The sequence below is a fragment of the Manacus candei genome, unplaced genomic scaffold, assembly GCF_025592945.1.
Source record: "Manacus candei isolate 608988 ecotype Guabito, Panama unplaced genomic scaffold, ASM2559294v1 h1tg000053l, whole genome shotgun sequence".
NCBI lineage: Eukaryota > Metazoa > Chordata > Aves > Passeriformes > Pipridae > Manacus > Manacus candei.
In genome coordinates this window covers 435,898-563,889 of record NW_026138101.1, presented here as the reverse complement: position 1 = coordinate 563,889, position 127,992 = coordinate 435,898, and the positions used below count along the sequence as shown (strand labels likewise).

The 127,992-nt window shown below is 43.3% G+C and overlaps 3 protein-coding genes and 1 long non-coding RNA gene across 9 annotated transcripts; 3 read left to right on the top strand and 1 right to left on the bottom strand.

The window, feature by feature from the left end:
- Nucleotides 1-14,981: 14,981 nt before the first annotated feature.
- LOC127477426 (hepatocyte nuclear factor 4-beta-like) lies at nucleotides 14,982-40,405 on the top strand. Of its 2 annotated transcripts, none has more exons than XM_051801764.1 (10): nucleotides 14,982-15,275; nucleotides 21,568-21,739; nucleotides 23,618-23,712; nucleotides 31,061-31,167; nucleotides 32,657-32,812; nucleotides 33,379-33,466; nucleotides 34,259-34,411; nucleotides 36,243-36,479; nucleotides 37,323-37,436; nucleotides 38,458-40,405. In XM_051801764.1, the coding sequence occupies exons 1-10, from the start codon at nucleotides 15,161-15,163 to the stop codon at nucleotides 38,592-38,594; spliced, it is 1,374 nt and encodes a 457-aa protein (XP_051657724.1). In that variant the 5' UTR covers nucleotides 14,982-15,160; the 3' UTR covers nucleotides 38,595-40,405. The 2 variants fall into 2 exon arrangements, with proteins under 2 accessions (XP_051657724.1, XP_051657723.1); XM_051801763.1 differs by having other exon boundaries at nucleotides 15,093-15,275; nucleotides 38,669-40,405.
- Nucleotides 40,406-42,451: 2,046 nt separating this feature from the next.
- On the bottom strand, nucleotides 42,452-62,660 carry ZDHHC7 (zinc finger DHHC-type palmitoyltransferase 7). Of its 4 annotated transcripts, XM_051801799.1 has the most exons (9): nucleotides 62,521-62,639; nucleotides 62,078-62,133; nucleotides 56,609-56,698; nucleotides 54,036-54,358; nucleotides 50,974-51,098; nucleotides 47,293-47,389; nucleotides 46,924-47,005; nucleotides 45,623-45,753; nucleotides 42,452-44,638 (listed from the first exon to the last, which is right to left on the bottom strand). In XM_051801799.1, exons 4-9 carry the CDS (start codon nucleotides 54,339-54,341, stop codon nucleotides 44,462-44,464), a joined length of 918 nt encoding a protein of 305 aa, XP_051657759.1. In that variant the 5' UTR covers nucleotides 54,342-54,358; nucleotides 56,609-56,698; nucleotides 62,078-62,133; nucleotides 62,521-62,639; the 3' UTR covers nucleotides 42,452-44,461. The 4 variants fall into 4 exon arrangements, with proteins under 4 accessions (XP_051657759.1, XP_051657757.1, XP_051657760.1 ...); XM_051801797.1 differs by lacking the exon at nucleotides 62,078-62,133 and having other exon boundaries at nucleotides 62,521-62,660; XM_051801800.1 differs by lacking the exons at nucleotides 62,078-62,133; nucleotides 62,521-62,639 and adding an exon at nucleotides 61,546-61,604.
- Nucleotides 62,661-68,477: 5,817 nt separating this feature from the next.
- Nucleotides 68,478-78,664, top strand: LOC127477437 (uncharacterized). The gene is made up of 11 exons (XM_051801780.1): nucleotides 68,478-68,822; nucleotides 70,923-71,057; nucleotides 72,268-72,392; nucleotides 72,663-72,731; nucleotides 72,913-73,026; nucleotides 73,725-73,840; nucleotides 74,134-74,189; nucleotides 75,625-75,677; nucleotides 76,429-76,556; nucleotides 77,141-77,297; nucleotides 78,171-78,664. Exons 1-11 carry the CDS (start codon nucleotides 68,610-68,612, stop codon nucleotides 78,220-78,222), a joined length of 1,218 nt encoding a protein of 405 aa, XP_051657740.1. The 5' UTR covers nucleotides 68,478-68,609; the 3' UTR covers nucleotides 78,223-78,664.
- Nucleotides 78,665-91,396: 12,732 nt separating this feature from the next.
- On the top strand, nucleotides 91,397-93,859 carry LOC127477467 (uncharacterized). 2 transcript variants are annotated; one of them, XR_007906962.1, is made up of 3 exons: nucleotides 91,397-91,523; nucleotides 92,860-92,937; nucleotides 93,627-93,859. It is a non-coding gene; the product is annotated as an uncharacterized LOC127477467 (long non-coding RNA). The 2 variants fall into 2 exon arrangements; XR_007906961.1 differs by having other exon boundaries at nucleotides 93,484-93,859.
- The last annotated feature ends 34,133 nt before the right edge of the window (nucleotides 93,860-127,992 follow it).

The following is a 127,992-nucleotide window of genomic DNA, read 5'->3' as shown; positions in this document are numbered from 1 at the left end:
GGGACCTCAGAAATCATCTTGTTCCATTCCACCTTCCACTAGACCAGGTTGATCCAAGTCCCGTCCAACCTGTCCTTGAACTCTTCCAGGGATGGGGCATCCACAGTTTCTCTGGGAATGAAAGACATAGGTATTTATAGAAGCATTGCACTTGTGCAGCACTTTGGGGCCTATTGTTGGGCAGAGCAGAGCTGGGTATAATGAGGCATGGAAAACATAATTCCAGTTGGCTGGGATCACGGGGTGAGTAATTATCCCTATGGGAAGACAGCAGGTGGATTAGTTACCGGGCTGCATCTGCAACAAGCAATTAAAGAGAAACATCTGTTTCACATCATCCATTTCTTCTTTTCCAGGATACTCCTCCAGTTTGTCTCTCTGATACTGCAACCTGGAGACAAGTCATTTCTCTAATGAGGCTGTGCAAACATCATGTGTTCCTCTGTGGAAAGAAGGGGAGATGCCAGGAGCAACAGGACACAGTAAGTAACATCCGGAATCATCTCCTGACTCTCTTGTTTTATTTTCTATTCGGTTCTGCCTCGTTCCAATCCAAAATGAAACTGTTTCCAGGGACTGAGAACAGTCCTATTAGAGGTGCAGAAAACACACCCAGGAGCCAGCTCTGCTCAGTGACTCATAGTATCTCTGCTGCCATCTTGAGTAAGAGGAAAGTCTGAGCATCAGATCAACCTTTTCCTGTTTGATCAAGTTGCTTGGAGTGGATTTAGTTCAATTAGCCAGGCCAGGCTGATATCTGGTGTGCAATGTGTTGGAAGGGCTCTGTTTGCCCCGGGAAAGGTTTCCATGCTCAGCAGTGCTCCGGGGTATCCGTGGCTGATCCCGAGTGTCCTTGTGCCCGTCAAAACTGACAGCAAACGGAATGAAATGGGGTTTGTGCTACCAGCATGATTTCTTCATGCTCTGGGTGGATTTAATTGGGTTGGATTCTGTTCAAAATGGGGGTAAAGCCGGAATAACACAGCTTTAGGCGAGCTGGTTATAATACTGCTGGTGTAGATTTACATACACGTTTAGGTAAGAGAATGGTTTCCCCCCTAGTTTTGGGTGTTTCTCACTGGGGTAAATCAGCCAGTAGCTGAACCTGATTGTCTATAGATTGTCACAATGTACAGGGATCTGACAGCTATCAGAACTTAGACAAAAAAGTGATTTTTGAAGGTGTGGACTTCGTTATTTAATTTATCCATTTCGTCTTTGATTTATCCTTCTTGCCTGAGCAAGTATTGCTTTCTCTGAGAGCCTCTTATCCTTATTGCTCTTCTCTGGGAGTTAGTTTTCAAGCAGGGATTAGAATAAACTTCTGTAAAAAGATTTAATGTACTTGATCAGAAGTGTGGGGTTTAGCCATGCCTGAGTGACATTTAGTGTGCACACAGCAAATGGTGGGTGGTTTCTTAATACCTTGATCTAAACTCATTAATGTATCACTGGAATATACATTTGGTGAAGAAATGAATTCACTCTTCTTTACTATGACATAAAAGTAACAAATCCCATGTTTTCTTTAATTTACAGTGCAATGGAATTGTTGTTTGGCACAAAGTGCTTAAACAATATTAGAAACTTTTGCTTAATCTCTGTTTTATAGATTCAAATACAAATATTTCCAGTGCAACGAGAATTTATTAAAGCAGGCTGTTGCCTAGGGAAATATGCCTTTGGATGTGTTTCTATCAACTCTCCTGGATAAAAAAAATGAATGTAATTAGTGTTGCATAATCTTCTAAGGAGAAAAATGGGCCAGAAACTACGTGCATAAAGAGAATATTGCAACTATGGACTGTTAAATGTTTATGGCTCTTAGGCTGGTTATTCTTGGGGCCAATACAAGTTGAAAAGTCCTAAATGGAATCAAGCAGTGGGGCTGGAGATGTCCTGGAGAAAGATGTGATGACTTGTTGTATAAAATTGGGAAAGCAGAGTCCTAGAGTCACAGTTGATTTCTTTTACATTTGCCTTGTACACCCATCAGTGAAATTCAGGCCCAACTGGACTGATTCCAGTCCCTGGGGATAGTGTTTCACCCTAAATTCATGGACAATCTCTTGGCTTGTAAGACATTGCTAAATAATTTTCAGTAATTGCCACATTCTTTCTTCTTTTGCAGAGAGGAATCAGTTCTGTGGATCAGCTCCTTGGTGCCTCTTGAAATTAAACCAATTAGATGCATAATTAAAGTCTCTCCCACGCAGTGAGATTGGATTTGGGTGCACCTCACAATGCAGTGACTTGATCTGGTGGGAAAGATGTGCATCTGAGCCTGAGGAGATCTGTTTTCCCTCCTCATTTTTCCTTCTTACCTCTTTTCTGCTGCCTTTATTACCAGCAGGGATGGTTCTTACTGCATTTCTGAACAGCACCTGGTCTAGAAACATCCACCCCCTAAGTGCTGCTGAGTATAAATAAGAGCAATAAAGAGCCTTTTCCCTCTGCTAATATTTCATTGGTGTTTTTATGCAGAATTCTGGCCTGGAGCAAAATATAATTGGCAGCTTTTAACAGGGGAGGCCACAGTGACCTATTTCAGCAAGAGGCCATGGAATAACAAACCCATGTTGTGCTCTAAACAGAACTGAAATCAGAAACACAACTTTGGGTTTGAGGGCTCCTCCAGGATTTAAGGCTGGTTTCTCCATTCCTTCCCTGAAATATCAGGGGGAAAAAAAACAAAAACAAATAAACAGGAGGACAGAGATTAGATTATTCCATATGGCAGTGGAAAGATAGCTGTAGTTTGAGCATTATTATCTCATGTTGCACTTTAGCTGTGCCCCTACAGTTCATTTTCTTAGCACAGATGCTGCCCCTCCTTTTCTCCTGAAAGTAATAATTATTAGTGCTGGGAAAGACCTTCCATTTGTCTTTCATTTCTCTTTCCTCTGTTGAATCTTGCCTTCACTCTTTCAAAATCTGGTGTAACCTGAGGAGGCAGGTTAGATAGAAAACCAAGCAATTTTGTATTAAGCATATATACAATATATACACACAGTATATATTCTATAAAATGTATACAAACATCCATATAAGCCAGTAGCTAATTCTCAAAGCATTGTAAAATCCCCATTCCCTAACATGGTATATGCTCTTTACTCTGTAAAAATGTGTTGTAAATGCCACTGCCTTTTCTTTTTTTTTTTTTTTTTTAATTTCATTTCTTTTCCCTTCAGATTTACAGCAGGCAAACCACTGACACCGTTTCTGTGAGATTGGTAGGATTTTTCCAGTGGAATTAAATTTGCACAAGCAGAACTACCAGCTAAAGTGGGACCACCCTGACTGTCCAGGTAAGCAAGTCAAGCTTTCTAGGATATTTTCCTTAAACTGGGTGAGTGCAGAACCAAAGCTGGGGAGGAGGAAAGAGGAAAACAGAAAAAATGGTGGGGTTTTTTTGTATCTTGCTGTTCACTGTTTAGCAGCATCGACTGCAGCGTTGTCAGAGACGTTTTCCAAAACACTGTTGGTGTTCAGAAATCGAAATTTGGCCTGAGACATAATTTTTAAATCCTCCTATTACTCTTGGGCAAAGGCAAACAATAATGCAATGATTCACAGAAGAAATTGCTCCCTGTGAGGGTGGGGAGGCCCTGGCACAGGTTGCCCAGAGAAGCTGTGGCTGCCCCATCCCTGGGATTGTCCAAGGCCAGGTTGGACAGGGCTTGGAGCAACCTGGGCTAGTGGAAGGTGTCCCTGCCCATGGCAGGGGGTGGAACAGGATGATCTTTAAGGCCCCTTCCAACCCAAACTTTCTGTGATTCTATGATTCACTTTGAGAATGGCTTTGGCATCTGGACACTTGCAGATGGTTATTTTTGAGCAGAGATCTGGCAGGAGGGGGCTGCAGGATGTTCCATATTTCATTCAGTTAATCACTGTGGTTGTGTTCATTGCCATAATAATAATTAAAAAAACCTTCCAAAGAGGTCTGTAAAAACCAGAGATGAGCTTCCTCCTTTGTTACCCCCTTCTCAAACTGCCTCCCAAAGCTCTGGGACCCATTAGGGTAAATGTGGACCTCTGGATGGGCTCAGGTCTGCAGGTTAGGAAGGATCTTGTGTGTCAGAGGATGGCACAGGGCTGAGGTGTGAATGATGGAGACACTTGGTTCATATCCATGAGGTCATTTTGATAAAATGAATACTTTTGTGCAACTTGCCAGTTAGGTTTAGGCCAGATCCTAATACATTTTGAATCCATATAATCTCTACTGAAATAAGTGGATCAGATTATGATCTTCAAAACCCTTCTGATGTCAGTGCTATTCCCTAAATAAAAGGACTGGTATAGTGTGACCTCAGGTCATGTAAATTGGTATATGGTGTAAAAATGCATGTCAAGTCTGTCCCTGAGACTGTGACATTTACTGCACGTTTGGGTTCAGCTGATTTGCTAAAACCTCTGCCCTGAGGGAATTTTGGCACTGTGGCAACCCATGAATGAAAAAAAGGGGTTCACAGTTTGCTGGTTAACTCCAATTTCTCAATGATTCATTTGATGCCACATACTCTCTAAGATATGAAATAGTTCTAATTAAAGGCAGACATGCAAAATACAGCCTATATGATGGATATAAGGAAAACATACTTTTCCATGTGAGTGGCAAAGCCCACAGCCACAAATACCTCTCCAGTTTGGTAGCCTCAAAAATGTATCCACAAATATTATTCATCTCAGTGGTCTGCAAGGATTTATCAGGGGTTTCAACTTCCTGAAAACATCTGTGAAACCCAGAGGTTTGTATATGTGTGTATTTGGCACTTGGCAAACAGTCACTTACTTTTCCTATGCCCACTAAGAGAGCAGCAATTATGAAGAAGGCAGTCTGGAAGAGACTGAAGTGTTCAAAAATGGATATGATGAGGAAAATATAGCTTGATGTTTACAATAATTTCTCCAATTTAAAGTAATAAAAAACATCTTTCCACATGTCAATATGTCTACTTACCACTTTTTTTTCCTTTTTTTCTTTTTTTTCTTTTTTTCCTCTTTTTTTTTTTTTGGTGGGAGAATCTTTTAGAAAGAAAAATCTGTCTGAATTTGCCCCAAATACTTTAAAAATAGCTTGTCATTTTGGATGATGAAGGATAGTTTAGGTTGGAAGGGGCCTTAAAAATCATCCTGTTCCACCCCCTGCCATGGGCAGGGACACCTTCCACTAGCCCAGGTTGCTCCAAGCCCTGTCCAACCTGGCCTTGGACACTTCCAGGGATGGGGCAGCTACAGCTTCTCTGGGCAACCTGTGCCAGGGCCTCCTCACCCTCACAGGGACAAATTTCTTCCCAATATCCAATTTAAACCTACACTTTTGCAGTTTAAAGCCATTCCCCCTTGTCCTATCACTACATGCCTTCTCCAGTAGATGAACTCAGTCATCCTGAAGTTTCAGGGTTTGAGTAAGAGGCATCTTACTGATGAACAAGCACCACTTGCTTTATGGACATTGTCGAATCACTGTTTCCATGAATTGGAATGGAATTCCAATGAATTCCATGAGTTCTTCATGGTCACTTACGTATTTTTAAAATTTATCTGTACTAGGATTAAGAAAAAATGAAAATTCCCCATGGAATTGGGACTAACACCTTGTTGGAGATGTGAATTACACTGGAGTGTGCTGAACACTGTAAGGGTACAAATATGCACCCAAAACCCACCAACATTTCTTTCCCACATTAACAGAGACCATGGTGCCATTAATGTTCCTCAGAGCTTTGCTTTGTGAAGGAACACTGGGAGAAGTTACTGAACAGCAGTGCTGCATTAGGTATTTGCAGATGCTTCTAATTTTCTATCTTTCAATGTCCAGCTGAGATGGATATTTTTTAATAATTACTTCTGGGTACAGAGCTGCAGAGCAGAGACAAGCAGTAATTCCCAAAATTACTGGGTTTTCTCATCTCCTGTTTTAAAAACAGATAAAAAGGGGGCTGCTTCTATTCCTCGGTTCTCCAGACTAAACTTTTGGACTCAATGATCCTTGTGGGTCCTTTCCAATTCAGGATGTTCTGTTATTCTTTATTCTATGATTTTATTATCTTTTCCTATTGATTTTCTCATTTTTCTTTTTGACTTTACTCCTTTGATGTTATTATGACTCACAGATATTTTCTCCAAAGCTTCATCCATTTCAACACAATAAACATTTCAGATAATCCATCATTTAAAAGAAAAATTTAAAAATCAATATTTCTTTAGGTTTGTGCCAGTTTCAGCTTTCCAGTCCCCTGCATGAATGGAAGATATTTCTCCAGAGCACTCAACACATGTTGGTAAAGATATTTCCTTCTTTTTTGTGTGTGTGTGTGCAAGAGTTGCAAGGTCAGATGTGCAAATCTATAATGGATTAACTGCAGCTAAAGTGCACTTGACTTGGGATTTTTTTGAAGTGTCATCTTTCTGAGCTTTTTATATTTGCCCTTGGTTTACTTAGAAGACAACACTGAAAGGAGTAATTTGGAGGAATTCCATTTTGTCCTGAAATTTGGAGGAATCCCCTATTTATCTGGAGAATGGCAAAGGTGGAAAATCTCAGGGACAGAAACAGAAACCAAAACTACCAAAGAAAATGCTACATTCTTTTCCTGGTAGGAACATTGCTTTCGTCTTCTCACTTTGCTGATTTGTGAGATGACAGTCAAAGGGCGACTCATTCTCGGTGCTTCTCTGAAACTGAGATAAAATCCCTTGGTTTATCTCATATAACAAAATTATAGTGTGAAGATACAGAGGAGAAAGTCTTACAAAAGCTTACAGTGAGAAAAGGTGGATTTAGGTGAAATTTGAATCTTCGTAGTGGTAAAGCTGGATCTTGATTCCACCACAGACATCTTAAAATACAGAAAAAACCCAAGGAATAAGGTAAATGCTTTTAGACCCAGAACTAGGAATTTGTAAGAAACAAATCAAAATCAAAGTCGTGGGTTAATTTTTGGGAATGTGGGAGATAATGTTTTAAGATGTAAGAGCATGGATTTGATAGAATCCCTTAAAAACGGTGTTTTATATGATAGAAAAGGGCTTGTAGAATAACAAAGGCATCCCCTGAAATAGAGAGCCCAGCAGCAACATAAAACCCTCATCGTGCTTTCAGTGTGAAGTGAGACTTTGCACTCCCAACCTCCCACGTTGGAGCTGGGTCTTGAATAGCTTTTCTGTTTCCTCCTCAGCTGAGCTAATGTCAGATCTGCAGAAGTGTCAACACTGCAGCCGAAAAAGCTCGAGGTGGCAGGAATGTTGTTCAGGGGAGAGGGGAATCACAGCAAACACTCCTTCCAAGGTTGGTGACTCCTGACTAAACAGCATCTCATTTTCAGCAAGAAAAGCCAAAAACTTGCCCACAGGCAGTGGAGGGTTCCAGATGAGCCCCAGGCAGCAGTGGGTGAGGTAATGCTGCTCCCCTCTCCCTGGCTCCTCTCTCCTCTCCCTCTGCCAGCCCTGGTTCAGGCTGGAGTATTTGCTTTAGTCAGGGTCAAGAAATCCAGCCTAATTCTCGCTGGCTCTGTGTGTCATTTCCATTCTTGGCAGGGGGAATTTGTCTTATGTGACTTCACCTTCCATAAAATTTGCAGGTGGAGTGTAACTCACCTACACTCCCCATGAGCTCTGGTCAGAGAGACTGGCATTGCTCTGCAGTTCCTCCCTGATCTCTTGGACACCTGTCTGAGTCTGGGATGAATCACCCTCTGGACACAGCATGAGAGGAAACGGCCTTAAGTTAAGCCAGGGGAGGTTTAGATTGGATGGTAGGAAAAATTTCTTCATGGAAAGGGTTATCAAGCACTGGAACAGGCTGCCCAGGGAAGTGGTGAAGTCACCATCCCTGGAGAGTTTTAAAAAACGTGTAGATGTGGCACTTGGGGACACGGTTTAGTGGTGGGCTTGGCAGTACTGGTTAATGGTTGGGCTTGATCTTAGAGGTCTTCTTTTCCAATCTTAATAATTCTGTAATTCTGTGACGTGCCAATTTTTCATTAGTGGCTGCAGAGATACTGACCTTTCCAATCCATATATGAAGTTTTAGTTTGGGATGGTGAAAATCAGAAGAACTGAGTTGCCCAGTGTGGCAGACAATGGGTGATCTGATGCAAACCCACATTTCTCTGACTGGCATAAATCTGGACTGATACGTGGGGAACCTTTTATTCTGAGGGCAATGGGAGATGGCAGGATGAGGGAAGAACTGGATTTTCTCCATTGATTTTTCTCCCCATGTTTTGGTTCTCTGTGTGTTTTCCACTTTCTATTGTGGAGTGTTGAATGTATTGACAGTTTGGAGGAATTTGGGCTGGATTGCTCTAAGACAAAGTAACACTCAGCCCAAACTCTTGCACTTATTTGAGTCTGGATTTCCCTGTGTAAGCCTGGCCTAGGAAAAACTCACACGGGAAAGAAGTAGATGTTGTCTTTGTAGGTAATTAGTGGAAACAGAAAACATTGCTCTGCCAGAGAGTGAAACATTGCAAAAGTCTTCCCTATGAAAAAGTAAAATAAGTTCATTGAAACAAATCACATCTTAATTTTGATGAGTGAGGTGGAGCTTCACGAATGTGTTGATGCTTCCACAAGTTGATGGTGCCAGATATGACTCCACTGAAATGTTTATATTTTGAGACAAAAATGTGTTGCTCCCCCAAATTTGTCAGCTTTGCTACCTGGGACATAACTTTCCTCTTAGTTCCAGAAGGTAAAATACAGCTGATTAGGACTTTTGAATTCTCAGCCACATGCACTGAGCAGAAAACAAGCTGCCAGAGGTGTCAAATTTAAGTCAGAAGCTGGTACCATGACTAACATTTGCTAACAAAATAAAGGACCGAAATGTTTTGTTTCTGTCCTTTTGCTACTTTAAATTTTGTTCAATATTAAATAGTTTAATTTCTTTCCCTTTGGCGACTCTCAAAGTTCAATTACAAATGAGAAATAATTTTGAAGCCAACAAATATTTTTTTTCCAAAACAGTATTAAATGAAGCTTGTTCCTTTTCTTTTTTCCATAATTATTTCAAGTGTTGATCAGCTCATCTCTTTTAAGAAAGAAAAAGAGACAAGAAGTCCTCTGAAATATCCCCAGGGAATACCCACTGATAGAGGTATTTGTTGATGTGAGGAAAAATGTGCTGTTTCAAAATTATTGCAGGCATTTCTGATTTCTGAGAACTTACTCCTGCTTATGGAAAAGAAGAAAAATTCCAAGTGGTTCACGGAGGCATCAGGTGTTTGCCAGCCAGGAACAGGTTTGCAAAGGGAATTGGACCCTGTGTAGGGGGAAATGAGGTTCTGCACTCAGGTGTCCAAAAAAAAGGGGGATTTGTTCCTAAATTACCAGTGACTTGTGGCTACATGAGGATATCTTTGCAAATCCAGTTGTTATTCCCAGCGGGAGCTCCTGTTTCTCAACAGATCTGAAATCAAAAGGAGCTCTTGGCGCTTCCGAAATTCCGGCCTCGGCCAAACGCTGCAGCCAAGAACAAAAGTTATGTGAACTCAGAAAGAACAAGTCATCAGACTGCCCTCTGGTCAACAGAAGAATGTGAAATATCTCAGATTTATTCCCCAAATCCAATTCAGGTTTCATCTGTGCTGAACAGTCAGCACACCAGTGCAATAACTGGGAATTTCACAAATTAGCCAACCTGAAGTCACTATTTTCAGGAGGGTCTCTGTGTGATCTGTACTTGACAATTTGTAAAGACCAGAATCCATCATTCCAACCTGGTGGAAAAAGTTTTTTGGTGTCTTTTTTTTTTTTTTTCGTTTTTTGGTTGGTTGGTTTGTTTGGGGTTTTTCTACCTTTTTTTTTTTTTTTTGGTTGTTACTTTTTAAATCAATTTAAAGAAATTTTGTTTTTCAGCATGGTGACTGGAGCTTGTTTAACCTTCTATTTACTCCAAAGGGTTGTTAGGGAAGATTGAACCTAATTGCTCTAAAGCCAAATGAGGAAATGATAAATGAACATGTTTGGCAGTAGTAAAGCAAAATAAGCTTGGAGAGAAAGGAGGTGAAAGTTAGATCTTTTGTTTTTCTCCTCTCCATCCCCCTGTATGATGGGTAATGTCCTCCCATGTCCATCACTTCATTGTCCATCTCGATGGGGACTTGAGAAATTTCTTAAACTGTTTTTATTTTATGAATAATCACCACACAGACAAAATGTTTCGTGGAGATAACAGAAGAAGAACAAGGAGCCCCTCACTGTGCTGTGAAAGTCACAGCATGTGGAAATGTTCACTGTAATAAGAAATACCTGAAAATGTAAAGAGGGGTTTTGTTGCTGTGACACAAATATCAAACTGCACCCAGGAAAGGAGAGAACTGATTTAGTAACATCTGGTCTTGATAACTTTGAAATATCTGCCACTGTAATTACATGCTAATGATATGATTTCACACTGCTTATAATCTCAGAAGCAAACTGTTTCTAATTATACATTACCCAGAAAAAGGGCCTTGCTGCCTTCTGTCTTTAAATTACTGTTTTTATCCAGACACCGTCTCTCCAAGTAGGTAATTCTATGGCTACTGTTGCTTCTGGTATCTGAGAACCACCTGAACATTGATGGATTTATGCTAATTACATAAAAATCCATTTTCTGAACCCTTCAAGTTCAGGAAAAAGTATAATTATTGCTGCATTTCAGTCAGAGAAAACCTTCAGAACAGTGGTAGGGCTTTTAAATGTACTGCTATGAATAAAAGAAGAAAACTTCTGTGCCAAAAATACAGAAGCTTAAGTCTGCCTCCTCATTCTGCATAGCAACAAGTCTTTGTTAAGTTTTAGTGTCTCAGACACCTCTCCCCATATGCAGCATTGAGTTACTGTCCTTTAAAAACCTTTCCATCCTCCAGAGATGGGTGTGCAGCTTCCATGGCTTGCAAACATCTTCTCCCACCACTTACCTTGCCAAAGAAATGTTGTTTCTGATGCCTTGCCCACAGTACTTTGTGTTCTCTCTTAATTAATCAAAGTGTTCTTATCTGCACTTCATCTTGTCCAACAGGCATTCCCAAAAGCATCCGAATTTTATTTCTAGGAATAAGTGTGTTGTCTTATTGGGACCATGTGTTGGTCAGAGCCTGCCCTGTGTCCTCTCTGCAGCACATCTGAGAAACCATATTGATTCATTCCCAGAGCACAAACGTTGAACATTCATACTATTTTTATTAAACATAACTCTGCTTTTTCTCTCCTTTCTCCCCTTTCCCCTGCACCCTCCAGCAATATCCAGCCTCACCGAGTCAAAACAGGAATAAATGGAAAACAGGTTAAAAAGAGGATTATGTCCATATGGAGGAGGATTGACATCCATTTCCACACTGAGAAGACTGTGTTATACCACCCAGTTTTGCCTTTGATCATCCACACACCTCAGATGCCTGTGCAGGTGAGTCAATGACTGAACACCCAAGGGAAGGAGAGACACCCTCAGTCCTGTCCCCTCACTGGAAAACCAACAAGGTGTTTTGCAAAAAATATTCAGTTCTGTCTCTTTGCAATGAATTGTGCTCAGCTCACCTCCAAAAGCATCAGTTCTGCAGCCCAGAAGGAGCTCTCCATACTGCTTCATCCCCTCTTGTAAGGTTACTTGGTAAGATTGGGGTGTAGAAGCCTGTGGGGGAACGTTTGCTGCTGTTGCCAGTGAGGTTTCTCATCTCAGGGGGGTTTCTCATCTGCTGAGCTCCCCTCCTTGCAGCTCCAGTAGCAGCATCAACATCTGTGCTGAGCACATGCTCCCCCCCTTCCCCCTGCTCCTCCTCTGGGTGAGAAAAAGGAGAAATGTGGAACAGGAGGTGAGTTTTTTGCTTTCCTGATTCATTCTGGTGAAAGCTCTGGAAACCCATACTGGGGTTAATATCTCTGAATCCTGTTGGAATTACCTTTGCCTGTGGCCAGTGCTTGGCTTATGAAAGGACCTGACTGGTCCCATCTCTTTTCTGCATTTAGAGAAGGTTAGAGATGAGTGATGGAGAAAGATCAGGTCATGGCTTTGGGCCCACCAGGTCTCCTCTCATCCCAGAAGCCAGGAAGTTCTCCCAGAGGCTCCTGCACTTGATTTAGAAGCCCTTGACCTGGTTGGCTCTTCTCAGCACTGGCACATTGCAGGGATGGCCAGAAGTTCTGCACACAGATGGAGCTGAAGTAGGTCCTCAAGGACTGCTGCATGTGTGCCCCATGGAGAGCTCAAATCCTGGGGAAAGTGTTTCAGCAGAGAGCTGTTGTCCTCACAGATCCTTACCTTTAAATCTGTCCTTAGGGTGTGAAGGACTTGAGATTCCCCCTGTCCCCAAAGTGCCTCCTGTGCTTGTCATGTTTCCACCACAGACCAACAGAGGCTGATCCATGTCCTGCTGCTGATGAGAAGATCCAAGGGACTGCAGGTACTTTCTGTCCTTCAGGGTGATGCTAAAGCCAAACCCCAGCCCTCTCTCCCGTCACCAACCTGTTTCCCACATCAAAGTGAGATTTGCAAGGGTAGATTTTTATATCTAACACTTGCTTGAGGTCAACCAGAGAGATATCTCTCCCTAGTCTGCTCTGTCAGGCTCAATTCTCATAAGGTAATGAAGAAGGCCCCTAGAGATTCCTGGCTCTTGGCTGGGACAGGTGTCCCTTCACTGTGACAATGAACAGTGGGAGTAGATGTGAGGGCACCTCTGAGGGAGCTGGATTTCTCCTGGTGTTCATAAAACTCAGCCCCAGCCTTGTCGAACTGCAGCTGTGGCTCAGAAAGTGATGTAAGAAAGCAGGGAGAGGAAAAGGAAGAAACTGTTCAACCCTCAGCAAAGCTTTGTCACTCCTCGGGGATGACTTTGTGCTGGAGTGGTTTGGAACAGGGCGCTGGCACCTGTTTGAAACACAAATGCCATGTTGATCACTCCAACACCACCTTCCATAGAAAACCAGTCCTGATTAGCAGTGTGGATGTGCTGCTGAAATCTGGTCCTGAACTGTGAAATTTGCTCTATAACCTTTTCTCATTCCCAGAATGAAAATTGTCCCAGAACAGCCTCATTGCCCAGATTTCCTTGGAAATGAGCCTTGACCCTCTGATTGTACTGAGGGATCGAAAACATTGAGGGATCTCCCAGGCCAGCAATATCAGGGCAGGAGCCCTCTGGGCCACAACTGCCCAAAAACCTGGTAAATACCAATACATGGTGATTTTAACAGTGAGAAATCAACAAAAAAAACCCCTGGAATTGTAGGAATGTGAAAACTCAGCTGCAATAGTAACAGAGTGCTGGGGATCAGGCAGGATTGTGCCCATAGCTCAGTTTAAAAAAAAAGGAAAGTACCAGATTAATGGGCATAATCAAGGCTGACATTGAGTAAGAGACAAGAACGACTAATCAGATGCAAACTTAGCTGATGCTGGCATTACTGAGGGCCTGGGGGCACAGTCCAAGGATAAAAACATAACATCTTATCTAACCAAGGAGTCATTTGTGCACTGCCAGTTACAGCATGTCCTTAAAAAAGGAAAGGAGGAAAAAGAAAATATCTGTGGCACATGAAATTATTTTATGCCCCAGAAATGATAAGAAAGCAAAGCTAAGTGCTCCTGCACCCAAGCTTTATAGAGGAAAAGCCTATCTCCAATTAACCCATTGCAATGTCCACTGTAAATCCCCAGGATGTGAAAAAATACATTAAAAATAAAAATGAATTGGGGATTAAATCAAAATTAATATAAACAAGACTCAGTTTAGGCATATTTCTTGCTGTTTGGAGCTTTATAGGATACATGGGGCCGGGCTGCTCTTCGGTTCAATGAGAGTTCAGGCAGTCTGACAATCCTCTTCTTTTGGCCAAGGCTCCTCTTCTGGCAACACATTCCCCTGTTTCTCAAGACTCTTCTTTTCCTCCAGATTCAACAGGGCCTTGACCTGGATCTCACACAACAGCTTATGGAAAGGAAAGCCCCTCTGACACAAAACAACGTCACTGCAGATGGAACTGTAGTGTCAGGGAAGGTGTCTGGAAGATGAATCCAGGAATAAACCAATTGGGAATAAGCCAATCACTCCAAGCTACATCACTTTGCGTGGCTGAGTTTTGTTTCCGGTCATTTTCAGTATAGCTGATGAGTCTTAATAGGGGAAGAACTTCTGTGTAGAATCCAGTAAATTAAAAAAAAACAAACAACCAAACAAAACCACCACCACAGTTCTGCGGGGAAAAACTGGAATTGTATTTCCATAATATGGACCTTTCCCAGAAAGGCGTGGGTCAGCGTGAAATGCAACACCACCCATCTGCAAGGGAGTGTGCCCAGTTCAACACCACCCATCTGCAAGGGAGTGTGCCCAGTTCCTCCCAGCCTTTTCCATTTTCATCATTTGCCATCTCTTGAAACCTTCCACTGTGACAACTCACACCACAACCCAGCTCCTACTCAGTGGGAGCTCTGGGACACTGGGGCTGCCTGGAATTGGGAGGGAGAAGACACAGGTGGCAGGGGCAGTGGGTGATGAGTAGGAGAAGTCACCTTCTCCACCTCCCCTCTGTGAAACAATGTGTACAGCAGGAATGAAGCCTCATTTTTCCCTTCCAGCAGCAACTCAAGGTGTGATCCACGTGCAGCACTGTTGGGATCTTAGGGCAATGCCTCAGGTTCTCAACGCTGGCCTGTCTTGACGGCCTTCAGCCACTGGTGACTCTGACTTGTTGTCCTCACAAGCCTCAAGTGACATCACTTGCCCTTTCCCCAGGGGCTGGGAGCCCAGCAAGGTGCCACCAAATCACAGGTGTGATTTGACGTGACCACTGCTCTGCCCTGGGAGAGCGACACTTGTGTGCGAACACCTCTGCACAGCCCTTCTCCAAATGTTTGTGCAGGAAGAGCCATAAATGGGGCTGTGTTGACCCCAAGATGCAATCCAAGTGTTTGAGTCTAGGCCTTATCTACATCCCCTTATCAGGAGGAGGGAGCACCGATGCACCCCGGGAAGGGAGGGGACTGTGCACAGCACAGGGAACGGCCTCGTCCCTTCTCCCCTGGCACGGGGAGGGGACTGTGGGCAGAGCTGGGTAATGATTTGTCATCGCGAGGGCCGGGGTGTCTCTCTTTGCAGAGGAAACCTTGGCCGTGATTGACAGCAGGGCTGGTTTTTGCCGCTTCCCTCGCTGTTGTCAAGTAATAATGAAGCTTTGTCAGTCCATCATGGACATGGATATGCCAGATTATGTGGACTCCTTGGACTCCTCTTACACCATGCTGGAATTCGACAACCTCCGGGTGCTCCCCAATAACACCGGTGAGATTTTTATTCGTTTCCTCTTGAATAACCTCCGCTACCTCTGTTGCAAAGCTGAGATCCTGGGAAAGACAGGTGGGAGGTGTGGGGCAAAGGGTGGAAGGGGTAATATTTAAGCAGCTGATCTGTCAACCTGTGGCATCTGTGGTTGTGTTTGGGCTGAAATGCGACTCTTTCGCTTGCCGGTCCCATTCCGAGTTGTTCTTTTCCTTGGTGGGCTGAGCGCCATGTCCTGAAGAGTTTGGCAAATGCTGGTAGAGTTTTTCATGGCACTCCTTAGGTCTGTCCCCCTCTATGGCTTATGAGAGGAGTTAATACCAATATTTCTTCCTTCAAATGCGTGTTTCATTCCCATCTATGGCTTAGGTCGATATTTAATCCTCGGGAAAACACGTCGTCTCAAATGACATTTGTCTATGACCGTGTGTCCCATTCAGGTTGTTCCTAAGGACTTGGTCTGAGAAACAACATCCAAATCATTACTTTACTTGTATTTTTAAGGGTTACCAAGATGGTCCAACAGTTTTTATGGCACAAAAGAACTTGGCTGCAAGGCAGGAGTGTTTATGGGCAGAGACTTCCGCTTTGTTCACAGAAATAAAGCTTATTTTGTGGTGTTTAGTTTTTGTTATTTAAATTTTGAGCAGTCAAAACTACTCTGACATAAAGTGAATGCTATTCTGTGAAATTAACTGCTCACTGTGTAAAAATAAAGGGCATTTTGGTCATATTGCGTGAAACCACCGTGTAACTGAATGAGATCCCAACGTTAATGAAGCCTTTGGAGAGTTTTGGCTGCATTTCATTAAATTTGTTAAGGAGCTTAGTGAAATTAAGATGGGATTTTTGTGTTTTCTCATTAGCTGGCTCATCAAAAGAAATCAGAGTTTCTGTTGGGCTATTGTCCACAATATAAAATGATTAGACTTATTATTGTGGGACATGGAGGGATAGTAAAGCTAAAAGGTCCACAGAAATTTGAATTTAAGTTTGACTTCAATAAAGCTCTGGCTGTCCCCAACTAAATATATATTTTTGCTAGCTGCAGGTAGACTTGCTCTTATTTCTTATCCTTGCAGAAAGGTTTTCCACCTCCTATCCTACTCCAGAAATGATATTTAACACAGATGTTTCTCTTTGTTGCTTGCTGCCGAACAACAAGATGCTTTTCGCTTTTTGAAGTGGTACAGATTTCCTCAAAATTCAAAGTTGTTTTGCAAATGAACCACGAAAGCCTGTTTGGGGCTCTCTGGTGATTCATGCAGTGGAACTGACAGGTTGAGTCTTTTCTGAACTTTATCGAGATCGGGATTGTGTTATTTGTTGAGCTGTTAATGAGTAACTGGTTCTCTCGGGAACGAGCTGTTTTGAAATTAGCTTGTTTGTCTTGGGTAAGTGTCCTCTTCTACAGTTTGTAAAAATAACTTCAAAAAAGGCCTGAAATGTCCATGCATGGAAATATATTGCCTACCAGCTGAATTCAGTTCCCAGGGGTAACTCAAAATCACACTTCCCTCTGTAGCTTCAGAAATAATTTAAAATTTGTTAGAATCAGGAAATAATCTCATTTTAGGTACTTTTACAATTATACTGGATTGTTTTAAGCCATATTTTTCCGAAGACTTGTGTGTATTTTTTCCCCTACTGAATCTAATGGCAACTTTGCCCTGTATAAACACGAACAGGAAGGGATGCAATATTTATTGTAATGGATTCAGGGCGGCTTCTTACACTCTGAACAATTTCAAATGTGAAAATTAGAATATTTTCAAATAAGATCATGCTTTCTTGAAACCAGCTCTTTCCTTCTTTGGAACATTATCAAAAATTTGGGTTGATTAGTGCTGTGGAGCATCTTGGGTGCTGAGCTTTCTGCTTCAGGAAGCTGCTGTTGGTCTGAGATTTGCCTAGATATGTGTTTTGGCTTTCCCACTTTTAAGTAGCCCATATTTTGCCAGATATTTTGAGACTAATTCAAAATAAAGAATAGAATCCATTATGGGAGGAATATAATAAATTGTCTGGTTTAAATAGAACGGCAAAAGGAAACGAACAAAAATCAACGCTAATTCCCTCTCTCCTTTATAAAATATGTGTCGTACCAGCAGAAATTTTCCCATTCTGTACAAACTTCTTTGCTTTACCTTGGCTGGTGTTACAAGCCATATTCTCACTTAGTTTTTATGTGCTGTTAATACCCCTTTCCTCATGCTCTTGTCAGAGTTGTCTCATTTTGCTTAAAATATGAAGCATTATTGCAACTCTGCGCTCATTCTTTAGTTGAGGGAGTGTTTTCTCCCACGGTGGGGCTCGTTTTCCTGTTTCAGCACTCAACCACCACACTGATCCTTGGGACTTTGGCACAGGGTTGGTGAAACACCTTTCCCAGCCCTGCTGCTGACCCAATTCAGACCACAAAAAAGCCACCAGAGATGTTTTGGCAACGCTTGGCTGTCTCTCAAGCTGCAGGTTGTGCCTGGGAGGAGCTCTGGCCTTTCTGGTTGGCCTCTTCATCATTGTTCCTGTAGGATTCGGGAACACTAAATCAAAGCTATGTTTTAGATCTCAGAACCCCCTTGTATTTGCTAAAAGCTGCTGTAGAAAGCCACTGACCTGCCTGAGTTTCAGTGCTAACCCCCACCCTGCCCTACTTCTGTGTGCACAGATTTTGCAATGCTGGCTTTGGCCACCAACTTTGACTGTGTGTGCAAACCCACATTGGGAATCTCTTCACGTTCTAGCCCAGCACGTGGAATTCAGGGGTTTCTTAGCTGCAAATTACGTGCACCGAGGCTGGCTTGGATTCCTGGGTAGATCAAAGCAAAAGCCATTCTGGAAAGTATTGCAAGACCATTCTCTTTTACACAATGTGCATCTAGAAGAGATGCAACCAGTAATACAGCTGAAAGGAAAAGCAGGAATTGGCCAGATATCACAAGAACATCCTCACCGTCATTTCCTATCACTGCAAAACTGGCATCACCATTTCAGCCTTGGTTAGGTAGTGACTTACAAACAGAGGCAGCAGGTACCAAAAATTGGGATGTATTTTGGTTGGGAGCTTGGCTGATCCCAAAGCTGGTGAAGCCACTGGGATACTCTCATCAGCATTAGGGATGTAACTCCCAACCTGCACTCTGATCATATATAACTCACAAAAAAATGTTTGAAATTCAGATTTTTCTGCCAGTGACCCTTGGGACCAGTCCTAGTGAGAAGCCTGGACACAACCACCAGTCCTCAGCTCATCCTGGGGCCCACACAAGGTCAAGAGGAGTTATGGTCATGGAGAACACAATCACTTGCATCTCTCCAGTGGAAATCCAGAGGCGTTGTGGCATGGGTTAGGAACTGTTCTGTGTACCATGGTGATGAGCATCTATAACCAATATATAACTCTCAACATCCCTTTAGGTGGTGAGGACAGTTGTGAGCTTGGCACAGTTGTTGTGAGACAGGTGGGTCCTGGTCAGATCCATCCTAGTGGCCCTCAAGCCCAGCTCTGGGTGGTGCTGAGGTCCATGTTGCAAAGAGGCACAGTGTGGGAAATGAAGCCCTGAGCAGGTGTCAGGCAGGGATGGAGTGAAGGAAGCAGATTTCACAGGCAGGGGGCTGTGCTGGCAGGGATCCTGGCCTTCCTCTGCCTTTTCTCACAGTGGTCATTTCAGGGAAAACCCAGAATTCCCCAAATACCGGGCAGGTTTGAAAGCTGCATCAAAATATTCTTCTGGTGTGTGGGATACCAGTTGTGCCTTTGCTCTTCTCTGAGCTAATTCTCACTTGGAACTCATAGTTGATTGGTGGCAGGAGTTTGTAATTAAAATTTATCGTCATAATTAACATGTGCATTCTGGCTTAGGGCTTTCCTTTTCTTTAATGTGTTTTTTTTTTCTTTTTTATTACTTCTGTTCACGTTCAGCCAAGCTGAAAAGGTCACATGGCTCCTGAGCAGGGACTGAACTTTTAGCTGTGTAACACCCAACTCGCAGTTTGTCTGTGTTTCCACGGGTACAAGTGAGGGCAAAATTTGGTTTACTAATTTCCATGGGCCCTCACACACACAGTGCTGATGGTCCTTCCTCCAGTAATACTTGGTTTAAGGCCAGATTTTTAATTTCTTCCTTCTATCAGCCAGCAGCTCCCCCAATGTCTTACACAAAGGAAAAAAAAGTCTTTTCTGGTGAGTAAATACTTTCCAGCATCAGGAACTGGAGGTCCATTTGAGACCCAAACTGGATGACCTTGGCTTGATTCCCCTGAAGTCACTAGAGAAAGCACGAGTGAAGCTAAGAGGAAATTGGCTTTCTTATCTTTATTTTTGTTGTGCAATTTTTTAAATGGAATCCAGCACACTCAGCACGTTTGTTTATGGTCATGTGCTCCTTCAAAAAAATAGATGGAGCAACAGATGCACATATGTTTAGCAGTACAGTTATCCTCAAGGGAATATTGTAGTACAGCTCATTTAATTCTGAGTTATTAAGTAAAATAAAATGAAGAATCATTGCAAAAAAACCCCTAAAAATCAATGTAAATTACCATTAAGCAGCTCTGACATAGGCAATGTTCCCAAAGGACCCAAGTGTCACTTACTGACAAATGTCAGAGCTGGGACCATCTTACACAGATTTTGGGAACAAGTGAATCTCAATTTCTGTCATTATGACCTCAGAATGATTTTAATACTGTCATTCTTTCTTGTCGTGTTGCTCCCATAATGCTACAACCTACTTATTTATTCATCCATACATCAGAAAGTGAAAAAAGACCAAAAGGGATTTTTTTAGGGACTGAGGGGAATTCTGACCTTTGCATTTGTGAAGTCTTAGCTAAAAATGTCTTAGTCTCAGCTTTAGCTAAAAAACTTTCCAGTTTTTGAAAAAATTAAAGCTTTATTGGCTGTATTATTTTTGGGGGGCTTTTGATTACAACTTTCATTGCATAGCAAATATTTTCACTATAAATTTTTGATGTGTATTCATACACAAAAATAGCCTTCTCTCACTCTCTGTATATACACATCGTGTGTGGATTACCCAGGGCTATTTTTACACCTTATGGATTAGAAGATTCCCTCTGGGCTGTCCAGACCAGATGACAATTCCTCCCCTTTGAGTAATTTTCTCAGAGATTTCTCATTGCTCAATACAACATCAGCTGAGCTTTCCTCATCCCTGCCCATCTTTTCTGTGTCATCCCAGAGATGCGTCAGGACGTGTCTTTTGTCCCCGAGACTTTTCCAAGGTCACTGTAGCATGAGATCAGATCCCCTGGAGTGCAGAACCTGCTCCCAGAGGTGTGATGAATTCATAAAACCATCCTGCAGTGAGTGCCCAGGTCAGGGCAGACTCCACAAACATTCCTCCTCTTGGTGAGATGTAAACACTCATCTGCGTCTTCGCAAGTGTCTCCTTATTTTTCCGTCCCCAGGCTGTGCCTCAAATTAGGAGGATTAAGAGGGCAGAGAGTCTGGTGGTTAAAGCCAAGGGAGAGGTTCCAAGGGGAGTCTTCAGCAGTGTGTACACACAGCCCAGGGCAGGCAGGGGCAGAGCTATTCCTGCCCCAAATGAGGGGGTGCAAATGGAGGACATGACAGAGGGCATTCATATGACCTAATTTTAGGTCCCTAATTTAGAAGGTTGATCTTCTTGCACACCTCTGTTGCTTTCCAGTGGAAAGCAATGAGCTCTTCAGAGGGAATTTCAGAGCAGGAACCAGACTTAGAACTAAAGTGATCCCTGTGGGAGCTGCTGTCTCTGCCTTTCAGCTGCAGAGGAGCTCTCAAGAGCAGCCTTTTATCTCCAACACCTCTGTCATTGCATGAAGCAGTTCATCCTTTGTGCCTCTGCTACCTCTTCTCTGCTTTCTATTTATTCAAGTTAAGGAGTTTTTGTCCATTGTCCTCTGCAGACGCCAGCTTTGAACTATTTTCTCCAGGTGATTAATTGAGGAGGTGGCTCTCCATCCCTCAAAAACATGTATCTCACATCCAGGTGAGGTTTCTCTAAATCTATCAAAAAAAAAAGTAGTGATAATTGATAAATCCTCACAAGCAGTTAGGGTTAGGCAGCTTGAAATCCCTCTGTTCACCGAAGCAAAGGAAAATGTTGATGGCAGAAGCAAAGCAGCTGAGCTACTCTCAGGGGAGGTTGGGAAGAGCACGACCATCAGTTCGGAGGCTTTTCTCGCGTGTGTGGGGCTGGCTCGGTGCTGTTTGCTTGCACAAAGCACCTTGGCTGGCTCTGGTGTCCATCACAGGGGGGGTCTGATGGTCCCTGTTCTCTGCCCACAGAGGCCATCGCAGCTGAATCAGCAAACACCAACCTGCTCCCCAACGGTGTCAGCTCCCTGTGCTCCATCTGCGGGGACCGGGCCACCGGCAAACACTACGGGGCCTCCAGCTGTGACGGCTGCAAGGGCTTCTTCAGGAGGAGTGTCCGCAAGAACCACGTCTACTCCTGCAGGTACCTGCCCCCACTGCGATTAAAATGCAATTTCTGGGCGCTGTGAATGATTTGGGGTGGAGAGATCAGGTTGAACGAAGAGGCCACCATGTTCAAATGCCAAATTGCCACGCCATGGGTGCCAGCAGTAGGGCTGTAGTTTGGTTTGTGGCTGGAGGACAGGGAGATGAGGAGTAAACTCAGTCCTATCTTGTCTTGGACCCTGAGGCCTTCTGTGGTACTGAGAAATCCCTTTAGTGAATTCAGCATCACTGCTTTCCCCATGGTGCAAATCAAGGAATCTCATAGACCTGAGGTTTGACTGGTGTGTAAAATACATAAATACAGGCCCTGAGTGTGGAGTGACACCATGACCTTGTCACAGCCCAGCAAGGGGAAGCCAAAGTGGCAAAGGACCAAAGCTCCAGAGATTTCATCTCAAAACCAGTTTTTCTTGAGTTTCCCTGTAAAATAGAACAAGCATCCAAGAGTCTGTCACCTCCAAAGCCTCCACACATCCCTCCCCTCACAGCATCTCCATTTTTGTTTTGAAATAAAATAAATGATGTGTACTGACATATCACTGATGATTGTATGATCATTCTGAGAAATGAGCGTGGACCACAGATGATTCACATCCACTTTGGCACAGGTATGCATTTGAGAGGTTTTTTGACCAGGAGAAGGCTATAAATTATAAATCTGCTATCTTGGTTGACCTTAGGAAAATGGTGTTTATTTTAGCACAGGAGAAAAGGGAAAAAAAACCCAAACCTGAATACACTCAAATTCTTCATCTCTAATTAAAACCTGGAAGTTTTCTTTTTGTTCCAAAGCTCTTCCTCCTCTAAGGGCATTCCAAATTTTTCCAATGTGAGTCATCCTAATTGTTCAAAATGTTCCTGGTGTCCTTATCACTCCAGGGCACCCCAGCCATGAAAGACACCTGGGGTGACAGCAGTGTCCACCCACATGGTGCCCATCCCATGAACCGTGGGATTCCTGAGGGAGGAGACTACAACTACTACTGGTTTCTTTGGAATTTCAGCTATCAGTCTCCTGGGAGTGGAGTTGCCTCCCCTTCCCAGGAATCCATGAATGTCTGTAATATTTGGCAGCTCAGGGAAGATCCACAGAGTTGAAGCCAAGGAAATGGCCAAGCTTGTCTGCAAGTCCTTATTTGGTGAGCTGTGCTGCATTCAGCCCAGCTCAGAGCTCGGGTACATGAAGTAACTGAAAAGTCTTGGGGCCTTTGTACCTTTGGCTTTTAACTAGTCTGGGAAACTGCCCCTGCGTTTACAACCTGGTGATGGTCCCAGAGCAACCCCTGTCATCTCCTCTCTGCACGGCAGATTCCTCTTCCATCACTTCACCCAACATGGCAAGAGCTGCCAAGTCTTCCTGGGCCACCCCTTGAACAGCACAGACGTTCCTAAATCCCCACAGAAATGAGGATGAATTAGGTGACCATGTGCCTCAAAACAAGACCACAGACACAAAGGACTTGTGGTCCATAACACAGTTATTGTACTGTGGGACAGATAACAAGGAAGTCAGACAAACCCCAACACCAAATACCCAAAAACTGTCTGAAAGTGGGAGATGGAGCTCCTACAGCAGCACAACTCCAGTCACAGTCATGCTTTCACAGCCAAAACCATCCCAGTCCCTGCAGGGTGGGTGGTCTGAAGTCGCTGCGCTCCCGTCTGGCAGGAGCAGCGCTCGGGAAGATGAGGAGCTGGGCCAAGCCAATGTTGATCCAACCCATTTCTTGCAAATCTTCTCTAGGTCCATGAAGAAGATCAGGGAGGTCTGGGGCTGTATTTGAGGGTGCTCAGTGTGAGGGGGTTGCAGATGCCAGGCTGGTTGCTCCATGTTTTCTTTCCCATCTCCTCCCAGGTTCAGCCGACAGTGTGTGATAGACAAAGACAAGAGGAACCAGTGCAGGTACTGCAGGCTGAAGAAGTGCTTCAGAGCTGGCATGAAGAAAGAAGGTAGGTGCAAAGAGACATTTCCAAACTGCCTGTTACTGTCTCAGACCCTGCTCCCACTGCAGAGCATTGTGGAGAACAGCAGCAGCCCTGGCTGGAGAGATGATGCTTTTTTTGTTGCAGTGAGAGACTTTTTTGTTGTGGCTGAAAGCCCCACTTCCCATTTTATCTCAGTTTCAATGAGAACCTGGTGACATTATTCACCTCTCCTGGGAGGCTGGAAAGTAGTACTGGGAAAGGGATGAGCTTCCTCAGGGTTTGTTTGGTCTCTAAGTGCTTTAGAGCAGCAATTTCCTCTCTCCATACCTGCCAGTGTGACTCCTAATCCCAGCTGTGCCAATCTCAGTGAGGATCTGCCATTCTCATAAATGCCATCAGTTGACTACCTCAGATGGTGTGGTCGGCTTGGCTGATGCTCGTGTAGCTTCCTGCAACTCTCAGGGCAAGGTACAGCCTGGGCACGATCCTTTCAGTGGCAGAGCTGGTCCTTGGTGGCACAGGGCACACGGGCAGCGCTCCTGGAGGAGATGACTCAGGTGTCCCCCGAGCAGGGATGTGCGTCAGAGCCAAGCCCTTCAGTTATTCTGTCCTCGTGGTGGTTACAGCATGGCCATGAGCCACCAGTAGCACCAATACTGAAGGGCCAATCCAAACTTAGCCAACACCTTTTGCTGCACTTCCCACTGGCTGCATTTAAGAAGGAGGTGGAGCTTTGTAGGTTTGGGTACCAGTGACCATCAAGTGCCCTTTCAACACACTGAAGGAAACACTGAGTGTCACTGGGACTAATGCTGAGCATGAGAAAACCCACTCTGTTAACCTGTGCCTATATCCGGCTTCTCCGGGAAAGTCTGGGACCTATCCCAGCATTTCTGGTCCCTGCTCATCCAGTGTCTTCATACTGGGAGAGTATGGATGATACTGTTTTACTGATTCCAAGCTTTTCGTGCTTGTCCACTGAGTGCTCAGCAAAGTGGGGACCCGACCCACAGTCGGTGGTACATCCCCGTGACGTGTCGGTGGTTGGGTGGTGGTTTCAACACTCTCCACCCTGTATTTGTGCTGTTTTCCAACCCACTGACAGCTGAAAGATGAAGGAGGTAGAAAGGAGCTTGAGAGTTTCTTTCCATGCCACCGAGTTCACTCAAGGGGTGAAACTGTGGTTCCACTGAAACCAAGGGGAAATTTGCCACTCTTTTCTGGTAATTCATAAGATTTCACTGGTGATGAGACAATCTTTCCAGTGTTCTGACCATATGTTTTCCTGGAGAAGAGTGTCTTGAAATTTGGCATAAGTCATGGATGTAGCAAAAATGCCTACTGGTTTATTTCAGGAGAAATGGAGTAAATACAGCAGATGAAAAAGTAATTAGAGTTTGAATTAATTAAGGCCAAACCAAAGCTGATCCGATCAATTCTAGATGGGGATAAAGCTGATTGCTGATGCAGCTCCAGTGATTTTTATTGGGTTTTATGGTAAAAGTTATAAAACCTTGGCTCAGGCCTTCATCACTGATTGCAGCTTGATGGAAGATGACTCATTTCAAGTTCCACATGGTCACATTCTTTGAAACTCTTTTATGAGTGCACAGTCAGGTTGTGTGCTCACAGACTGCTCATGTGTTTGGGAAGGAGGATTTTAAAGCACCTTGAGCAAGTGCTTTGCAGAAATCAGCTTAGCTGACCAGAGCTATATCCCAAGCACGTGTGCAGGAGTGGGAAAGAAATTTTCTTGCACAATTGTGTGCGCAAAAAGAACACAGCTGTTTGCCTTGGGGTGGTTCTAGATTAATATTAAACAGAATTGCGAAGCTTGGGGGAAAAAGAGAAGCCATGCCTTGGATGGAGTTCTATTAGGAGGATACAAACATTTGTACAAAACCTTTTGGCAGTGTGCACAGATCTGTGCTGGGAGGTGGCAGTGGTGACATCCACACTCGCCGTGCTCTGTGAACCAAGAGCTTGACACTCTTTCCCTGGCACATCCCTTCCGAGCCAGCCCCTGTAACAGCAATCAGACTTTCCAGGGTGTGGTAATAGCATTGTTTACCCACGGCAGAGGGGAAGAAGCTGGAAATGATCCTTTTCCCAGGGAAAATACACCTGGGATGGGGTGAGCCAGGGCTGTGTCACCCTCACACTGAGGGTGCCCCACTGACCCACTGCTCAGTGTCTGTGTGTGCAGTGTTAGAGAACTTGCTGTTCCCCAGCAAAACTAACTGATAAACTGTGATTTTGGATCCAGACTGATCTTTTTTTTCCAGTCTTCCTGTGTTGTAAGACGTGATGTGACACTTTTGGATCTTTCTTTTTTTCTCTGTTGTTTTTTTTTTTTTTTATTTCCATTTTGGAAACAATTCTAGTGGATAAGATTTTTCAGGGTGCTATGCAGCCTCATAGAAGGGAAATTTCTGCCTAAAGAAAAATCCCTGTGATGCAAACACCTGAGCTAGCTTTAAACTGTGTCAGGAGAGGTTTGCCATTTGGGGCAACTGGGCAGATGTTTAAGAAAATTATCAATAGGATCTTTAGATTGCCTAGTTTGTATACTCTGAATTTGATCCTACCTTAAGAAAGAACCAAGACTGCCCCACACATGAGACACACCTTCAAGCTTGTGCATTGAGGTGGGACCCAGGTTCCATTAGTGCCAGCAAGACCAAGATAGGGCCTAAACTTGAGTCTTGAGGAAAGTCCAGTCCCCAGACTTCTTAGAAATTAGCTCATTCAGGAACACTCCTATCCCAATTACTTTTTTGGTGCCAGGAATTCACTTTAACATCAATCATCAGAACTGGGACAAAGGCTTGCCTGAACACAAACCCCTTCTGGTCTCCTGAAACACCTCTAAGATGAGGATTTAAGATTTTTACAGAGATTTATCCTTGTTTTGTGGTTAGGGCCAGGACTGTGCCACAGGGAGGTCTGGGTGCTTGGGGGATTTTCTGGCTGTTCTCCCTGGTTTTCTCTCTTTGCACGGAAGGTTCGATTTCCATTGTCTTGCTCAATGCTATGGGACAGGTTTGTGGTCACTACACCACCAGTGCCTGAGGGGAACACCAGGTACTTAAACACACAAAGGAAACAGCAGGATGCTATTTTTAGCATCTCACTGAGATCATGTTTGACCTTGAATAAATTAGCAGGATATGATTTCTCAAGTGAGCCAGGTCATCTCCTCACATGGAGCTGAGTGAAAACCTGGAAGCCATTTGAAATGCCAGCACTGCACTGTCAGGATTCAGTTTGCTGATGGAAAAAAAAAAAAAGAAGGGTTAATATTTAACCCTTCATCCCCTTCAAAGTAATTTATGAATGTGCATGAACTCCTTTAGTTTCATGCAGAAGTAAAAAGAATTATCGTATCACTTACTGCCACAACACAGTGGAAGGGTCTGTGGCTATTTTTATTTATTTTTGTGAAATTGGACAGGTTTATAGGACAGTTTTATTAGTGTTTTGAAGGACCTCTGTCTTGTTTCATACCTTTTGTTTACACATCTCTTCTGCCAGCTTTCAGAAACTGGGACTGCAGTTTATTGCAAAGAAGGATGGAAAAGATAAAAGGATCTTCTCCACCTGCATTAGTCATAAATCACCCCAAAACCCATGAAAGGATTAAATGTGTTTGTACCACTGGGATTTATTTGCAAACAAAACATACCACACCTACAAAATCTGAGGCAGCTTGGGGAAAAAAGATTATTTGTGGATATAAATTAATCAGGCAGCAGGAGGAGTAAATCTGTTGGTGGAGACAGAAACACTGTGAGCACCAATGAATGCCAGCACTGCACAGGGCACTCGCACCTCCCTCCTCCTGCTCTCTCCCTATGCCATTTATTAATACATTCCCAACTCCCCCAGCATTAAATGAGGATGTTTTTAGTGGAATAATAATGGAAACACTAATTCCCATATAGGCAGGGCTTTAACCTCCACAGTTGCCGTGGAAAGTTACTGGTTTGCTGCTCTCCCCTTCCAGCCAGTGCCTGTGCCCGTATTTATTGGACTCCCTGGAGGTTCCTCATCCCAGGCTCTGAGATGGCAAAGCAGCAAGGACACATTGTTTGGGGCACAGGGGGTTGTTGCAATGCCACAAACACGCCACTGTTTGCTCAGAGCCGCCCGCTTGACCCACAGCCAGTCCGGAATCCTTCATGTGCTCCTGGCAGGAGGGTCCAGCCTTGCTCTGAACAACAAACCCCCTCTGAGGGCTCCTCTACGTCACAGGGAGAATATGTTTGTTTTCCCATCTCCTTCCCACAGTCAGGATGTGCTGTAGTAATGACAATTCCCTGGAGGGAGACATGGGCATCATCTCACCCTCTCTTCCCTTCCCAAGGGGAAAGCCCAGCTTGGGGCCACACTGTCCCTGCCCAGATCATGGTGGGGACTCACAACCACTGACATCCCCTTTTGTGGGGCTGCAGTGGCCCCTCACGATGTTTATTTGCTTTGGGAATGTGCAGAGGACAAGATTAGGGGGAAACAAAAAACGAGGAGCAAAGTTTTTGCCAGAAACATACTGGAAACGGCAGCCCCTGGGAGTCAGTCAGTCAGCACTAGAGTTTTAGTCTTTCCTGCCAGTTTGCTGAGTTTTACTGATGCAAAGCCAAGATCACACCTGAGCCCAGCACCCCCAGGGCCAGCACGTCCCTTGAGCCCTCCCACTGCCTCACCACAAGTGACCTATCCCTTCCTTTTAACAAATACAATAAATATAGCAATATAATTACCACACAGTAATAGATTAATTTTTGTGGCAGGTAAAACATTAACTCCCTCCCATTCGTATCTAATTCCATCATGTCTTGGGTACTTTCAGAGATAACACCCGAATCACCTTGAGAAAGTTGGTCTGTACCATCCACTTACGCTTGAAGATTGAGCTTATCAGAGCATGAGGGAAGCACTGAAATATGTGCCATAAAAAGATCTGGAAGAAAAACAGGCTGAGGCTTCTTAAAGGCGTCTGTCACTGGGGACCAGGTCTGCCTGGGTCTGTAGGGCTTATATAAAATAACACGTGTGACTCAGTTGGAAAGGCAAAATTTGTACCTTTTCTTGAAAGTGGGCAAAAAGAGCCCCGTTAGCCCCTGGGAGCTACATGGGGGAGCATCTGATATGAAACCAGGTGTAGAAGCTTGGGTGGGGACTTTCCAAAAAGTCAGTGATGACACAGGTTTGGTCAGGCTGAGTGCTGGGTGCTGCTGCCCATCTTCCTGGTGTCCCATTAGAAGCCACGAAGGGTTAATCCATTCCAAAGATTAATCATAGCTAGTGATTCCTATAACCACCCTCGCCTTCAGGTTGGTGAGGGTCCTTGGCTGAACACCCCCATGCACAGGGAGGTGCTAAGGTGGGTTAGTTGAGCTTTCCGAGGGCTGTAGTGGTTTTTTTTCTCTAAATTGATGACTAATTGTTTGTAAAGGCTCCAGGAATATGTCTGTGTGTTGTCTCTGTCACAGATCAATGTACCCATCCAGCCCCTCACAGGCAAGGTTGATTCTGAGGTACAGAGTGGTTTTGGTGGCTGGAGCCCAGCAGACCCCCCCCCACCCAGGCACAGCCAGGTCCTGACTGACAGCAAGGCTGAGCCCCAAATCTTGGAAAATAAATACTCCTGCTGATAAGGGGAGATATTGATTTCTGTCACTGCTGCTTGTTTTCTGCCCTTTCACTTTGTTGGCCTTTCATCAGAGGCTGGTTAGGAAAACAGAGCAGCAGTTGGACACGAGCTGACAAAAACCCACCTTCCCCCTCCTTGGGCAAAACGGTGCCCATGTTCCTCCTTTACAAGAATTCCCAGGAATGAGTCCTGTGCAGAGTGATGCTCTAAAACAAGACCCAGCAGTGAGGTAAAGTCCCAAAAGAATGATGGCAACATGATTTTGTTGACTCCGCAAAAAAAAAAAAATCATTCCTGGAAAAATCTTCTCCAGTGGCCACTTTTGAGACAAAACCACAGTGTTTTACACCCAAGGGGTTAAAGCACAGACTGAGTCGTGCTTTGACAGCTTTGTCTGAGTCACTCTTCCTAAATAAAACCAAAGGAGTCTGGAATTGCTGGATGAAGGAGGAGGGATGTGTTGCACTATCACCACATGCTAAATCTTCTCGCTCCCTCTGCTTTAAGGACCTGACAACTGCCTTTCTGAGCTGTAGCAAGATGTCTGAGCTGCCAGGAAAACACCAAGTCTGTGTTCAAGCTCCTTTCCCCAGCCCTGTGTGCTGCTGGACAGAGGCAATGGGGCTTAGGGGAGAAACCAACGCTGAAAACAGATTGGACTGTGCCTAAATTCTCCTTTTTTCTCTGCTGCTGTGTTATTTGATGGCTGCAGTGGAGGCGAGGCAGCTCTTGGAGCCCGTGTTGCAAAAATAAGCTGCTGAAGTGCAATCCACGCCTTATGTTCAGTGTGCAGGGCTGATGGAGAAGGGGCTGGATGGGCTTTGTGCTTCAGGGACAACAAAGGTTTAAAAGGTGGAATGGGTCTCAAAAATCAGTGTTTTTTTCAAATTCACTCTGGGATGGTCATAACTTTCTGTCTGCAAAGAGCTTGGGCTGGTGTTCACTCTGCTGTGGTCCCTATAATGTGCCCAGGATCTGTGGTACCACTGTTATTAATAGTTTGGGACATTCTGAGCTGATTTCCAGCTCATTTTCCAGGGATTTCCAGAGGGTGGCAGCTGGGCTGGGGACAAACCCTGGCTTGGTCTGTTCCCCAGCATTGCTGTCAGGGTTTCAGGCTCACTGGAATCAACAGCATGAAGGGCAAGGCTGAGGGAATGGTTTTGAGGGGGAATCAGTGAATTTAAGTTTCCTTTCTTTGGACCTTGCTTAATGAGTCACTTTTCCTGCTGCCCGTGAGTGGTAGAGATGTCCCCTGGGACCACCACCTGTGATACCTCAGGGGCAGGGGACATTTCAAGGCTGCTTGGGAGCTGCAGCCTCAGGAGCATCCTGCTGCACTGGGAGCTCAGGGGAGGAGTCCTTAGTGCAGACATGGCAGAAAGGGTATCAAAGGCCAGGGCTCCAGCACCGTGGATGCACTGCCAAGTGAAAAGGGTTCACACTAAATCCCTAAACTCCTCCTGAGCTGCATCAAACCCAGTGGGAGCAGCTGATATCCCACAGGTGTTGCTCTGACTCCCAAATGGCCTCATCTCCCTCTCGGGCTTGGTCTTCTCCCTCCCTCAGAGTCTGTTCAGTCTTATTCCAGCATCCAACAAGAGTGGAGTGTCTTGCAGGTGCTAAAGCCTTGTCCACTCCTGTTTAGGCACCACAAGGAGCAGCAGCCATGGGCTGTGGGGGGAATTTTCTCACCACCACTGTTCACTCTCTTCCCAGCCGTGCAGAACGAGCGTGACAGGATCAGCATCCGCAGGAGCAGCTACGAGGACAACGGCTCCCTCTCCATCCACGTGCTCACCCAGGCTGAGGCCATGGCACAGCAGGTATGACATGTGGGGACAGCCCTCCAAACGTGGCCTTCAGCTATTCCAACCCACTAAACCATCCGGGTTTTCCACCTTTTGAGGTGGAATTTCTAATCCGATTTTTTTGTTTTGCCGTGTGCGTTCAGCCTTTGCCATGGTTTGGCAGCATGTTCTTTATCATTAGGTATTCATTGTAAGAGAAAGGCAGTTAAAGAACAAAGGAACTTGTATTTTAAGTTGTTGAAGGAAAGGGTCTCTCTTTTTTTTAAAGTTTTACAATTCAGAAAGTGAAGTTGAAGTTGAACAGCTGCAGAGAAAAAAAGAATCCTCTTCAAAGTCAAATGATTCTAAATTAAAAAGGAAAGAAAACAATCAAAAATTCTTATCAAGTTCTTTGGGAAAGAGAAAAGGAGGAAAAAGTCTAAGGAAAGCCAAAACAGCTAATGTTGCAGTTTTTACAATTACTCATATCCTGTGATTGAGGTAAAGGTAATCCTGAGATTGAGGAAGCAAGGTAAAAATGAGTCAAAACTGGCTTTGGATCTTCCTTCTGTCTTTGGATGGCTCTTGCACAAACCCACAGGGAAGAAAATGCATTCAAGATACCCAAAAACAGACAGGAAAAATCCTTGGTGCATTATCAGGGTAAGATACCTTGTTGCCTTTGAGGTGTGAGGAACAAAGCTGAAATTCCAGGGCTTAGGGATGTTGCAGACCCTGGGTTCCCTATTCCCTTATCCTAAAATTTTTGCTGCACCCCTAAAAACTCCTGGCATTCACATGGAAGTTTATCCCTCCTTGCTGCACACTCTGTCCTGCTCCAAACATAACGTTTCCCTCATGGTTGATTGTATCTTCTCTTATAACTTCTTTATCAGGGTAAGAATTTTAGGGTGGAAAAACAATGTGAATAAAATCACTGGGCTTCAGCTAATGCTGATTGCTTTTTCATTTCATGTTCCACCATGAATTTCACCCTGAGTGTCCTTTAAATTCTTATGCAAATACCCTTTTTCCACTGAAACATATGGTCCAGATGTTGCGTATTACATGCAGCAATGAGTCCATTTCCTTCTCAAAAATGATGTTTTAACCCTCCCACCCCCAAGCAGCCCTTCAGAAATCAAAAAGGGTGTTTTATGTCCCAGACAGTAACTTGGAGGAGAAAGGCTGGATGCGTTTCATACATTTGGCTGGGTTAAGTGATTGATAGGAAGCTGAGCCCTGATGCTGCTAGGAATGGGAATATTAATGAGACTTTGTCCTGAGCCAGCCTGGAGAGCGGGGAGGGAGGCGGAGGAGGGAGGGGAGTGTGTTGGGACCGAGCACCACCTCGTGGAGGCTGCACCAGGGGCTGTGCTTGGATAGGACATGCTGCTGAGCAATGGGTGTGAAACCACAACGGGAAACGACTTGTCAAGGGCCTCATGAGGATGAATTGCTGCTCTGGAGGGTGGGAAAGCAGCTTTGATCTGGTCCCAGTGCAGCTGGGTTGTTCCTCTTCCAGTATTTATCCCTGAGCCCGGTGCACAGCACAGACATTGCCATGAAGAAGGTTGCCACCATCAATGATGTGTGTGAATCCATGAAACAGCAGCTTCTGGTGCTGGTGGAATGGGCAAAATACATCCCAGCGTTCTGTGAGCTCCCACTTGACGACCAGGTAAAATGCAAAAGCCTTTTCCCTGCAAACCCACTGCCTTTGATAGGAATTCCCAGCCTTGGATAGGAATTCCCAGCTGTACCTTTCAACAGGAGAATCTGACATTAACATACAGATCACCCTATGCAGAGCGATAAACTGACAGGAGAGAAGGAGTAATAAAGACCAAAGGATCAATTAAAAATAACTTGAGTAGCAAAGTCCCCTAAATATAATAGGGTTGGTCAGTCCAGTCTGTAAAAGGACCCAGTCAAAGAAGACTGATTTTCCCTTTACTGGTACCTGGCAGCTGAAAGTAAAAGCTGTTTATTTCCTAAGAACTCAACTAACTCAAGCCCCTCTTTGCTCTTTTAGCTGAAAACAACTTCTTATTTAGTTTACTGTGAATGTAGCACTTCTCAAAGTGAACATATTCTGATATTTTCTAACTCTTAATAGTACCTTATCTGTAGATCTGACTTATCTAAGCAAACACCAAATTTGACTTAATTAAACAGCAACATCTCAGCACCCCTTTCCCTGCTTTTTAAATATAATATTATGTCTTTCTTCTGTGCCCTCTCCAGGTTGCCTTGCTCAGAGCCCATGCAGGGGAGCACTTGCTCCTCGGGGTGGCCAAGCGGTCCATACCATACACTGATTTTCTGTTGTTAGGTAAGGTAGTGAAATCCACTCCTGCTTTTGTAATTCACTCCCCCAAGTCACTGCCAAGTATTCTGCCTACCTGAAATCCCCTCTCCTGGGCATGGTCTGCACACCTGGGATGAGACTCAGTGCTTGGGAAGTGTCTGGAGAAGTGTAAAAAGCAGCAAGAAAATTCAATGGGATTTTTATAAATCTTCCCTTACTGCTTTGAAATTGTGGATGAGAACCCCCTCAGTATTTAACTGGCATCTCAGACTGTGTTGCCTTATTTTTGTAACTGAAATTGCTAAGTCACAAGCAATGAGGTATTTGGATATCAGTCCTTAAAGACTTAGCAGAAAGGTCTATTAAAAATTATAGTGCACATAGGTATTGCCTTTTCATGCAGCTCTCTGTCACCAAAACCACGGGTGGGATTGTTCTTGGAAAAATGAGAATGTGACCTTGAAAGCCACACACTAAAGAAAAGAAGGAGGGATATATTTGTTTAAAAAAACCCCACACCAAAAATAAAGATGCAACACTGCTTACAAACAGGTGCTCGATATAAGAGAGGATAAAGCAGAGCAGAAGGCTGAGCAGGCTTTGTGTGCAGTGTGGATGCACTTACATGTGTAAATGAGATAATTAAGGACCAAAGAATGAGATCCATGGCTTGCTTCTCAACTGGGGATCAGATCAGGAAGCTGCAGACTGGAAATCTGCTGCAAATGGGCACCGGGACTAGCTGGCAAACAGGGTAACTGCAGGCTGAGACCGTGTCTGCAGACCTAATGGTGATTTTTTTTCTTGTCTCCCCAGGGAATGATTTCATCATCCCAATGCACTGCCCAGAACTGGAAATCGCTCGTGTGGCCACCAGAATCCTGGACGAGTTGGTGAAGCCCTTGCGGGACATCCAGATCGATGACAACGAGTACGCCTGCCTGAAAGCCATCATCTTCTTTGATCCAGGTGAGCTTCCTCCTGACTGCCAAGATGGGCTTGGAGAGGAGTTGAGGGCCCTCCAATAACCAGGAAAACCCCTTGGCAGCAGCTCTGCATTTCACCCTGCCTGTGCTGTAACAGCCAGTGCTCAGCAGTGCAGTCAGAAGTGACCTATTCCTGAGTGTTTTGCTGTTCAGCAAGTTAGAACTCCAGCCAGGCTAATGTGCAAGACTGCAGGCCCTGGAGCAGTTTGGCTGCTTCACTAGCTTGGCTTTGGGAAAGCCCATCAGCCTGAAATGCAGGAGATGACTATTAAGGACATATATGCCTGTAGTGAATTATGCATAAGCAAAGTGAGTCAGCAGAGCAGCAGTGGAGCTCTATCAGGGTCCAGAAAGCACCATTAAAAACCACAGAGAGCTGGGCTGGTCAGGGCACCCAGAAATATCAGGAATCTGCTAATGGATGTTGCTGGCAGCCAGCACTGGCCCAGGGCAGGGCTGATCCACACAGGACAGAGAACAGGGACACACAGAGGCAAACAACAGCTTGTTTTGAAGCTTTGCTCATTCCAGAGGCCTGGGGGTTCTGTCTCAGCCCAGGCTCTCCCCAGGCACTGCTGCTTCTACAGCACACAGACAACCTCTTCTTGCTACAGCACTGGGGTCCCTTCAGTGTGCATTGCCCTGGAGCTCAGAGAAGAGATAGGGGAACGACCCCAAGCCTAGAACAATGCCCTTTTATCCTTGGCATCTATTAGCATGGAGAAATTAGAGTATCTTCCAGTAATTATTGTTTTCTGCTGCGTTTGCTGATTCAAAACCAAGATCCAGGAGTTTTAGAAACACCACAAACTTCAGCTCTCCAAAGAGTGAACAGAGTGAGGGTGGTATTAGCAAATTGAGTTTGACAAATCACCTTCTCAGCTGATCAGTGTCTCTGTGCAGCTTAAGATCAATGTGACAGTGAGGAGCTGAGATTTCAGCTGAAAGGAAAGCTGAAAGGAGCTCCTGTGAAGCTCTACAGAAGTGAAGTTCATTCATGCTAACGAGCAGGCACGTCCTCAGAGCTGCATGCTGACATACAGTCATTTGTTAACCACTTTATCTCATCTCTTGGCACTATGATCCCTAAAATGTGGTGCCTGTGGTTTCTTTGTAGACAGTGAAGAAAATGGTGCAGTGATTCAGAAATTTCAGTTTTAGATACCAGCAGAGACAGCAGTGGAAAGCTGTAAATCCCAGCACTTCACCCTACCCAAAGTCACATTTACTTGCTTGAGCAAAGCTGGACCAGTGACCCATGAAAAATAGGATTGACCACAGGTCAAAGACAGAGCAAGACAAGAACCTGTTGCTGCACGAGGTGTAATTACAACATATACAGGCATTAAAACTGCATGGATTTAGTGGTAGTAGTTGGAACTCAAAGTTTTCAGGGGAAAATTTGGGGCCCCCCAAAAATTTAACTTTGTATCATTTTTCCCTCTTGTCAGTTGTTTGGTTGGAAGAATAATTATGATTTAACTTCTGAATCTTTCCTCTTTACTAATGGCAGTCGGCAGACATGTCCACTTCAATCAAGCTTCTATTTTCTTACTGTTTCCCTTCAAAGTCTCCTCAAATTATCGTGTCTCCTCTAATTATTGTTTCCCCTCAAATTACTGTTTCCCCTAAAATTCCCCTTACTGCTTCCCTATTCCACGTGAGATATCCCAAGGCTAATCTATCACCTTATCTTGGACTCTGTCAGAGGATCACTTGCATCTCATCCTTTTCCCTCTGCAGAGCCTGACTGACAGGGCAACGCTTCTCTGGTTACACAGGCCAGCAATTAACTTCCTTTTCCCCCTCCCCAGACTGCAAGGGCCTGAGTGAGCCTGGGAAGGTGAAGAACATGCGCTTCCAGGTGCAGGTGAACCTCGAGGATTACATCAACGACCGCCAGTACGACTCCCGGGGCCGCTTCAGCGACATCCTCCTCCTGCTGCCCCCCCTGCAGAGCATCACCTGGCAGATGATAGAGCAGGTCCAGTTCATGAAGCTCTTTGGAGTGGCCAGGATCGACAGTCTGCTGCAGGAGATGCTGCTGGGAGGTACGAACACTGCTGAGGAAGGACACCAAAGCTGGATTATCTCAAAGCTTTTGTTTACAGGGCTTCGTGCCTGGGTTTGTGTCTTCTGGAGGATGTGGGGTAGGGAGAACAGGGATGGTTTTAAACGAAGAGTAGGCTTAGATTTGAAATTAGGAATAAATTACTGTGAGGGTGGTGAGGACCTGGTACAGGTTGCCCAGAGAAGCTGTGGCTGCCCCATCCCTGGAAGTGTCCAAGGCCAGGTTGGGTTGGGCCCTGAGCAACCTGATCTAGTGCCCATGGCAGGGGGTTGAAACTAGATGATCTTTAAGGGCTTTCCAACACAAACCATTCTATGACTCCATGAATTGTGGCTTGAACATGGGTCTCTCTTACTCCAGTCCAATCCCAGAGCCCTTTCTTTCCAGTCTAGCTCTAAAAATCTGAAAAGTTTTATAGCAAAGGGTACTCTCTGTGGTGTGTCACCAGTGGGGCACTTGACTTTTAGGCCTTCCACCAAGCTGAGGCAGTTTGCAAGAAGACAACACACTTTTTGTTAGCAACCTGCAGAAGTTATAACTATATGGGGAACCCTGATAAGAGCAGCAATTGGGACACACACACAGACAGAAGAACAACGTGGCTGGATATTAGTTGAAAGCCCAGACATCCCAGGAGGTTGTTCCTAGACAGTGAGAGGCTGAGAGCAAAGGGGGCAGCAGAGCAGGAAGGAAGCAAAGATGAGCCATTAACCTTCACCCACAGAGGTCTTCCACATCCTCTCAATAAAGAAGATTTAGCCCAGAGCATCTGGTTTCTCAGTAACTATGCAAAGAATGATGTCTTTTCCCACTTCCTCTGCAGGAACCACCGTTGATGTCCACTACCAGTCAGGACCTCCCAACCTCAACCTGGAACCGCTGCCAGGACACGTCCTCCAAAGCAACATGAACTCTGTGATTCACACAGCTCCAGACCGTAGGTGTCCATCTTCACACTGTTAGTGTCAGCAAAACGAAGGGGCTGGGCAGGAGAAACTGTTAAGGAAAAGATATTTAAGTTTATTTATATGAAAAAAATTCACAGCCCCCCTGGCTGACTCTTTTACATGTTTCCAAAGAGAAACTGGGATTTTCACATGGTAGCACGATCCGGAGAGATTTTGAGATGTTACTAAAACATCACAAGGTAGAAAAAAAAAAAAAAAGAAATCAAGATTGGGGACAGTGTGTTTCTATGGTCATGGGCAGCACTGGGAAATGCCACAAAATCGGACACAGGGTTATTAGTGGCAGGAGTTCCCTGTGTAAAGCTGGTTGTTGTCAAACTGAATACAAGACTATCTTCAACCACCCTGGGCACTGCTGCCAGGCCATGGCTGTTGGTTAAGGCATTTGTCCACTGTAGGACCATGCTGTTAAAAAAAGAAAGTAGAACAGCAGTTGTAATTTAACAACTGCTGTCATGTAATCACGATGTCTTGCACACAGTCTCCTCCTGCCAGTTACAATCATATACCTCTTGTAGGGTATTTTTGTTTCTTGTAGGGTATTTTTGTTTCTTGTTTCTTGTAGTGTATTTTGTTTCTCTGCCATATAAATGTTGACATCATGTATTTTAGGTTTTGTTTATTTAGTGTTTTTTAAGCCACCTTGCAGCCCAGGTTAGGGAGATGCTATGTTCTGGAAATGCTGTACAGTGGCCTGCAGGTTGAGCTCTCTTCTGAGGAGAGGAGGGATTGAAAAGCAGTTGCAGGCATCTCCCAGGTTCAAAATACTGAGAAGAGTTGGCACGTGCTTATCAGCCCACCCTGTGCCTCCTCACAAACCAGGAAGGAAGATTATGCCAGAACATGCCTGAATTTGGGATGGATCCCCCTGCCCCATCCCCCAAACTCCTGCTCCTTGGTTCATAGTATGGTTTCCTGACATTATTTGGGCTCTGCTCTACTGAACAGCATCCAAGTCCACATTAATTCTGTTTCTTTTCTCTCCCACAGCATCTCCTGAAACATCCCTTCCATCTCCTTCTACAAGCACAGGCAGTGAAGACTATAAACTAGGCCCTAGCGCAGGACCCAGCGCCGTAGCACAGCTCTTGCCTCAGACAGTGATGCCCAAGCAGGAGATTTTATAGGGAGAGGTGGAAGGAGAAGCTGGGAGCAATGTGGAAACCCTGCTGACAGTGAAACGGGCCCTTTCTCTTTGCAGAGGCAAAGCACAGCACCCCCCTGCCCGCGGCCGGACCCGTCGCTCACACCCTGTCCCGGCCGTGACTCGAGCACCAGGTCCCAGCCTGCAGCAGCATCCTCACCTTGGGAATTCCCACCACCTTTGCACAAGGGATTGGGGTTCATGCTCTCCCCAGCAGGACCAAGAGTGCAAGCTCTCCGGAGCAGGGCTTCCGATTGCGTTTGTTATCGCCTTGCTTGGTGCCATCACGACCCTTTTAAAGCCTTCAGCCACTTTCTTCATCCAAACAAGTGCCTTGCACAGCTCCTGGTAATCACTAACATGTACAGCGTGTCCTGAATTGGTATGGAAAGGTCTATTCCCATCAAAAATTTAATTACACTCCCTTCTCCTGCTGCATGTTAAGCTTTAGGAACATCTTCATAACCTTTACCAGGCCAAACGTTTCTTATTCCACACAGAGGTGCCTTGTTCCACACAGGCCAGCCAACATTTAATGCTGGTTAGTTATTATTTATGATCAGGAATGCCAACATTTTGTCATTTTCCATTATTTCCAGTATATGTGGAGCCCAGTTGTAAGTCATTTGATGGACCTTCTATTTTGTGAGCACTTCTAACACAGCTCCAAGAGGGCAGCAAGGATCTCTGCCCCACTCCGTGGCTGCTGGTCTGGGAAACCCTCAGCTCAAGGAGCTGTTGACTTACCCAATCCCTGCTTTGTGCAACACACATAACAAAAAATGCCCCAAAACACATTTTCCCTGTACACAGATATGATTTTGCTGTAGTTTCCTGTTTCTTTGTAGTATCTGCAACCTAAACTTCAGAGTTCAAAATTAGCCAAAAAAGGAAGAGGCAGATCTTCTGTGAACCACTTAGAAAAAAACTGTTTGTATTTAAAACATTAGGTGTTTCTGCACTTAATGTAAAACTTAATCAGTGGTAGGTGGCCAACCATTAACCATGTTACAACTGGTTAAATAAGCCCAACCATGACTGTACAGCCTCAAGTGTCCCTAAAGCCTGGTATTTGTGTTGTGGAATGGATTTCAGTGAATGGGACTTCATTAGAAAGCAGAGTATCAGAGTTCTACAAAACTTATGCTCATTTGTACAATGACCTCTGTCAGACAGCTCTGGAGGGAGCAGGAGTGGCCACACTGAACATCAGGACATGATGGAAAACTCTTAGTGCTGTCCCACTGGATAAAATCCTAACCCACACATGGCCTTGTTCATGGCAAAACTGAGATGATGGTGCCCAGAGGTGGCTTTTTGAAGCACTTGGAGCTCCTTGGGGGAAGAACAGCATGGAAATGGGATCTTATCAACTGAAAGAGAAGTTAGAAGGAGCATCTGAACTTCCACTAGAAGTGGAACACTCAGTATTCATTCCCTGGGGAGATATTTAGTGTTGCCATTCTACAGCACCAGAGAGATCTGAAAACCATCAAAGACTGGGTTGAATTTCACCCAGATCACAATGTTTTATTTTTCTCCTGCCTGTGATGAATTTGATCTGACATTATATGCTGATAACTTCCATTTGAAACAGCTCTGTCTGGAAAGCAGGTTCCCCTGGAAGCATTCCTGCTGCATGACAGATGCAACTGCACCGAGCCAACATTGCTCCCAGTTCCTCCAGCAGGTCGATTACATTCCTTTTCAAGACATTAAATGTACATTTATACTCGTTAATGGTAAGAAAATAAATCTAGGGGGGAAATAAATTCCATATTCTCATATTTCATATGGACAGTTTGCCTTTTGTCTTTCATTCAAAACCCTTCCTGAGGTTCTCCACTGATTTCTCCAATGCAAATAGCTTTGGGAATCATTTTTCATAAAAAAGAATCATCTATGGCTTCAAAGCCCAGTTTTCACTGAGACTGATGGAATTAACAATCTAAGATATTATAGAAGAAAATAAAGTTGTCCAGGAACCAGTGGATATCAGATTCAGCCCCCACTGTTCAGCTGCTTGCAGCAAGAATAATTTACTCCATTAAGGCCCAAAATAGATTCACAGCAAAAACCCCTTTCTGGCTTCCCTATGTCAAACCCCACTCTAAATCAAACCAATGTTCTTATGCAAACATACCTTGGAAGTGACTATTTCATTAGATTTATTAGAATCATGATTTTGTTCACAAAAGGGGTTCCAAGCCATTATTTAAGAATATTCCAGTGGCTGGGCAAGATGCCACTGCTTATGAGAATGGTGCATGTCAGGTAGTAAAGTCTTACCTATTTCTAAGTTATCTGTTTCCTTAGCAATTATAATATTGGGCTTCATTAACAATGAATTTAGATCTTACATTAACTTCATCTTGCACTACAGTATTAAAGAGAAATTGCAGCAATATTTTGGAGGTGCAAAGTTTCACTTATGTTATTAAGACACTAAGCCTGTGATTGCTTTGATGCCTCTTGGCTGTTTCCCAGAGCTCTAATTGGGTATGACAAGAGGGATGTGCTTTACAGTAGCACATGTGCTACTAGAACACAGTTGGGAAAGGCTAAAATAAATTAAGACATTCAGAACACGCACTCACACAAAAAAAAGAGTGAAAGAAGCAAAATAAAAAATTAATCTCATCAATGAAGAAGCACCAACTCACATTAAACCACAAAGTACATCACATGAACTGACCTGTAAGTCTGTTCAGAAGAGTAACACTTAAAAAAATATACAGAACCAGTGCTGGTGCACTTTGTTTTAGTGTTATTAACATATTCCATCATCATTTTACAGTCCAGTTTCTGTATTTCAAAACCCCTTAAGCCACTTTCCTTCTCCAGTAGCATTAAATACATTCACAGATGACCATGGGACCAACAGAAAGAAGTGAGAACAATTGTAGAAACACAACATTTGCACACAGGAGGGCATAAAATAGCCCATAAATGAATTGCTGCTTGCCCAGGGTTCACGAAACAATACTGATGTTACTACTGGAAATTAAACAAGAAAATAAAAAGGAGATAAATTGGCAGGATCCATCTGCAGAGACGTCTGTTCCCTGTGGAGAGTAAACAAGCTCTTCCCTAAAATATATGTAAACACAGCCCAGCCCGACTGTTGTGGCACACAAACATCATCAAATCATTAACCTGCTTATAAACACAAGCAGCACTGGCACAAAGTCTGTATTTGTGTCTTTGGAGCTATTTTCTCCATAGAAACAGCAGTGTAGAAAAGTGTGATATCAGACCCAGAAAACATATCCCAGTATTTTTTAGAATTATAGCAAATGGGAAATAAACTGTTTCCAGTCTCTCCATCCTTCACTGTTGGAAACCTTGTTCCTCTCCCCCTTATGGGGTGGACACTTGGGAGCTGCTCCTCTCTAACCTGCACCTGAAGCTGCAGAACCAGTGGAAAAAGCCAACATTTGCACAGAGAAACTGGGGAATCCAAACCTGTATTTTACACAAATACCTTGGAAGTGCAAAGCCTGAAATACCACGCTAAGTTTTCCCATGTTTTCCCACTCTCCTCGTACAAACAGGGATGGAACAAGACAATCTTTAAGGTCCCTTCCAACCCAAACCATTCCATGGTTCTATAACAAGGATGCAGGAAAGAAAATGCCCAAGACCTAAGCAGGGTAGTGCAGCTTAATCCCCTTAATAAGCAGAGAAGCATCTTTAATTTGGAGGAATATCACCTGTCACTTGATATAAATAAATACAAATTACAAGCCAAAAGATGCAAGACAATTACCCTGAAGTTGTTCGGCCTAAACACATGTGAATATGAACATAGATGTGCAAAAAAAGTGACATATAGAGAAGTTAATCAACTAAGACTTCAATTCATTAGTTTATTTTTTTTTTACATTAAAAAAATTACAACAGAAGGGTTTGAAAAGCCAAGTAACCCGGATTTCATACACACACACACACTTGCTAAGTCACAGGGTTTAACTGCTTGGAGTGATATTTTCTGATTTCCATCATTAAACTTTATACACATTAAGAGCCTCATGATAAAGCCAGACACATTTTTTTTTCCCAAACTTTTAAGGTGTGCAACTGAATATGCACAAATTTTTGTGGCACTTCCAGCTTTCCCCTCAGCTACACGAGACACTTTTGTTCTTTTGACTGCAATTTCAGTGGATTTCCACCTAGGAATTCTCCAGCATCACACACCATCCCCCCCAGCAAAGTGAACATATTCCATAGTATTGCACAGTTTTGTTCACAGGGCCGTAGATAATCCATGGATCCCTCAGGAATTTCACCCACCCAGTAGTACAAAACCTGATGAAGCTGAATCAAGATGCCACAAACTGTTACAAAGAGATGGAGAAGCAGCTCACTGAAAAAAGAAAGTACAGCTTGTGCAGTGCATAAACATTGTAATGCAAGATTCTTCAGCACGTGGAACTGCTGGAGGTGGGACAGGTCATCAGTGCTACTGGCTGAGCAAAAGCAAGAACAGGACAATTTTAAGGCAAGTCCCAAAACAGGGAGCTATTTACTTTCTAGGCACGATTTCAAGCTATGCATCAAGGCTCCTGCTTTATCCTTTATATTGTCAGTGATTTATAGATTAACAGTAATACAAAAAAATAGTCTAAATGTAATTTTTAAAGAATCCACTTTTATCTGAATTTCATTACTTGCAGCTTGTATTATCATTACTTGCAGATTTATGAACATTTCTTAGCACTACTGTTGTTTGTCAGGCCCACATAAAGCAGTTCTAGATCTATATTGCTCTCATTTCCTCAGAGTAGTTTTGGTTGGAAATGGCTAAATTCAAAATAATTTGTTCTATTGCAGACGTTTCTACATTTAAGATGCATTGAAGTTGAGAAAGAGGCAACTCCCCTCTTTCCCCTGATGTCTTTGTCTAAGGGATCATTAACACCTTTCCTTCTAGGAAAAGTCTGTACAATAAAAAAGGGGCAGAGCAAGACCATACAAAGACAACTGTTTTCAGTGAATTCCCTCCATCTGCAGTACATTCTTTCAATCTCACACAGCAGGATACAGTCACTGGTCCCACTCATCCCTGCACAGGCCTAAGACACAAACTATCCACATCCAGTTCCCCTGGAATCAGTGATTTAAGGATTTGGGCAGGGTTTGGCCCACAGCCAGGAGTTGTTCAGGGAAGATTTAGCATTTCCCAAAATGCCAGAGGAGATGAACAGTGCCAACCACAGCCATGCTTCAGTGAGCCTGGGAAGACATTGGGCAGGGGGTGACAGTGCCTGTGCTGTGCAGTGCTGGGCACCAGTCCCTGGAGTCACTTGCATATGAGGAATGTGTGCCTGGAGAGGGACACAGGAGTACAGCTCTGTTTATTAGGACAAGCTGAAAAATGAGAACTGAGCAAAGCACTATTCCCTGAAATCTGGATTTAGAAGGCTAAGTCTCATTGGAGATCAACTTCCACCCTAATGCTCCTCCCTCTGATTGACAACTGCACCTAAGGATATACTTCTTATAAAAACACACAGGTAATTCCCCAAACATTTATCAAATAAAAAGGGTTTAACAAAAAATGGGTAAGTAATCTCATAAAATAAATTACAGTAGCATGACAACATTTGGCTTCTTTAGTGTGACCACGTGCTTTTCCTCTGGTATCTTGCTGTTCAGACCATTGCAGATCCAGTTCCTGTCTCTGAATTAATGAGATGTCTGTGACAATAAACGTAGAAAACTCTGCTTGCTACAAGCAAATGTCTGATATCAGTTTCACCTGGTCACAGATTATATGTAGACAGCCTTCTCTGGCCCCAAAATAAATATTATATAGAATTCTTGCAAGTTCCAGCATATTTAGGCTCAAACAGAAAACTCAGGTCCTCCTTTCTTTCCTCTCAGTAGAAGTCGCCTGATCCGAAATCCTGCAAAGGGATTGATCCACAGGAGTGAAGGCTGACCCCCAAAAACTGATTTCATCCCTTCCCAGCGGAGTCTCCTCTCCCATGTTGGCTTTTCACTCTTCAGTCTTTCGATCTCCTGTATATAAACACGTACTGGTGAGCCCAAAGCTTAGTAAAATATAATATCTGTCATCAAAACTCATTTTGCATTTTTATTGTGGAGTTACTGAGCTGATTAGTTCCTTATTCTTTCACTTATTTAGTAAGGAAAAAATCAGAAATTTTTTTAGCCCTGTGGGTACAGGGCAGAGGACTTAGAATACTAAATGTACAAGAAGGTTTGTCTATCTGTATCTCTTTCCCCCTCAAGCTAAAAGGTAAAATGACCAGAAAAGCTGATGTTACAGTAGAGAGTCCACATGTAATAAACCTACACTACAAGCTGTTTACTTAATTAATGAAACCAGACAATAAGGCTCCTGCATTGCAATTACTGGAGCCAGGATTACTCTCTCAAATGCATTATTCTGATGATCATTTTTTTGTACTTCCCACTAATGAAGGCTCAATATTTACCAACTGTTTTTCACAGTTGTTCCTCAGTACAGAAATACACTTTTAAACAGCCTCACAGGAGAAAATGCTGAACAGTCACAGGATTCAAATTCCTTATGTTTCTAGTTAATTGCCCATCCCAAAACATGCTCTGAAGGTGTAACACTGCAGATCTAAGGCCTAAACAATGCTTATCCTGTAACCAAGTGTATCAAAGTGAAGTGTGAAGGGCTGAGACAGAACAGCTACTTTAAGTGTAAACCTGAGAAAAATCAGACACTTCCCATGACACATCCCAGGAGTTTGTGAGAGTTAAGAAGTGAAAGTCAAAACTGAAGTCAGAAGCTGTGCAATCTTTGTCATTGATGTGTGTCAGAAAAACAAACAGCACAGTAACTTCTGTTAAAAAGCAACCCCCAAGAAAGGATGTCAATCCTTGCAACTGCAGAAAATAAAAATGAGCTATTTCAGGTTGGCAATTTCCTCCTCATGCAATAAAACAATATCTAATCACATCTCCCCAGAGTTACTGTTATAGGATACAAAAAAAGCAGAGGTTTTTTACCGTTTCATCGTTGCATATTGAGTGGATTTGGGTGCCAAACATGACTGCGGTGAAAGTGAGAAACAGAAAACCCTCAAGGCACAAGAAGATCATCAGGATCACAGTTACAGGTGGGGAGAAGTCACTGCATTCTGTGAAAATGATACATGTAGTTATAAATAACTCAAAAGAAAAAAACCTACAGAGCACATTATAAATATCTGACATTTGAAACAATATTTCACAATTGAAACAAACTTCTAATTTCTGGCACTGCAGCAGCTCTATTTGCTGAGCAAGGAAATAAAGAATTTCATGGAAGTAACACTTCTGGCTTCCTGTAAGGCACGAGATACCATTTCTGGTATTTCAAGGATATCAAATAGATGTTTGCACATGAAGTGATTTAAGTGCTCAGAACTGCACATGTGAGAGCAGCTTGGAGTTCCAGGCACGACAGCTGCTGTAAAAACCATCCCCACTGTCAGCTCTGACTTGCCAGTTAATACAGATGTTCCATTTGGCTGTGATTGCTTTATTCTCTTTTTTAATTCACCACACAAAGTAATCAGGTTCTGCCTTACACCTGACAGCGACATCTCTGGAGATCCTTTGGTCAACTGATTAACTCAATTATACTTAAACAAGGAAGAGATGGGATATATACAGGAGGCTGAATGTTTCAAGTAAAAAATGGACTAAGATTCCACCCATTTAATGAAATGTTCAGCAAAAAAAGTGTCACACAGATTTCCCTGTTGCTTCAGATACCAGGAAGAACACATAATCAACCATCTTCTGTCAAAAGCACACAACCAGAATGAGCACATTGGAACATTAGGAAATGCAAGTCAGAGGCCTAAACAAAAAATCTGGGACAGTTTAGGAAGTTTCTTTTCTACCAGAGCCCCACAGCTGGGTCCAGACAACAGAATGAGGGAGAAATTTGTCTAAATTTCAGATGTAATTCCCAGAATTGTGGTGGAACACGCAAAGCCCAGCTGGCAGCTTTAGGTGATACAGTGCTAAGGTGGCTGAGGACCAGCTCTGTTTCCTTCCTATTACAGAGGTAGTAAATTATTCTATGTGTAAAGGGTGTGAGAATGTCCTTGACAGTCACAGCTCTTACAGTGAATGCCTAAAGGAATGAGGGGAAAAAACAACAAAAGAAAAACAGGAGAAAGATGTACAATATGTTCAGGACCTCACTTAAAGATGTAACTCCTGCAATATTTCCTATGAGGGACTGAAATAGATGGAATGCTATGGCTTTTCCTTAATATCTGCTAGATTATGATAATGAAAGTTAGAGATTTGCTTACCAGTCCATTGCCCTCGGACACAGGAGAAGAACTGGAACCCACAGAGCACGAGAGCATGAGCTGAAATTAGGGCTATGTACATCTGGAAACAAGAGACAGCACCATTTCACTGACTGTTACTGCAGAGAACACAGCAAAATAAAGACTGCTTAAAATAACAGCATTATACAAGATTTAAATGAGTACGAGGAGAAATATCTTCCTGTTTGGAGAATAGTTGGCATAGAAGGAAAAAAAAACAAAACACCAAAACAACACCACAATTGTGCCCTTGAGCCGTTAGCTGGTACTAAGCACAACCAAAATTGTTATAATTAAGGTAGATTAAGACTGAATGTTGATTCAGACTGAATGTTGATTTTCACCCACCGTAAACAGAACAAAAAACCTCTGGTTTTTCTCCCCAACACAGTTGTTCACCCAGGGGCAGTGATGATCCATCTTTCGGATGCAGCGCTTGCAAATACTGGAAGAAAGGAAAAAAAAGGCTTCTGTTGGGAAATCACACCTCACATTTTAAAGCAGAAACAAGGGGATCCAGTGGTCACATGATGACATGCTGAAATAGTTCTTGACAAACTGTAAAACAGTGATTTTATTTGCATTTCTTTATAGAAACTGTTTGCTTGCTCACAACTCGGCTTTAGGTTGCTACAAAACTATAAGATCTTCTTCCCAAACCCTCCCCCAGTATTAATATGAGAATCATTCCATAACCAAATACACAATCAAGCAAATCCAGGCACTTCAGACACTTGTGGTACTGAATGAGCAAACCTCACATTCTCACTTCCTCTTGTTTTATGCACATTAAAGACAATCCAACCTCTGGTGCAAATGACATTTTTTATCAGTGCCTGTTACATCTGAAAATGCCAATACCAGAACTAAACACTGCAACAACTTTCTGGCACAGAAAAACAAGTATCACTCAAGGGAAGACATTCAGAAGGTTCTTCAAAAGATTTTCATTTCACCACCTGCTGCTGCAAGTTCAGCCTCTCATTTTCCTGAGCTCTGGGGGAAGGTGAGTTAACTCCAGGTACCATAACCATGCAAGACTCTTGATGTAACACAGAATCTGTGCTGCCACTCTAAAAACAATATTAATGTGAAGTGCTGAGTAAAATCATATCCAGACTCAATCAAGCTGAGCACTGGAGGATGTGAGGTGGGCAGGACTCACTTCTGCTCATTCAGAATTTCTCACAAGCCCACACAAAGCTCTCCAAGACATCAGATGTCTGGAACCCTGCCTTCATTCCCAATCTCACACTAACAAACTCACAGCAAGGCTTAAAACAGTGGTTCTGCCTTCTTCCTACCCCATCACTTGTATTTTATTCCTTCCATAGTGCAAGTACAGATGTTTATGCAGCAGGAGTTTGGGGAAGTCTAGGTCATTTCACTCCCACCCCACACAAGAGGCAGGAGCAGAACTGGTGGTGAGAACAAGGAGTTGTGGGTGAAGGAAGGTCTTCTCCAGCTGGGCACTGCTGCTGCAGGAACTCAGGCAGGTGCAACTGCACTTCTGAATGCCAAAGATAACATTCAGGAAGACACATCTAAAAATTGGTCTGGATAACAGATATCCACAGGAAGACTGATGGAAACATCTCAGTGACTTGACTCTCAGTGACAATTCCCCACACACAAATGCAGGTGCTCAGAACAGGCAGGAATATTGACAGCTGTGCTCCTTCAGTGAAATCCAAACCCCATTAACTCAGGACAAGACTCTTCCTTATGGTGAGAATGTTAACTGCTCAGTAAAATCTTGGTTTAATGCATTTCATAGATACTTAGCTGTAAATAGAAGTTTCTTGTCCCTTTTCCCATCACTAATGTGTATTATGAAACTATTTTTCTTCCTTAAAAGAACTGTTGCAGTGTTGCACAACAATTTTCATAACTACATCATAAGAGTCTCTTCTGTTAATAATTTACTACTCAAAACATGCACTGTGGCTTTGAGTGTAAGTATTTCCCAACAGGAACCAACTTCAATTTCCATTTTCAAGTCTCTTCTATTAGCAAATTGCCACTTTAAATACTTGGGACTAGACCATCCTTTTAATGTCCTTGGAATGGGTTTGTAAACCAATAAAAAATTGGCAGTATAATCAAAGAAACCTTTTTTCTATTTGATAACTTCTGCAGTGATAAATCTAGGGCAAAGAATCACATTAACAGAAACAAAGACAACTAAACCAGAAATCCAACTGCGGAGAAAAACATGAGAGCAGCCTTTCAAAAGGATACCACATACACTGTGAGCCTCTGGCTTTCCCTTTCACATGTTCTGTGCTTTGCCCTGAGCAAGCACCAAAATGCATCCTTTGCCCATGGAACATCTTACAGAATATTTTACCAAGGATTAAAACAGAAAAATTCGTAAGACACACTAAGCTGGGTCCCTAAACTAGTGCTTAGGGAAAACAAAGCCTTTGAAAGTATCAGAGATTTCCTTCACTGTAGACACTCTCCGTTCTTGCTCTGCTTTAACAATAAATGTTGCTCAAATTGTCTCTATGAACAATGGATTTGAGCCCCAGGCTCTCTGACACTCCAGCTTTTTTTTCTCCCATATTGAGAGTTAAACATATGATGTCTTCATTTAGGGTTCCTTCCAAATTAGTAAATCCCACCAGGACTGAAGATGTGAGAAACACTTCACACAGCTACCTGCAAAGTCTCTGTGGGAACTCACCTAAACATGAGATGAGAAAATGAGCAAGATCCCAGATCCAGCCCATGCTCAGCTGAGCTCTCAGGTGTCCCTTTGGCACATCCCCTGGACACGATGCCAGGCCATCTGAGCAGACTGCATGCAGCTATTTTGGATCCCCAGGGATTTACAGCTTCTATTCTGCCCCAAGAAAGCAGCTGTGCTGCTTCCACCCCCCAGCCCTGAGCACAGCTGTGCTCAGGGAACACTCCAGAGCTAATAAAGCCAAAGAACCAGACTCGCCGCAGGGGAGTGTCACTGCATCCCCGAGAAACCTACTGAAGGTAATTCCACACTTGACTATTTATCCATGAAACTTCTCTCTTCGCACTCCAGATACAAAAACCCACTCACAGCTGAGAGAAGAACAAGCTCCCAGTGCCAAGGCCGAGTGTTTCTAATGGAAAGAGCTCCTCGGGCGTGACGTTCACAGGGATTAGTGACACCCACCCAGACTCTGCATTCACAAACCACAAACCTGCAGAACAGTCTGAGAGCCCTGACAGGACTTCATCTGTCCTTTTGACAGGCACTAAAATTTAATGCTCCTCATAATTCAATCCACAGCACTCCCCACACCTAGAGAGAGCCACCAGAAACATTTACATATTTATGTAAGTCCTGATTATGCAGCCACTTCTATTTTCAGCTCTCACACAATAAACACTACAAAAGCAAATCCACACAGTGCCTGAAAACTCAAAAGATTTGAGGATTAATTAAAAATGGATGCATTTACTATCTCTTCCACAGCATGTTTAGTTCAAATTATCATCACTTCTGTCCTTACTAAAATGAATTTTCAATTTAACCGATTATTTATACAACCTTGGGAAAATAATCTGCCAATTCACATATAACCTCAAATGCATACGAAGAAATGACACAAATTAAAGTGATTGTTTAAAATTACTCTGTATTTTGTTAATTTAAGATTGCAGGAGTCATTTCTTCAATCAGCTTCTCTCAGAAAACTGAGATTCTTCTCTCTGCTCTGCATTACCCAGAATACAGCACAGTAATTGAAAGGATGCACAGGAAAAAATATTCACAGATCAAAAAGTATATTCACAGATCAAAAAGTATTTAAAACACCAGAGGACAATTATTGTTAAAACTCTTCGAGTCTCTTGCTCCTTTCCCCTCATTCACATTCATTTTTAGTCATAGTATATTACATTTATAAAATACTCTGCTATGTACGAATTTGGAAGTTTATTGGATACCAAAAGGAATTTGTGGGGGAAAAAAACCTAACATAAATATCAGTTGTTATTCCACAATTCAATATGCAGACCTGTTTAAAGCCCCCCCTGGCCTACCTGCAATGGTGTGCACGCTCAGGTTTGATACTACAGCACTTGGGACATTTGTAGATCACTTCTCCTGGTTTCAGTTGCAAATTATCCATGTATTCTTTAGTGGCATTTCCTTTGGGCACAGCCCCCTGAAATCATTTCAATTAGAGGAGAGAAAGCTTCTTAAATGGCATGAGAGCATTTAAAAATACCTTTCATAGACTTCATCCCAGCAACCTCAGGATAATTGCTGAAATAAGTTCATTTATTCAAAGCTAGTCTGCTATAAGCCCCAATCAATTCCAAATGAATAAATTACCTCTGTTTGACCTCAAATTCAGCTTCATTTCAGCAAGACTCATCTATGGCCAAGTATTAGCATAATTCTCATAGAATATACTGTCACCAGCTCACAGAAATGAAGGAGACACATCTTGACCTCCAGGTACATTATTTGCTGAGAAGTTACTCTGAATGTTTGTTGTGACATTTGATTATTGGGCCAAGCCATCCACAAAAGTTAAATCAGTAACTACTTGAAAGATGTTATTTCAAGTCTCTGAACCAGGGTTCAGCCACCTGCCCCATGCACACAAGTTTTTTAGAACCAACTGTCATCCCTTTTTCCTTAAACTTTTAGCTCGGATGCTGTTGGCAAGAACCACCACTGGCTTCTTTATTCTACATCTTGCATCCTCTGCTACCTTCTGCTGCTGGTAAAGTTTGTGTAGCTTCATGGTAAAGAGGGGAAGGAATTGATTCAGAAGAAAAATAACCCATCAGGAAAAGAAATTGATTTTTAGCTGAGCTGTTCATCACAGAGCTGCTGTTTGAACACAACTAGGAAGAGGAACAATATTAACCCAGAGCCTCCTGAGTTCAAAATCTAACTTTGGATCAGTAAGAAGAGAAAGGACAGCACCATTGTCCCCTTGCTCATTTATGGAGCTAAAGGCTTATCTGGGAGAGGAAGTGATTGTGAAATAAACTGGGATGTGACAAAGTGCAGGGACCTCTCTGTACCAACCCCTCCAGGTCAGCACTTCCTTCCCCCAGGGAGAGCCTTCTCTGGGTCAGTTTAAATCCCCTGCAACGTTCTGCAGTTCATTCTCACTCAAAAAAAGCCCACTGGGAACATCCTCACTCCATACACACACCTGAAGGAAGTTCTGGGACAGAATTAAGAAGCCAGCAGGCATTCAGATCCCATTCCAAAACACCTCTCTGCTTAGGCAGGAATTTTTTGTTGCCTATGGCCTGGAATAACAAACTTGTGTTTGTATTACCTGAGACACAGCCCAAGCCCTTCCCCAGACAAACTCTTTGGCCAAGTGCTGCTTCCAGCTTGAGCCAGTTGGCCCTTGAAGGGGTACAAACTGAGAGAGTTCCTCAAACACTCCTGGTGAACTCCTGAAGCGTATTTTGCAATATGAATGTTCCCATGGAGGTGAATACTTTGGTGTAAACATGGTGAATTACCTCAGAGAGAACTCCCAAGGCACAGATTTATCTTGCTCCAAGTAAATTTAGGCTTATAAAATGTCTCACATTGCCCTATTCACCTGTCACTAAGGGTGATAACTTAGCATTCTGCTGACAAAAATATGCTCTATTTCAAAAATGTCTTTCACAGTCTCAATCAGTCACCAATTCCTTTCCATGAAAAATCCATTTTTGTACTTAGAAGAATAAATTTAATTCACATATGTTTAGAGGCAGTTTATTCCTTTCTTCTTTCAATCTTAGTTTCTATCACACAGTTGTGTTTTCCATTCTGGGAGTCAGCAGAAAAGGAACAGAGGCAAAAAGCAGTGACTCATCTCAATTTTTATCATGTTTTATCCATAGAGAACAACACAGGTCTAGAAAGACACCCAGTTTTACCAGGACGTATTTTTAAGCAATCCATCCTTAAACCATTGACTTTCTTACTGTGACAGTTTGTAGAAGTTGTAATATTTCATCACTGGGTGTGGGTTCAGAGTAAATCAGAGACCTAGAAAATCATTAACTACAATGCCCTGCTGACTTTTTGAACACTCCCATAACTTCTCTCTACACTGTTATTGTCTTAAAAATCTGGAGAAAATAGATGAATTTCCCCTCAGCTCTCCTTCCCTGAATTTATTCCCTAAAAAAAAATAATAGATTTTAGTACAAAATGAACTAGTTAATGTCTTGGAGAATAAAAGTCTTATTAAGCACTTCCAAGAGTTCTTACACCTACACTGTTTCAACGTGTGTTCAACTCAAACCTCCCTTCCCTGTGACTCCAAACACCTACAGACAATAATGCAGGAATCATGTAGGACAGTGGTTCTTACTTTATGCCAGTGTGTGACTGGGGTTTTGCAGCTTGTCTACCTCTAAAAGCTCTTTCATGTGCCTTAAATGGAAAAAAACATTTCAAATGGCACAACAGGATGAAGGTATACAAGTTTTGAAAATATATCTGATGAAAAAATACTAGAAAAGAATAGGACAGAGAAGACTAAAGCTTTATTAGCTTTTTCAGGGCCTGGGTTAATATTTTACAAAGAAACTGTATTTTCCATGAGTCTAATTACTCATAAATTAATTTTAAATTGACTCATGCTTTATGGTTTCATTAATAGAACAACAGGACAGGTACAGATATCATGCCATCAACCTTGAAGGTTTTGAGTCTGACACTCCTTTTCCCAGCAGGAGAAGACTGATCTGGCTTCTCCAAACTTTTCTGCAAATCACAGTCACAGACTGTGCCAAGTTGGAAGGGATCCACAAGGATCATGGAGTCCAACTCCTGGCCCTGCACAGGACCATCCCCAAGAGTCACACCATGAGTGAGAGTATCATCCAAATGCTCCTTGAGCTCTGTCAGCTTTGGTGCTGTGCCCACTGCCCTGGGGAGCCTGTTCAGTGCCCAACCACCCTCTGGGGGAAGAACTTTTTCTAATATCCAACCTAAACCTCCCCTGACAACTTCAGGCCATTCCTTTGGGTCCTGTCACTGGTCCCCACAGAGAAGAGATTAGTGCCTGCCCCCCTGTTCCCCTCACAAAGAAGTGGAACAATCCAATGCCAAGGAGCTCTTGGATACTTACTGGATCCGTCAGCATAGTCCTCAGGTGTGACGACAACGCGAGCACTGCCAAGCAGTTAAAGAGAACCCCGTTGATCACTGAGTACCAAAAGTCTTTGGAAGGCAGCAACATGACAAAAGTCACTACAAAGTCTGCATAGACAACCAGGAGCCAGGTCATGATGGCACAGACCATCCCACAGCCATCCCTGATGAACCAGACCCTCTCTGCCATGTCGGCCTCCGAGGACGAGGAGTCGTAGCTCTCATTGTCGGCGAGAAGAGGGTGGTGCTCGACATCCCGGAACCTGTGCCCTGATGACTGCATGGTTTGCTGGCCTTGCCCTGCAGGAACCAAACAGACCATCATTGTTATTATCATCATCATCATTTTTGAAATCCAAGTGGCTCTAGTCCGTTGTTTCTGGAAGATAAAACGTATCCAAGTTCGAAACAGATTACTGAGATGTTTTTTGGATCCAAACCTGAACAATTCTATGGCTACAGAAGGATGAAATAAGAAAGAAAGGATTTAGTTTTCAGTTCTTTAGGTTTTAGTTTTTAAGATTTAGGTTTTATTTCTCATTATTCTACTCTGATTTCGTTGGCAATAAATTAAGCTGATTTCCCCAGGTCAAGCCTATTTTGCCTGTGATGGTCATTGCTGAGTGAGCTCTCCCTGCCCTTACCTTGATCCATGAGCCTTTTGTTGTATTTTCTCTGCCCCTGCCCTTATCTTGACCCACAAGCCTTCTGTTATATTTTCTCTCCCCTGCCCAGCAGAGGAGAGGAGTCACAGACCAGCCTTGGGGGGAGTCCAGACAGGGTCCCCCCAGCACAAACACAGAACTTTAGTGCCTGAAAAAAGGATTTTAGAATGATTTCATTTCCACCTTGCTGTGCCCATAAACCCTTCTTCCTCTTCTGCTAAAAAGCACAGCCACTCCCTTCTATCTCGAACTAAAATGGCAAAGTCTTCATTAAATTACAACTCATGTCTCCCTGAAAACAGCAAATTATGGCACCAGACTGTTCACTTTTCATTCGGCTCCAGCAACTGAGGGAAGAGCAGAAAGGAAAAACAGAATGGAAATAAAGCTGTTCTAATACATTGCTCACAACAAACAACACAGCAAGTTAGAAAGCAGCTAAATTTGTTGACAAAAGTGCTATTGTTTTGGAAAAACCACAAGCCTGTTACAAAGATATATTGGATAACTTACAAAATGGTCTCAGATCAGACCAAACTTAAGGGAAACAAATGGTAGTGGTTAAATTAGCATGGCAGTGGATTGCATGAATCAGATTTTCAAAGAACACATTAATTAATTTAATTCTGTGAAAACTCTTTTAGGGCTTTGTTGCCGTTCCAATGTGGAACAAAAACAAGACTTGAAACCTTAAGAGTTCTCATGAAAACAGAATTATGTTCCAGAGAAGCAAAGATACAGAATGGCAGAACTGAAGTGCTACCAACAAACAGGAGACAAATTAAAGCTTAAACATTATGCCTCAAGACTACCCTGCTGCTTTAAAAGTATACTGTGTTCTAAAAATCATATTGATTCATGCTATTAAAGGCCACGTCTGAGAGAAACCTGAGAGCATTTATATTGATTTATGACAGCCATGCAGAGCTCTCTGTTCTTCTCCCTTATTAATGGTAGCCTATTATATGACTGGTAGGAATTATGGCACTTCAATTTCCATCCCAAGACCTTGAATATGGGATCACTCTGTTCCTCCAGAATGGTCTGAGTGACCACTACCAGGTAAAGAGACTCGCACTGAGGTTGTTTTTGATGAAGATGTGTCTGTCTACAACCTTTAAAAAACTGTATCAGGAATCAGAGAAACATATTCTGCCCAGTAAATCCTTCTGATCCTTACACATTAATGCTAGAACTAGGCAGGAACGATCCAAAGAACTAGAAATGAAAATAAGGATCTGCAGGCTGCAGCACAGATCTGAGAGCAACTGCTAAAATAGCTGGGAAATTCCTGGGACACGGTGACACGTCTGAAGGACACATTACCTGGTTGTGAAACAGCACAACTGAAGCACAGCTCTGGTGCTTGGATCTAGTACAATTTCTATAGTTAAACTGTGTTTTCTGTCCACACATTGGGTTTTTTATGGACAAAAATCCCCCTTCTTGCCACAGTGCAGCTACTAAGCCATGGATGAAGGTAGTCACACACTAGAAAAATACCTTAAAAATTAACAAACTTCACCTCACTTGAACCCAAGTCAAGCTTGACTTAACCTAGATAAGGTCCTCTTTTCAGCCACTTCAAATTATCCCAATCTTTTTAAGTGTTTGTAGTTCAAAATTACAATCTATGCCAATTAAGTTCAATAGCACTTTGGGATATCCACCACCCTTTGTGGTCAAAAAAAAAAATCCAAGTTTCATAACCCTACATAATTGGCACCTGGATATAAAGACAATGTGGCAAATCAGTTATTATTTCATCGAAAATGGGTTTATACAACTTTTGAGAAATGTTTTAAGAATGGAACGGCACAAAATAACTATTCATTTTGTTTAACCAAGAAATTTTTTAAAACAACAGAAAGTAGACCCCACATACCTCCCAAATGTTTTGTATGTTATTGTGACATCCTGTCCCTCCTTTGGGCTATCCCAGGCTATTCATATATGCAGTCATATCTAATGTAATCTGAAAAGACATCACACCAAACTGATCAGTAAAGCTTCCTCAGGAAAACAGTGTTAAACACAAATAAGAGACATCAATAGCAGGACTTCGAAATACTCTGCATGTACCTCCAATGAAAAAGCTTGTATTTTATTTTAAAAACCAGGCACTTGAAAGCTTGAAATTTTTAGCTGTTAACTTTTGGAAATCACCACATGGCATGTGGAGCAGGACTGCAGCACAAAACCTTGTGTTACATTTCTATTTGGGGAAGAGAACAGAAGAGGTGTGGGCCTGAATTTCTGTCTGACTAAAGCTGGCTAAAGAAGTACTCAGGTTTGTTTCCTCAGTTGTTTTATTTTCCAGTATTTAAAGTAAATTTTTGTGACATGGAAATCGCTCTCCGTTGGGCGGTTAATTTAAATTAATATATTTTGAGGGTAACATAAGGATTCTGACTTTTAAGAACTATGGAAAATACAAAGTCACTTTTTGCAAAGTAAAGCTTCTGAAACCAGCTTGTTTGAAAAAGATACTCCAAATACAACATTCCTGATGGAGTTCCTCACTATTCATTTTCAAATTTTCCCAATTCAAGGGGAATTATACAAATGCAAATTTCCCCTGAAAAGGAGAAGCCTCCTGCCTTATTTAAACAAACTCATATATTCCATTGCAAAACTAAAAGATAATGGAAGTGCTTCTTATGCACATATCAGAATTATAGAATAGTTTGAGTTGAAAGGGACCTTTAAATGCCATCTAGTCCAACCCCCCCTGCAATGAGCAGGGACATCCTGTTCCACTAGAACAGGTTGCTCCAAGTCCCATCAAAAGCTGGTCTTGAACATTTCCAGGGATGGAGCATCTACAGCCTCTCTGAGCTACCTGTGCCAGGGCCTCACCACTCTCATTAAAAAAAAGCTTCTTCCTTATATCTAATCTAAACTGACTCTCTTTTAGTTTAAAAATGCCTATATTATACAGAACTGCATGAAGCTACTGATTGCTTTCCGGTTTGCTTTACAAAGAAGCTTTTACATCTTTGTTAAACTTCACAATATTGTGAAATCCCCCCCATTAAGTTGTCAGTGACATGGCATTTTGTGGCAGCTGAGCAGAAGCACAGCAGCAGTCAGGGTGAGCGGATCACGTTAATTTGCAGTGTCACCCACCCCTTCTGAGCTGGAGATGACAGGCAATAGAAGATGCCACTGCTCAGCCTCTGCAGGTGAAATATTCCAGTCACAGTGATCAGCTGGAATTGCAAACAGAGAATTTATTGACAAGAACGGGCCGTGATTTGCTCGGTCAGTTCCCTAATCCCGACTGCAATCCTGTGCAAGAGCTAGGTTTATCACAGCCTCGCCACTCACTGCTTATGTGGAAGTGCCACCCCAGTTCAGCTTTTGCAAGAATAATAGATTTAGTCATTCTCATGTGATTTTCCCCTCTCCTTCTCCTCCCCAGCTGCCTAGAACCCCCCACCTTGGTCCTTCCAAGGATGGAGGATCAATGTTTGAAAGCACTCAGACTTGACCAAGAGCTCAGCATCCCCACTGAGATGCTCCCAGCTCTGCTCCACTGTTCATTTATTTGCTATTTTGTTATTTATTTGCTTCAATGCCTGTCCTAACCAAATTTACACCGAGTCTTTGTTGTGTAATTACAGTACAAAAGGACAAAGCATTACTCTTCAACCTAATACTCCAAGCAATAGCTTTTAATTGGACCTTTTAAAAATCTTTATCTAGCACTTGAAGATAACACTAAATTATTCAATGCCTCATGCACAATGTCATCTGTTTGCACAGATGGTTATATTAAAACTGATCCCATCCAGTTCCACTCTCAAGGGTTTCCCAAAATTCTCAGGTTGACAATGTCTCATCTGACCCACACCTCACTGTAAATGAAACATAAGCCTGAAATGCAGACACATTATTGGAAAAAAACACCCACTTTTGAAGAAGTGGCATTATAAACTCATGATCACTGGGAACATGGTCTTGTAAAATGACTGTGCCTAGGATGTGTTTGCTCAAAGCTTACCAAGGGCATTAGGAAGACAAATGGCACAACGTAACTAATTGTATCATAAGACCCCTGTGCTGATAATTAAATTTTTAAAAAGCCACTTCAGGGTTAAGCACAGTCCTTTTCCTTGCTATTTTCTAAGGAAGAAAGGAAAAGCACTGTTGCATGAAAAAAACCCTAATTTATCTGTATTTTTTTTCAACAGATACAAAGATAAAAATTCATACACAGGCTATAATCCACCAGCTGCCAAAGCCTGAACCTTTTTTGGTCACCTTTTCCTTCAAGCTACACAACAGACAGTTCCTAAGATTCCTCAAATTTCAGTGACAATGCCTTTATTTCAACATTTCTGATTTTATGGCAGTAAGTCAATAGTTGTAAGGACACTAACACATATTGATTGCACAGTAGACTAATAATCCCACTTACATACATAAATCCTACCTAGAAGCCACAGGTAAAAATCAAAAATCAAAATTACAGAACTCACTATAAGGTTACAGCATAAACATTAACTTCAGTAACTGCAGAAATTCTAAGTAAAACAGGTAAACCTTCTACTGCATCCAATTGCATGGGCAATTTGGACCATTCAGTGCTGACAGATAAATATCCATCAGATAATGACTGCACACAGTCATGCCTAATTTAGATGAATAACCTCCTTTTTACTACAGATCCAGGCAAGCCAAGCTGCAAAGCCATTTAACAAGTAAACAGTGGCTTGTTTCAATTCTTTCCCAGTGACTGGTCCAGCAGACACCTCCCAGCAAACAAATAAACTACTCCAATAGCTCCATCACCCAGTAAATGCACTGGAAGCCCTTTAGCTCAGCCCAGCAACAGCCTCCCCTGGACCAGGACCTCGTTCTCCAGTGCCCAGGTCCACCTTCCTCAGTGCCCACGTTGTGGAGGAACAGCTGGAATAGTGGGGATTCAGAGGAACCAGTCCACCACCAACAGTCCCAGCTCAGGCCTGACAGACTCAACTCCTGCTAGCTGTAATTACTAAGGTATGGGCCCAGTTTCAGGGATCTGGGACTTTGGAAAAGCTGAAACACCCTGTGATGGAGAACCATGATACAACCTCCAGAGTGTTATTATCAGTTTATTCCCAAAGCTCTGCCAGGGGAGGTTTAGGTTGGATATTAGGAAGAAATTTTTTACAGAGAGAGTAATCAGACATTGGAATGAGCTGCCCAGGGAAGTGTTGGATTCACCATCCCTGGATGTGGCATCAGTGCCATGGTCTGGGAACCACGGCGGGGTTGGATCAAGGGTTGGACTTGATGATCTCAGAGGTCTTTTCCAACCTGGTTGATGCTATGAAATCTATCCCATACCCTCAGTGGCACGGCTTATCATCTCTCTAAATTCTTGTTGCTTTTGCTCTAATTTAATATAATTTATACTGTATTTATCTCTTCAATTTCCCATTTATGCCTTGTAGTCCTTTCCTTGTACTGGTCCATATCTGCTCTACACAGGGACACTTCTCAGTGGGAACATGGAATTAATGTGATGCTGTTTACATACAACACATTCAACAGAATCTTCAGCAAGTACATATTTAACACAGTCAAGTTTCTCCTTATGCCAGTCTCTTATTACACAGTCAGTGCCAGTCCATGGGGAAACACTGGAATTGTTTCTTTTCAGCTTTGAAAGGGATGTGCTGCTTCTAAATAACCTGAGAAAAAGGGTATATAGAAGTACTGAGACATAAATATGAATGTCTTACTGGGAAGCTGGTCATCTAATTACTTGTATCTTTTTTCAAACTGAAAGAGAGGAAATTTAGTTTAGATAATAAATTCTTCCCTGTGAGGGTGGTGAGGCCCTGGCACAGGTTGCCCAGAGAAGTTCTGGATGCCCCATCCCTGGAAGTGTCCAAGGCCAGGCTGGATGGAGCTCTGAGTAGCCTGATCTAGTTGAAGATGTTCCCACAAGGGGGTTGGAATGAGATGATCTTTAACCCAAACCAATCTATGATTTATGCCAGCAGCATCACCCTCAAAAAACAGCAATGAGAATTCAGGGTAAAGCAAGGTATGAAAAAGTAAAGAAAAAAAAACTATGCATGTCTTCAGAATATATATTTATACAAAGTATTAGACAGCTTTGCTATAAGAAATAAAACCAATAGATTCTTGATATCAAGTCACTTTTCCATAAGCACAATGTTCAGCAGGACGTTTTTTCAGTAACACATTTTTCCCCCGCGCGAAAGTCAAAGAAAACATCTTTCACAAGACTCTGGTGCCAGGCAGAGAAAGACACTATCTGATACACCAAGAGCTCACTGAGGTACAACACCAAGGACAGAACACTTCTGGGTTGAACAACCTTCACCTGAGAAGGACACGAACACAATCTATGGCTGGGCTTTGAATCCGACCTCCTTTGGAACAGGGCCACAGGCTCAAATTCAGATTAGACTCCACAAAGCTACGTGCTTGTAGCAGTATCAGCATTGTTATGTGAAAGCTGGAAGTTTTACTCCTTTGCCAACAGCAACTGGATGAATCACATTCTACTTTAAATTTTTTAATTCCAATTTCTGCCTTCATCAGTACCTGCTCTACCCTCACACTCAACTGAAGGCAGCTCGGGTATCACATATACTGATTGCACTGGGATATCAAGCTGGCAAACACATTTTTATGTCAGCTATTATATCCACACAGGATTCTTCCTTCCAGGTTCCAAAAAATAATGTTAGAGGTCAAAGCTGAACTCTTTTCACTAGCAACTTTCAATATTGATTAAAGGAATGTTAAAGCCTTTGTTTCAGTCGTTTCTCATATCAAACACACATAAAGCCTTACATTTCCTCGATGTTCCTCATCTTCAGCCTTTCACCTGCTGCAGAATTCAAACAATTCACTTTCCTTATGAGTTCTCTGTCCTCATAAAAGGCATAAAAAAGAAATCCATCAGATCCATACGATACAAAATATACTGTTAAAGAGAAACCAAGGAAGTTTCGGACAGATGAAAAGTATTATCAATTCTTTTTAGCCACAAAGAGCTTTCAGCTATTTAACTCTAATCTCAAACCGCTAAAATTTCACATCAGTTTCATCTCCTAATGAATCAGCGCAGCATCTTTTTATCTGTAAATGTTCAAAGTTGGAGAGCATCCACTTCAAAAGGTCTAATTTAAGTCTGTTAATGTGAATAGTCACGGCGCCTTCAACCTAATTATGTCTCCAGCAAAGCAAACAGTTACATCACTGCAATTCTGCATCCTGATACCACCACATAAGTGTATATTCAGTATAGAAATTCAGTATAGAAAGCAGTCAGTGTTCTCTTTTTCATGGCACAGATCACACACGCCGCGCTGCACCAACCTACCCTCTCATTTAGGAGCTATTTGCATCCCCACTTCCTGCAAGCGCCGTCCTTCACTCCTGGAAATCAGGAAAACCAGCACCGCGTAAATCAGCGAAACTCCCCGGAGCGAGAGCCGGGGCACGGCCGGGAAGGTGGGGAGGGGAATGAGGAGCTGCTCCCTCCCCTTCCCGCTTCCCCGAGACTCCGCGCTGGGGCTCAGGGACACGGCCGGGCGCTGGGCTGGTTACGGATTATTTTAATAAATAAAAAAAAAAGCGGCAGGACCCCCCAAACCACCCCATTAACTGACCCCAAACAGCAAAACAGCAGCAGGGCGGGGAGGAAGGGAGGGCGCCCAGCCCTCGGCCCGGCGCAAGGCGGATCATCGCCAGTAACCTTCCGCGCTCGCCCTTCGCGGGGCCACCGCGCCGCCTCCCGCGGGGAACGGAGGGGAGCGGATTTACCTCAGCAGCGGCAGCAACAGCAGCATGAGGAGCCGCGGCGCTGGCCCCGCTCCCTGGGCGCGGAGGGGCGCTGGGGCCGCGCCCCCGCCGCTGGAGCCCCGCGCCCGCCGCCACCGCGCCCGCGGAGCCCTCGGAGCCCGGAAGCGGGAGGGGAGAGGCGGCGCTTCCGCGGGAGGCGGAAGGGGCGCGCGCGGCCCCTGCGCAGGCGCGGAGGGGAGGGGAGAGGAGGGAGGGGAGGGGAGAGGAGGGGAGGGAGGGGAGAGGAGGGAGGGGCGGGCGCGCCCTTGTGGCGTCCGCCCTGAGGGCAGCGGCTGGAGCGACCGGAGTGTCACGGCTCCGTGTGTGAAATCGCAGAGTCACAGAATGCGTTGGGTCGGAGGGGACCTTAGAGCTCATCCAGTTTCACCCCCTGCCATGGGAAGGGACGCCTTCCATCAGAGCAGGTTGCTCCCAAGCCCCGTCCAACCTGGCCTTGGACACTTCCAGGGATGGGGCAGCCACAGCTTCTCTGGGCAGCCTGTGCCAGGGCATCAACACCTTCATAGGGGAGAACTTCCTCCTACATATCTCATCTAAATTTACCCTCTGCCAGTGTGAAGCCATTCTCCATGCCCTTGTCCAAAGTCCCTCTCTTGTCTCCCATCTCCCTTTAGGTGCTGGAAGGCCACAGTTGGGTCAGTCCCCCCACAGCTTCTCTTTTACAAGTTGAACGATCCCCATTCACTCGGCCTTTCCTCATAGCAGAGCTGCTCCATCCTTCTGATCATTTTAGTGCCTCCTCTGGACTTGCTCCAACAGCTCCATGTCGTCCTGATGTTCCCCAGGGCTGGAGGCAGCTCTGCAGGTGGGGCCTCACCCAAGCAGGGCAGAATCCCCCCTCCCCTGCTGCCCACACTGTGGGATCAGCCCAGGATTTGGGGTTTCTGGGCTAGGTCATGTCCAGCCTCTCACCCACCAGCCCCCCCAGGTCCTTTCCCCCAGGGCTGCTCTCCATCTGTTCATCCCAGCCTGGATTGATCCCGGGGATGCCCCGACCCTGGTGCAGCACCAGCACTTGGTCTCGTTAAACCACATGAGATTCCCATGGGCACACTCACAGTTTGAGAGTAAAATTGGATTTGTAGGCTGCTGAGTGATTCCTCATGGTTTTACTGCTTCCCTGTGGGAGCAGGTGCTGGTCACAGCCTTGCCTGCATCCCTGTGGAGTCTCCATCCCCAGCAGCAATGCCTCTACCTGCCCCTGCCATAATTGAACACGGATGCAGTGGGTTTTACTTCAATTCCTCTTTGAAGGGTTTTTGCTTTATGTCTACACATGTTTTCGTGGTCATATTTCATTACAGTCCCTCCTTACCTCGTTACAGAGATGGAAACCTCATCCCTGGACAGGTTGGACAGGGCTTGGAGCAACCTGGTCTAGTGATAGGTGTCCCTGCCCATGGCAGGGGTTTGGAATAAGACGAGCTTTAAGGTCCCTTCCAAGCAAAACCATTCTGTGATTCTACAATTCTACTTTAAGGAGTCTTAGGAAGGTGATTTGGCACCTAATTCAAGAGCATGTTCAGTGGTTGTTCACTAACTTTGGTCAATCCAGGTTTCACCATTGGTAGTTAAATAGTTTTATATGGAAATAATACTACATGACACTGATTCAGAACCTTCCACTGCATATTAGGAAAAATATAGACCCAGTAGCTTTAAAAATTAGATGCAAAATAGCAAATCCTGCAGAGTGTGAGTTGAGGGTATTTTTATACACATAAAAAAGCTGAGGGATGGCAAACAGAAATGATGACAACTCAGGCACACTTCTACATGATTTTTTGCTTGTAGCATGACCACCATCTAGTGGGACACAGGCAGCCAGTGCATAAGGGCTTGTGTGTGCTGGTAAGTGCAACAAAATCCAGCTGCTCACGTGCCTGTGTTTGTCTCTGCTTCTGTGCTGATATACTGAGAACTTTAGAAAAACTTGAGTTTATGTGTAGCCTTCTGTTTCCCAGCAGTTGGGTTTCACATACTAACAGAAATCACTCAATGCCAATGTCTCTGCTATTCAAACACAAGTCAACATCTATAGGCACAAAATCATAAGAGCTGATCTTTCTCTAAAACTTCCTTTTCCCTCTGTGTTTTCCTTAATGTAACTAATATGTCATTTATCAAGGAATAAAAGTGAATATTATATTATATTACATTACATTGCATTATATTGCATTATATTACATTATATTATATTATAGTGGCCGAAATACTACAATTACCCAGGAGTTACAAAAAAAGTTAGGTACTGTGCTGTCTTTTTTTTTTAGCAGTATCAGCAACACTGTTGAGATTCTGGAGTGTGTCCAGGGAAGGGAACGGAGCTGGGGAAGGGTCTGGAGCACCAGGAGCAGCTGAGGGAGCTGGGGGGCCTCAGCCTGGAGAAAAGGATGCTCAGAGGGGACCTTCTCACTCTCTGCAATTCCCTGACAGGAGGGTGGAGCCAGATGGGGATTGGTCTTTTCTCCTCAGTAACAAGTGATAGGACAAGAAGAAACAGCCTCCAGTTGCACCAGGGAAGGTTTAGGTTGAATATCGGGAAAATTTCTTCACTGAAAGGGTTGCCGAGCCCTGGCACAGGCTGCCCTGGGGCAGTTGTGGAGGGATTTAAAAGCCGTGTGGATGTGGCACTGGGGGACGTGGTGGCCTTGGCAGTGCTGGGAGAACGGCTGGACTTGATGATCTCAGAGGGCTTTTCCAACCAAAACAATTCTGTGACTCCATGGCAGGACTGTGCCTGTTGCCAGCAGTTCCCACACCTGCTCCATCAGTGAGAGCTGCTAATTCAGCGGAAGTTTTGCAATCCATTTCGGTGGAACTGATGTTTAAGAACTCCTCAGTGTAAGTTCTGCCTTCGGCCACTGTGTGGTGCAGCGCTTGTTTCTGCAGCCCCGGGGCAGCCTAAAGAGTGTTTGTCATGCTCACCGTGTGACGCTGGCAAACAGTACCTCCAGATGCCAATGCAGGGAGATATAGTGTATAGACAAGGTGGTTATTTGGCATTTTTTTAAAGAAACATCAATATAATGACATATAACTTAGATACAAACTGAAACAAGGAAATTCTCTCCCAGACCTGAGCTTTCCTGAAGTACAGGCACAACTGGGGCTCACACTACAGATGTGAGTCCAGTTGTTATTTCTGGATGTCCTGGATGAAAATCCAGGCCATGATGCATTTTTTTTTTCTCTTGGCTCTAATTTCTGCTCAAACACTTCTTGAGCGCCGTGACAGCTTTGCACAGCAAGTACAGTCAGTGCTCACTGCACTGCAAAGACCTTGAGAAGCAGTTTGGACCTGGGAGCTAATCTGATTTTGCAGGCCCTTGATTTCTGAGGGTGGCAAGGTGTTTTTTTCTCCTGGAATATATTTCTAACAGAGCCATTTCCTGTGCCAGACTGCTGGATTTAAAAGAGGCAGTGTCGTTTAAAGTGTTCACTGTGCAATGAGAAGTTTGATGGTCAATATTGCAGATGCTCAGGAGCAAGGCAGCAAATTTATGCTAACCAGAAATTCTTACATTCAGTTTGCTTTTTCTTTATGTTTTAGTACTGTGCATCAGTCACAGGTTCCTCATTTCCTCCTGATCTCAAAAACAAACCAGTTGAGTATTTTCCTCCTTATGCTTTTGCTAAGCTGTGCAGCAGCTCTTAGACTTGTTCTAAGACACACAGCATTGGTATTGCCATGCTAAAAACATTCCCAGGCATGTCAGGACTTTGGTTCTTCTGCAAGTCCTGGTGGTTTGGAACCCATTCCCACCACAAACAGTATTGCCAAGATAAATTGTTTGCCAGAGATAACTTCGGGTCCTCAAACAAATTACCTAAGAAATGTTGAAACATAACTGCTGCACAAAACAAATTGTTTTCGTGCTTCCTGTCCTCTTAGGAAGGAATGGAGCTTATCTCTGTTCCAGATTCCATAGAGACACACACAATGCCTTCACGTGAGTTGGATAGACTCTGGGAGTTTTGGAATGCTTCACATATCAGAGGAACATATGAAATATTCACGCCCCATTTATCCTCCCCTCAGAAATGCAAATACTGAAATTCAAAGGATTTGTGTGAGGACTCCCAACAGTTTGGCAAAAGGCAGCAAAGCTGCTCAGGGGCCGCATTGGGAAAAGAAGGATGAGTTTAGAGGAATCTGTCATTTGTTGTAGCCCTTTCCGTCTCAGGCAGACTGTAGATGCTGAGGGTTTAATTATGTGCATGTTTGTAAAGTCCCAAAGGTTTATCATTTGTGTAGATATTTCCCCATTGAATCCTGCTTTGTGTCAATAATGTGTTTAAATTCTAACTAATTCTAGCTAAAAAGAAAAGCTGTTTTTCATAATCCATTCCCTTTGCAGCCTTTCTCTGGACTGAACCACATCTGCAGGGCTGCAGGTGCAGGGTGATAACATTGTGACACATCTCCTATTTTTAGACCATTTTCAATCCCTCCACAACACAGTCTGAAGTAAGAAAATAACCTTATTATCTCTCTGGCTCTCTGCCTACCCTATGTGGTTAACTTTAAGATGTACCCTTTTGATATTAACTGAAGCAATGGTGATTTACAGAAATTAATTTCTGAATATCATTGTCTGAATCTCTTGTTCCTTCTACCCTTCTCCTTTTGAATTGCTGTGGTCCATGGGCAGCAATAAAGAAATATAGTTGTGCTTGGTCTCAGAAAAGGGGAACTGTGTAAAACTGAGGAAACCTTTTAAGAAGGTAAAAGGAACTCCTAAGACGCTAAAAGCTTTTGGAGAAACAATGAAAACATGATCACCAAGGCAGCCCAAGTGCACATCAGTATCAGGAAAGACTAGATAAAGGGCAAAAAGGAGCAGCAGAGCTCAGGAAGTTGTTAAAAACAAGTTACATACAGAGAAGAAAATCGAAAGAACCATAAGCACTGATCCGTTAAACACAAACCACAGCAGAGGTTGTTATAAAACCAAACTGGGACAATTGAAACAAGGCATAAAAATGTACAATAAATGCTTTTTCAAGTAACAGGGAGTCTGCTGAGAAGTCTGTAGAGCTAACAGGGAGTCAAAACACTCAGGAGACAAAGAAAGTGTGGGTTCTGAGAGCGCCAGCTTTCTCTACAGTGAGATCAGCTGCACTTCAAATTCTCCTGAGAGGTTGGCTTTGTTTTAGTATAGGGAAATGAGACTAAATGGTTGGTAGATGCAAAAGGAGTGCGAACAACTCTTGTGCAGTCAGCCAAAATATAGCTCCTAGAAATGATACCTACAAGAGTCACTGAAGGGATGCCTGCTGTGGGTAGGGGGGTTTTTTGGTACCTTAGATGAAATGGGCTGCTGAGTCTTTTCCCTGCCTGTTGGCAGGAGCCATCAGTGGGAACGAGAGTGAAGAACCCACTTACACTGGGAGCCCAATAAAACAAGATCAGAAATCACGGAATCAGAGTAGTTTGAGCTGGAAGGGTCCTTTTAAAGGTCACCTAGTCCATCTCCCCCCCGCCACAGGCATCTTCAACTAGAGCAGGTTGCTCAGAGCCACATCCAAGCCAGCCTTGAATGTTTGCAGGGATTGGGCATCACCACCTCTGTCTGGGCAGCCAGTGCCAGTGTTTTACCACCCTCTGCGTAAAAAACTTATTTCATCTATCTAATCTTAAACTGACTCTCCTTCAGCGACACACATCAAAGAGCTGGGAACACCCACAGCCTTCATCCTCGGGGAAGAGATCCCAAAACCTGCACCCGAGCACTTATCCCGGAGAGTTTCCTAGGAACTCGGCCCCGTCTCTGCCTGAACTTCCCTTTGGAGTGCGCAGTAAATAAACAAAAGGAGCAAATGCAACTTCCCGGGATGAGCTCAGCGGTCGGGACAAGCCCCTCGCGGAAATGAGCCATCCCGGGACACGGCGTTGAGCGGCCCCGGTCGAGGCGGGGTTTGGGGGCGGCCGGAGCCGGGGTCGGAGCCGGAGCCATCGCCGCTGCTCGTCCCGCGCCGTTCCTCATCCCGCCCCGCTGCTCATCCCGCGCCGCTCCCGGTGCCGCCGCTCCCGGTGCCTCCCGGCGATGCCGGCGCTGCCGGCGCTCCTGGCGCTCGTGGCCGCGGCGCTGCTGGCGCTGCTCGGGGCCCGGCGAGCGGCCGCCCCCGGCGCCTGGTCCCCGCTGAAGCGCTGGGCCCTGGGCTGCCTCCTGCTCTGCCACGGCGCCTGGAGGCAGCGGGCGGCCGCAGGAGGCACCGCCGAGCCGCGCCGGCCGCGCCCGCTCCGCCCCGACCCCCACGTGAGTGTCCTGGCACCCCCGATGCTGAGACCCCCTTCCCCGGGAGCTCCTTCTGCGGCGCTCCATTCCCGCTCCCTGGCAACTCTGCCTCTCCCATTCCTAGCATCCTTATGTCCTTGCAGCCCTGGCACCCCCCTGCTGCCCTGGCACCCCATCCCCAGCATCCCCATGTTCCTCGCGTCTTGGAACCTCCATTCGCTGGAACGCAAGTTCCCCCAGAACACCCTTTTGCCTTGGACCCATACTTCCCTAGACCCAGGCTGCCTCCACCTGCACCCCTCTGCAGCCCCTGTATCCCACCCCTGACACCTCTCATCCCTCAGGTACCCCCATTCCCGCCATCCTTCATAACCCAACCCAACCCCTGAAGCTTGGGGACCCACATCCTTCCCCCCCCAGTCAACACATCCAAGGGAGGGCGGGAGATGTCACCTTGACTGACCCTTGCAGGGAGAGGGATCACCTCTAGTCCGTCCAGTTGGTGTCCATGGGGAAAAAGCAGATGCACTATGGGACACAGAAGCATTTTAATTTAGTACATTCAGTGAATTGAATCTAATTTTGCAGGTGCACTTGTCTGCTTAATAAATAAAAAGCCCTTTATCTACAACCTGTACCTTGCCTGGGTCCATGGAGCTCCCTGCCAAAATACTCCTGGTGCCTAAAAGGGAGATTTGTGTGGGCTTTGCTGTGTTATTTGGTGAGAGGGGGAAGCAGAAAGGCTCATGAGAAAGGATTGCCCTCGCTTTTCTTTGCCTCATCAAGATTCAGCTTGCAAATGCCAGCTGAGATTTTGGATCCTGAGTAATTTCTGCGAAAAATCAACTCCTGGCTAACATTTCCTGGAGTGCATTGAGGCTTCTGCTTGGCCTTTAAGAAAAAGGAAACTGTTTTCTCCAGCTTTTCCTTTCTGCTAATTAAACTGCTGCTTGGAGCGTTTGAAATGTTTTGCCAGTCTCTGAGATTTGATAGGGCAGGAGTGATACCATCTTCCAAATCAGACTGACATCCAGGGTGGTTTGAGAGAGAGCCAAGGGGTCTGTGCTTTCCACTCTGCTCTTCCAAGCAGGAACACTGGAGTAATACTTCCAAGAGAGGCCTAAAAACAGATGTGGAAAATGCTTCCAGGAATGGTGTCTCTGAATTTTTTACACTAGAGACTTTTTCTGTGTGTATTTCTAGACTCTGTGCCCTCCAAATCCCCCCTTACCTTATGCATAATAATCTGATTTTAGTGGCTTTGGGGATTTTACAAGGGCTACTTTTTTAGGAGGAGAACTTAATCCACACCCCAAAATGCATACAGAAATTTAAATTTCCACATTCCTGCTTTTAGAATTTTACTTTGAGCGACTTCTCTACAAATATGTGAAAACACACATCAGAGTTTGAACTTGCGGACTTCTGTTCCAGGAATTTTAAAATTTGCCCTACACCATCCCAACCTCTAATTATGTTGAAGTCCAACATTTCCTAGTTACTTTCCTACATTTCTTTCTAATCCTTTTTCCTTTTTACTTCTGTTTCCCCTATATGTAAGTTGTCCCACACACAATTTGATGCTAGAGGGGGAAACAGCATCTTCGTGGCTGAGTTTCATCCTGACAAACACCCTTTGTGAGGACACGTTTTATAAGGATTTTGGTCAAAGGAGCTTCTTGTTACAAAATAATCATCTTAATTCAGGGTAATATTTCACCTCATCCATGGCTATCATGCAATAATTATGTCCCCTCTCTAAAACTGCTTCTCATCTGCTTGCTCTCTTCATTCTATGTTTGCTTTGATGAGGAGATGGGCAAAAAAGAAAGGAAAAATGCTTTTGTGGCAATGAATGATGTGACTATTGCACACCAGATTGTCTGAATGTTGTGGATCTGAGTCAATTTTGAGCTGTCCTGTCTCATGACTGAGGTTGCACTGCTGTTTGCAAAACTCTGTCTGTTTGCTGGAGTTCCTGCTACGAAATACAAAAGCGAAAGTAAAATTTGATTCCTAAGAAGTCTATGGAAAAAAAAAAAAAAAAAAAAAGAATTACTGACCTTTTCCCCTCCCTTTCCCGCCTCCAGCAGGAACTGAAATCCATTTCCCTTTCCCCAGGCTCTGGATTCCATGTACTTTGCTGGCTTTGCAGAGACCAACAAGACCTTTGTGATCGCTCGTCTTGCCAAACGCCCTGCGGGGATGTGTGAGATGTGGCTCTTCCTGAGGGTGGAGGGAATAGGGCAGTTTGAAGTAAGTGGTGGCTGTGGGGTGACATCCAGGAGCGGTGCTTCACTCCTGCCTTGAACCCCTGGGAGTACCCCGAGCAAAAATTAATGTTCTCTGTGTCTTCACCCCCTTAACATCCCACCAGTAAGACATCGGTGATGTGTCTAAAGGCAGTGGTAGAACTGGCCAGAGTTATGATTATATCTCATTTTTTTTCCCAGTAGGATCTGACACTCATTCCCTTTTTCCCATAATGTGCAAAACCCAGCATATTTTCTTTAAAAATAGCTTGGTAATTCTCCCAGGAAGAATTAGAGCCTCCAGTCTTTCCCATAAGGCATAGCACTTGGTTAATTAATTACATTGTAGGGCCATGGTTGATTTTTTTTCCCTTTTTTAATGAGTGAATGCTATAAAAACCATTGTGAAATTGCCTCTTTGAAAGAGAAGAGAATGTTTTTAGGGAATTAGATGTACATCTGCTTCATTCTTGCTGAAAAGAAAACTGTATTAGTCCTATATCTTGCCTGTGGCTTTGTTTTTTTTGTTAATAGTGACTACACAGTGAAGAAGAGAAGGTCTGACATAAATCCCTTTGCACTCAACTATCTCTATTCACAAATTTGTTTTGCTAAGTAGCCAAGACCAGAAAAGGCAGGAGAAATCCCATTTGCAGAATATAGAAAAATAAAAGAGAATGTTGATGTACATTATTTTGGTTTTTTAATAATATTTAGTATAACAAGATACTTTGTGGCCTTGTTCCTCAGAACTGCCAGACAAGTTCTGGACCTTCTTAGATCCTTTTCTACAGCAAGAGGATAAACTGTCTTTTAGAGAGGTGGCAACTTTAGGGAACAAGGCATATTTTTCAAAGAGCAGATGTAGAGTTTGGGGAGCTTTCATGCACTAAATCACTTCAGAGTTTCATCAAATTGAGACTAAAAATAAATTTAGCCCCAAAGCTCTGCGTGACTTGGCTGTAATCTTGACAGTGTAAGGAGCTGAGCTCATGCAGTGACCTCCCTTCACACAACTTGTATTATCTGAAACAACAATGTGTTATATCTCAGGTGTTTTAGGTGCAATTTTCCCTCTTTAATAACCTGATTACCAGAGCAATAGAACTGAAAGGCCAGTTCAACCACAGAGGACCCTCAGAGCAGGAATTCTCCCACGTTGCAGCCTCACAACTGAATTAAGCACGTTTGCCTGAAATGTTTCCTCTTTTTAGCACCCACAACATCCCAACATGATGGTGCCTGATGAGTCTGAAGAGATCTGGAGTGGAGGAGGGCTCACTATTGAATACTTGGAGCCCCAAATGTGCTGGAAAATAAGCTTTGATGGATTGCTCAGGTATTGCAGCACTCTCTAGTTCCATTTATCTACACTTGAGACCGAGGCTTTTTCAGCACTGTCTGGAATTATATTTAAGCAACTCGAACCAAAAGCCATTTGGTAACTAACACACATTGATTTTTAAGGAATGAAAATATATCTGGTAATACTATATATTACCATTCTACCTTAGCACACAGTAGTATATTCCATCCATTTCCAAACATATAAGAAACATTTTGTTGTTTGTTTAGGAGTGATATAAAATTATGGTGCTTTTCCTTACAGGAAAGGACCCTATAGACAGCAGTGGAGTGAAGAGGAAGGTGATCTTGTACCAGTTAAATTCTCTTTGCAGTAAGTGTTTCACCTTTGCTTTGGGATGTACAATGGGTTCATGGTTCTTTTAAAATGGCAGAAATCAGTATTTTCCAATAAAATATTAAGATTGCCACTGTCAGAGTAGCAAGTGCACAACTTGGCATGGTATGAGCTGAAAGCTAATAATGTCTTTTTACTTTTTCCCCTCTTTTCCTAGTTGGGAGAACTTCACAGAAGTTTTTAACTTTAATGTTGACAGTCACCCCAGCACATTTGCACGAGCTTTCGCCCAGGAACCCTGGACCATCCAGTTCTTCCAGAGGGTCAAAAAGTGAGAGGCAAGATTGATGTCTTCTGGGGTTAATAGTAATTTTTCTACAGATCTCCTCAGTTTTTATCATGTGTTATATTTGATTTTAGAAGGTGGGTTTCATCTGAAGTGCTCTAATCAAGGATGTGGCTCCTGTCAGGTGTCTCCTGGTTTCAGCACCACACCAAACCTGGCAGGTTCTAAGGAGGGTCCTGCACAGAGACAGGGTCTTCCTAATAAGTGGGTGAACAGACCTGTCCAAACAGTTTTGGTCTATAAAACCTTAAGCTTCAGAAATATTTCTTATTGTGTCTTTTTTCATTGATTTAAGGCAGCTTCCAAAGTCAGTGATCCAGGTATAATTAAGCAAAGGATCGAATATAATCATATGAAAGAAGAGCAGAATTGGGTGTTTTAATTACTATACAAGCTTTGGAAAACTGAAAAAATGAGAAGAAAATATGAGTGTGTTGTCTAAATAGAAGGAGAAAATTTGTACAGCAGTAGTGTGTGGTCTTTGGTGATACCTGCTGATTTCTAAGCAGCAAATGTTTGGCAGCCCAGCAGTTTTTATAGTCTATTAAAGCTGGCATAGCCATGGTCCAGATGCTCTGAAATCTCCTTCGTTGTGGGACATAAATCCATCAGATTAATATTCAGGCTTCTTGAGGAGACTTGATGATGTTGCCCATGCTGGTTCTCTCTTTTCTTTTTTCCAGACAAAGGGAACAACATTTCCGACACGAGCAGTGGGGCCAGTCTGTGGGAGAAATTGAAATAGAAAATCATGAGAAAATTGAACTTTCCCTCAAAGGGGTTCGGAGCCACTCTTATGGTAACAGCACCAGAAAGAATTCCCACTCTTGGGAATGCCTTCACTATAGCTGGTACTGCCAGGGCACTGGGACTAAAAATTGTCTTTAAAAATAACCAGTTCCATGGCTGGGCGTGAAGTTGAGACATTTCAGAGGAAATACCATTAACTATTTTGGGGACATGCATATGCTTACAAGCTTATCAATCACTGGCTATTTCTTTATCCAAAGTTAATGACAAGTCAAGTACTGTTGGTTCACATTTTCCAGCAATGGTGAACTTTAGACTGGGTGATTTTGTTCTTTTTTGCAGGTATCAGGAACTGGGCTGAGATTTACCGTTATGTCATGATTTTGGCACACTTTGAAGTAAGTATTACCATATTAACAATGTGCTACTTGACCAGGAAATTGTTTCTGAGCTTGTCAGCTATATTTAATATCCAGAAATAAGGTGTTGGGAGCATCCTCAGTGTGCAATCAGAAGTGCTCACCAGTGCCATCATCAGCACATACCAGTGTTGGAAGCAGCTCTCAAAAGCAGAGCTGTGTGTGTAAAAGCTGAGATTTTACAACACTGTTGAACCAAAAGTTGTTTTGGTGGCTTGTAGCTGTTTGGTTTGGGGTTTTTTAAAGAAAAATTAAATGGGCAGCTTTACAGGAGAGATTCTCAGCTGCTGCAAGTACCCAGCACTCAGTGCTGCTGCAGTGCTGATTCACACTAATTGGGAGCCTGAGGTGTTTGAAGCATCCTAAGCCTTCGTGACAGCACTCAGGAAATATTTTGGCCTGTGCTGAGCTCTAATTCTCTCTTTGCCCTTGTGGCTGGAGGAGAATCAGGGCTGCTAGGACAGCACAGCCCCGGGGAACTGCTGAGGGCTGGCCCTGCAAGCTGCCAGCCAACCCCACCAGATGCTCCTGAAAAGGCATTTCCTCTGCCAGCTCAGGCATAAAGAATTCTAAACTCTCATTATAGGCAACATTACAGGAGTTAAGAGTGAATTCAGAATAAAAGTTCTTTTCCCAGATATGTGCTGGCCGACACAAAAGCACAGCTTGGAAAATCCCACCTATGTGCAGATCCAGCAGCTGCTGTGATTTAACATGTGCCTGTGTACCTTTTAATAAATCTGTGCTACGGCACCACAATGTGTATAATCAGGTAGCAACCTCTCCCTTTTTGTCATAGCTATTCAGAACTCAAATAACTGTGGCTGTTCTACTTCTAATTAAAAGCCATCTGACTTTGCTAAGAAGTTTACTGCTGTTTGAAATTTGGAGTCCTCATACCCCGAGTGTCTGTACATTTATAGCATCACAGAGTAGGCTTAAATTTGCCTCAGAGCAGTCCAAGTGGAGCATGAAGGGATCCAGACTGAAAGGCAGAGAAGAAATTAATAAGAACATGAGATTCTAGCTCCTTCTTATTTAACATTTTTCCTGTATGCTGCTCTTGGGCACAGAATATAGGTTAGAAGAGGTATCTGGTCAAAGAGGGGCCCATCAGTTTTGTACATCTTTGCAGGTGTTGTTTCCCCCCTCTTATATCCTCTTGCTGTGGACTTTATGTTGTCCTTAATGTCCTCAATTTATCCTTAATGTTTTTGATTTATGTTCTTGTACTCTCATTTGCAGCCAGACATTTATGGAAGATGTACTGAGAGGAAGAGGATTTAAAGTATGAAGTCATAGCACATTGCATAACCTGAGTTATATCCAATGTCTTCTTGGTCAAACCAGTGAATAACCCACAGAAATGAGTCTGCAGAAATTTGACTGCTTTTCCTTTTTTTCTCTCTTGCAGGATGGGACTGCAGCACATTTAACAGTTATTAACATTCCAGCTACCACAACTAAGTAAGTAGCCAAGGAAGTTTATGTCTTAATGGTGATCAAAGCTGCTCTGCAGGACATCTATAGACACATCCTTGCTTTGAACCTGTATAGCCCAATTTCCATCCATATCCTCTTCCTTCCTACTCCCTTCACCCAGTTTTTCATTTGCAGTTAGTCACAAAGACAGCTTTTACCTTCCTTTGCTTCCTTTCCACTCAATTACTGTTGGGCTGATGCAGCTGCCTGTGTGAGCGTCAAGATAATTTAGAGGCACCAACTGAGCACTTTCCAGGTGTTTAAGAAGGTGTGTCCAACTGTAGTGGGGCATTCCACGGGGAGCCCCACCTTGCTGACTGGTGCTCTGTGCATCCAGAAGATTAAAGACCAGTGTTCATTGCCCTGGGACCAAGATTGCTCCAAGCCCTGTCCAGCCTGGCCATGGACACTTCCAGGGACGGAGCAGCCACAGCTTCTCTGGGCAGCCTGTGTCAGGGCCTCACCACACTCCCAGGGCAGAATTTCTTCCCAATATCCCATCTAAATCTGCCCTCTGGCAGTGGGAAGCCATTGCCTCTTGTCCTGTCCCTCCAGGCCCTTGTCCACAGTCCCTCTCCAGCTCTCTTGGAGCCCCTTTAGGCACTGGAAGGGTCTCCAAGGTCTCCCTGGAGCCTTCTGTTCTCCAGGCTGAAAAATCCCAATTCTCTCAGCCTTTGTGCTGGTGCATTTGAGTTTTGGTTGAACTTTAAATCTGCTCCACTTCTCTCCCCCTCAGCCTCACTGTAGGTTATGTGTTTTTCCCTGATGGGAGGAAGGCTGGCATTGAGTGGTCCAACGCCTCTCTGGCTGAGATGGCTGAGGATGGTGTTATCAAGGATGAGTATGGAGTCAGTTTTACTGCAGGTAAGCTAAATGTGGTCCATCTGCCTTCAGCTTTTTGGGATGAAGTTAACTTAGTGGAGGAAAGACTATTCAGTGAAATTCCATGTGATCCTGGGGACGAATTTGAGAGCTGAATGCATCATCTTGCACCTTAAAAAATTTACTTAGAATCATAAACCCATGGAATGGTTTGGGTTGGAAGGGGCCTTAAAGACCATCCACTTTCAACCTCCTGCCATGGGCATTCCTGTGCTAAAGTTAAGTTATAGGTGTAGTGTGTCATGGGTAGAACTGTGTGCCCACTGCAGGATCAGGATTCCAGGCATCTGAACCAGAGGGAGAGTTACAGATTCTTTGTGCTGACTGTTACTTATGCTAGTCCACATCAGTTATGTGATTTTCAATTTTGGATGTCAAAACATATGTTATGAGTGGATTCAGCTGGAAATGTGGTTGATCAAAGGTTTTACTTAATTTACAAAGCAGCAGAAGAACAGTTACTCTTTAAGAAGAAACAGTACACAAAAATAATAGACATTGGGATTTTTTGAGGTAAAATATCGCTGAAGGTTGAAGACATTCTTCCCTTTTTGCTCTTATCCAAGGTGGCAAGGACTTTGCTGTTTCTGCAGTGCTGGATAAGCAGACCTGCCCCGTGGTGTTCAATGGCCTGGTGGGAAGTGGCGTTTTCCACGAGTGCATTGCAGATTTCCAACTGGATGGGTCAACACAAGGCTGGGGCTTGGTTGAATTTTATTACAGGTAAAATAATGACAAGCAAGAAGAGGCAAAGAACTCCCATTCCCCTATATTGACCTATGTGGCTCCATATTTGAAGCATAAATGCACAGATTTTTTATCTGATATAACAAAATATCATTCCTTTAGTGCTTTATATGTTTATTAAGTTGATAAACACTCCATATTTTATAGAAGGAATGATTGTGCAAGCACTGTGTACTTGAAACCAAACCACTTGTTCAGTGGTTTGTTATAAAGGTTTGTGTAGGATCTTATATAAGTGTCCATACAGGTTTATGAGTTGGATGATCCATTTTGGACACTGCCTTATTCTGTCCCATGATTGTCACAGTCTTTTACTGGAATCTTTTTTCCTATGGAGTCTTTTCTCTCATGGAAAAAAAAAAAGGCAAATTTTGTTGTTTACATTTATTTTGCTTTTTAAAATAAACACGAATCCTTGGCTGTCAGAGGAAAGGCCATAGATGGCTTTCAGGAGATTGAGAGCTCAGCTGCTTCTGAAAACCAGAAACACATAAAGCACATAAAACAGGCCACTGAACTGCCAAACACCCCCTGGTTGAACTAGAATGTGAAGTTGCTGCCAGGTACCTGCTTCCCTCCCTTTGCTCACTGTCCAAACGTGCACGGGGGGAGGAAATGACCCAGCACAGAAAGTCTCTGATAAAACCCAAACAGGGCACGTTCTGCAAGCCCAGACCAGTCCTGGATGTTTCTGAATCCGCCTCAGGAAGGCTTAATTTGGCAATGCTGACAAAGTTCCCGTCTCATATCTGCTTCCAAATCAAAACCATGTTAGAAATGAAAGGGTAGGTGTCTGGTTCTTCCTCTTTGCCACGAGACGCCAACTCAGCGTTGCTGCTCTTCTTACAGGGACGAGGCCGCCCAGCTGGTTCCGAATTTGCAGCTTGGTCCCAAAACTTAAGGACCTCACCCTGCCACTGATGCCTCTCCCTCATGATCATCTACAAGCTTGTCCCAGCTATGTTAGCAAGCAGCAGCTTTCCAAAAAAGTATTATTCTCTGCAAAATGCACAGTTTGGAGTGTGGAACTCGTCACCGGATGCTGTGGCGGTCGGGGCTATAAAAGGATTTGGAGAGAAATGAGATATATTTTTATTAGTGCAGCTCTTAGTGGTTGCTAACCATGGTGGTCTGGAGGCAGTTTAAAGGAGAGCTCTGAGCAGCTGATTGCAGGAGGAGTGCTCTGGGAGGGATCACCCCACGCTCTGTCCCTCAGTGTTGTTCCTAAACTGCAGCTGCTCCCCACCATAAAGCCCAGGACCCCGGGCTGGGGGGATCTCTGACCCAACTTAGCACCTCTTCTGTTCTTTCAGGTTTGTTTTTTAAATAAAAGCTGTATCTTTCCAAATTCTCTTGTTGTTGCAGTCATTAAAACATGGGGGAAAGCTACTGCAGGAAACTCCGTTGATTTGATAGTCTTGTATAAGAGATGAAGTGGAAGAAGCAGGAGAAAGCACATCTAAATGAGGTGTCCTCTAGGAATAGCATTAATGGTCAATGAAATAAGTGGTACAGACACGTTTTCCTCTTGTCTGAAGGGAAGCCAGGGTCTGGGAGTCCAATTTAGAAAGTGATCTGAATTTCTCATCATTCATTGTAGATGCCCTAATAATCCCAGAACCCACGTTAGTCACTGAGAGCTGCTGGCCCAAGGTAGCCTGCAGTGTATTCCCTGCCCAGATGCATCTTGCCATTAAGTACTGAAAATTAAACATACTTAAAACATGTCAAAAAAGTAGTTAGGTGGAAGATCGGGAGAGGAGAAATTAAGGAAAGATGCCTTATAATGCCATTTAAGTTATAATGCCACTCCATTATAAATCTGGGTGCATATATATATATATACATATATATATATAATCTCTGTTTAGGTTGACACTGGAGGAGATTTTATTAGAAGTAAAAGAAGACTTTTTCCTTTCTAATAGTTCCTACACTTATTGCTACAACAGCATTTTATGCAGAATAGGTGCATGAATATGAAATTATTCCACCTGCATATACCACGGCAGGGACTGCATGTTTCAGCTTGGGATGCATCACTGGACAAGTGACATGGTGTAAGAAACAGCCTGATATGATTAAACAGGTTGATTTTATCAGTCTCTCCAGCAGTTGTGCAGTGGGGTGGAGGGATTCCCACTCCCTGATTTATAACCTTGTCTCTGTTCTGTTCTGCCTGTGAGCTGGACCACAACACTTGTGCCCCTCCTTCCACCCCAAACCATCTCTGTCCGTGCCAAGCTGACTTACAGTTGCATTTCTTTTTGGGTAGTCCTTGACTGAGAGCTTTGGATTTTAGCTGGACTTCTATAAACACTTCTCTAGTTACAGTGGTATTAAGAACCACATTCTTGCAAGTCTTGCACAGACTCAAAGATGCCTTAAATCTGTCTGTGCACTCGTGGTCTCCATGTGCCGAAACAGGGAGCTTCTAAATTACTTGAGACAATGGTACTTTGACAGGAGGGAAGGCCTTATGCCTCTTTTTGCACATAAGAAATCAGTCAAATAGGTAATTTTAGAAAGGTTAGAAAAATAACTATGTTATACATCACAGGTTGGTCCTACTAAGTATGTGGCTTGTTTTGCTATGATCTCAGGAACATCTGTTCCTTTTTTTCTGGGGAGTTCTTGTCATCTCTTTCCCTTTCTTTTATTTCTTGAAGACTAAAACATTAACATTTAAAAGGAGGAATACAGGCACATCATCAAGCAAAGTCTTTGAAGGTGTCAGAGAATGTAGATAACAAAAAAAAAATGTTAATTAATACTCTGGAAGGATAGTTTGAGAAATTGCTGTAAAAAAAGTTCCCTGTCCAGGCCAAAAATTAAAAAAGTATCCCAGCAAGAAAGGTACTGGTGTGGCTGTTTTCTGCTTGAAGAAACTGGGCTACAAACTGGAAATGCTGTGGGGAAAAAGGGTGGGCTTTTCCCCCATATTTTGGGCTCTGAAGTTCACGTTCCTGCAGTGGAGGAGGCAGAGGAGGATGACGTAGCCTTCATCGCCCTCCTTTTGTCCTCTTTCCTTGTTTCTTTTGGTACCAGTGGATGGAGAATAAGAGCACCCCTGAGTTCAGTTTGGAAAAGTTCAAGCAGGGTACAGAAAATGATTAATAAAGTTTGGAGCTGGCAGGTTTATTTGCCAGGTGATGAACTACTGGGTCGGTATTTCAGCTCAGAGGACTGAAAAAATGGACTGTCGGGGGTTTTCTCCCTGGATTTCAAATTACTTTATAGAGAGCTTGTGTCCAGGACACATGGAATAACTTATTTAATTTAAAATAAATCTACCAAGCCCCACGCTTTGACCATATGAAGTGGTCCTTCTCTTGTGGCTCCTTTCTCGGTGGAAAAATCCATCTCGGGAAGTGCTTCTGCAGCCCGAAAGCATTAATTTGGAGCATAAAAAAAGCAATAAATGGAGGTAAGTCCTGGCCAGAAGTGAAATGTAGCATGTGATCTGCTCTCATCCAGCATGAAGGGAGGCAGCTGGAGCCTCCTTGGGATGAGCTGCTTTCCAGCACGTCTGGGAGGAACTGAACACCTGTAATTCCTGCTGCTGTCAATGGGCCAGCGCCTGACACGGTAAAATCCCTGCACGTCCCACTGGAGCTCCCATGCATGTGGAATTTCAAGATTCAGGCCCTTGGAAAGAGGTCATTTAAAGGCTGTCAGCCCCAACTAAGCATTTCCCATCAATCTGCCCTTGGCTACTGATGTCTAGAACGGTAAATATTTTACTACGCTTATTTATTCTCCTTCCTTTCTGCAATTTTTCATGTGTTCATAGTATAGATATAAAGGCCGTTTTCAGTGACATTATATTTCACTGGCAGAAAGAAAGGAAGGAAAAAAGTCTTTTTTCTACTGGATTTATGTTTGTAGCTTTACAGTTGGTGAGGCAAAGTGTAGCCCAGGGAGCTCTGTAATTTATCAAAAAAATGCACTATATGGCCAAGTTATCTCTACAAGGGAACTAATTATTTCAAAAGTAGACTTTTCCCTCCATAAGAACGTGCTCAGCAGTCAAATAACTCAAAGACATTCCAGACAAAGTGACTGATAACCAAGCACTCCCTTCTCCCATTTACTGGAACCCCGACTCCCTCACGCTCACTCTTGTTTACCATAAAAAGTCACATTTCCATCCAAAATTACTCTTCCCTAAACTGTGGCTTTTTTATTGTTGCTCTCCTAACAGATTCCAGGCTCAGGTGTCTGAAGCAGGGTCTCCAGAGGGACACCCTTTGGTGCTTTCTGGGTCCCCCTCTTACGAGGTGCTTTCCTTTCCCTGTTAAAGCTCTAATTAGTTACAGCATCGATTTTAGCTTTTATTCCGCATAAAAAAATCTTTAATAAAACCACGGTGCAAGTGAAGTTCATTCTAATCTGGCCATAAAATTTTACGAGGGGTGTAAATCAAGGGGAGGAGTGGCAGCTAATGCTCTGGAACAGTTGGGCCCTGCTCAAGCTTTCTCAGTGGAGTTAAAACCCTCCAGGAGCGATTAGCCCAACAAGCTGTTTGGTCCACTTATAAATAACGTCACTGATGGAGACATCTGGAGGTGTCTGCTCCGTGCATAAGAGACTTTCCTAGTATACTGAATGGTCAATGACCTGGTTTTTTTTTAATCCACAGCATGGGGGTGGAGATGCAGATCTGACATGTCTCAGCAGCTTTGCTCATGTATTTATCATGTTTTCCAGGAAGGATAGAGAGGGGAAAGTAGGAGTGCCATGATCAACTGGAGTGTCCTCTTACAGTTATTGGTAGCTTAAGTGCTGCTCCCCAATGCTTTGATCAAAGTAGCCTAGAAATGGCCCTGGGCTCAATAAACCTGGGAATGGTTCATGGTTGAGGTCTTTGTCACAAGCCCTGGGCAGCTGAGACTGGTGAGGGACTTCTTGCTGCTGTAGGTGTTAGAAATGGATTTGCAGAAGGAGATCCATCAGATGATGGATCACAATCTTTTCTTTCTGAAAAGTGACCCCAATTATGCACACTTGCTACCTTTTGAGTAACCTTCTTTAACCTTTAAACCTCCCTTTTGGATGAAGCACAGGAAATTCCACTCTTTGTTGCTTTTGCTGTCAGCCCTAAATGTCCTTCGAGCAAGGGCTGGATAATTGGTTGATAAAGAATGAAAAAAAAATTAATTACAAAGTTTAGGAATATTTAATAGTGTTTTGAACAGATGAGGAGTGGGAAAATCTCCGAGGTTACACAATGTGCTGGGCTGCTGGATGTCTTTACTAAAGCATCCAGATCTCAGTGTTTCCTTTCCCAGTCTTGTTTCTGCTGTTATTCTAAGGCCTGTAGGCTTCTATCACATGTTTATAAGCTGATAAAACCATAATGCCAGGAATGTTTTCCTTCCTCTATTAGATTAACAAAATAAGTGACTTTTCAGATATATCTTTATTTACCATACTCTCCACACCAAAACAATAGTTGTGAATAAATGTCATAATTTATGGAGAGGTGAGAAAATAAGAGTCTCTTGGCCTAACTGCTGATGTATCTGTGCATCTCTGTGTGATGAGAAATGTTCTGCTCTCCTGACACACTCCTTGTGGGAGCCCTGGTATCACACCACTGCTTTGCTGGGCTGGCAAATCTCAGCAGCGACAGGAGGGGTGACATCATGTTCAGCCCAGATATCTAAGAATAAATCCCATCAGACATTACTGAGCCCTCTGTTGAGCAATTCATAATTGTACATGTCAGGCAGCTTTCTGATGACATGAGGTTTGACTCCCGGTGAGGCAGAGCAGCCACACAAAATGCTTTCCATGATGGAGAGGGAGGATTTTAACTGATCTCTACTGAGATTTTCCCAAAGCCATAAATATGCTCCTCCTGATCTGTCGTGCACTCGGAGGAGCCGTGTGCTGTGTGGGGCTTTCAGAACAAACACCGACAGGGGGAACTTTCGGGGATGAGGAAGAGCCTTGAGCCATCAGAGCCAATTACACTAAACTCCCAAAATACATAAAGCATTTCATCAAGGGAGATCAAAGTGCCTTTCATGGGAAGGAAGAGCTATGGTCTGTCTTTTACCCACGGGAAAACTCTGGGGAAGAAATTGTCTGGCCGATTCTATAGCAGCATTCTTTGAATGTTAACCCCAGAGTTTATGTTCATCACAGCCTCCTGTGAGCTCTGCCCAGACCTACAGCAGCCTTTATGCTTTTCAGGGTGGAGCATGGAGCAGGCAAGATGAAAAAGGGGGGAAAGTTGGCAAAAAACCTCCAAAATATGGTCAAACCTGTAAATGAAACCTGTAGATACCTGGTGGGTGATGCATCGTGTAAATGCTGTGCAATTGCCCCCAGTAAATTAGTTTAAATGGTGACTGCATAGAATGATGAAATGTTTTTTGAGGAAATTATTTTGCATGTTGGAAATCATTGTGTTGGACCATGAAGAATCCTCAGTTTTAATACACATTATGAATGTGCCATAATACCAGGGGTTTTCCTTCCTTTCACTGCTAGACTTTGGGTTATCTGGTGAGGACTGTTCAGCTCAAGCAGCACAGTTGGCATTGTCTGGATGTTTAGTGCTGGAGTACCTTGTTCCTGGATAATTTGATATTCTGGAAATGATGGAAAAGAACTGAAATGAGTGATGATTAGCTCAGTTATCCCTCACCTTAATGAACTGCGGATGAATTGTTCCTTAAACATTATTTCCATGTTTTTACATTTGCCTTGGATAGAAAGGAATGTAGTGGCAAAGCATGGAAAAGAATCCCAGAATCATGGAATGGTTTGAGTTGGAAGGGACCTTTAAGATCACCTTGTTCCAATCCCCTGCCATGGGCAGGGGCACCTTCCCCTAGAAATCCAGCTCTACACACAAGCAGGAATGGAGTCATGCTCACAAAAAGACTCAGGATCTGCATTCTCACATGACTTCCAAAACATGATGCTTTCCCACAGAGTCCTAATATAACCAGAATGCGAAATGTTTCTGCTGTGGGAAGGGATTATGGAGTTTGGTTTCAGCTGGATTGTGACTTCAGTCAACACCAAGCCCTTCAAAGGCTCATGTAACATTTGGGACATACTGGAGCACAGAGAAGCTCTGCTGATGCTCGAGGCTCTTCTGCAACTGGTATAAACTGGATAATGAAGACCCATTTCTGACCATCTCTTTCTCCCTCAGGCTTCCTCAGGTTTATTGGTGAGCTGTGATTCTGCATCCTGTTTTACATGACTTCACCTCCTCTGTCTCAAGAAGCAAATATCAAATAATTAGATGGAGATATTTTTCTGCATTTATTTTATATAAATGCTTCCTCACTCACACCAGACATCTGATTTAAATGCTGCATGTTAGCGTTATTTACAATATTCCACAGAAAAGATATGATTGATGGCACTTTATTAGCTCACACTGGCTGAGGAGTGAGGTGATTTTGTGCAGGTCCCAGGAGCAGGAAAGCACCTGGATGGGTTTTGTCCCTTCCACATTAGTGGGGCTGTGCTGACACATCACAACCAGTCCTGGTGGAAAGCTCCTCTGCATCTATAAATGGATGCAATCCCAGAGGGAAGCATTGCCCTGTCCATCTCTTTGCTGCCTCCAGGATGCTGCTTTTCCTTTCATGAGTTCAGGATGGTTTTGCTGTCTCTCCCCTTTCAGTCTGCTGGGACTTGCACTTCCAATTTGTCTTCTCGAATGACTCCGGAGGGTGTTTCCGGGAGGGCCTTGTCTCTTGAATTTGTTTCCCCTGTCTGATTCACAGCCCCCGAGTTTGTTTGATCTCCCAGGGCCGGCATTTCCAGCAGCTCCCTGGGGCTCCATGAAAGGGGAGTAAGGAAGAAGAGTTCACATGTGCTACACAGAAATCTCCATATTTTAAAGGGTATCCTGTATCCCCGCTGGAACATTTTTAATGGTCCACAAATCAGAAGGAAAAAAAAAAAGTTGAAAACCACACTTAAGGCATTCATTGTTCAAAGCCCAGATCCCTGGGAGTGCTGGATTCAGGGAGGCTCCACAGGGCCATGATCTGAGGAAGTCTGTCCTGAGATCCCACTCTGGGAGCCCACTCACCCAGGGTTGGGTGGGGGTCCTGCTCTCAGCACACACTGTTTATCTTTCAGGGATATGTTCCCATTTTTGGTAAGGGGAGCAAGCAGAAAGATTCCCAAGGATGACTATGCCAAGGTATTAGCTATGGAGATTTATTCCCTGCCAGTGGGGATTGGTGAAATGTGTGTTAAAAGAGGTAAAGACTTACTTTATTTCTCTTTAAAAATCTCCTAGAGCAGAATTCTACTCTCTTCGTGACATCCTTCGATGAGACTTAACAGCCACTAGGGCTGACCAAGCCAAAAGTGATTGCTGGGATTTTCAAACGTGGTAAAACCAGCAATAATCCAGTGTCTTCCAGCTTCTGCCTTCCCTTCAGGTTCTCCACTTGTACCCTCTGTGATTCCCAGTCACTGTGACTATCACAGGGAAATAAAGAGTGCCAAAAATAAAGTCTGCTGTCTTTAAGTGAGCTGTTTAATGTGTCTTCTGCTTCAATCTTTGGTCAAAAGGTGGTAAGAGAAATCCCCAGGAGCTGAGAATGCTCCAGCTCATCAGCAAGGAGATATATTTTGTGGGAATGATACATGGAGTCTGGTTTTAATCTTACCTGGACTCAGAAGAGCAGTAACTGAGACTGAAGAAACAATATTCCACAAGAAGTAAACGATGGGACTGGCCAATGATTTGCAACTTATTGTTTGGACAAACAAAAAGAAACATAATCAGGGAAATTGTGAGAACAGATTCTCCAAATCTTTCTCCAAATATGTCCATTATCATCTGTAAATACTTTCAGACAACCTTTGTTTTACTAAAGCATCTTGGAATGGGATTTACATACAGAAGTGTTTGTTCTGTAGATATTTGGCACTTCTTCTTCCTGGTCAGTAACTGACTAAAGCAGAAATAGTTCTTAGTTATACCACCAAAATGTCATTTTGTTTGATTTCTGAATCAAAATATACTTTCTGTAACTATTCTGCAGTAGTTCATCACTCTCTGCAACTCCCAGAAAGGAGGGTGGAGCCAGGTGGGGGTTGGTCTCTTCTCCCAGGTGACAAGTGCAGGACAAGAGGAAACATCCTCCAGTTGCACCAGGGGAAGTTTAGGTTGGATATTGGGAAAATTTCTTCAGCAAAAGGCACTGGCACAGCTGCCCAGGGTGGAGTCACCATCCCTGGAGGGGTTTAAAAGCCGTGTGGATGTGGCACATGGGGACATGGTCAGTGGTGGCCTTGGCAGTGCTGGAGAACAGTTGGACTCGATGGTCTTAGAGGGATTTTCCAACATAAAAAAACATGTGTTTCATAAGGAGGTAAAAAAAAATCAACATTAATGTTTCAACAGTAAAGTTGTGCAGACCCTTAAAATGTTGACAATCTAGAAAGGTTAACAATAGGGAATTTGCACTGTTTCAACAGAGAAATTGCTAAAGTAACCTCTCATTTATGGGAGAGCAGCTTTTGCAAATTTCCAACACAGAGTAGAGCTCTTCAGTTAAAACTATGAAAAAAAGACTTGACACTTCTCCATCCTCCCCCCAGCCTGCAGTGCCAGCGGTGCCAGCATTGACTGACTGTTTGGTGCTGGATAAGATGTTTTCACAAGGCAGAATTCCTTTTCCCTATGGGATAAGCAAGCAATAGAATCACAGAATCACAGAATCCTTAAGGTTGCTCTTTGCCGTGGGCTAATGTATATTTTTTCTGCTCGGGGAGTGCAGGGATTCAATCCCTTCCTGTCACAAATCACTTCTTTCTCCCCTTTGGAGACGTTTTCCCACCCCTCCCGCAGAAGCTCCATCCATCCTCTTCCTAGGCCAAAATCTGCTGGATCCAGAGGGGGCACACATGGAGATTCCTGTGAGTTGCTGAAGGGACATGAACATCCAAACATCTGTCTCTTGTCAAAGCAGGAGAACAGGAATACATGGAAATATCCTGTGATTATCAGGACTCTAGAGACCTCTCGTGGACAAACACATTTGTTTCCTTCATGCTACATATTTGTTTTAGAGATAGGTTTTGTTTATTTACAATTATTGCTATCATCAATAATTACCATATATTATATTATTGTTATACATTCTGTAGTGAAGCAAACGTGGATTCTGGTCCTATGGTGATGATCAAGCAAATAACACCTTGAATATTATTCATCCACGTTGTGTTGTTCTTCAATTAATTTTTATTTTGTGATTTTTGTATTCTGAAGTGGTGAATGGCAGTGAAAATCATTCCAATTCACATCGTTGCCATATTGCTCTTAACCAAAATGGGGTTGTTTTTTCTTAATATTTTAACTTGTCAGACAATACAGATGCCACAGAAGGAAGAATTAAAACAGCAATACTAAATTTCATTTCTTTGTACTTATTGTTGACCATTATTATTTGGAATGTGGTATTTTTTTCTCACCTGAAAAACATTTCAAGATTCACCAATTTTATGGACTCTTTTCCCCCTCATTTTTTATTGACCATATTTTGTCCCAAAGCAGAACATTTCCATCAACCAGACAGAAATCTGGGGTTTCCTGAGCATTTCTCAGGCCAGCAGGGGATATTCAATGGTTGAAAACCATCTTTCTTAAACGAGCAAGAAATCAGCCATTGAATTTTTATTTACTGATGGAAAAACTTCAATTTTTCTTTTCCCCCTGAGAAATGTGTTAACCTGGCTGGGCCCAGGGAGGTGAGTCCTATGAGCTGAGTGTTATCCCACAATCCCCCTGTTTGTAGCCATCTGCCAGTGCAGGGATAAATTGCTTTTTCTACAGAGATTATTCGATTTTTTCCACGATCCGCCTCATTTTCCAGTTCCATCCTTTCCTCACTTGGGTGAATTATTGGTGACCCTTGATGTTTTCACTTAACAAAAAGCACAAGGAGAAATGGCTGTTTTCTTCACCACCCTGGCTTTGCATGAAGGCACCGTAAAATTAAAGGCAGACAAAGAGTTTTATATTAAGGAGATATAATTAAAGAGTCCTCAGTGCTTATCTCCAGCCCCCTGAGCAGCCCACTGGGTGCAAGGCAGAGGCAAGGTAATTCTTCTTTTTAATATTGCAATAACTCTGAGCTATTTTAAGAGAAAACCCACTGACAATTTTGGACAGAAAGCTACATTTCAAAAATAAATTAAAATCTTGGCAAGAAGCTCCTGATTTCACAGGAAAATTTCAATGTGCTGGAGTGCTGAAAACTAAAGAATATCTCAGCTGAATACACTTTGATTTTTGCAGGAGAAAAAATTGCTTTTTAATTCTTTTCTGCTCTTTTTCTGCAGGGGAGAGGACCAGCAGTATTTTTTTAATCATCCTTCATGGCTTTGGTTGTAGGTGCAAACACGTAATGGGGGAATTGGGAAGAGGGAGATAAAGCTGTTGGGGTTCAAAGTGAGCTCTCCTTTTTCCAAACTGTGCTAGGAACATTTTATATACCGTGCTCTAAGCAAATTTTAAGTGGATTTTTAAGTAGATTTTAGAGGAAAATTCAGCTCTACTCAGCTCCTGTACCTGCCTAATTTTGACACCACTTCTTAATTGATTTTTATCCTTTTTGTCTCTGTAAATCATCATATTGCCACAAAAAAGGCCTTTTCCAGACATCAGGGAAAGCCTGGAGCAATGTGGTAACAGGTTTTTTTTTAATTCTTTTTTTCCCCCCCATTTCTTCTCTCTTTTGTTGAAATCCTGGATATCAGGATCTGGAATTGGAAAATGTATCCAGGTCAAATGTGAATCTGGAGTCTCAAACTCTTGCCCCATTTTGCTCTCTATCACTACCTAAAGCTTTCTCATTTCAGTTTGACAAACCACCAAGAAGTTCGAGTCTGGATATTTATTTTTGGTGGTACATCTTATCACCCAATTAGTGTTTTAATTTAAATGTACAAGTGCCTATCTCTCAGTTCACAGCTATTCTGCCCGATAGAAAACAATTGCTTGGTCACAGACTTCATGAATCAATGTTATCACGACTCGTGAAGTATCTTATTTGCTTTGTGATAGGAATGTTGAGCATATTTTTAAATCCTATTTTCTTGGTTTCCACTTTTATGTGCCATGCAAACCAGAGTGATCTCAGCAGGCTATTTTCCTGTTGTTAAGCCCTGAACCCTAATCTGAAGGAAACAAACCCAGCTCCTCTTATTTTCAAACAGATAAGATTTGCGAGGTTATTAATCACAGGTTCAAATGGCTGCACTGGGAATTGGAAATGATCTCCAGTTTTATATAAAACTTGTCAACATTTATTACAGAGACGGACCATCCGTCCAGTGGGAGCCTTAGAAAGTCATTATGTGTCTGGTGGATGATAAAGGGAGATTTAACTGCACAAACAGCCATGACATCATGCTGAACTTACATGTTCTTTCATCTGCCCCTAAATGATACCGTTTCTTTTTGGCCATTGCCCTGAGCTTTGATTTTGGATGGGGGAGCTCTTTCTCCTCCCATGTATCACTTCATCCATTTTACCTTCTTTTTTTTTTTTTTTTTTTTTTTTTTTTAGTAGAACAAATCACTGTTGTTGGTTTTATTTTTCTCTTAAAGAGGTTTAAGGCTGGATTCAGAGGATTAGCTCCTGGGGCAGGTGTAAATCAACAGCAAGTTGGCTTCCTCCAGGCAAGGTTTAATCTTGGTGAATTTGTACACTGGAAAACATGAAATTATGTCCTCTTTCATTTAAACAGATCCTGGTAGGGCTGAACACACTGAAAGAAGATAATTTTCATATCACTTTATTTCCTTTCTCAGCATTACTCCTCAGACATTAAACCTATTTCATGTGTGACTGATACATAGGGCTACACAACCCACTGATAATTAATGATATAGATAACTAAAAAAGGAGATTAATCTCTTTTTGCTGTAGCTGCCACGAGCACCACGAGTGCCCAACAGCCTTAAGCTGAAATGCTTTCAGTGTGTGGTGTAACATCACCCTCACTTTGACAAAATAGGTTAAAACCCTCATAAATATCCCATCAAAATCTTCCAGTGACCATTTGGTGATGAAATAAACTGCCAACATTGCTTGAAAATAACAAGATAAATATAAATATAAAAATATATATAATATAGATATAAATGTAGTTGTACTTGGCAGAAAATCCTGGTGGGAAAGGACCCCTTGCATGGTGCAATCCCAGCCACCATGGGACACTCCAGTTACTGCCAAGGACTGTACTGGAGTAGCTGGTGATAAGATCACAGTGTGTAATAAACCTCTCAAGTCCCTTCCAAGGGATAAAAGATGGGAAGCAGAGTGTTTTAAGTGCAGCCAGATTGCTGTCCTGGGCTGGGGAGAAGAAAGAAAAAAGCAATGAAACTGGTATTTGGAGTAAGTGGTCTCTGAACTGTGCAGAATTGTGTTTGGCACTGAGAAATTAAGCTGTGTGGAGACTAATAAATATAGATTTTTGTGACTGGTGGTGCTGCAGCCTTGAACTGGCATCCCTGGGGCTGTGGATACTGTGAAGTGGAGAAACTGAGATAAGTCCTGCAGAATGACAAAAAATTCTCTTGTTCCTTCCTGTGATTCCTCACTCCAAGAGGAGAAAGTGCAAGAAGACTGCTGGAGAACTGATGGATTTTCCCTCGTGCACAGAGAGGTTGCTGTCAGAGCAGAGAGAGGAGCAGTGTGTCTTACAGCAAAGGTGTCAGAGTGGGGGGGTTTTTGCAAATCACAAAGAAAAAGTAAAAATAGATTATTTTTTTCCTATATTCTATCTAAAAAAATAGTCTCTGAGCACCACTTTCCAATTTTTTCTGGATAAAACAAGTTGTTTTCCACTGCTCTCTGAACCTGATGAGCACCAATCCCTCTTCCCTGCAGTGGCAGGACACTCTCATAAGGTTCACTGTAATCTGGCAGAAAATATCCCCAGTCTTTAAAAATCTTAAGTATCAGTAAAACCAATTTAAGGAGAAGGGAGAAGATGTTACTGGGATCTCCCCAGGGCATTTCTCTCTTTTCCATGACATCAAGTCCTCCAGGATCACAGTCACAGAAGTCCTTGGTGTGTGAGCATGGTGTAGTTTGCTGGAACTGTGTCAGCTTTGAGTGGTCATCAGCTAAACTCCAAAATACCTCAGAGGGGTTTTAAAGCCTGCCCTGGGCTTTGCACTGGGACAGGTAAGTGCAGGTGATCCCCAGGTGTAAAACACTTGTGCAAAGCCCTGCCAGCAGCGTGGGTATCCAGTGCAGATCATCCTCCCCGCAGCCATCAGCTGAGTTTTTCCTGTTGTTAAATTATTTTGCTTGCTGCTGTTTGGGCTTTTTGATGAGCTGCCTGCTCATGAAGTCCCTGGTGGTCATGAGTAGCTCAGATGGCTGCATGTGTAGATAACATTTCTCGGGAATAGGAGAGATTTGCATGAAAAAAGCATCTACAAATGGGTTTTATCAAAATCCACACACTGTGTGCCAAGGGAAAAGCATCTATGTGGGAAGAGAAGCTTTGTTGAGACTTCCTCTGTTGGTATTTTAGTCTCACTGTGGGTATTTTATCCTGAAATGTGCATATAATTTTGACTTGCACAATTATTTTAACACAACAGGCGATTTGATGACTGGCTAAAGCTGATGCTGTAAAACACTCCACTCTTTGTGAGGAAAAGCTTCACTGTTTATGCAATTCTAAATTCTTCCTTTTAAAATAAAATTTACAGCCTCCTGGAATGGCTCACACAGACCTCCCAGGCTTTGATTTCTTGAGGAGTTTTTGAAATGTGTATCGACCCCAAGACTGGAGACACACTGAAACAATTCCACCTGAGGGGAGGTGTTAATGCCTCTGACATTGCTGCCACTTGTCTTCATGCCTGGGAGAAATTTATGTACCCACTGCCCAGTTTTACTGCCAAGCTGTATCCTCTCCACTCCTCTCAGGGATTACCCTCCGTGCCATGAATCTACTTGTTCATTTATCACAGCAATTCTTCAAGTCAGAGTTATCTCAAAGAAAAAAAACAAGGAGTGGGCTACAAATTGCTCAGATTGTGGTGAGGTTTTCAGAGGTTAATGCACAGCACTGGGCACCCTGTGTGGGCACAGCATTTGCTGTGCATGGATTGCAGGACTGAGGAAAAGCTGGTGAAGGGAGTTCAGGTGCCCTGGAAATGTGTGGGAAAAGCAGCCCCCAGATCTGCTGGGACATGGATTTGGGAGGACATCTAACAACAACAGCTTGGTAAACCTCCACCTCTCAGTCTTCATCTTGGCTAGGGAAGATGCCATTGTTGGTTTTACAACCCCCTGGGTTAAACATTGTCTGTCCCACTGCAAAACCATAATGGATATGGGAAAACTCAGTGTTTCTGTGGAGCAAATTCGGCTATAGTGGAACTTGGTCCATCTCCCAGGTGGAGCTCACAGTCAGCACACCTGAAGCCTCATCTCTCCTCGTTTGGTCTTGTGAAATCTGTTTCTCCTCCCCATAAAACCTACCCCTCCTCCCCCTCCATTTCGGACAAGAAGAGGCTCAAGTCCCTGTGCCAGCACATGATGGTCTAGATCTGTCCCTCCCTCGTGGGATCCTCTGCACTCAGACCCTCCTGGTGAGAACTGGGTGCTGCTGAAATAATTCAGAAATTGGATTTTCACCACTTTTCACGGGTGTGTGCACCGTGGTGCAGGAGTGTGTTTAACCTGCACACATCATGTGATTTGGTTCTCTTCTCGGTGCTCTCACACTGGCTTTGCTTCCAGAAGGCAAATATTCAAGTGCACTGGAGTAATTTCCAGTTGGGCCATCTAAATGAGGGCAGAGAAGTGATGTGTTCATTTCCAGTGAATGACTTGTAATGACCTCACTCCCAAAAAATGAAATTTAATGGAGATTTGTTCATGCAGGTAAATGTTCTTCAGCATAGAAAAGTCACCTCACTTGGAGAAATCGGAGCTTGATGAGCTTCTGAATTGCATCCTGATTCCAGAAGAGCTGGAAAAGCTGCTTTTTAGACCATGACAACCAGCACTGAGGTGTGGAAGCATCTGCCATCCTCTGTGCCAGAGCTGCAAAGTGCAGCACAGGGCACTAATATCTCCTCAGGAAAGGCTGGTTTTTATTGGGTGGATTGGATTTGGGCTTTATTTTTCCACAGGTGGCTGTGGAAGAGTCTGGTTCTGCACACTGTGATGGATGCAGCAATTTTTCCATCGGGTTCTGACAGGTTAAACTCCTCTGGGTGCTGCTGAGGAGTCTATGAGAGGATTTAAACACCTAAACACTTCTAATTGTCTGCAGCCAACACACTGATCTGCCAGTACTGATGCTCAAAGTGAAGTATTGAGTGAAAACTGAGTGACAAGCAGCCAAAAAAGAGGCATGGAATAGGAGGAGCAACACCCCACGCATTCTGTGCTTATCAGAAAGGAATTGCTGGGCATGTGACCCATAAAGCAGCACCTGCAGCCCATGTTTAGTGCTCTGGTGTGTTTGAAAAGATCTGTCCAGGAGCCTCAGGCCAGCTGTGCGTGGCACCCACAAATAAATAAATAAATACAAAATAATAAATATAAAATACAAAATAAAAAAATACCTACAAAAATACAAAAGGAAACACAAAACAAAAACAATATGCACACAAAATAAAGATAGATAAATAAATAAATAAATGATGGAGCATTTCTCACCTTCCACAAGAGTTTCACCAACTGCCTTACTCCTTGGTGAGATCATGTTTTAACCATGAGCTTAAACCTGATGCTTTTTTTATGCTCGAAGGGCCTATTCTGCTCTCCAGGGTTACACTGGTTCTTTTTCTCTTTTTTTTTCCTGTATGGAGAATTTTCCTCTCTCCCTGGGATTTAATTATTTCAGTGTCTACTGCTCATGTGTCACAGGTAATCCAAACAACATTTTTTGTAATCTGTTTCCAAACTTTAGACTAAATTTGAAGTCCAAAAAAAATTATAACCAGCATTTATAACCACTCTTGCTTTTAAATTGATCAGAAGTGAGGAAAGGGAAGATCAGTGGAAAGCCATTTTCCTTTGGTTTAGGAAACTTTGAAGAGTTCTGCTAAAAGTCGAGTTCTTAAATAATGTTTTCAGCTACACTCCATCAAATATCATGGTTAAGTAGGGAAATGGCCAGACCTTTGAACTATTTTTGTGGCTCCTCATCACTCACTTCTGCACAGGATCTCTCATAACAATGATCCTGAAGAGAAAGGCAGGAGACTTCACACGTGAGCAGAGCTTCCTGCCAGACCTCAGCTGATCCCAAAAAACCTGGAAATGATCCTACATCTAGGCAGAACCACGGGTTTTATTTTCATTGCTGCCTTAGCTGGGTGTAAACCCTGAGGAGGTCCTTTGGCTCAGACCTCTGCGAAGGATGTGATACAGATGAAACCTCCCCACGTGTTGAAAGAGACCCTGTGAACCAAAAACTGCAGGGTTTATGTGAAAAAATGAGAAGTATCCTCAGAGTAATTTATCTCTCCCTGCAGTGAAAGTGCTGCTGAGATCTGGTTACTTTGAAGTCTGAATTAAGAGAGGAGTGGGAGGTCGATATCTGGGGGAAGACACTGATCCAGAGTCTCTCCTGGGCTGAGAACAAAAAAGCAAAGGGTGAGCTGGTAAGAAGCAGCTCTTTTTGGACATGAGACACACAGGGTGGTCACCAGACCTCCCACCTCTGTGCAGAAAGGTTGGGTAGAAACCCACAACATCCCAGCATCCACCTTCCACCTCCTCTGCCAACTCAGCACCCATCTGGGAGCCTTCCTGAGTGAAGGAAACCCAGAATATTACAAAATTAGGGAGCCTTTAGTGGAGTTTACAATCCTCAGGCTGAGGCCGGGAGATGTGAGGTCCCTTTGGGGCCGTGGGAGCCGGAGGGTGGGCACAGGCACGGCGAGGGAGGAGCTGGTGATGGCTGAGTGTTCCAGGTCTGACTGTTGGCTGAGGGTGGGAGATTCCATCTCTGTGTTTAATACAATATAATTATCTCTTGTTGGACGTGAGGAGGACTGAGCTGAGAGCAGCAGTTAGCGCTGCTGGGGCAAATTTCCTCTTGCAGATTAAAAGCCCTTTCTGTAACCTCAGCAACACCCTCTGCCAGCAGCATTGTTTTACTGAGTGCTGTGGATGCTGCCCATTAAACAGCAATTAGTCCGTGCTGGATGCAGAGCCCTCCCTCTCTCCCAGACGGCTTGTTATTAAGATATTTACGGTTAATATGAATTTCCCCTGCCATAAATCAGCAGCTTTTATACCTGCGGGGAAGTCACGGCAATCAGCGACCCCGCTCAGCCGGCCCCGGGCAACGAGCGCTGTCTTGTGAAAGAAAGATTGTAACAACCTATCGTCGTCGTAAAAACAACAGGAGAGGGGAAAATCGCGGTGCTGGGATCTGATAACGGGCTGTAATCAAGCGCTCGCACATCCTCTTCGAGGAGGCCGCTGAATGGAAAGTTACAGGGATTCATTTGTCACCCGGGGGCTGCTGGACAAAGAGCCAAAAGCTCGATGGAATTAGGTGGGTGGGAGGATGGAGGAGCAGGGATGTGGAGCCTTGCAGGGGGACTGTGTGCTGCCAGGAGTGGGGTGGCCCTCACCCAGGGATGGGGCAGCCACATCTTCTCTGGGAAACCTGTGCCAGGGCCTCACCACCCTCACAGGGAGGAATTTCTTCCCAATATCCCACTCAAATCTCCCCATTTCCAGTGAGAAGCCATTCCCTGTGTCCTGTTACACCAGGCCCTTGTCCAAAGTCCCTCTCCAGCTCTCTTGGAGCCCCTTTAGGCACTGGAAGAGGCTTTAAGGTCTACCTGGAGCCTTTCCTTCTCCAGGCTGAACAGCCCCAGCTCTCCCAGTCTGTGTGCAGAGCAGGGGTGCTCCAGCCCTTGGAGCATCTTTGTGACTCTCATCTGGACTTGCTCCAACAAGTCCATGTCTTTCTTCTGTTGGGGGCCAGTGTCCACATTTTCTATGCGTTGTATGTGCTTTGAAAACCTGGGTTATATGTCTTAAAATACACCCCCCTCTCAGCAGCATAAGGAATTCCACATGGCACATTGTTTTACTCATGTGTTTGGCATTTGGGTGTAGAGTGGTTGGGAGCAAAGAGAAACTATGCTGACTATTTCTACCTTTGGGGCCAATCTCATTTTTACCCTGTGATTTTGGTGTTATCAGAAAATAATGTTCATGTAAACACTGACCAGTTCCAACCACAGATCTCCAAACCAGGGAAATCATGCTTCCTATTCCCTTCTTTTTAACCCATCTGGGAAATGTTAACTATGTGAAGTAACTTTCTCTAAAGCACCTTAACTGACAGTGGGTGACAGGAGATGTCACATCCTCCCCTCCACAGGTGTGCAGCTCCCAAAAGGCTTTTCCCTCCCCCCCCATATAAGACACAGGTGGCTTCACAAACGTTATTGCCTCAAGCTGCATCTTTGCCTCTGGTCCTTCCTTTCAGGTGTTTCCTCTTGTCTTAAATACAGTAACAGGGGATTTCATGTTCATCTCACACAACAACGTGATTTTTAGTGAAAACAACTCACCATCTTTGCATTCCCCAGGACACCCTCCTGTATTTCACAGAGGAAAATCCAGACCTGCACAATATCTTTGCCTTCTCATTTGGGACTTTGCACTGACACCAGGAGGCTCAATCCCTTGCAACAGCTCAAATAACATGAGTATGTTTTCTTCCAGGATGAGTTTACTCCTGCTTTAGTACCACTGGATTAGCATTCCCTGGTTACAGAGTTAGTACAATGATGAAAGGATAGAAAAATCAGCTTTCAAGGTAAAATAAGTACATTTTCAACAGTAAAATTAGCTTTCTGAGCACATAGGAGCTGCTAAAATATGATGTCAGTAGATGGCACTATTTTATACTGTATGAGGACACAGGACAGGTAGGGAGGGAGCAGTAAAGCTCAGGAGATGCTGTAAACACAGATTTCCTTTCTCCTTCAAAAATGCTCCACCAAGATCAGTGAAGAAGAGGTGAGGGGTTTACTCTGTGTGATTTCCACTCTTGTTTTTCCTTGTACTTTGGCAGAGGTTAAGGTTTAAGGACAATCTCTATCATTTTTGGTTCTTGAGATGCTAAGGCAGAGATCCCTCCATGTGCTTATCAAGCATCTCAAGCCAACACTGCTCAGAAAATATTCATATCACTTCAAAAGGTCTCCTTTGCTCCCAGAAACTTGCTAAAAGGGGTGACACTTTTATTCCTCTGAGGCCTAGAGTTGCTTGTGGAGTGACTGAGAGCAGCTTCATTTTCAGCAGGGCAGGATTTAAAGGTTTCACTAATGTGAAATGGCTCTGGGTGTTTTATACCTTGGCATAAGTTATTCTGTGGTTGATGCAGTGTTGGAACCTCACTCAGGCAAACTGGAGGAGGGAGAAAGATTGCAAATTGGGCCAAAATGTGACTTTTGTAGTATCTGTTGTAAAGCAGAGATAAAACACTTTGCCTCCCCAGCCCAATTCTTTAAGCCACTGCTTGGAAAAATCAGCCAGGTGACCCTGCTTGGGTGCTGGGATGTAGGAGCAGAGTTTGGTCACTGTCTGTCTGTCTGTCTGTCCATCTGTCCACAGGAACTGCTGCCACCACGGTGGTGCCAGATGCAGCCAAAAGCACCTGAGAGACAGACTCTGCTGTTCCCACTTTTCAGAGTTGGCCAGGATTTATTTTGGAGGCTTTAAAGGTCAGAGAGTTCAAAGTTCAAAAATGCTCGTCGGAGTTAACGTATATTTTGCTTTTAAGTAAAAGAAAAAAAGGAATCTGTCCTTCACTGCTAAATCCCTTCTATCAGGAATTCCTGTCGTCCTCTGACAGTGACCTTTTTATTCCCTTTAGTAATTGATTTTTTTTCCTCTCCCCAGAGCCTCCATTGTTTTGATTCGTGTCATTTATTACTTTTCTTTTTGCTTGGCATCTCAGAGAACTGTCACCATTCCACTAAGGTGTTCCTCTATCCCTTCATTCATATATTGCCTGTTTTTCTGTACTAAACCCAAATAAAAGATGTGCTTGAGGAGCAGCAAAACCTCCTGGTCTTTGCTAACTCTGATCAGCAGAAAGACTAAACTGTGCCCATTTACACCCAAGCCATTCCCCCCTCTCTGCCCTCCCTCCTGCTCCACTGCTGATGCAATGCTAGATTTGTAAAAAACCCTGACTACTATACTGTTTTTATCTTGAGGAACATCTAAATCACTTAGAAGTCTGTTGGCTGAACTCAATAAATAAATAGCAGAAGGCTCACTGGTAGCAGTGAGTTATGGCCTTGCTGTCGCTGCTGTGGGTTGTGTCCAGCAGCTGCACCAACAGCCACCCCTCCATCAGCTTATGTTCCTTTTAATCCAGTTCAGAAGAATTAAAGCACTGTTCCCCACGATGGGAAGTGTGGGGTTTTGTAAACTATCCAGATGAAGGTCAGCCCAGGCAGAGTTTTGCTGCTGGTAGGCAGTGACAAGGGTCTGTTGGAGGTCCCTTCGTGCCGCAGGTGGAGGAGACGCTCAGACCTTACTCCAGGGAATCAAAGAATCATTAAGGTTGGAAAAGACCTCCAAGACCATCGAGGCCAACCTGTGGCCCATCCCCACCTTGTAACCCAGACCAGAGCACTGAATGCCACATCCAGTCATGCCTTGAGCACTTCCAGGGATGGGGACTCCATCACCTCCCTGGGCAGCCCCTTCCAATGCAGCCCTGTTGGGATTTGATGGAGAAAATCATCCACTATTGTGAAAATCTCCAAGGAGCTGTCAAATCCCAAAATGAACCAGAAAATAAGCCATGCAACTTCATGAGAAAAGGAGATGCCTGATGCTCTGGATTTCTCTCCATGCCTCTGTGTGTGTCAGTAGACAAATATGGGTTGGAGAGGGACATTTCGCAAGGGCCTGGAGTGACAGGACAAGGAGGAAGGGCTTCAAACTGACAGAGAGTAGGTTTAGATTGGATATTAGGAAGAAATTCTTCTGTGTAAGGGTGATGAGGCCCTGGCACAGGTTTCCCAGAGAAGCTGTGGCTGCCCCGTCCCTGGAAGTGTCCAAGACCGGGTTGGACAGGGCTTGGAGCAACCTGGGCTAGTGGAAGGTGTCCCTGCCCATGGCAGAGGAGTGGAACTGGATGATCTTTAAGATCTCTTCCAACTCAAACGAGTTTGTGATTCTGTGAGTCCATATAGATGCAAATATTTGTTCAGCTGTTATTAATTCTGTGGGATAAAGTGAACACAATATCTGTTTATTTACACTACGTCCATACACAAAATTAGTTCATATAACAATGGGAATGATCTCTATCCTGGCACATCCACTACATTCTAAGTCATTCTGGGCATGTCTATATATGATAGAGGTCTAGTGTACCCTGTTTTTTTATTATATATTTTATCAAAAGTACTAATGACATCTGTGATTTAAGGAAACATCTCATTAGTCATTTTTCTTCTCTATACTGGTTACAAAACAGTTTTTAGTTCTCTACATTCTAAATATGTTCCCTGTGTTACTGAACAGTAGTGGCTTATTATTTTTTTAAGTATTCTGAATGCAAAAATCATACTAAGATATAAAACATCCTTTTTTCTTTTTAAATCCAGGATTGCAGCATGGCTCAGTCCTGCTCTCGGCTTTTGACAAAACTCACAGCTTCAGGTTCATTTACAGGGGTTTTTATTACAACCTCATAAAAGTATTTACAATATTTCATCATATTTTAAACCAAAACCACTAAGAGAGAATGCTTGAAATAAAAATGCCCATAATTTTCCAGTTGTCTGAAAACCTTATCAGAGTTCCTCATTACTTTAATGGTGTAGGATTAAGGGTAATGAAGAAACATTTAGGGTTCTGCAAATCACTTTGATTTCATTGTATAATGTAACAGCACTTCTCTTTGATTTACTGCTCAGTTGTTTGAAATAGCCTGTGGTATTTATCAGTCTTGGAGGAAACTCTGTTTCCTTGAGCAATTAACTGCTCAGACTAATGTTGCATAACTTCTTTTTTTTAGTCTTTTTTCTTTTTTTTCAGAGCATTTGTGGATGGGAAACAACAAACCCTCCACTGGGTCCTACCCAATGTTTAGTGGGGTAGGGATGAGTATTTTTGTTGCAAGCTTTTTGGTAAACATTTTGATTTTCTAGATGTTTCCCCCCTTTTTGAATATTAAATTAAAAGTCACTGATCATTGTTAAATTGGGTTTTCGTCTATATTTTTACTAATTTTTATTTCTTCATTTTGATTCTTATTTTTCATTTGGTTTTCAGTTTAGATCTATTTTCCTCATTGCCCACATGGATTTCTCCCTTTCCTCACTGAGGGGGGTGTTTTTCAAGGTAAAAAAAATGTTTTGTCATAAAACACTTGCATTCAAACAGAACAATAATCTTTCTGCCTATTGCAATGCTCACAAAACAAAATAAAATTCCAAAGAATTTTAAAAAATGGTGTAATTTTCATGATAATTAACACTGATCTTTTAGCTTTTCCTACTTATTGTCTACTGAAAAGAGTCATTTCTCAATGGAATTTTCCAGCTTCTGCAGGAATTGTGAATATGGTGGTATAAAACCAAAAATAAGTGTCTTCTTGGCTTATATTCCTCTCAGCTCAACTCCTGGCACACGGATTTCTTCCACTTGGGATTCAAACTCTGAGCTGCTGCTTCATGAGCTGAGTTTTGGGAAGGCTGAAGCCATCCCGAGTTCAGGAGCAGTTCAGTGCATGTGGCAGCACGCAGGGCTTCAAAGAAATTGTTGGCATCGTGTCTAAAATGTTTCAGAGCTCCCCAATGAAGTCAAATCCTTTAAACAATTTAATAATTGAGGATTAAAATAATGTAGCTGTGGGTCTGCTTTCACTAGAATGGGATGAAGGTGTAGCTGGACCAGTTCATTAATTCCCTTTGAGGAATTTTTCCCATGGTTTGCACGAGCCAGGTAAGATCCACTGGCAGTTTGGAAAGCCTTTGTGTAAGCACAGCCTCCCTTGAGGTTCAGCTTTTCCCAACAGAACGATCAGGAATTGGCCATGACATAATTATGGTCACAGAAAATGGACACTGTGAGATATCCCCACTACTGAAGGTTTGATCAACACAACATCCCTGGGGCTGGGGGTGACCAAGTGGAGCAGGTGTGGAAAAGAGTATCAAGAATGATAAAATCCCAGAATCATTAAGGTTGGAAAAGGTCTCCAAGATCATCAAATCCAGCTTTCAAAGGAATACCACCATTCCCACTGAACTGTATTGCCAAGTGCTGTCTGCTCATTTTTTGAAGGCTTCCAAGGATGGTGACTCCAACACTTCCCTGGGGAACCTGTTCCAATGCCTAACTCTTTCAGTGGCAAAATTTTTCCTAATATCCAACCTGAAACTCTGTTGGCACAACTCAAGGCCATTTTCCCTTTGTCCTAAGAGATCTGGGGATGCCTCTGAAGCGTAGAAAGTGGCAGGTATTGTTAATAAGACAGGTGTGTCCTAAGAGGCACAAGAAATTTGGTGTGGAGGAGAAGGGGCTGGACACAGGTCTCTTCCTAGTCCATTTTCTTTGGGCATGAGCTCATGTTGCAATTCCTCCACTTCCACATTGTGTGGGGAAGGCATCCATCACCCAGCCGTGCTTTTAGTCCTAGAAATTCCCTGAAATGCCAAAGGGATTAAAACACAGCTGATGACAGTGATTTGGTGGTCTGTCACCTGGCCAAGGTACCATAAGGAACAGCCATCCCAAGCTTTGAGTCTCTACTTACAAAAGGCATTACAGGCATCTCATGGAAAGTTTTTCCCTTGAAAAATAAGGAATATAGAGCATAGTCTTCTATCTAGCAAGACCGCTGTCAAAAGCATATAAACAATGTAAGATCTTATAACCTACACCAAGCTGAGCTCTGTAAATCTTGGAGAGGTTTAATCCCATGTTTGTTGTTTGGAAGTCTCTTCCCCGAATTCCCTAAACTTGGATTAGTGTCTGTTAGTCTCTAGCTACTTGCTTTATAAATTTTCAGTGGCTTCTTTTTAATGTCCCTGGTCTTGTAAACAGAGGAATAACGTAGAAACCATAATATATCATGTGCTATATCATACCAGCTGTATAATCCCATATTTCTATTGGGAGACTGCAACATCCTTAAGAACTTAAGGAATCACTGAACAATTTTGCAGCATAATCAGTGCTACCAAAACCCCTCTCCCAACATTTTTCTGGGGAGGTGGGCAGGAGGAGGGAGAGATTTCAAGCTAATTCTTTCCATCTGGTCTTCATTTACGGATTATGTGGGAAAGGGGGAGATTAATACACGGGAGGAATGAGCCTGCATTGATTTGCCATCTGGGGATGTAAACAGGAAGCCCAATGTGTTGTGCTTATTGCTTTAGTGAGGAAAGATGAGTTGACGCCACGGGTCTTATGTTGAAAATATTTTAGTAAATTCTAATAAGATATTATAAACAAATGCCAGTCCAAAACTTCTCTGAAAAGGGGAAAAGAACATTGTCCTTGGATACAAGAGCAGCTGATAGGAGGGAAAAAAATATCCTTTGAATGAATTTGGCAAGAAAATCTTGCTTGTTTGAGATTATTTTTCTTGAAGTTTGATTTTTTTTGTTACATTTTCTTTGAATTGAGCATGTAAATGATCCCCCTGTTCAGCTCTTGAGCGTCTGCTGCTGCTCCTTGTAAAATTTAATAACTGACCTCGAGGATTGACAATGCTTTTAGAGCACAAGTTTAAGAATAATCCTTTTGTGCTGTGATGGTTGAGTGAAAGAGGGATGATTTTCTCCCCTGGCCTTTTCCTTTTGTTTCCCAGGCATTCATTAAGCCCAGCCCAGACCACCTCTGTGTGGTGTAACCGGGAGGTCTCCCTACTGTGGTCCCAGGTGACAGGATCCCATCTCTTTCCACAGTCTTACTCCCTGAAATATATATCCCTATCTTTCCTGAGCCTGTTCCTCTGGAGAGGTGGAAGCTGAGTGTTTAAACAGAGATGACACTGATTCTTCTTTCCCAGGACCTGTAGCTTAATTCCCACCTTCCTGTCCCGTGGCAGGGGGTGGCTGCTCCAGCCCCACTGCCCCTGAACTGCAAATGAAACCCCTCAATGTGTTTTTCCATCATCTGCATGTGCAGGATTCCAGCAACACCCCTTGGCAGGGCAGGAATGGAGGCTCAGCAAGATCCCACTGCGGCATCACTGTACAAAACTGTGGAGGAGTCCCGTGGGCTCAGCAGTGTTTCATATCCCTCGGGCTAAAAAAGCCTCTTTCAGGCTGTGTTTGCTCCTGGATTATCCCAAGGATGATTTCTGCCTGTCTGGGCAGCAGCTCTTGCACTGGGGCTCAGAAATACTCCCAGGGAGAAACACTCAGGTCTCTGCAGACAAATGATTCTCTCAAGCCAGGAGTGTTTATTTGCTGTCCCTGACTCGAGACAGTGATGGGACTGTGGACAATAAAGGTCAAGCCTTGGTATTCATCACTTTTATACAATTTGTATAAAATTTTGAGAAATTAGGGCAGGTTGTTTTTCTGTCCGGATACAGAAATGGCACAGCCCCTCCTCATTTTGATTTCTCTATCCAGCTTTTAGGATCTGCTGTGGATGGGGGGCATTCCCACCCAGCAAGCTTTGCAGGGTGGGTTCCTTCTCTTCCATCCTATGCACCCCACATTCCTCCTCGCCCAGGAACCTGCTGCATGGATGTGCTTGGTGGTGTAAGCAGGAATTTTGTTTTTAAGGAATGTATGAGGCTCCTCAAGACTATTAGAGCCCACAAAATTAAAAGCTAACTCATTTAAACCCCAGACCAGTGTCCTTCCCTGTCCATGTTATCCCATCTTTATACTAATGTTTTTTTCAAGCACATCTGTGTATGTGTATGTGTGTATGGACACATCTACCATTAATTGTGGGGTTTTATATATTTCTATTCCTGTCTAATGACTTTTTACAGGCAATGTGATTACCAGTTCTTTTTGTTGCTATTCTAATGATTCAAACATGCACACGAGAAAAGCATAGTCCAGCTAAAGAAATGGCTCCTGTAAAATTCTATATATATTTTCTCCACATAGCTTTAAATTAATCCATTTTTATTAAGGTACTTGGCAGAAAAATTAATCGGAAATTGAGTCCAAACAGATTAGGATTTATTGCAGTTCTATAACTCTGAAGAGTGAGTTGATTGATTTAAACCATTTTTACAATAATATAAAATAAAAATAAAGCTAGCAAATTATCCTGGCTTGAAAGTTGGAAAACTGTTCTCCCTCCTTGTGCTCTGCAATTTGAACCAGCTGAGATAATGAACTCGAACTTGACTTTAAGCTGAAAGAGGGTAGATTTAAATGGGATATTGGGAAGAATTTGGGAGGATGGTGAGGCCCTGGCACAGGTTGCCCAGAGAATCTGGATGTCCCATTCCTGGAAGTGTCCAAGGCCAGGTTGGACAGGGCTCGTTGCAACCTGGGCTAGTGGAAGGTGTCCCTGCCCATGCTTTAAGATCCCTTCCAAGCCAAACTATTCTGTGATTCCATGATTCTATAACTTTGAGGCTTCCAGCAAGGAAGACAGAGGAACTTGGACCAAATGGGGTTTGAAAACTCGACTCTCAGCAGCTGTGAGGACACCTGATCACACCCACAAGGTTGGACTTGATGATCTTGAAGGTGTTTTTCAACCTTTATGACTCTATATTGGCCTACAGCAAAAGGAGAAATGATTTACAGCAGACTGGGAGCCACTCTGCTCATCACATCCCTCTGAATATCTCTGAACATCAAGGTGGTGTTGGGTCATATGTTGGACTCGATGATCTCAAAGATCTTTTCCAACCTAGTTGATTCTGTGATTTCATTTTGGAAAATGAACTTCAAGACCACTTTCCATCCATTTTATGTATTCTTTGACCTTTGGAGAACTAGGAACTATATTCCCTCTGAGCAGTTCTTCACCCAATAAACAGTCACCAAATATTTTCTTGCCCAAAGGCAGCTGCCTGTCCCTTGTCCCTTGTCCCTTGTCTGTAGCAGGGAGCCTTGGACTATCACATGCTGTCCTTGCTTTCTCTCACCCAAACATGCAAGTCAAATCACTCAGCCCTCACTGGGGACTTCATCTTCATAAAGCAGCACAAGGTCATTTATAATAACCAGCAGGGGCTGACCCCCGTGCAATATGTGAGATCCCAGTGCCGATGTACATCTGGCCATCCTGGATTATAAATAATGGATCTTCACCCTTCCCTCCCAGTGTTGTCCCCTATCCTGACCAGTGTGGACAAGACAAATAGCCCCACACACCAGTGTCTCTGTCAGAGGACAGAAGCAGTAATGAAGGCTGCAAATGCCTTCTCCCAAGTCACTGTTGACCTTCCTACTAAGCCAGACGGTTCTGATTCAAGAGGCGACTCCCCCTGTGCTCCTATGCATTCCCAATTCCTGTATTTGCTTGGTTATTTTTCTTTATCTCCCTGCTTTTCTCTGTTAACTTCTTCCACTGGCAATGGCCATCACTCACTGGGTCAACCCAAGTCATCCTGAATCGCAGCATTGGCAGCACTTCACTTATTAGTCAGCCAACTCATGGGATCCTGGCAACCTTTTTCTCTCTATAAGGATAAAGTCCAAGCTGCTCTTTGATGTTGTCAAACCATGACTTCCACTAGTCTCCCCGCTGATTCCTTTGCTCTTTCTCCCTGGGAGTAGAAAGCCACAGGGAAGCACTGAGTGTTGTATCAGGCACCAGGCCAATCTGGTTTCAGTCTTTGTTACTGTGTGGAGCAGACAGCCTGTCCAGTCCTGGATCTGTATGAGGGGTGCTTTCATCTTGTAAGAATGCTGTGCATTTCTGTCCTTCAGGTTGTTCCACCTATAGAGCCCATCCAGACAAGCTCTGCAACACTGAGCCTTCCTGAAAGCCGAAGGAATAACAAAAATCCAGGTCAAACCCAGAGATCAAAGCTCGCCCAGACTTTATGTTTTATGGATTCAGAAACATAGAGGACAAGGTGAAATCTGCATTTCTGGTGGGATATTGATTTATTTCTGTTCCATTTGCCTCCTAAGGCTTGAAATATGTGGACAAAAAGGAGTCATTCACCATGTCTGAGGCAACACGGGTGAAATTCTGGCCACCGTTAAAGCCAATGGCAGGACTCCCATTGCCTATGGTGGGGCCAGAATTTCACCCCATGATTTCTCATCTTGCTTTATTTTATTGACCTTTCTCTTGAATACGAGCAAAATGCAAATATTTTTTTCCAGCACAAGTCTTTGTACTCTATGAACTCTGCTGGATCCAAAGCACTTCATATGTATATAAGAAAAACAGTTAAAGGCGAAAGAGAGAGCAGTTAACTGTACAAATAATGATCTCCACAATCTATAAAAAATGGCCATGTTCAAAAAGAGATAGTGGTTTAAATGGTCAGGATAAAGAAAACAGACTTAAGGCTAACTTCTGGACCATTAAGAGCATTCTTAAGCCTGCATGGTACAGACCACACATCTTGGGAATGCAACTCGTCTCTGAGGCCACCTCAGCATGGCTCCGTGGTGGCCATGAAATCACAGACACTTTAATATCATTATAACATCATGCTGATGTACAAAGTCTCAGGAATCCAACAGCTCTGATGTGAGACAATGGGTGATGCTCCCATTCTTCTGGCATTATTCTGTCTAACTGATCACAGGGGGAAAAAAGGATGTTTCTTTCTGTGTAGGTTCAGTGTCAACATGGAATGAATAAAAATAACTGATTTCAGAGACAAAGAATTGCCCTCTTTGCTTTCTCCTAAAACCTTCTCTAATCCTTAAAATTCTTCAGGATAATCCACTCTGTGATGAGATTGTGAATCTAGGTAATGTCACAATTGATGAAATTATGATTTTGTCTGCTTGTAGGAAAATGCAAAATTCATAGTACCCATCCCTTGCCTGCCGAATCCAGAATTTCATCCCAAACCTTTCAGCCAGCCTTGCTCATTGTTTTAAAGGGCAGTGATGGATGGGAGATTCAGGCAGCAGGATTGGAAGAGACCTTCCAGCAGCATCTCAGGCATTTGTAGATGGTTTGCATGGTTTAGTCAGTCCTCAAAACAGCAGAAGGATGTGACTCAATAAAACAATCCTGATTTTACCACAAGCAAATAGAGGCAAAAGAAGTCACATAGAGTGACAAGCCAAGTACTATGTGTGGTGGGAAGAAAGCAGAGCTCTTGACTCCCAAAGTGGACATAGGATTATAATCAACACCTTGATATGACACAGAAATGAGGAATTATATGAGCCATTCATTTGGAAAGCTTGCTATCACTCTCAGAAGGAGGAGGCTTCACCCATTCCAGTCTACATTTGCTGCCTCAGTTCTTCTCAGCCACCTGGTCTAGTGGAAGGTCTTCCTGCCTGTGAAAGGGGGGTTGAAATGAGATGATCTTTCAGGTCCCTTCCAACCCAAACCATTCGGTGATTCTATGATTCTTAAATCCACAGACAGCCTCACTTTTGCAGGATGTAAAATCCAAGGGACCTCTTGGGTGGTGCTGCTGTGAGGGCTTCCCTTTGTAACCAGATAAAGGTAAGGGTAAGTTTTAAGTGCTCTGGGCTTACATTTTCTCCCCTTTCATTTATTTTTGTTTAAGAACGTGCATTTTTACTAGAAACAAAAACACAACAAAGATATTTCTGTCATCTCTTGGGCCATGTTCTGATGCCTCATGGACCACCGGTGTTTTGCAGACCACAGGGTGAGTAATGATGCATGAGAGCACATTGCATGTTAAATCCTCTGCTCTGACTCCTTCTGCCAAAGTAACTCTGTTCACACTGATGTGTTTGCCCGTGCTTTGTCAGACCCAATTCTGTGTGATTTGAGTTATGAAGCTTCCATCACATCTTTGGGGAAAAGTATTTCACTGTCTACCAGGTCTCTCGGGCCAGAACGTGGATTCATGGAGCCCACAGTGTGTATTTAGTAGAAGAGTGCTTTGAAATTAATAAGGTTGAGGAAACAGGGCCAAAATTCTGTCCTCAGCTTCCCTGGTGTGGTGCTTGTTAGAGCACAGAGGAGCCAGTTGAATGACAAGGGGTGGAGGATGGGGGGCTTCTACAGGGGCTGGTGCATCACCGAATTTTGAGACCTTTGGGAAATCCTTTGACTTTAATCACCCCAGATGGGAAACTGTAGAAACCATCAATCCCTTGCTAAAAAGCCAGATCTGCACCTAAATCGGTGTTATCGCTTACACAAATAACAAACAATCCTATGGTTTGGGCTCTGTTTCCTGGCTGGAAGGAGTGTGAAGACTGATCACTCACATAAAGCAAATTTTATATCACTTTTTTGCTTTAGAGTAAGTGCTGTATTGGACTTGTGAACACGGGTTGACAATATTGTTCTTTCTGAAAACGTTAGTGCTCACTGAAATGTTGCAGACAAACATCCCACGAAGACTTAGTGGCCTCAGCTTGTTTGACTTGGAATTAGACTTGATTTCTAATTAGCCAATCCTCAGCAGTCTGTCAGAAAATGCAATGAGCTGCCAATTTTCACACCTTAGCCCCCAAAAATATCCCAATAAAAGTCTTAAGAAAAATGGCCTATCACTTCTGCTGCAAGGAAATTCCCAGTATGTCCAAGGCTCTCCTTCTCCATTCACACACACACATCCATGCATCTGTATGTATTTGCCTACACACTCATACATGACCACCACCCAAATCTCAATATATATAAGCTTAGAGAGTCCAAGGTAAGAACATTTTATTAATTTCCTACAATTTTCCGTAGAATAGGAAAGTTCTGTGTAGTTAAACAACCCTCAACCATTTAAAATAACCAATGTTCACCAGCATTTTGCCTGTTTAAATCAAAACACGTGCACTGATGTTTTTATAACAAAAATATGTAGGGAAGTGAGAAAAACGGAGAGTGGATAAAAGATTCTGAAGTATAAAGTATCAACCAGCTGTTTGGGTCGAGGATAAAAGTAGTATCAGTACTGTAGCTCAGTGGAGGTGAAACTGCACTCATCATTATTCTAAAGGTCTTTAAAAAATTCCATCACAATTCCCAATTGTATCCATAGCCTTTCTTTCCAAATTTCATTCTTTTGGATTCATTATTGATCATTTTCCATAGCTCCCAAATCTCAGATGTGAGTGTCTTCCAGGGGAACACCAAACTACAGCTGCTTCCAGTGAGGAAAGAAGAAAAGCTTGATAATCTTCAACCTTTTCTCTTGGGTTTGTCAAGATTTCTCCTTGGTAGATATTTCTTTATGAGTTTTCTTTACTTTTTAGTTGCTGTTTATCCTCATGCTTTGATTTTAGAGCCTTTATTTATAAACATATAACAGCATCTTGCTTCAAGAAATGGCCAAGAGTTTGGCTCCATCATAAATGGATGAAACCTTAACACAGACCCAGCTCAGAGGGAAGGGACTCAATATATCATGGACCTCACACACTGTCCTCTTCTAGAAATGTGCCTAAAAATCAGCAATCTGTGCTCAAGGGAAGCTACCTTTGGGACCCCAACGAGCACAGGCATAGCTTAGTTCTCCTGACCCTTCTTCTTTGAAGACATTGTTTGGACAAGTAAATAAAAATTGAAAAGCCCATTAAAAAACCCCAATGAAAGCATTACTGTCCTTGCTCCTCAAGTGGTAGAATAACTTAAAATATTCTCCAGAATAACTTAAAGTGTTGTTTTATGGAAAATTAGAAAGAAACTCTTCCCTGTGAGGGTGGTGAGGCCCTGGCACAGGTTGCCCAGAGAAGCTGTGGCTGCCCCATCCCTGGAAGTGCTTAAGGCTGGTTTGGACAGGGCTTGGAGCAACCTGGGCTAGTGGAAGGTGTCCCTGCCCATGGCAGGGAGGTTGGAATTAGATGATCTTTGAGATCCCTTCCAACCCAAACCATTCCATGATTCTATAAAACGGTAGAAATAGAGATGAAACAGCAAAACATGTACTCTTAATGGTGTTGGCAGACCCAGAGATGTCTCCACGTAAATTTTTGCTTGTGCTTCACATTTTTAAGTGTGGTTCTGTCTCCTTTTCTCTCTCTAATAGTCTTCAGATGCAAGGGAAAATATTGTTCACTGTCAGCCACAGTGGTTGGACAGCTTCAAGCCCATATACTTGGGCTGTAAACTGCTTTGTGGGGGCTTCTTGACACTTAATAAGAGCATCTGGTACAAGAAAGGGCAGTGAGGTTTAGTCTTGGAGACTTTTCTCAGCTGTTATGGAGCCTGTAACCCAGGCAAATTCCAACTGACTTCAAGAGACATTTTGGCCAATTAAGGTCTAGGTGAGAACTCCCAGATTTGGCCAATACTAATAAAATTAGAGAAATGTGACCCCTTCCTCAGCTAGTAGTTTCCTTAAAGACACTACCAGATGCTGCCACATTTCTCTCATCTCTTGGCAGCCCAAGCCCAGCTCCCTTTGTGCAGTTCCTGCTCCCATGGATGTCAACAGCAGCCATGGCTGCTAGGGATTATTTGCATTCCTTAAGCAAGCATTCAGCCCATAAATTACGACAAGAAAGGCTCTTCTTTGAGCCCTCATCGTTAAATTCCTCTTTAGGAAGGTTTTCACTCCTATCACGACCCATTAACTAAGCCATATGTAGGATCCTCCATCCAGAACCATTCCACTCCCAGAAACACAACTGCTAGGGAGAAATGAATATTTGGAGCCATTCTTGTTTTCCTTTCTGGCTGTTTATTTAACAGTGGAAAGATTATTGAAGATGTTATCTCAGAGAGAGTTCACCGAGGCATGTTTCTGTGACAGTATTATTGCAAGAGCAGTCGCTGGCTCTTCTCTTCAGCTAATAAAGGTGTGTTAGAGAGGAAGAATTGACCAAATGTGTGTTGGCCATAAATTCATTTGAGAGTTTTTTTAAAGTAAATATTATATTTCTTACATGTTTTGTTCATTTTTAAATGGTTCTGCGTTGCTTTCTCTACCTAAAACCTGGAGGGGCTTCAGCTGGGAAAGGAATATTTGGGTGTCTGTCTCAGCTCTTCACAGCCAGTAACACCTATGGAATAGTTTATAACCCTGAAAAGTCCTCATGTTCACTTTGAAAAAGCTCTTCAGCACCCACACCAAGCATGAGAGCTTTTCTAGGAGAAGAGCAACTTATTTAAAAGTTGAGGAAAATGCCCAGATGGGACTAAACCATGATTTACAGTCCAGCATCCTGCAGGAAAAATGGACTTTTCTGGACCTCTAATCTCCATGGAGCCTCCTGCCTGTTGAGGAGAGGGAAAATACATTTCTGGTTGCAGATCTGGCCATTTGTAATCACTCCAATCTGCCCTGGATTTGTAGGCACTTTTGGTGCCCCACAAAGCTCCATCACAGCCTGGTCCAGCTTTTCTGATGCTTCAACAGGGGATTAATCCATGCAGTAAGGAAACATGGGAACATTCCTACCAGTGTCGTACAAACAACACGCAAGGAGTATCACAGAGACTTTAAGAAAGCCCTCAACATCCCCTTTGGTGCAGATGAAGTTTAACTGTACTTTTTTCCCCAAATTTCCAGCGTTTTAACAGACTGAAGCTGAATTTCACGACCTGTTGGTAATTTGCGTGCACTGTTACCACTCAACAGTCGTATTATTCCTGCTGACCCCACTTGAACTTGCTTCCCTCGAGCCCATGGCGAGTCCAGGAGGAGGTGAGGGCTTGGTTTGCTGCAACGAGCCCTCGGTGGGGCTACACCTTTGGACCACCCAGGAACGGCAGCACAACTCGGATCTGGAGCCCACCTGTGCTCCTTGACCTGCCTTGGCTTCCCCTTCCTTGCTGGTCTCATTTAACCCCCCCGTGCCCTGAATGGTTTAGCACAAGCTACCTCAGAGGCCTCATCTCTCTCTCCCTCCTTCTCTCTCCTCACAAAATCAGCAGCAGTGGTGGAGTTGACTTTAGTTGACTTCACTGAGAGCAGCTGACTCCGGAAGCCATGGGAACTCCCATGCCAATTTGCATCCTCCAAGAGGCTGGCCCAGGATGTTTTCTATTTTAATTTTTATGTCTGCACCTACCGTTCCAGTTGGATGTGTTTTAAAGTAAACAGAGTTGATAAATAAAAAAATTGTGCGTTTCCCAGCCATCTCAGAATATTTCTGTTCCTCCCTCCTTGCCTGCCCCCTCCTAGTCTTTTACTGCCTGCACAGATACAACAATTAAATATTCAACTGGCATGCCAGCTTCCTCTTGCTTGGTTGATTCATCCTGAAACTTGGTTTTTGAATGGACTTCTTCTAAAAGAAGTAGTACCAGAGTGGAGAATTTAGGTTCTTGGATGGAAAACTCCTTATTCAGGACTTTTCACAGCAAATTAGTCATCAATCATCAGCAACTGAGGATGTTTTACTCTGATCTTGGGCTTTGCCAGAGCCAAAATGCAGAGGCTTGACAAGGAGAATGGGAACAGTAACACCCAGCCCAGTGATTCCTTCTGGATCTGGATGGTGGAGACGAGAAGGGAGCATGCCCACATTCCAGGTGAAGGGGGGTGTGGGGATGGGTCTGTGTTCCCCAGCAGCTCTCCTGCTGCTCACCTTCCCTGGCCTTCTGCACCACTGTGTGTTTGGGAGCTTTTCCAAATCTGTGACTTCAAGAGAATTTGCCTTAGTTTGAAGTACCAGCCTTTGATCCTAGAATCCAAGTCTTTATTAGTATAGGATGGTAATTAACTGAAATTAGTAATGGAAAAATTTTTTTTTTTAGCTTAATGAGCCATTAAGAATTCAGAAAGTGCTGTTGGATACATTTTTTTTTTTTAATGTAAATCTTTCCCTTTTCCTACTTTGTGAAACTGCTTTCTGTTCATCCTTTTCATTAAAGACCTCGGGGGTAAATGCTGGGGCTTGGAGAGCATATGGATTTTAGAGTCCATGTGGAGCAAAAGATGAGGATTCATCTGCACAGACCCTTCCTGTTTGTTTATTGTCCCAGCAATGGGACTTCTTGGCTCTGCAGCCATCGGAGCACAGGTTCCAGACTTGGCTTTCCAGGCTCTCGCTGTGTGTCCCAGCTGCAGCCAGATCCTGGCAGGTCTAATTCTTCTCCAGCAGCCACCTTCCTTCGCTTAAAACAAGCCTGTGGATCGTCAGGCCTTGGGTCATTTCCAAAGTCTATTAATTGAACCTGCAGGGCTCAGTTCTGCTAAGACAGAAGGAGCCCAACTCCTCGAGCTCTGTGCAGCTGCTCTGCCTATTGCAAATGCAGAGCACATGCCAGCCTTCCACTCCTGCGTGGGAAATCAGGGACTATTCCCAGCCTGGAGGAACTAAAAGGAAAAAAAATATATATTTTTTTACAAAGAAGGTCTCATTCAGAGTCTGTTTCCTGGCTATGAAGGAATTATTCCTACACAAACATTGTGTTTGTGTCCAAACAGAGCTGTGGAAAGGGTGGGATGAGAAAGAAGCTTCCTCAAAGGCTGGCTGAATAAAGAGAGACTTTCTCACACCCTGACATCTGCTGCTTAGAGTCCATCCATCCCTGCCCATAGCCAGGGAGTGCTTGGGGACAGGAGCAACTGGGGGAGGGACAAGGACTCTCTTTGCCTAAAGTAACCCTTGTGTGATGTGAGACATCCCAAAGCCAGCAGAGAACCTCTGGAGGCTCCTGAGCTGCCTTGCCCACTGCTCCAGAGCTTTTTGTAGCCGGGCTTCAATTTTTTTTTCAGACAGATGTAAAAATAGAAGAAGAAATTCAGATTTTTCACTGCATCTGCTCTGAAGCAAGGGGCTTATTCTGAGGCAGAAGAGCTTCAGGTTTCTGCTGAACAATGACTGAGCAGAGCAGTCTCTGACTGGGGCCCTCACCCCTCTGAGGAGTCTTCATCTTTGCTGAAGAGAACAAACACCTCCTGCCTCTGAGTCTCCTTTGCTTTTTCCTCTTTTGAGCAGTGGACAGATCTCTTTTCTGTTTGTCTTCTTCAGCTGTGGTTTTCGGAGTCTCTGCATTTCCAGCCGGTCTTCAGGGAGAGGATGATTAAAGGGATAAAGTTATCAACCCACATGTGGCTGTTTAATGTTGTTTGGGGTCTCCTCAGGGGTCTCTCTGACCTTAAGAGTTACTCCCAAGGATAAGGGTCTCCCACAGGTCCTCTATTGAATCTGTCAGCCCCCTGTTGGTGCCTCAGACATTTGAGGATGTCTCAAGGCAACACATTCAAGCCCAAAAAGTCTATGTCTGGGTCACAGTCAGTCCTCCATTGCCCTACTCGGATGTAACTACTCCATGTCCATGACCCCTTCCTTCAACTTCCAGCCTGCTTGGCCCCAAAAAGCTGAAGGGTCCCATCACAGCAGTTCAGTGAATGAAAAGGGGGGGAGAGGCAGGTGAGCCATGTCCACCAGCCTTTGGCCAGGTAGAACCAGATCCCCCAAATGACTGGGGAAGGCAGAGAGCAGAAGGGAGAGAACGCACAGAAAACCATTTGTCTGAAAACTGGGACACACATTGACTGAAAATATTTTGCAGCATTCACTGAGCCCTAATAGGAACTCACACATTCCTTGAAACGGGCTATTCATTATACAGCAGCTTGTAAAAAACAAGGGATTTTTTTTTTTCTCCCCTCCCCACTCCCCCAACCCTTAAACATACGATTTTTATCTCCAACAAGGACTTTACGGAGTTCACATGGAGCAACTTCACCGGGGGCAGCCTGTACCATGTGCTGGGCTGGGGCACTTGCTCGGGGCCCTGCAGCCCCGGTGCAAACTGGTGTTCATGGGCCCCCTGTGCCTGGGAAGCTGTGCCAAAGTCATGAGCTTTTATTAGCACTAACTTTCCATTGAGTCGGGAGGGACCTTTCCATTTGCTTCCCCGGCAGTGCAGCACTGGCTCCACCTCAACATTTGCACCTTATAAAGTGTTGTCATGACCCGACTAGAGCAGTTTATACAAGGCCCTTCAAGATCCCCGGTAATGAAGAGTAAATAACCGAGGAAAGCTTTCTCTCACTTTGCAGCTTTCTTTCAGTCTCAAAAGAAATAAAACAACTTACTTAACAGCATTCTTTAATCTTTTGCACCAGTGGCCTCCTTTATAGGGTGTTATACAGAGCCAGTGTAAATCCAACCTCTGTAATGGGGTCAGTGTTTCTCAACAGGTGTTGGGTGGATACAGTGTAAGATGTATTTTTTCAATAAATGTCAAGCCAGAAATCTTGCTGTTCATACACAGGCAACGTGAACATGTGGTTCTCTCACGCGCTCGCCCTCCCCTCCCTGCTACCTCTTTCCTAAGAATTTTATTTTTTCCAGCAGCCCACCAAGGTCTCCAATTTAATGAAGGAGAGCAGCGAATGCCCAGTGCTCAGTTGTAGGAGCACAAGAGCCGCTGACCTGCCGTGCTTTGGACATGACAGACCCCCAAAAGATCAGAGAAATCCTTAATTTTCTAAAAGAAATCCCCCCTTCTGCCCTCTGTCCATAGAGAGGCTGCAAAATTCTGATGGCGCTGGGAAAGTACAGTAGACAGTGACCCAAAAAGACTCATGTTGTTTGGGAGCAGCCCTGGGCCTCATCCTGACATTCTTAATTATTCTTTTCCTAAGGCAAAATGCTCTCTGGAGCCAGCAGAAGGCTCACCTGAGTAAGGATGACATTAGTGAGCCATGGCTGTCATGTTTGGTGACCATCAGTTTGTTCTTTTGGGAAGGGCACAGTTTTATGTCTCTTGGGCAATGGTCCAGGAAACTATATCATAACTGCACTTAAAAATATCCTAATTAGCTATACAATTAACCCCAAGAGAAGCAAGTTATCTAAACAACGTAAATTTTTGGTCATGCAAGTGAACATTGTTTTAAATGGGTCTTCTGAAGTATTTGAGGTTTAATATAGACAGAAATTTTTGCATATATCTTAAGCTGATATTCCTCAACTGGTCACTGCCAGGTAATTAGTAATTAGGCAGCTCCCATGGGGCTGCTGCTTTTCCCTGATGCTGAAACCTGCTGGAGTCCCTGTTCCCCAAATGTGCAGCCCCTGTAAAGGATGGATCCAGAGCATGAAAACTTCTTTGCAGTATTTACTTGTGGCCACAGCAGATTGTGCTGCCTCCCTTTGCTTGTCCAAACACCATATGGGAGATTAATGCTAAATATTTCTGTGAGTATTCATTTGAATTTAAGGGGGGGAAATCACACTTTACAACTCTTTGGGCTATTCAGCAAAGTATTTGTGATGCTCTTAACTTTAAGCATGTTTTTAAGTCCATCTTCTGTTCATCAACACATTTCAGCATCTAAATAAACCCTTAAGCACTCTGCTTTATAAGGGATTATAAGAATTGAAGTGCACTGGGAAAATTGGTGCCAAGTGATTTGCAAGGTATTATAGAAACCAGACCTTGAATTTTCAGGTTCAAATCTCTTTCCTATGCTCCTTCAGTGAAAAATGCCATGTGGTCCGTTAAAACTGAGCAACAAACTTCTAATTCCAACATTTCTGAACAAACTGAAGGTCTGATGAAATAAAAACTCCTTAGAGATTTTCATCAAACAAAGCAGGAAAACAAATATATTCAAGGGTATTGCAAGTTGCTCACAGAGAGTCCACGAGCCAGTACAGAAACACATCTCAAAATGGATTGGATATTTGTTGTTAATTTTTGTCTGGTGGTGGGTATAAAATTACCAGTGGTAATAGCAAATAAAAAATCTTTGTTTGTATCAGATGTGATTCTAATGGTATTTTGTGGCCACCAACCCAGTTTTGCCAGGCTGGATGTTGGTCAGTTAAAAGAGAAGAGGTTTCCCTCTGCTCTGTTTGTCTCTGGTAAACCAGAAACCAACTTACTCATTATCCATTCTGAGAGCAGTTTAATAATGTGAGTAAAATGCTGCAAATATTTATGTGCTTGGTGAGGAAGAATGAAACTGGTGCAATGTAGGATCATGTGGGCTGGCTGAAATTGGCATTTGTTTTCTTTTCTAATCCAGTTTGAATAGTCAAACTACCAAATGAGTTGGTGTCTACCACTGTTTTTTATGCTGCAGAGTTCCAGTGGGTTTGGATCATGACTCTGCTGTTTAGTTGACAGAGCTACAATAGAGTAGAATATAGAACATTGCACCTTTTAGCTAGTTAGGAGGCGAAAAGCCATGTGAACAGAAGCAGTTTGAAAACACAAATAATTAAAAAGTTGTTCTGTGCTTCAGAAATGTTTCACTCAGAATTTCTGCACTGGTTTAGTTTACAGGGTTCACTTTCCCCAGTGAAAAAGAATAATTTTCTCCCAAACCACATTCTAGCTGGGTCTTGATGAACTTAATTCTTGCTGAACACTCACTTCTGATTTACAGAGAAGAGCAAGACACTGAGGCCTTTTGTGCCACCAGCTTTATCTCAAAGCCAGCTTAAGGAGAACTTTTTAAAAAATAAGAGACTGTTCATAATCATAACAAATTCCACCACATACTAATGTTTAGCTCAGACCAATTAAGGTTGAAACTCAAGTGTGGTAACGTGCCTGTCCCAGTTGGACAATGAGAAAATCACCTCAGAGCAGCTCTTACTGGAAGAAAAATTAGTGGAGGAGTTGTAAGAGAGAAGGAATGAGGCAATTAACAGCTGTGGGATCCAGTCCTTTACTGGTAACTTCCAAGAATGATTAGATGACATCAAAATCAGGAAGAGTCTCCATCAAATGCTTCCATGGTTGAGTAATGATCAAAGTGATTCATTTCTCATGAGCACACAGTCCCAGATATTGTGAAGTCAGGTGGGGTGATGAGGTTGTCTAGTGTGCTGTGGAAATAATTTATTTTTCTGATGAAGTGATGTTTGATTGGAGAAGCTGGTCTTGATTGAAAGACTTCAGGTCTTCAAGAGGCATGAGAAAATAGAAGTTCTGAAGATGCAGCAGAATGCAAGTACTTCTAATTTTAAATTAAACACGGATCATTTGTAGTAATAATAACAATCATCATCATCATCATGTTCTATTAGCAACAGACTAAGGTTAAGGAAAAGAGGTTAAAAACAAGGACAGGAACAGAATGATCCTTTCCCTGGTTTGTCCTTCCAGCTCTCAGCATATTGCATCCAACTAGATATTGCATCCAGACTCCCAAGTTTGGTAGCCACCAGTGAATTTATCCACCATTAATTGGTCTAATCATTTCCTGGACACATTTTTTTGACCCCACATTCTGTGGCAGAGATGCTGAATAAATATGGTCTCTGGATATTTGTTCAGAGTTTGAAAGCATAAAACAAATAGTACCAGAGGATTAAATCATGATTGTGCAACCTCAGCCCTGGTGTATCTCAATGGGAGTTTCAGCTGTTCCGTTTCATTTGCAGTTTGGCATTTCTGTGGGACAGGAGCTGAGTGTTCCTCTGGATTTTGTTCCACACTGTGGGAACTGACAGCACTGGGAAAATAAAACTCAGCTTATTTCATCCCAGGGATGTGTCTGTGAAAAAAAAGGAAAAAAAAAAAAAAGAAAAAAAAAAGGTAATTTTTCCTAAAAAATTACTCATGAATTTATGAACATTTGCCACCAAAGCAAAATTATGCAAAACATTGCACAATGACTAAGAGAGCCCACATCTCTCGGTTTTCATTGGAAATGTTGCAGAAAACTTGCAAGCTCCTAATCAAAAATGAAGGCAACCAAAGCAGACACCTTTTGGAAAAACTCACCGGACTAAAGCCTTTAATTTTTGGTTGAATAGTGGTTTGGAAAAATGTTTTCAGGCAACCAAAGAAATGAGTAACTTTCATTTCTTACTTCCTTGCAGTGCTTAAACTCTTAGACAATATCATAGAAGTTTCTTTCAAGGGAGGAAGTTATCATATATATAAATACCATATATTTATTCACCTAGTTTGCCTCTTGGAGTTCCTTGGTCTCCGTTGTTTAAGGAATATCATGTTATCTATCATCATGACAGCAATGTCAAGCTCAAATCAGTGCTATGTCTTTAATTCTTAAAGAATTGTTCAGATTTCAGGGTTTTTAGACAATGTAATACCACAAGGAATTGTTTCAACATGAGACACATGGGAGGATGAACACTACTAATAATAGCAAGTGAGATGTGATCACCAGCAGATACCTTGACCATAAAATCACAAAAAGTAAATACATTTTAAGCCTTTTTCTTTTTTTTTTTTTTTTCCCTGGCACTTAGAGATTATCTTCTGAAAAAGGAGATTGAGAATCAGGAAAAAAACTTCAGCCACTGTGGTCACTGACACAAAGTAGAAGAGGGGGAAAAAAAATCCCCAAATTTGTAGCTATGAGGGCTGTTTGCTTGATTATTTTTATTTCAAGGAGTGATTTTATTTCAAGGAGTGATTATTAAATGCTCTGATTAGGGCAAGCAGCTCCAGCTAAGCCTTTGCTGCCCTGTACTTGCAGGATGTTTGAAAATTCTTTGCACCCACAAGTGGAAAACTGATGTAGGACTCACATTGCAAATAAGAGAGGAAAAACCTGAAGGGTTTGGAGCTCACTGGCTCATTTCATAGGGTCTGTTAGGGATAAGGGTGGAAAAAGAGATGAATCTGCAAAGGAAGCTGCATTTTAGAGGTCAGCAAGCACAGGGGTAAAGTAAGAATTGCCAAAAGTCAAGCTGAGTTAGACCTTGCAAAGGATATTAAAATAAACAACAGAAGTTCCTTAACCAGTAGAATAAAAAGAGAACCAGAAAAGAAGACGTGGGTTTGCTATGCAGGAAGGATGGTGTGGAGTCTGATAGAAACTGAGTCTAATTCCCAAAATTAAATGAATGCACTGAATGTGTTTCCGGCAAGGAAGAGTGTGTGGAACACGGAGGAAAGGCTGGATGGCTCATAAGTGAATGGGAATGGAAGTTACACACCTGAGGTGGAAAGAAAGCTCAGAGGACTCTCTGTGCTGAAATCAGTGAACAGAGGGGGGAAAAATCAGCCAGAAGAGTGGAAAAGCTGGCACATTCCATGAACCAGGATAGAAATAAATGTATCCATTGGGGTGAGCTGAGCAGCTACAGATGCTGCAGCTGTCCCTGCTCACCTGAAAAGTTTAGGAAAGAAAGGAGAGAATAAGGGTCATTGCAGACATCGAAGTAAAGAAAGAAACAAAATGTGGTGTGAGGTTACCTGGGGTAATTTTGGCATTAAGTCTTTTCCTGATCTTTTTCTCCAAGCAGAACTTCAAAAAACATGTCGTGCTTCCGAGGAAGACTCCAGTTAAAGTGAAGAAGGTGGGAGCTTGCAAACTCTAACCCAGTAAGAAATCCAGTAAGAAACATACTTAAAAGGGTGTTAATCCCATTGTCTGGAAAGGTTGGATTGCTAGGAGGTTATAGGCAATTCCCAAAGAGCCAACTGGAGACCAATTTTAAGTGGTGTTCTCAAGAATTGCAGTAACAAAATTCAAACAAGATTAGACAGAGAAGCAAATGTATCCTGGAGACCAAATCCTTACAAAAGAGGCTCAGTGTAGCACCTGGAAAGAACTGGAGGACCCTGAAGGCTGAAGTAATATATGACATTATATTTAAGACTGCAAGGTATCAGGTTGAGGGGATGAGAGTGAGGACTTCTGCAAGTCAGAGTCCTACTTTATTCCATTCCATTCCATTCCATTTCATTCCATTTCGTTCTTATTGGTGGGGAAAGAGAGGAAAAGAGAGGGCTGATGTGTGTATGGGAAGGTATGGGAATGTTCCATGGGATAGGGACTCTCTTCAACTCAGCTAAGCAGAGGTGGAGCAGGGACACAACTGTCCCCTGAAACTGCATCCAGGGAAAAACACTGGCAAGGAGGGAGAACTCTCTGGATAAAGAGCAATATTGACATACACAGCACATGCTGGCCAGAAAGGCATTTATGGGTTTAGAGGGGAAATAAACCATGTGAAAATGTCTAGTTTGCTGAATTTGGTGGTCTCTTTAGACAAAGTCATTTCCACTGGCAGCAAAAGGTTCTGGAACAAACTTCCTGCAGAAGTAGCAGAGTAAGGAGCAAAGTAATTAAAAAGAGGAAACAGACCCCAGAAGTTCTTTACAGTTCCTTATTTCTGGACCAGTAATTTGAGGCTTTGTCCAGATCTTATTAAACTGTGCAGAATTCTCCATCAAGGCCAGCATTTAGTACCTGTCCATAGAGCAGCCCTGGGGGATCAGGAGGCACTAAATATAGGTATAAAATAGGCCAGTGCTCTGTTACACTGGGTTTCCATTCCACGTGAAACTTCCCAAGTCCTCTCCTTCCCTTCCAACCCTACTTTTCAAACAGACACTTTTACCAGAGAATCAGGACAGAGCCATAAACTGATTTTCACAGTTTCTAGGCCAGTTGGCACAGATCATGGCCACCAAGCTGCTGACCAAAAGAAGCATGTATTTAACAGATAATTTTTGTGTAACTTAGTGATAGTTACAGTTTTGCAGAGCCACGTAATTTTAGCCTCTAACAAATACTACAAGGACGGCTTTATGCTATTAAACCCTGAGTCACTGTCAAGGGCTAATTTTTAATGTGTTTTCCTCTGTTTACTCCCCTTCTTAATGTCATCACTGACATTCAAAGAAGTTTGTAGAGCACTGACATGTGGAATAATAAAGAGAAGATCAGCTTATAAACACAGGAAAAAATCTCTTTCCATTCATATGAAATATTTTCAGTTTAAATAAAACAGTTTACTCTTCCCAAGTTTGCGTTTGGTTTTTCCCAGTTTACATTTTATGAGCAGCACCTTTCAATGTTTTAAAACGCATACTCTGAGTACTTTTTAATTGAGAAAAAAATCTTATAAAATTAAGTGAACTATGAATAAAATCTGAGGTTCAACTGATTTTTTTTGGCAAGCTCCGTGCAAGTCAGGATACGGGATAGTCACTTCCTGACCTGAAAAAGCAATGAAACACTGTCCCAACATATATAGACTTAAATGGTCAGATATATTGAATTGCAGTCCAATATTAAATCTGTGCAATTTCCCAAGCTCCAGATATGCTCCAGACCCAATCACGTGACCAATAAATAAAAAGTTAAAAACCCAAGGAGGATTTCTCAAGAGAAAGCATCTCAGTACTATTTTAACTGCAGACAGGGTACAAGGTGCCTCTTCATGATTAAAAGCTGTGATTCATTCTCTGAGGCTAAACTCTGACCGACACAATACACCAGATTCCACCCAGAGCCCAGATTCATAAAATTTAAGACCAAGAGGGACCATTAGATCATCCAGCAAACACCCCAGACTTGCACTTCACCCAGATACTCCGATATCGAGCCCTAAAGCCTGAGCTTGGTTAAATCATATCTGTGCTCAGGTTATCCTGACCCTGGTATAAGACCATAGATCTCATTAGTTCAGGAGATAAAACTGCCCTTTGGACTTGAAGCTCTTGGGCTGGTGACTTTTTGCTTTATGGCATGACAGCCTTAACAAGCCAAACCCACCGTCGGCTCCATGGGAAATGGTGATGGACATGAATTCCAACCCCTGAGCCAAAGATTTCTTTATATGGCCAGTATAAAGATCTACAGGTCCCACAGCTTTGGGACTCCAAGAGTGTCCTGATCCTTATCTCTGCCTGGGAATTAAAAATGCTTAACGCAGGGCATGGAAATGAGATCTCCACACAAGAGGATGAAGGTCACTTGTTCCATGGTGGCAACCTGGGGAACGTGCCTCGCATTCTGCAAGGGCAAGGGACATCATTAACCCTTTTTTTTTTTTTTTAATAAATCTGTAATTAAGAATATCACTCAACTTTCTGTTTTAAAACAGCGTGTTCTCATGAGAGCTCCACAGGTTGTTTGAAATCTGGGCCTCTTCCCAGTATTTTTCAGCCAGTTTCCTGAGCTTGCTGACAGAGCTGTCTGGACGGCCACTGGCTCACATTCCTTGCAGTCTCTGCTCCAAGCCAGCTTCTTTGGGCCCAATTTCAACAAATACAGACGGACCACCACAATCCAGAGCTCAACGTGGGACTGGCACCACATGCCTTTGAGATATTAACCATAAATCAGCTGTGGGGAGCTCAGACAGATGTGGGCGTTCAGAGAACTGCCAGGTCCGTGCACTAAATATGGAGCTGGCCAGGGAATGCCAAAGATTGCAGGTCTTTCTTTAATGCAAATTCAGCTGGAGGATCAGGAACAGCAGCCAATTAAGCTGCTTTCAAGAGAAAGCAGGTATTTTCTGTTGAATTTGCAGCTGGGAGGCCTGGGTGCAAGTCAAGAGGGGGGACAATGTCACGATGTGGGGTTGCTTTGCTTGAGACCCAGGAGAAAGAAGTCAATTTTGTGTTACAAGAGCTCACAGCAGGAAAGCATCACTGCTGGGGACCCTGGTGGCCCTCCAAGGGTTTCCATGCCTCTGTCCTCTGAGCTGGGAGAGCAGTTGCTCCTTTGAGCCCTTGGATGAGGCACAAACACAAACCTGATTCCAGAAACCTGCCTGAAAGGACATGATTTTGTCAAGTATGACATGAAACTAAGGCGGAGCACAGCATCAACTTGAACATTCCTGGAGGTTTCACTGGCCCAGGGAACAGCCCTAATTCCTATGGGAAGCCACAGGGTGCCACACTGTGGGGAGTTGAGGCTTTTGGGCACATGCTATTGACCATTCATCCTCATCACAAAAGCCTGCAAGAAGCAAATGCAAATACAGCCTTGTGGTTTAGGACAACCTGGTATTCCTGATCTTTATTTTCAGGGGTGTCTTGCTCACATCTCACCCCTGCACACCTGTGAACACCAAGAGGTCAGGCTGGGCTATGCCATTAAATATCCCACTCCATCAAACAGCTTGAATGTCTCCCAATAAAACGACCCAATAAATTGTGCCTAAATGTAGTGCAGGACCAATACATATTTCTAATGTTGCTTAATTAATAGATCACTTATTGACAGCGACGACAACGCTAAAAACTATCATCTGTGAACACACTGGGGGGCTCATTTGCAAGTATTTATGCATGGGAATAACTTTCTCCTGTGCCTCAGTCCTGCTGAGGCTGACAGCTTTCTGGCACTGGAATAACCCAACCCAAAGCTATGGATATGTGTCACCAGAGCTCGGTCTGAGACGCTGCCGACGGCAATAAGGCTGAGATGCGTTTTGGTTCCAAAATATTCCAGCTGTGCTGGCTGGTCTCTATTTGATGTCTCACCTGCCAGCTCCATCCTCTTTTAAAAAAACGTTAGATGACAGAAAAAGATTGGAAACTGCTCTCATTTCCAGAGCTGTGGCTAAAGCAGGGAACGTTGCGCTTAGAAAGAAAACAAAGAACCGAGTGCTTTATTCAGGAATCAGAACATTCCACCAGATTTTGCATGGGAAGTTTACATTGATTACAGACCAGAAACATCTTGTTAAAACTCCTGAACCAAAAAGGGATAGAGCAGCCAGCAGCTGGCAGGTTCCAGAGGTGGACTGTCATGTGAGCATCCTATTACCCTGACATCAGGTGGGTTATAAACACAGAGATGCTTCCACATTCCCCCAAGTGCCGTTATAGGCTGACAGTGCTCCACAATCACTTCTCACTTGCTGGATTTCCTCTTGCAGGAAAGTGTTATTACTGCAAAAGAAGCTGTGGTGAGTTAAGCTGACACAGCCTTAGAAGAGATCTGCGTTCGTAGATGGGGAGTAGTTGGAGAACAGTCTCTCCTCGTGGCAAACATTTCTGGTGTCTGGTGTCACATTTATTGAAAAAGTTTCGCTGCTGGTGTCAGCTCCAATCTGTGTCAGAGCAAAAGTTGGCACTGGTACCAGTTCCTGCCAGAGAGGGAAAGCTGAGACCAGGAGGAGTCCACAGGGGGCTGAATATTGATCCCCCTTTTAATAAGACAACAAGGTCAGGGGAAGGTAACCCTGCCCCTGGTGCTCCTGAAACCTCGCTCAGCCCTGTGGGTGCCTTGGCTGGAAGCAAACAAGTCCCCTTCAGCCTTCAGCATCAAAACCCAGCTGTGAAAACTGCCTGTCTGCATTACAGAATTCCCAAATTTTCCATCACGTTTCTACATTATGGCACAGAACACAATAAAAGAGGAGAAGTCTTGTGAAATGCATTTCCCCCCATAAACAGATATATTAGAGATTTTTGGGTGTGAAGGCGTTGTCTTAATTTCTAAAATAATTCTGCCACTTCCTCACCCCATTTTCTCTCACCTCCAGAATAATTTATCTGAAATATTTGATTTTTGATAGGAAGCACTATCCAGAGGATTAAAAAGAAGGTGAATTTGGAACTCTCTGTCTGTAATTTTAAGACTTACATAGTTCTGCAGTTTAAATCTGTGACTCTCCCCTCAGCAGTAATAAGGTTTCTTGAATTCTCAGCAAGTGAGCAAAAAAACATTGGAGGCTTGACTTTAATACCCCTTAGCAAAATATTTTTGTCTCTTCTAAGAGGACAGCAACAAAGATATCTGTCCTTAGTAGACCAAACTTGGTGTATGGGACACACTCTGCAGTCTGGGAGGGGATTGCTATAGATTATGGTGTTTCTGACATAATCTTAATGCCTGACAAGATTTTCAATATTAGGCTTATTTAAGATATAGAATTGTGGAGGGATTTTATGGTGTGGTATTATGACAGTGGACAAAACTTGTTTTTTACTGTTACTGCAATCACTCATGTCCATTTAATAGAAGCCAAATTTTGTAGCCAAGGACTAAAAAATAAGAGAACGGGACATTGTAATTGAAGGGTTCACAACAAAAGGTGAGGCTTGCAGTGGAATTTCTGAGGAAATAAATGTTTTCACTAATTTTATTTCTTGAGAACCATCACTTCGCACTCTTGGTAAGTTAAGAAGAAAGAAACCAAGCTGAATTTTGACTGGACAAGCTGAAAGAATGGAAGTGGCAGCTCCTTCTTTCCTTTTCACACAGGGAGAGCAGTAACTTGACATTATCCTGCTGCAGCCTTGGGCTTGTACCTTTCTGCAGCCTCCCCAGCAGAGACTTCACCTCATCTCTGTCCCTTGAGCACATTTATCCTCCTTTAACTTTTAGCATGTTCCCTGAACTGAAATCTCCCTCCAATAACATATGTGTGAGACACAGGGAATAAGATAAGAGCTGTAATATATCTGTCTAATTACTTTCCTTCCAGTGAAGATAAAGAGATACAGTTGAATTATTTCCTCGTTCCCTCAGATGCAAAAAAGAAAATCTTGGGTAAAAAAATCCCTTTTGAAGAGGTTGTTGATTGTTAGAGGATTGTTGAAATGCTGTTGAAAGACAGAAAAAATATGTCCATAAAAATAAAATCTGAAAATCAAAATTTCTGAAGTTTTAGTTTTTCCTCATTAGGATCATAAAAGTTAAGCTGCTTCCTTGGAAACAGCAGGGATTTCTTTTGTCAGAAAGGAAGAAAAGGAGAGTAGAGCTGTTCCCTGCTTCCTGAGAGCTACTTATCAGCTCAGCATGGAGAAGGTACCTGGCACTAATTTAAGAGTGATCTCAGGCAAAAACTCCCAGAAACAGTTAAGGTAACCCTGCAACAGCATAAATTCGTCACAGCTCTGTTGTGCAGAGGCACAAGATTTTATAAAGACCTTGTCAAAATCCAGAAAGCTGGAAATTAAGGAGAAAGCTCAGCAAACTAAAGCCCTGTTTTCTTTTTTCCCTTAAAGCAGCAATGTGTGAGGGGCAGTTATTTTGCAAACCTCCCCTCCCTGCTCCTTCAGTACCACACACTGATGCCAAACTCCCCTGTTTGATGCCATGAATCAGTGATGGTTTGCACTGGTGTGGGCTGGAAGTAGCTTTGTTGTTACCAGGGTTGGACCTGCCAGTGGAGCACAGGGGATGGACCATCCTCCCCTTCCTCCCACCAAAAGCATTTCCAGGTGTAAGTCTGACACAGGGAGTGGGGAGCCTTCCACAAATAGAAGGATCTGCCCAAACCTCTGCTTAAAAATGAAGTTCTTGTGCTGGAGAGTGACTGTTTCACCGTGGTAGAAACAAAAAAGAAAAAGGGGGGAAAATAGACAAACTTATAAATAATAATAATTAGTTAAATAAGGATGCCTGATGAGCATCCCCTGCCTCACCACTCTGACGTGTGGAGTTAGTTTTAATGATTGTTACAATTAGGGAGGTATTAGCAATGATTTTGTTACATAGGTAATTTCTCCTTGCTGGATTTCTGCTGGCAGCAAACAAATTTCAAGCATTATGACTATTTTTAAAGCTTTTGGGGAATCAAGTGCAAGATATTAGAGGAGCTCGGTCATATGATGGATCTTACAGGATCAGATTCCTATGTAACTTAGGAAAGGTTTTCCCAAACTATGACTAAACAAAAGTACGTACAGTCTCAGACATCTCCTATCTATCAGTAAAAGCTAAACTGGGTCCCTCCTTGGTCTCTGTAATAAGGCAATTCTCATTTTGAATATGTTTGCTTCTCCCCATTGTTCAATTCATATTTATTACCAACAAAGTTATGAAAAAGAGATGAATAATATTGTCCTCTCCTCACATTTTGGGTTTCTTTCTCTTCTTTGTCCCATTAAAGCACCATTTAATTTTTTGAGCAACTGCATTAATTCAGCTCAAGTCACAAAGCATTTTGCATTATGAAGGTTAAGGAGTGATTTATTTTAGCACC

What these genes read in the sequence shown, in the direction of transcription:
- LOC127477426 (XM_051801764.1), top strand. Translation starts at nt 15,161, where the DNA reads ATGAAGCTTTGTCAGTCCATCATGGACATGGATATGCCAGATTATGTG. An exon ending in GGTGCTCCCCAATAACACCG is followed by an intron (nt 15,276 to 21,567) that starts GTGAGATTTTTA and finishes CTCTGCCCACAG; the next exon opens with AGGCCATCGCAGCTGAATCA. An exon ending in CATCATCTTCTTTGATCCAG is followed by an intron (nt 34,412 to 36,242) that starts GTGAGCTTCCTC and finishes CCCCCTCCCCAG; the next exon opens with ACTGCAAGGGCCTGAGTGAG.
- ZDHHC7 (XM_051801797.1), bottom strand. Translation starts at nt 54,341, where the DNA reads ATGCAGTCATCAGGGCACAGGTTCCGGGATGTCGAGCACCACCCTCTT. An exon ending in GAGCGTGCACACCATTGCAG is followed by an intron (nt 47,390 to 50,973) that starts GTAGGCCAGGGG and finishes CCTTTCTTCCAG; the next exon opens with TATTTGCAAGCGCTGCATCC. An exon ending in TGTCCGAGGGCAATGGACTG is followed by an intron (nt 45,754 to 46,923) that starts GTAAGCAAATCT and finishes TCATTTTCACAG; the next exon opens with AATGCAGTGACTTCTCCCCA.
- LOC127477437 (XM_051801780.1), top strand. Translation starts at nt 68,610, where the DNA reads ATGCCGGCGCTGCCGGCGCTCCTGGCGCTCGTGGCCGCGGCGCTGCTG. An exon ending in TGATTTTGGCACACTTTGAA is followed by an intron (nt 74,190 to 75,624) that starts GTAAGTATTACC and finishes TCTCTCTTGCAG; the next exon opens with GATGGGACTGCAGCACATTT. An exon ending in ATTCCAGCTACCACAACTAA is followed by an intron (nt 75,678 to 76,428) that starts GTAAGTAGCCAA and finishes TCTCCCCCTCAG; the next exon opens with CCTCACTGTAGGTTATGTGT.